Raw genomic sequence first — 143877 nt, 5'->3', positions numbered from 1 at the left:
AGAATTTTTTTTAATAAAGTTGCATATTTCAATTAATGAGTTGTTCAATTAAAACCTTGGCTGATTAATAAACAGTTAGGTTTTAATTGATGAAATCTTGCATAAAATTTTAATGTGCTTTTCACTGTATATTAAAATAGCAAAAATGATATTTTCTTATGTTTTTCTAATACACGATAAGTGATTAAGCAATTTGTTGAATCAAGGTAAATAAGGTTAATTTATTATTGTTTCTTCTTCTTCATCATCATCATCATCATCTCAAATAAATCCACTGCAGAATAAAGGCCTTGTTGTGTATACTTAAAGATTATTACTACATTCAGTAGTTGAATTAATGCTTAATGATCTATTTACTGTATATGTTATTCATTAGTAATGTTAGCTTTTTGAATAGTATTATGAATCTTTTGCATGAAGCATTTTCTTTCAGCTAGCATTTTTTTTCTAGTTGTTGTCTTACCTTGTGTGTTGTCTTCCTGAGCATAACCTTGATTTTCTACTCCATAGGTTTTTTTCATGCCCTTTGGCTGGCAAGTATTATTCTCCTGAGGGTAGTCTCCAGGCTTCAGTGGAGCAGTGAGGACACAGAGTTCAGGTATTGCATACAGAATCAGGAAAGCCCAGCCATTTACTATCAGAGCAACCCCAATGAGAGGATCATTCCATTCTGGTGAGTCACCTAAAGCACTGATGCCATGCATCAAAATAGCAATCCATGCCACCCAAATGCCTATGGAGACCAAGGCTGTGAGGAATAAGTAGACACCATGCCTCTTCCACCTCTTGTATGAACCACAAAACACAAACATGGAAACTATGCAGAGGAGAAACATCAGGAATAATACGTAGATGAGAATTAAAACAAATTCTCTTTGACTATGCAGATCCATCACATTGTGTAGTTTCTTCAGGGCTGTGATATTGACTACTACATACTGTATGGCTATAATTGCTTGTACGATAGTCAAACCAAGGACCATAACCAGCAACCCTAATGCTGAAAATGGACGTCTTCCTCTCACCAACTTGACGAGGTCCAAGGCATGAGCCAGAAGGCAGGAAAAGCAGAGGGCAAAGAGGACCCCAAAAAGGAAGAAACGAGTGGGAGCAGTTTGCTCATTGAGCCTGATGATAAAAGCAAATGTGAGGCCAAAAATTCCTAGAGTGCCTAAGAGGAAGAGGAACTGGATTGGGATCAGGCTGCGTTTTGTATTGTCTTGGGTCTTACTGATAAAACATAAAAGCACCAGAATGAGGATGATTGTGGCAATCACACCAGCTGTTGCCAGAGCTTCCAGAATAATCCCCCAATAAACACTGGTATTGCAGAGGAAATAGTAGTCACTGTGTATGTTGCCACAGCCTTTGGGGGCTTCAGTAGTAGACATGGCACTTCAGGTGGCTTATCTTAAAAGAAAACCTGTGGAAAATAAGGCAAATCTGGAGTTATAAATATATGTTAAAAAAGAACAAATTAGATAGTCAGACAGATTTTACTGTAAAATAAATCAAGTGATTTATAATGGGATGGAGATGGGTCAGTTAAGCTAAGAATGGTCCCATATGAAAGGCCCTTACTGCAATAAAAAGCCACATCTTTTTATGAAGTCCATATTTTTCTACACAGGAGAAGAAATAGCAGGAAAATGCTACAAGGATCTCTATAATTTAAGAATAACCCGATCCGTCAAAGACCATGGCTTTGTTGGAAATGATAACCTCGTCTTTTCTGAAGGAACAGGAGCAGCCCCTATAAACAAAGAGGGCAGCAACAGGGCAGAGACATCCAGGGCAGATGAATAACAAAAATGGCAGGCGTGTCTAAGTAATCAAAGCCCCACCCTTTTTTACATGCATGAGATGCATGCAAAACACATATATAAAATGGAACAGGGCTTTGAACACTGGGTTACACCTGCCACTAATTGACTCCATAAAACACAGAAGCCCCTGTGGGGGAGGGCAAAAATATCAAAATGGCAGGTACATTAGCATGTGACCTTTGGATAAAATGAGTGGACTTCGATCACACAATCATAACTGACATCTTGATTTTTTCAAACCCCACCTGAATTTCAAGAGCACTCTACTGACAAATGGAAATGTGATATCCATTGATTTCTGTAGCACAAGCCTAACAGATCTAAGAAAGCTAAAACTGATAACAATAACATAACTCAATCCTCTTTCACACACAAATCCTCTCCAAAATCACAGGCCAACTTTCTTATATTAATATATGTCAGTCTACAAATTATGATTCTTTTTTATCTCCATCTTATTAAAAAGGACAGTGGTTTGATCCCTGCCTTACGTTGGTAGAATGCAAACAGGTTAACAGAAACAAATCAGTGTCTATACTTTAAATTTGCTACCTCTCGCACCCTCAAGATTTGAGCTATAAAATCCTGATGGCCATTAGATGGCAACAGAGAATATTTATTTATTTATTTATTTATTTATTTATTTATTTATTTATTTATTTATTTATTTATTTATTTATTGTGATTGTATATCACCTCTTTCAATGGCTGAAGGTGGTCTACGATGATACATTTAAAAAAAACAATAAAAATGTAAAATGCTTGAAATGTTAAATCTTTAAATCTTGAATGGAGTCAGGATGGGCAATCTGAAATCTTCCATAAAATTCACTCTTTATAAGTCCTAAAAGATGAAAGAAAGGGAGGAAGCCACCCAACCTCCAAGGGGAAGCTGTTGAGAGAGAGTAGGCTGCCACTAAGAATGCCATTTTCTGGGTTCCCACCCCTAAACTTTCTAGGGGCCGAGACCTGCTGCATCTTCTCCTTGCCAGATTGTCTAACACTGTATCTGGAGACGATGATCCTAAAGATATCGAGCACTCAACTCATATAGAGTTTTGCTTGAAAAGCTTTTGAGAAGTATAGATGTCCCCAAATCAGTGTTACTCTGGATGCCTCCTTACTTGAGACTGGTGCTATATCATACCTCACTGTGCTCCCAGACATGACTTTTTTTTCTTGTAGATCATTTTGTGAAATAAACATAAAATTACTGTGAAAGATCCAGGCTTCAATGAATGCTACAAAATCATATGACTGTAAAGAGTTTTCTATTAAAAATGATCTTCTCCCCTTCCCTGTCTTCTCTTTATCCAAGCTACTCAGCAAAAAGTTTCAGAAAAATAGGAAATTTACCTTCCCAATAACTGTATAAAATGAAGATAAAATACAAAAGATTATAACTGGTTAGATATCATCAATGAAAACCTCAACCTGAGCCTGAATGACTCCCTGCCTCTCCCTAGCACAATACTCTCTTCTATCCATTAATCCTTAAAATAGTCTTAGATGGTTTTCAGAAGTTGGAATATGGAAAGTTCTTAAAAACTTTGTTGAACCTGATATTACATCCTCTATTAAACTAAGCGTATCAGGTAAAGGAGGCAATATAACATGATGTCTTTGGTAAGCTTGAGAGAGATCCACCCTTATTGTTCCAGTTACTAGAATTAGTGTGCTCTAGTACTCCCATAATAAAACTTTGGCATGGACTTACCTTGCCTGTGATCCAGTTCAGAGGAGAAGAAGAGTTGTAGTCAACAGCAAAGGAATATGCCTGCACTGTCCACTTGAAAAATAATCTCTGCTCTTGCTTCTTTTCTGTCCTTGCATGGACAAGCAGAGAATTGCTCTCACACTCTCCTGGGAAGCTTTCAAAGCAAATAGAGAAAACAGGGGGGATAAAGGAGTTGGGCACGCCTATTCCAGTTCCACTACTCCTGGTGCTGTTATAAATATAACATTCTAGTGCCAGGAGATGAAGTCAAATTTCTGACGTCAGCTGGATAGTCAGTCCGATGGGTGGGGAAGGAATCTTTGACTGGCTCACCTCTCAACAGATTCTACTGCCATTGATCCAGTCAGCCAATAATTTCTAGGGCTTGAGAAACCTAGAGGGTGTGGGACAAGGAGATCCCGCAGCTTTAGATAATACTTTTGTGTTTTACTTTTGTGCACAGAATGATTGTGTGTAGAGGGTTCCTACTTTCTCCATTGTTCTGTGTGGTCTTGGAGCAGACATTGGTCGTACCTGAAATCTTTTAGAAATTTCCTGGTCTTGTTTCATAAACAAGTATGGGGGAAAAATTGGGTTCTTTCTTTTCTTCTTTGGATAAATTGCTTGTTTAGCCCTCCAGATCATCTAAAAGGAAATATACTGAGGATGTGCTGTAGGTCCACAGATATTACTATGCTCTGCATTGGAATATTTTATTTATGATGAAAATCAAGAGAACTATGTACAGTATGCTGTTGTACGTTCTGTGACAATGTGGAAAGGGGATGTGAGCCTCCAAGATAGCTGTGAAATTCATGTTTATTTATTGTGACAAAAGCAGTCTCCTTATGTGAAATTTGACCTTAGAATGCAGATCTTTACATTTGTAATTCTAGGTTTTTGACACAAGCTCTATCTGATTTGCAAAAGGCATCTTGATATTGCTAGAGCATGTGCCTTTTCCCAGTTCTTACTCAGAGTACAAAATAGGGGAGAACCAACAGTTTTGGCATGGAATGGTTATTGAACTTATGGGTTATTGGAAGGGGAATTTTAGCTAAATTTTGATCAGATAGAGTTTAGTTATAGATTTATAATAATTTTACTAATCTGAGCACCTACTCAGGTATTCCAAAGAAAGATGCATGATCTAACTAAGCTGCTAAAAGAGTTGTTCTGAAAAGATTGAGAGGATCAACACAGTAATAATTGCTTTTCTTTGTGGGTTAATGGACAGGAAAGTTTATTGTTGTTATTGGTGCTAGAATATCACTATATTTTTCTTATCATTATTTTATTTTATTTTTGTCTTATTTGTAAGTATGAAAGCTTTTTAACAGATGCACAACGCTTGTACTGGATCCTCACCAAAATATATTACTTCCAAATCAGCAGCAATAGAACAGGATAAATGTAGAATTCCTTTCCTGGCCTCCGTGGTCTCAAAGCGACTAAGGTTGTTTTCAATTTTTTTAAAAAAGGAAATCACTTGCTACACATTTTAAGTGTATGTCAGTGCACTGCATATGCTAATCAGTGGGATGCAGGCAGCAATAGGTTGGGTTACAACAGGGATCTTCAAACCTGGCCCTTTTATGACTTGTGGACTTCAACGCCCAGAATTCCTCAGCCAGCATGCCTGGCTGAGAAATTCTGGGAGTTGAAGTCCACAAGTCCTAAAAGGGCCAGGTTTGAAGACCCCTAGGTTACAAAGTAGTCGCTAGATTGGAGATTCTAAGCATGTTTGAGGTAACACTGGGTTTGGGTTGTAGTTGCAGTTCTGGCATAGTGGCCTAAAAAATCCCAAACAACCTGACCATTATAGACTTTATTGGTACCAAGGAATGCTACACATGGCACAGATACGATCAAGGCAGAATAACAGAATAACAGAGTTGGAAGGGACCTTAGAGGTCTTCTAGTCCAACCCTCTGCACAAGCAGAAGACCCTATAGTAGTCTAATAAGGCTAGTAATTTAAATAACTTAAGTAACTTAAGGCTAGGAATTTAATTTTATTTTCTCTACATTATTAAAAATGTTATGTGAAAGAGTGAATTGAACAAAACCATGATGGGTAGCAGAGTCAATATCTATGGCCCATATCTATCATAGCATATGGAAGGGCACAACTTGGAATGTAAGAAGAATAAATCCTAAAGAGCAGTAATTAATGAAATTGATGAAAGAAAAATAGATAGGTTGGGTTTCTGTGAAATTAAAGAAAGGAGAAGCTTGTAACAGAACTGAATGAAAGTGGTCCAATTTTGCTGAGTACAGTTAATTAGTGCTCTTTCATATATTTAAATGTAACATAGGTTTAGTTATGAAAGAGATAAAATGCATGTCATAAAATATGAATTGGTGTCATCTAATTTGTTACATACATATCTGGAAAAGGGATTGATAGGTTGGTGATGGTTAAGAACCAGAGATGAGTTTGGGAAAAAATGACTGCACAGTGTTCCAAAAGAACATGATCCATGGCACAAAGTTAGATGACATGAATGAATGAGTGGGGAAAAGATGAGATGGAACTGACTAATTGAATAAAACAATAAATAAAAAAGGTGACTGCTAAGTATCTGTTTAGAAAAAGGTCTGCTTCTTTCAAATATATAGCTTAAGTATGTCAGTGTGGCCATGGTAAAAGAATGAATATAAATCTTAAAGCATGGTTGTTGTGATATTTTATGATGAAAGATTGAGAGAATTAATGAGGGATAGTAAGTTGATGAGATGTTCTGAATGCGGAGCAGGGCATTTTTGGTAATTTTAAGAATGTACCTTGGGGAGGAAGTTGATGTGGAAGGAAAGAAATAAAAGAAAATAGAATGAAAGTGGAATGCCCTGAGGAAAAGAAACTATGAGGCTGAATGAACAAGTATTAAAGGATAAATTGATTTTTCAGTAAAATGAATGGAAAGTGGATGCCAATGAGAAGGCTGAAAAAGGATGTATTGGGATAAAAGAGAAAATAATGCATATCAAAGAAAGATTGCTGCAAAAAAATGAACATAAGAGAAACATGTTATATAAATATAGAAAGAAAAATATAGCTTCAAGAAATGGAATCAAAGAGAGAAATTAACAGTTAGGTTTAAGAAAGGCAGAGAAAGTCCAGAGTGAGTTTGATGAAAATTTAAAAACATTCTGGAAATGGGTAAAGACAGCTAAATAAGGAATTTCCAGCACAACGAATGGAATTAAAAACAAAAGTGATTAAATTATTTGGATGAAACAAAGGTAAGAGAATATGGGAAGGAGTATTTTAGAGATCTGTATAGAAATGATAGTGATATTTGAAGCAATAGAACTGAAATGAATGTCATAAATGATGGCATTCGAGAGGAAATGATAAAAAGGACATCATAAATGTGTGAATTTTGAAAATTGGTAAAGTTGGGAGAGTAGATGCTATAAGAAATGTGACAATGCAATTGGCTTATCGAGTATCGAGTATCTTAACGTGTGTGCAAAAACTGCCATCTGTGCAGACAATTGGAAGAATACTGGAAGAATACTGTATACAGGAAGAATGTTATTCCTGTATACCAGACATGTCAAACACAAGGCCCGGGGGCCAGATTCGGCCCGCGAAGTGGTTTCATGTGGCCCGCGAAGCCATCCTGGAAACAGTGAGGGAACGGCCCCCCACTGCCTTGGCCCTGGCCCAGAGACCCTCCTTCTGCCAGAGACCCTCAGATCTGTCCCACTCCTGCCCAGGCCCCCGTAGGCACCCTTGATAAGAACGATGTAGAGCTGGCCACGCCCACCCAGTAGGCCATACGCACTTTAGCCATGCCCACCTGGCCCCCTGAGGGCAACCGCAATGCTGATGCGGCCCTCAATGAAATTGAGTTTGACACCCCTGCTGTATACAAAGGGAAAGTAACAAAAGTGAAAGCAAAATGAAAAGGGTCTTAGCACTGGTGATGTTACCTAGTTTGGGTATATGAAACATCTGCAAGAACACAATATAGTCCAGAGAGCATCAAGGTCCCACAAAGGGATCTTAGCTTGTTAAATATTCCTAGGCAAGTATTTGCCAGAATTTGACTAAATAAAAGTGACCATGAGAAAAGTTTGGGGAGTAAATTGGAGCTTTTTGCTTGGCATGCAAACCTAATTTTAGTTCCTATGTGTAATAGGAAATGTGTAAATATGAAGGTGTTTGTGAATTTGTATGTGTGTATGTAATAAAATGAATAGCTTTGAATCATGGAATATTTTAGGTGACTATTAAGGCTGATTGAAAGTAAAGTCAGCATATTATCAAATGGAATGCTTAGTAAATGATGCAAAGAGAGCTGGAATACAGCAGCCAGTCACCACTGCAAAAGAAGGGGAGATGCTCTGCATTACTTTGTTTACCAAAAGTTAATAGCATGATGAATATGTGCATACTTATGAGGTGTCTCAAATTATTGGACTGAATTCATTCACTTACTTACCAAGAGTAGCAACTAATATAGTCCAGAATAATGACATGTCTTGAATAATTAAGAAACAAATTTGCACATTTTATTTTATTTTATACCTGCAATGCTGTAAATTGAGAGGTGAGAATAAGAGAGAAAAGAGACTTTATTTGATGAATTTCCAAAGAAAATACAACTCAGCAATCACAAAAGAGGCCCCCAGGAGGGCTCAAGACTTCTGTTCCTGAACAGAGGGAAGGGAACAGGTGGCAACTGCCTGTTGCAAACAGCTTGCTGGAGTATAAGTTGTGCAAAGCTAGTTTCAACCTATGTGGGGTGTGACTCTGTTCATCCCTCTGGAATGCATTCAACTAAAGTAAGGGTTTAGGGCCAATTGGCTGGAGACCAAATATGCCTCTTTCATTTCTGCTGCTAAGTTATTTATAAAGCATGCCTTAATGACATTAAGGAAACACCCTTTATATTTCTTTTAGTAGGAATGTAGGGGAAGAAGAAAACCAAATTTAGATTTCAGCAAATCTTACAACGACTTGTGTTCTCTAGGCAGTTAGACATATCATTTTTTCAAAGTGCCCTTCTTTCACCCTTCCTCTAGTTGACAGGAACTTACGAATCTTTTGATATTCCCGTCACTGCTTCTTTAACACATGTTTACACTGAGGAACCACTCCCTTCAGCAAATAAACACCAAATGGATCATTAAATCTCAAGCTGAAGGATGGAGATATAAACTGAAGGCAAGATCTTCATGCCCCCCCTCTGTTTTTAGAACATAGAATCAAAGGGCTGGAAGGGACCCCAGAGGTCCTCTATTCCACCCCCCCTGCTCAAGGCAGGAGACCTTATCAAATGGATGTTCAGTCTATTTTCTGAAAACCTCCAGTAATGGAGCACCCACAACTCTGGGAAGTAGGTTATTCCATTGATTAATTGTTCTCTTTGTCAGAAAAATTCTCCTTACTTCTAGGTTGGATCTCTTTTTAACAAGCTTCCACCCGTTGCTTCTTGACCTGCCCTGTGGTACTTTGGAGAATAAGTCAGTTTCCTCTTCTCTGTGACAACCCTTCAAGTACTGGAAGATAGTTATGTCTCCCCAAGTCTTTGATAATCATTCTAGACCAGGGGTAGGCAACCTTGGCTCTTTTATGACTCATGGACTTCAACTCCCAGAATTCCTGAGCCAGCATGGCTCAGCTTGGAAAATTCTCCCTTTCTCCTCAGCATGGCTGGCTCAGGAATTCTGGGAGTTGAAGTCCACGAGTCATAAAAGAGCCAAGGTTGCCTATTCTAGACATACCTCCCTCCCTCAACCATTCATCATACAATTTAGCCTCCAGACTTTTTATCATCTTTGTTGCTCTTCTCTGCACACTTTAAGGTTCTTTTTTTCCCTAGAGCAGGGGTGTCAAACTGCCGGCCCGCGGGCAGGAGCGTCACAGAGAAACCGCACCCATCCCATTGCTGGCAATGGGAAAAAGTTCCGATACGTCGCACGAGGTCATGTGATGTCGCGAGTTTGACATGTCTGCCCTAGAGTTTCCTCCAGTTAGTATAAAAGAATTTTTTAAAAAAAACACCAAAAGCTGAAAAGTTAAAAGAAACTTCTTTTTCTACTGCTTATGGATTATTCTAGGATTCTTATTTTACCCTTTTCCTCAGTTCTTGAAGCCTATTACTCCCAATCCCGCCATAATATAACTCCAGAATTTCCTGTAACTCATTATCTATTTTTCCACTTTCCGTTTCCTTCTATTTCTATCCTCCTCTTCCCTCTCAGTTTCTTCTGACTCCTTTGCTCATATATTTGCATGACGTGTAATTAAGGTCCAAAGTACATTGAACCAGTTCATTTTACTTATGGGATGCTTTGAAAGATGAACAGCTATTCTAAGGAACACAACATGGCCACCAACATTTTAAAAGCCATCAGCAAATCAGTCCAGAGAGGATTTCACTCATCTTCCTCACTACTACAGTATAATCAAGATGTCTTAATTATCATCATAATCTAATGTGTATATCTTGCGTGGTGTCACGGTGGTCCACTTAAGATAGTCCTCAAAGCATATATAGGAAGTTAAAAATAACTTTGGGGACAGAGAAGGTAATAAGTGAGCCATTAAAGGAAGTACCTTGGGGAAAAAATTACTCAGTCCTAAGAAAAAGGAAAGTGTAAATAACCCTGCCTTGATTTTGATTGGTAAAGATAGAAGCTTTTAAGACCCTGTTATCTATCTTGTTACAATAAAGAACATACCTAGAATCCCAGCCGTGCACGTTTCTTGATCTGAAGGGCTAACAGACCTCGATCTTGAAATCTTTGATTACCGTACTTTACTTGCAATTTCTTGAGATCATATAGCAAATCTTAATTTTCTTTTCATGTCCCAAAGAAGTGAAAATTTTCTTTAAGTACACATTTGGAGTGAGCAACAGACTAATCACACCAATTAACATTTACTGTATATTACAGGGGTTGCCTGCAGAAGGCCCCGGATTCAGGCAGGGCTAGGTTTTCTTTGTACTTAACTTTTTTTTAATGAAGGAGGAATGAGCCAGAAAAATAATCTGGTTCTGCTATTGTAGGGCTTGGCCAAGCAATCTGCTGACCAACAGGATAACACATGGGTGGGTACCCATCAACCACCTAGAAATAGCAAAGTTATACCTAGTCTCTATATCTACACAAACAATTCTAAGAGAGCACAGGACAAAATATTTCTGTGGTGGACACATGTACAGTTCTTTAATGATTTTGTTGGGGGTTTGTTCCAACAGAATGTCCAAGCTTCTGAAGTATTACATAGATGTTTCTTCTGCTCTGAGAAACACACAAAAAATAAACTTAACCGCTGCCCATCTCCAACTGAAAATACAACCAACTGCCTCATAATATCAGGTTAAAGGTTAGAATTAAGGTTAGGTATTAAAACTTTTTATAAGAATAGGGGGAGGATGGTTAACATAAAATATATTTATGTAGATATACTTAATCCTTATACCAGTTAATTATGACAAGAAAGAACCCATAATTAATAGGAAAACAGTAAAATCTAAAGTTCTTTCTCTTTACTAACTTAAGATATACTTTAGATTTTTTTTTCTTTCTTTTGAGTTTGGTTGAATTTTTTTAAAAAATTAAATATTTAGAAAATAAGTATTCTACTAAAATAAACATTTAATTAAAAGATTCAATTATGTTTTTCTTTATACGTGTCTACTCCCTATATGGAAAGCACGCATCATCTCCACTTGCCATTTTGCCCTTTCAAGACGTTTCTCCTCTTTATTTACTACTTACAGATCACATCCAATGCTAGAGTCTGAAAGAGGAAGAGCAACCAAATACAACAGGTAAGCTACAGGAACAGGAACTTTTCTATTATTTGACATCACTACAGATAGAAACAGATATAGATACATGAGAAGTTGCCTTAAATCAAGTCAATTATTGGTCCATTAACTGAAAAATGTTATCAAGAAGTCACATACTGCCAAGAAGAATGTTTTCTGTTTCTACTTGGAGATGCCAGGTATGAATGACTTGCATGGTAGGTATGTATTTAAAACATTTTTTTTAAAAAAAATAGTGACCTCTAGTTCTCTCCTGTGCCCAGTTTGGCACTGCAGTTATCCAAGTACAATTTTATTGGTATCTCCTTTACAGTAAGGTGGATGGTACAGTATTCACTTCTTCTATTATAAAATAATCTAAGAAGACGAATTCTGGAATAGATTACAGTCATATGAACATCTTGACAAATCCTCATCAAGATCAATGATCTGTTTACTACCCCTTGGGAAGCCAGAAAGAGATGAGTTTATTTGCTCTGCACTTATCTGTTGTAACCTCTTTCGGGAAGACCAATAGTTCCAACAGTTCTGAAACAAAAGCTTAATCGAAAGTAAAAATATGAGCTATATTCTCTCGGTGTTTCAATATTAATTAATCTACATGTTTTTATTTTTTAAGAAAATCAGGATTTTCCTTAGCAGTTATATAATTTTGTCCATTCTAACTTTGTAAATATGGGAATATTTGTTGTCAGAAACTACAAGAATGTTATGATATACTAGGGACTTATCCTTCAGGAAATCCTTCTCCATCTCAGTGCTTTTATGAACCTAGTGATTACAAGCCTACATGGGTACTTAAATGGTTTATATTTACTCATACAAAATTAAAACACTAACAAAATTGGTCAGTAGAAGACCATGCAGGTTGTGGCATAACCTTAGAAGAGGGCAAAATTAAGAAAAACTTTCCCGTGGTAGGAACAGAAACGCAGGGGAACCCATCACTGAGATAAGTGGTGGCCCCCCTTTCACTGAGTATGTTTAAGAAGAGGCTGAACAGAGATCTGTTGGGTTTTTGCATTGAGAAGTGACTCTTCCAAACTTCACAAATCTGCTATTTTATGATTCTATGATAAAATAAGGTACATTATTCAATATGCCTTTTGAGGAGACTAAATCAGTTACACATTATCGGAAGTCCAGCCAAGGCCCTAGCACAGGGGTGTCAAACTCAATTTCATTGAGGGCCACATCAGCATTGTGGTTGCCCTCGGGGGGCCGGGTGGGTATGGCCAGGGTGGGCACGGCCTACTGGGTGGGCGCAGATGGAGTGCGTATGGCCTACTGGGTGGACATGGCCAGCTCTACATCATTGCCATCAAGGGTGCCTATGGGGGCCTGAGCAGGAGTGGGACAGATCTGGGGGTCTCTGGCAGAAGGAGGGTCTCTGGGCCAGGGCCAAGGCAGCGGGGACCGTTCCCTCACTGTTTCCAGGATGGCTTCGGGGGCCACATGAAACCACTTCGCGGACCGGATCTGGCCCCCGGGCCTTGTGTTTGACATGTCTGCCCTAGCAGATTCTGAGAACTACTGTAAGCTACCACATAAACCCTAAGATAATGGATTTCATTGGGCATAGGATACTCTATGTTGCTTTATCCTTCCTTTTACGTTAACATGCTTTAAAATTAAGTTAAAGGAAAAAGGAAGCCAAGCAGGTTTGTGAAAAAGGCAAAAGTTAGGATCTTCCCTTCTTCTTTCTTTGTATATAAAGGCCTTCAAGCACAAAGGTTGAACCATATAAAAGGATGGCCTTTGTATCAGGGTTTGCATCATATCCACTGGCTCCTTCGCTCACTGTCCACAGAGACAAGACAATATACAGGTGCATTCTTCCCCTTGATAAAAAAACAGAAACAAAAGTATACAGGATCAAGCAATGGCTGCAGGGGAGAAATTAATAAATGTGTAACTGACAACTTACTGCAATGTGTCAAAAACAGCATATTCACTGTCTCTGGCCAACTCAATACAAGTAACATGTTGGAAGGAGGTCAGAAATGAAGACAGGGCTGACTTCCTATATAGCAACACCTCATGCCTTCTAGGTTATCAAAACTGCATGTGAATGTGTCTGTGTGTGGTGTGGGGGGCAGGGGAGGGGGAAGCAGAGCAAAGTGTGTATCTACTCAGCATGGCTACTGTTAAGTCGTGAGCTCTTTGGTGCAGGAAGGAAGTCACGAGGCTGAGTACCAGATAACTCATTCTTCATTCTTGCTAGAACTGTACTGAAGCTTGGGCTGCAACCAGCCACAATATATAGTCTAGCCCCTAGGCGGCAGCCAATAGGTTTGAACCCACTCTTGCCGCCTGGGGCTAGCCAATTACAGGACCGGAGACAGCTTGTCTAGGTTACTGGGGAGCCGTTAGCCGCTCCAGCAACACACATGGTGTAACACCACAAGCCCAGTACTTAACAGCTACAGTGCTGGTTGAATTCTATATCAAAGTGAAACATTTAATCAGGTTTCATTGGAACCACTCACAATACTGTACAAATTATATCTTAAAATAAAACAAATTCTCCATTTCCACCAGAACTTTCAGTAGGAGGATCTTAATTTTTTTGTTTTCTATAGAAAACCCCATTTTCTATCAGGATAATATTTTTCTATCACTATCCAGAAATCTTCTCCTATGGAATGTTAAAGTGCCTACCAAGATCCAAATGTCCCTATTCTAATTCTAATTCAGGATAGGCAACACATTGACCAGAAACTTATGCAGGCCCCCCCACCGCCACCAAATCACTTTCTTTGTCTGTGAGAGCCCTTGGAAATCACCTAAAAGATATTTGATGGCAAACCACCGAAGCTCAATATCATATCAATTTTGTAAGAAAAGCAGATTACAAGACATATAAAACTGTTAAGCGGACTTAACAAATCTAAAAAATAAAATTAAAAACACCTGTGGAAACAGCAATTGTCTATAATGGTCCTTGGGAGTTAGAAGAAAAAAATTAAGTTCATCTGTTCCAATTCTACAAATTCCTAGCATATAAATGATTTGATTCGAAATTTCAGCATGATTTAACAAGTCAACCAGATTTTCCATGGTCATTTGTTCAGCATATCAAGGCATGTAATTTCAAGTGTGTGTGTGTGTGTGTGTGTGTGTGAGAGAGAGAGAGAGAGAGAGAGAGAGAGAGAGAGAGAGAGAGAGAGAGACTGTGTGTACTCAGAACCAAGTTTCAGTTGTAAGAAATCATTCTATTTTCTATATTGCTTCTATCCAATATTCTGACCATGAACTTATTCTCCAGTTGTGAAACCTAACACAACCAATCTGTTCTAACATTTATAGGAAGTATCAGCAGACTCAAGGGAAACCCAGTGTAGGATACCGGGTGGCGTAAGCACAAATTGCCGGTTGGGAAGAAGAAAGAAGAACAAGGAAGAAGAGAAAATAAATGGATACTTTGACAAAGGGCACAGGAACATCTCAAGTTGTAATATTTGGATTGAATGTTTTATTCCCTTCCTGGTATAGCTATTTTTACTGATATTTGATTTACCGATGCTGATATATTTGCCTTTCTGTGATTGAAGTGTTGAAACTGAATTCTTCAGTGGCTCCAACTCTCTTTTTCTCTTCAAGGGATAAAAGTTAATTCAGCACCTAAAGGTTAGGGAAAGGAAATAATTTCTCATCTGTGTGCCAACAATGGGAATTCCTGACAATTAGATCAGCCTCAAGTTGCAGTGATTAACATCAGTTGGAGGGCTGTTGCACATTCATTAAAATTGATGAGAAATGACTGGCAGACAGTGATTTATGATCACTGTCAGAGATCTCTAATCTCTAATTGCTATGCTTCTTTTGACAAGTGGCTGAGCTAGAAATGAAGACTTCCTGAAGATGCATGACAGTGAACAGTTCAAAATGGAAGGCATGTGAAGAGCTTAGGGAGGTAAAAAAGTGTCCTTTTTGGAGTTGCTAATCTAGTTTAAATTATTCATCAACCAAATCACCTCCCAGAAAATATTGTAAAACCGGTATTTTTCTTGATGTGCCAAATAATCCTAGCCAACTTCTAATAGGAGAGTGGGAACCCAATTCAAAACATAAGTAATATCAGTCAAGAGCCAAACTGGAATAGCAAAGACGGAACTTCATCTGCAATTTTCAGAAGACACACCTGAGCCTATTTTTGACATCATTCTTCCATGGCTGATTGTCAAATTGCATGCCTGATCAGAATTTTCCTAAGGCATTTTGTTGCCTGCAGGCAAAGAACAATTTGTCTTTGGGCCAACCAAGCAACACTGTCACTTAGGTTCTTAGTGTCTGGAGGCCGCAAGAATCTGGCTACAGAGGATCAGGATCAGGTTGAACCTAAGCAAGGTAAAGTGGCTGTGAATCCAAGGAGCCTTCAGATCTGAGCACGTACCACCTTCAATTCTGAATGAGGTAATACTCTCCAGACAGAGCTATCAGAGGCCTTCAAGACTGTGGTGGAGCAGTGGTTAGAATGCAGTACTGCAGGCAAACTCTGCCCACAGCCTGGAGTTCATCCTGATGAGTCTCAAGGTTGACTCAGCTTTCCATTTTTCCGAGTTCAATAAAATGAGGACACAGATTGTTGAAGGCAATATGCTGACACTCTAAACTACTCAGACAGTGTTGTAAGGCAGGAGTTCCCAATCCCCAGACTGCAGCCCACTACCCAGCCATGGCCTGTTTGGAACCAGGACACACGAGTGGCTGGCTGGCACATGGGCCCAGCTCAACTTGCATGAGTAGTGGGCTGGCGTGCCCGTGCCTAGCTCGACTTGCACAGATTGGTTTCCCTCCCTCCCCCCGGCCAGGCCACCAAGCCCTAAAGGTTGGAGACCACAGCTGTAAGGTACTATGGAGTGGTATATAAGTCTAAGTGCTGTTGCTAGTGCTATAACTTTTGCTTTGCCCAGAGGCTTTACTCATGGTCATTACTGGTCATGTCCCATCTGGATTATTGCAATGTGCTTAACATAGGACTGCCCTTGAAGATCAATCAGAAACTACAGTTTGTCCAGAATGCAACAGCACACATAGTTATAGGAGAGCTTTGGCACACCCATTTAACTTTAACTAAAAGTTGACCTGCAATCAACTTTGTAAACTGCAGTGGTTCCTAGTGGGTTTCTGGCTCACTTCAAGGTACTGATACTGTCACCCTTAAAGCCCTTCGTGATAGCATTATTTACAGGACCACCTGCTTTCAATTATTTCGATTCATTCCAAAGTGAGAGTGGGCACTATGCTATCACACAGTGTTATCTAATAGGTACAGTTAGCATTATATCTCGGTAACAGCAGCTACCCTACAGAGCACCATACACACTCAGATTCGGATGGCCCAATCCCTGCTCAGCTTTCACAAGGCACTGAATGTCTGCTTTTTCTCTGAAGTGTTGGGCCAAGCTGTTGGCTGAGCCTCTCTTGATGCCATTATTGTTTCTGAGTCACTCCGTGCATATTGTCTGTTTTAAAAGTGCTTTTGCTTATTTATGGTTACTTTTTAAAACTGATTGTTAGACACACAGAGTTTTGTGTTGAGTAGAAGGCATTTAATTTCAAGAAGTCAATCAGTCAAAGATTTGACCTATAAAAGCTAAGTGAATTGGCAGTTAAATCTTTCTCAAAAATTGTTTTCAAGCAATGTCTTCTATGTCTGTCCAGAACATTAGTACAGGGGCAGAGGGCAAGTTTCTTGGCAAATGGAGATTTCTTTCCAGCTTCTAACTAGTATTTCTCAAATTCCAGCATATGTTGTCAGAGGGAGTCATTATGTTCAGCTTTGTGATGAGGGGAACCTTGCTAGTCTGTTCAGTGGATTGCATTAAGTGTATTAGATTGTAGGAAAAATATTCAGGAAAAAAAGAAACATTTATCGTAGGTGGATGCTTAATAACTAATTAAAATATGCATATCCCATTTTTCCAGAATAGACAGTGATCAAGAGAAAGGCAGCAAAGTTCTTCCTTCAATCTGAACTAGATTGCATAATAAACTCATAACATGTAGGTCAAAGCAGCCTTTTTACATAGAAACTGTTCACATAGCAGTAGTATCACATACACCACAATGTATCTAATGACTAAGTACCTCAGTGTCGATTTATGCCACCACAATGTCAACAACCTACTACAGAAAATTTATCCAAGCTGCAGAATTAATCCAATCTAAGAAGATGCATAGAGACTTTTTAAACTTTCCAATTGCAGAGCATTTTCCAAAGAGCAAAATCAACATTGCAATTTGTTTCCCATCTTTCATCTGAATAAAAAACTAAATGTTTTTAACTGGGTTCAAATAATATGCAAAATAAAGATGATCTTATTTGTGGCTTAGCAAGCTGAAGGAACATGGCTCTTTGTTGTTTTTTAAACCATAGTTTGTGATTTTCTTTTATATGAATTCAGTCAGTTAGGGATTCTGCAATAAATTAGGCAGAAACAAATAATCATTTAGCTCAGCAGTGAGCAAACTATGGTCTGAGGGCCAGATCTGGCCTGATACCTGTTTTTGTATAGCCCAAGAATGGATGGGCAGGCAGTCCTAAAATCACCAAGTTCAGTCAGGACCTCTTGTGGCTGGGGTTTACTCATTTCGGAAAATGGTTAAAACTGGTTTTAGGAATAGCTGGAAGCAGCAGGGTAGAGAAAGGTTTGACTGCCATGCAGATTTATCTTAATAAGAGACACTTTCTCCTTTTATGAAATGGAGCCTGTAGAAAAAAAGCACCCACAGCAATCAGGGTCTTGTCAGATGTGAACATCTTAACAAGAATATTGATGTAGTTGTATAAAGTTGTATAAAGATGACATGAACATCAAATATGGAAGCTAACAAATCATGTGCTAAGATCACCATAGGCAGGATTATTTTAAGGTTTGTTTTATTAACAAATATTTGGAAACAATATAGCCCAGTGGGGGGGGGGGGGAAACATAAAAACAAACCAAGTTCAGGCTCCTTTAAATACATTTGGACATGCCGTGTGGATTACATAGCCTTGTGCTATACAAAGAACAGTTTGCAGGAGTGTCATAACAGTAACTTGCAGCAAAGGCCCTGCAGATTTTTGCAGCATCTTCCAGTCAAGAATGTCTGTGTATCAATCATACACAGATCAATCATCTCTTATATATGCACATAAACACATAGATATAGAGACAGAGATTAGAAATAGTCAGTCTCTCTCTCTCCGTCTCTCTCTCTCTCTCTCTCTCAGCTGTCACTAGTTAGAAGGAAATGCTTCAGACCATCTCCTCAAAAGAGCATATGACACCCTAGAACAGAAAATAGAAGCTACTTTTCTTGGTAATTTTCTAAGTTCTCTTCATAGTCCAGTTTCGTTGCTTTCTTACCTTTGAGGAACAGAGATGGGGACTTGTTTTAACCTCAAAACCAACTCTAAAATAATAACTGGTTGTCTGGATAAATAATAAGGACACCAACACAACAGCAAATTCTATTATGTAGCAGCTCACAAGCTAATAAATATGGCACAGGCTTGATTCGGTCTCTGTGGCCTTCTCAAGGCACCACCTCCTGGCAGGGCTTCAGGGATATTCTGCCAACACTCAAAACAGCATCGAGTGGAATGCAAGAACAGTTTCAGAGAAACCAAGGAATCTTTATCAGAGCTCACATAGCTCTGTAGATAAAAAATATCCTAAAAATCTTGGCAAAGTGAAGTATTTTCTTCCCACTAAAGTTCTGCTATTAGGTCAAATGGCTAATGGGCAGTTTGCAATGAAATGGAATCTTAAGAGGGCCGTATTTGGCATCTTCTGAAAGTGATCTTGAGAAAAACAGCCCTTTGTTCATACTTTTCTCCCTATCCCATTAATTTCTCTTTCCTAAGACAAGGGACTATCCACTCAGATAATCTTAGAAAGTAGGATCATAATGATTTTTCAGGACTTTGAGCCAAAATTAAGTATGCCTATTGTGCCTCCAAACAGAATATTTTTGTTAATTGCCTTCTATTCACATACCAAATCATAAATCAGATAAGTTGGTCCGGTTATTTTTAAAATTTATCAAGCTCTGTTGAAATCATCAAAGCAAAACCATCTGGTTTGTTCAAGTGGATTGCCTGCTACTACAATCAAATTGACAGGCTGGAGTTAGGAACAAAGGCAGAAAAGAGCTGAAAATTAATTTGATTCCTTTTTTAAAAAAAATCATATCAGCAGGCCATGTACATTTGGCATTTAGCAAAAACAATAAATGAACATGTTTTAAAAGCCAGGCATAATTGACATACAGAAGAATTGAGGGAGGTGGTGTGGGCTGTGTCTTGCAAGGTGACTTGGGAAACGTTTGAGCCCATAGCACCTGAAAAAGTGGACAGGGCTCTTTCAGCTGCTAGTTTGGCCACAAGAGCCTCTTGTTGCGGGTGAAGAAGGAGAGTGAAAAACTTGGGTTGAAACTTAACATTAAGAAAACCAAGATCATGGCATCCGGCCCTCTCAATTCCTGGCAAATAGACGGGGAAGAAATGGAGGTAGTGACAGATTTTATTTTCCTGGGCTCCAAGATCACTGCAGATGGGGACTGCAGCCAAGAAATTAAAAGACGCTTGCTCCTCAGGAGGAAGGCCATGGCAAATCTAGACAGCACACTAAAAAGCAGAGACATCACCCTGTCAACAAAACTGCGTATAGTCAAGGCTATGGTCTTCCCAGTTGCAATGTATGGCAGTGAAAGTTGGACCATAAAAAAGGCTGAGCTCCAAAGAATTGAGGTCTTTGAACTGTGGTGCTGGAGGAGCCTTGGTGGAGCAGTGGGCTAATGCCTCCTTAAGTAACACCAGCTGCCTGCAATTAGTGCAGGTTCGCATCCCACCAGGCTCAAGGTTGACTCAGCCTTCCATCCTTCCGAGGTAGGTAAAATGAGGACCCAGATTGTTGGGGGCAATTAAGCTGACTTTGTAATAATGCCGCTTGGGGGGGGGTGAAAGCTCTAATAAGCAGGCATATACATAGAATGAAGGCTACTGCTAAGCTTGTAAACCGCCCTGAGTCTTCGGAGAAGGGCGGGATATAAATGGAATTAAAATAAATAAAATAAATAAATAAAGACTCCTGTGAGTCCCTTGGACTGCAAGGCGATCAAACCGGTCAGTCCTAGAAGAGATCAACCCAGACTGCCTTTTAGAAGGCCAGATCCTGAAGCTAAAACTCAAATACTTTGGCCACCTAATGAGAAGGAAGGACTCACTGGAGAAGAGCCTAATGCTGGGAAAGGTTGAGGGCAAGAGAAGAAAGGGACGACAGAGAATGAGGTGGCTGGATGGAGTCACTGAAGCAGTAGGTGTGAGCTTAAATGGACTCCAGAAGATGGTAGAGGACAGGAAGGTCTGGAGGAACGTTGTCCATAGGGTCGCGATGGGTCGGACACAACTTCGCAGCTAACAACAATGTTAAACTTGTGCCGCTCCTGGTTTATTACGACTTTATTATTATTATGTGTGGGAGGGGATGTATGATTTCATCTGGATGTTAGTTAACTCTTCTTTGAAAGAGGGAGTGATTCTGTTGACTCTTACAGACTGCCATTATTGTTGGTCTGCAGAGCTGGAAAGGTTAGGGACTGCTGATCTAGACCTCTGTCAGTTTGGGTTCAGGCCAGGGTTTGGGACTGAAACAGCCTTGAGTGCAGTCATGGATGACTTCTGGCAGGAACAGGATGAAGATGGTACATCCATCCTGGCTATTCTTGACCTCTATCATTAATCATGTTATTCTTCAAGACTGGGTCTGGAAGTACATAACGGCAGCAACTTTATGTGGTTTTACTCCTTGATTTTGGGGGGGGGGAGAGAGAGAGAGATACAGCCTGCAATGCCTACTTTGTGGGGTGCTTCAGAGCTTGGTCCTCTCTCCTTTTCTATTTAACATGTACATGAGGCTACTGGGTGAAGTGATCTGTTGCCTTGAGCTGAGATATTACCAATATCTCTGTGGTGGCGCAGTGATTAGAATACAGTATTGTAGGCTAATTTTGCTGACTACCAGCAGTTTGGCAGTTCAATTCTCACTGGCTCAAGGTTGACTCAGCCTTCCATCCTTACGAGGTCGGTAAAATGAGAATCCAGATTGTGGGGGCAATATGCTGACTCTGTAAACTTATATACCACTGTGAAGTGGTATATAAGTCTAAATGCTATTGCAATATGTGGGTGATACTTAGCTTTATATCTCTACTTCAGGTCCCTTGAGTGATGCCGTAAATGTCCTGTCCCAGTGTCTGGAGGTGGTTTAAGTCTGGATGGGGAAAAATGGGCTGCAACTCAGCCCAAGCAAGACTGATTTCTGTGGGTATTTGGATCCTCCAAAGACAAGGTTCTACCTTTTCTAGTTTTGGAAGAGGTGGCACTATCTCAGACAGACCTGATGTGCAATCTGGGGGTCCTCTTAGACTGCTGTTCAAAATGCAGGTGGCTGTTGTGGCTAAGAGGGCCTTTGCACATGAGGCCCTGCTCATCATCATCCAGACCCTTGTAACCTCTGACTTAGATTACTGCAACACACTATACATGGGTCTGGCTTTGAAGAGTATTTGGAAACTTCAGCTGATGCAGAATGTGGCTGTGCAGGTAGTAAATACACATCATATGTAACACGCTACTACATGAGCTGCATTGGGTACTGCTATGCTCACTGTACAATTCAAGATGCTGGTTATCATTTTTAAAGCTCTACATGGCTTGGGTTATCTGAGGGACCATCTTTTTCCAAGTCTCTACCTGTCCAAATTGTCTACCTGTCCACATACCCAAATTGGGTATGTGTAGTTTAACGAAGAGAAGGGTGAGGGGTGACATGATAGCAGTGTTCCAATATCTCAGGGGCTGCCACAAAGAAGAGGGAGTCAAGCTATTCTCCAAAGCACCTGAAAGCAGGACAAGAAGCAATGGACGGAAACTAGTCAAGGAGAGAAGCAACCTAGAACTAAGGAGAAACTTCCTGACAGAACAATTAACCAGCAGAACAACCTGCCTCCAGAAGTGGTGAATGCTCCAACACTGGAAGTTTTTAAGAAGAGACTGGACAGCCATTTGCCTGAAATGGTATAGGGTTTCCTGCCTGAGCAGGGGGTTGGACTAGATGACCTCCAAGGTCTCTTCCAACATTATTATTATTATAATATTATATTATTATTATTATTATTATTATTATTATTATTATTATTATTATTATTATTATTATTATTATTATTATTATTATTATTATTATTATTATTATTCAGCAGATTATTATCAGCAGATTGGGCATGCTGCAAATCCCATCAGCCAAAGCATGTTAACTGGTGGGAACTAGAAGATGGGCCTTCTCTGCTGTAGTCCCTTGCGGAATATTCTCTCTTGGAAATTAGAATAGTCTCCTTTCATAAAGCTTCAAAAACTTTGCTATGTATTTGGGCCTGGGGCTCTGAACATGTTAAGGGTCCTATGACTTGTCTTTACTATTAGTTGGTAATTATCTTAGCTGCTCTGTGATTTGTCTTTAGGATATTTTTATTGTTTCTAATCGTTTTTATAGTTTTAGAATTGTAAGCCACCCATAGTCTCTTAGCTGAGGTTGGCAGCTATCGAAGCTGAATAAATAAATAAATCTGAAAAAGAAAGGGGGTTGGTTGCGAGCACAGTTGTTCAGCTAAATAGATGGAATGCTGGCAATGTTTTCATGATACTGTAATAAACAAAAGTAGCAATATTCTGAATCACTCTTACTGCTTAAAAATAATTAAAGTAGCTGCTTTTGCCAACTTGCTTAAAATATTGGTGCTTGACATTTTTGCTCTTCTCTAAAAGCTCTTCGTTCTTTTTGTCATTCACCAATGGCAAGAGAAATGGCCTTTGCATCTTCTTCTATGACAGAAGGACATCTGAGTTGCTAGGGCCACTGAAGGTCATAAGATATCTTGTGTGTAGCCTGCAGAGACTTCCAAAACTCCCAAGTATAATTGTTTAATGGCAGGACAATAATCACAATCAATACATTGAATTTTGAATCCCATCAAATCAATTTTAAGTTTTGTCCTGCCTCTCCTCATATATTTTTTTAAGTGCAATCCTGGCACATCGCTCACATGCCAAACACAGCTTTCAGTCCAGATAAACATTCACACCCCTCATTTATTACATGATTGAGCCATGGAACTGAAAGATGTATCATCCAAATCTGAGTCAATTCAGGCATGAATTAAATCCTACACTGAGGAGAAAAAGGTCAAACCAAATAAGTTTTATTTATTCATTTATTTCTATATCTAACTTTTTAACTGCTCATCTCCCTCAGAATTAATAAACTATTCCAGATTCAAGTTTCAGATGGTTTTTTAGAGAAACTTGGTTTGAAAGCAAATCTGGTGATTGGTGGGAGATCAACAACATTCTCTCTCTCTCTCTCTCCTCCCTTTATTAGTTTTACAAATAACTCAAGGTGGCAAACTTAGCTAACACACTTTCCTTCTCTTATTTCCCCCACAACAATCCTATGAGATGGGTTGGCTCAAGGTCATGGTTTTCATGGCTAAGACAGGACTTGACCTCACAGTCTTCCATTTTCTAACCTTGTACCTTAACCACTAGACCAAACTGGGATATGTATCTTCCATGTTACATTATAATTGTACAGGCATATATTTATTTAACACATTTTTGTCCCATTCTTCCCACATCAGAAGGAAGAATACAAATATCAGAAGGAAAAAAGAAATAACCCTGAGAATCACATGTTAAAACTCCAGAAAAGAGGAATTGGAGGAACTTTTTAAAAAAGAGACAGGGTTTTAATCATATAGCTATGCCATCATCTTGACTTTGTTTGACATACACAAATCCCACAGATACACCTGTTTAAAACAGATAAAGAAGGGGGATGGAGAGGAAGGATGACCAAAGCAAAATGACTTTTGAAAAAGTAGCGTACAGAAATGTTGCTAGAAGAAAAATCCCTTAAGAGTGAGCAGAGCCAATTATTTAGAAAGATTGTGGGCTTCATTGAGAGGACCTCCTCTTATCCAGGCTAGGCTGTTTGGACTCATTGGCCACAACACCTTTCCGCTACTATTATTCTGTATTTTGATGTAAAGGGAAATGTAATGTACTGTCTTGTGAAGGACCTGATTGCCCAGTTTTGCCCCTGAAGAGCAAGTAAGTCAAAGGATGTTTTTGATGTCAAAAAAAAAATTGTTTAGAGGTAACTCCCTAACTCACAAGAAGTTGTCCCGTTCTGATATATTTCATTAAATTGTTCCTTCAAGCTTACAAAGCATACCTACCAGGTCATTCAGGAAGCTGTTGCAGTGATACTCCAAGGAAATTAAAAACCACAGTAAATACGGGAAAAATGCTCAATCCTATCACACTCAATGAGATTTTAGCACAGAATTATTTATCTGCTTTCCGGAAGGGACTTCTTTCAGGTAATTGTTGCTAGGATGTCAATCATAAATTGGGTAATTCAGTTCCACTTTGATATTCAGTGATTGCTAACTTGTCATTACTTTCATCTTCTCTTTCTCCTTCTCGATGAAGAACATAAAGCACTCTGCAACTTTTCTTTTGCATGTTCTAATCATATGTTAAAATGCCTTCAACACATTCAGTGTTGTTCAAAAGTGCTTCAACTGAAAAAAAAAGTTTAAAGTTAAATTTCAATACGCTCTCTAAAACTTTCCAAGTCATTTAGAAAACAGCTGGTAGTTTTTTCGTTTTTTCCTTCACCAAAGGCCATAGTTCCTGAGCAGGAATAAAAGTATTCCTCAGAATACAGTATATTTGTATCAATTTATAAATATGCCATCTATAATGTGAGGGGCACAATGGCTCAGCGATTAAGATGCTAGGCTTGCCGGCTGGAAAGTTGACATCCCAGGTTCAAGACCTGAGCACCGCGTGAGGGTGAGCTTCTGTTACTTGCCCCGGCTCCTACCCACCTAGCAGTTCAAAAGCACGCAAATGCAAATAGATAAATAGGTATGACTTCTGTGAGAAAATAGCAGCATTCTGTGTGTCTTGGCGTATAGTCATGCTGGCCACGTGACCGTGGAAATGTCTTTGGACAACAATGACTCCCTCAGCTAAGAAGCGGGCACAAACACCCCCTCCCATAGAGTCATACATGATTGGACAGGGGAAACCTTTACTTTTATCTATTGTGTAGTGACATGTAGCTATTTCAGTATCAACTCCTAAATTATTTTCTCTATAGAATCCTTTTTTCCTTCACCATGTTTGCTGGAATTCTCACAACAAAAACCTCCCATATGCAGATACCTTTTTGTACCCATATTAATTAGTCTGTCTAGAAGTCTTTCAAGACCCTTTAAACTTGTTGGCTGTCCTATGACTCGTTCATAGAGAAGCAATTTCTTAAGACAGAAACTGGAAGGAGAAAAGAAATATTTTTAGCCAAAAAAATGCACATACTTTTAGCAGGTGGGGTTACTATTAAGAATGTGGGTGTAACATGTGGTTTAATATGTAGTTAGTTGCATGTCAAAATAGCCTAGGACGACACATTTAAATATAAGACAAGAGGAAGGGAGGAAGGGGAGAAATAAATTCATTCAGCTGGTCAAAGTACACCAGTTGTACAAAAAGAAATAGTTTTCTTCCTTATGTATTGTTCTTGTCAAAATGCAGTTAAAACCATAATATTTTCAAAGCTCAAGAGACTCTTAAAATGCTCAGTCCTTTGGGTAGTTTTGCTATGGGAAACTTCATAGAAGCTCTATGGCAGTGTCTTGTCCATGGAATGCTTTTTAGCCCAGGTTAAAGTATTTTATTTGCCCAAGCATTTTTAAGGTAGTTTGCATAATTTATTATGCAAATTTATTTGCCCAAGCATTTTTAAGGTAGTTTGCATAATTTATTATGCAATTTATTAATTTTGAAGTATTGTTCCAGTCTATAGCATTTAATAAACATATATCTCAGCAAATATTTGCAAAAGAAAGAGAAAATATATACATATTTTGACTACGGTCTGGTCATAATATGCTAGAAATCCTGCTAAACATATCAGACTAAGACAATGTCCTCTTGCTGGTGTGTTGGGAGTTAAGATGGTCTATAACTTCTGCCTTAAAGGACATACAGGGAAACTAAATGTATTTATTTTTCTTTCGATAAGAATCAATATACAATAAAATGTATACTCAGACTTTTAAAATATATAGAAGCCATTTTGGTGCATTGAGTTGGTTTATTTATTGTTTTTATTTTTTATTACTGTGAACTGCCTAGGATTATTTTGTATAAGCTAGGTGGCCATATCAATTTCTAAACAATTAAATTTTCTTGAAAGATGGGTAAACATCTAATGTTTCTGATTATGGGAAGCATAAGCTACAGGTAGATCCCTGGCTGATTTTCAACAGATGGGCAAAGAATTCTTATTTGAGGAATGTAAATAGCTGCCCCAAATTATATGCTGAAATAAAAACTGCTTGAGATTCTAAGATCCAATTTTTCTACAGAAAAAAGGACTTTTAAGTGGTGGCATTCAAAACATATTCTTGCCCTCAAGAATTTTTATTTCAATTTCCCAAAGCTGGCCATCCTCCATCAATGCAGGTACGGCACCAATTCTCCACATAATAATTGAAATAAAATTTATTGCTTAGCAGCATATAAAATAAGAAACCACTTCTATTGCAAGTGGACAAATTTTGCTTTGTTATGATCATTTTTTCCTATGGCATATGTACTTATAAATACTTGCTATATATAGGCGTCTCTCCTTCTTGTAAGCTTTGAGATAGCAACAAAAATGTAAAAATTTAAGTTTCAAAATCTTAGTATAAAATGTCGTGGATCAAACATTATCTATCTGATATGCTTGGGTGACGTTTCTTTTTTAATAGTCACCTACAAGAAATGAGTCACAGTGGAAACTGTAAGACAGAAAATGACGGCAAACTTGCAACGGTGCTCTCTCATTCTAATCCCTGGGCATGGCTTTGGATTTTTGCTTTATGAGCAATCAATTTTAGCAGACAATTCACTCTGGCATAGACCTTATGTAAAAGAAGAGCGCCTCTTAGTGTTGGCTGTCAAGCAGAATTGCCTCAGGAATGATCTGCAGGGAAAAAAATGATCAGTTTGTAGAACTTCTTTACTACAAAGTTACTGGTGAGGTTACTAAACTGCAGAGTCCACAGATGCATTCACAACAGACTGAAACAAATAAATATGGCTGAATGTCAGATTAACTGAGAAAGGAAACTGAGAAGTTGCAGCCGTAGCACAATTATGTGAATAAGCAAACACAAATTTTAGCAGTTTTTTTTAATTCTCCTCTCCATCAAGTCCTTCCCTTTAATATTCAAGAATCTTATTAGTCTGCTATTTGCTGACACATCTTGAATATTAGAATACATTACTTTCTTCTCCCCCACTGCACCCCATGTTTTTGCAAATTATCTTATTAAATAAATGTGGGCTGCAAAAATAATTGACTGTAACTTGGGTGGCAGCAGACTGAAAAGCTTCTGTCATATTCCCAACTCCACTGTCCATAAAGAATATATGGAATCTGTTCTCTTCTGTTTTCTTCAGAAGAATACCAACTGCTGCTAGAGACTAATAAGACTCCTCCAATGTTAAAAGATTTCCCAGGTTTGCAAGGACAGTCATTCCTAGTTATATCCATGAATATGCACTGCTAAATTTGCTGAGATATTCTTCATTAGCCCTTGAAAGTCATTCTGATAATGATGTTGGACTGATGATTCCAGGCTTCCAAACTGCATAAAAATATGGAGAAATAAAGTCTGATGCTATTTATTTCTGAACTTTCCATTTCTTTTTTTTTCCCCCAGCAACTTTGTTCCTGACTCCTAACGCTCCTTCTGCATCATCATCATCATCCTCATTTGTCTCATCTCGAGAGCGTTTCTTCTTTTCCCCTTGTTGTCGCAATTCCTGCAAAGGAAACAGGAGAATGTTATCACAAGACCTTGAAGGAAACCCATCTCTGAGACAATGAAGAAGCTAAACATATTATTTAATAGAAGTTAATTAGGAAAGGGTTTGATAGTGGTAGCAAAAGCAAAAGACTCCTTCAAGTTGCCCCTGAGTTAATGGGATGTTTTTAATTTTGGGGGGGAAAAAGAAAATAAAAACAACTAGAACAGTGAGGGCATGCAATACAGCTCTTCATGCAAGAAAAAAAAGAATCTCTCAGCTCTTGAAGTCTTGTTTGGAATTTGACTACCCAAGCAATGGACACCTGAAGCTGTATAAATCCAAATATTATTCTCACAATCATGGGTGCAACGGCTACATTTCTACATAAAGCAAACCCAGACTGAGCATTAAAGCAGCCTACCATGCGAGCAAATCTCTGGGCTTCAGCCACACGCTCGGTCAACATCATGACCTCTTCTTCTTGGGTGGGAAAGGCTGGCAGCTTTTTGCCAATCAAGTGCTCAATGCGCTGGAAGAGTTCCACGTCATACCTGGAAGAGGAGAAAGGATTTCCCTAAACAATCTCCCCCTAATTAATTCCCTGTCAGTTGGTTGAGGGTTAAAAGCAACAAATTCACCAATATTTTTATGCTGTGATTCATTTTACTAATTTTTCCTTTCAATCTTTTAACGAAACAGAACTTTCTCCACTATATAGCGAAAATACAACACATCCCCGAAGAAGCCCTCCGAGCCAAAACCATTCTAGACATCAGTGTTATATAAGAACAGAGCAAATAATACCATACACCATAGTCTGTCTGGAGGATTCTGCTGCAAATACTGGGCAAGCTATGTGCTCATCCAGGTTTACTCCTCAGTAAAAGCACGCAGGAGCTTCACTCATCAATTTATGGGCAGTCTACACAGATTAAGGCAAGGAGTAATGCAGAAGCTTAATAATGTTAGGAAAAGCTATGCTTGCGTTATATATGCTGGGAGGGAGGGAAAAAGGAGGAAGGAAGAGGGAATTAGCCCAATTCAAGTGCTCAAATCTTCCAACTATGCAGGGAGAGGGATGCTTCTTTCCCCGTTTACTGCAAATTGTGGGTCCCTTGAAATAACTCTGTATTTCCCAAGGGCCCTGTAGCTGGAAATCACTGCATTGGAATATATAAATTCTGATAGTGGTACAGCTGGAGTAGCACAAAACAGTATCTTACTGTGTCACGAAGGTGATTGATTTACCAGATCGTCCAGCTCGAGCTGTTCTCCCTACTCGATGAATGTAATCCTGAAAGGAATCCAGAATAAATAACAGAACAAGATGGTGGTCATAGGACAGCCACTAAAATAGTTAGGCATATGATTAAGCCTACCTGGTTGGGTTGGAAATATATAAGCCATGATGTATGATATCACTTTAAATGTGATGATTGGCCAAGGGTGTGTTTGCCTCCCAATGGCCATAAGAGGGAGGTAGGGACGTAGTTTTTCTCTCTCTGCTCTCTCTGTTTTTTCACTGTTAGTTACTCTGTTACTGCTATTGTTGGTTTGCTACTGTGTTAAACCTGAACAATTGTGTTTTGACCTTTGGACCGGTAAGAAGACTTTGTATTTGGAATACTCCTTGGACTGTTACTATTGTTTATCTGTTCTTTACACGTGTATGACCTGGACTGTTTATTTTTGACTGTGCTTTGTATTATACCACAAAGTAAAGTATTTTGTTTTTCACACCTCAGTGTATCTGTGTGGTTACTGTGTGAACTTTGCTGCTCTCAGTACCTTTTTTGTCTGTGCAACTTCTTGTTAGCTCAAGGAGATCTCTGCACAATTCCTGACATAAATGTCCCCAAAATAAAACGTTTTCATCATAAATGTCAAATTTTAAAACAGTTTTTCAGATAAAGGAACCCAGCTCAGCTTCCTAAAAGTTGGTAATGAGGAAACCACGCAAATTCCCTAAAAAGCAATACAGTATGTACAATTCATAGTGCAAAATGTAAAAGCATATGTGGCCCTGCTGTCATTTGAGATTCCAACAGGAAAGATTCATTCATTTTATCTGTAATTCTCACTCTTTCATTCAACCTCTTGCTGACATACCTTTAGCCTTCTGAGCTTTAATATCACTCAGTGCTTCACAACTTTATATGTAATCATGGAAGAATATGGCCAAAGGTTGCCCATTTCTTCTGGTTTATTTTATAGATCTTTTGTAATTTGCCCCAATTCACAAACTATGAGCAGTGTATAAAGAATAAAAACATGAAAAACAACAATATTAAATCCACCTCCAAGACAAATGTTGCTAAACAATCAATTAGGATTAAAGGCACAGTAGAAGAGATTTATTCCAAAGAACCTACAAAATGTTAATAGAAAAAGAGCTATAGGAATAGTTACAGCGCAATATTACCATAAGATGGGGGTCACAGCAGAAAAGGCTTGCTGTATGGTCCAGGTCTCCTAAACTTCACATAGCAAGCCTTCACAAAAAGTTCTTAATAGAAAGGCAAATTCAGTTTCAAAATCTATGATGATGTCTTTGAAATTCTAGGCAGCAGTCAGTCATATCTCAGCTAACAGCTTTTTCAACTCACCTTGGAATGGGTAGGAATGTCAAAGTTTATCACTACATCAACATGAGGGATGTCAAGGCCTCTACTTGCAACATCAGTTGCCAACAAGATGGACCGTGCTTTAGCCTTGAACTTGTTCAGTGATCCTAATCGTTTATTCTAGAGGGACAAAAGAGCACATTAGTATGCACTTATATTTTTTCACCTCATTTAGTACAGCAAAGTGGAAGGTATGAAAGCATTATTTATTAATCACAATGTTCAAAAGTGTCACACACAATCACATTGGGCAAAAAATTATTGAAAGGAGTACAAGTTTGAGAATGCATACATACTTATTTTGCTATTATCACACATTTGTTACTTCATAATCTAGAAATTTTCTTATAAGCACATTAGCCTCTACCTGGCTCATCTGTCCATGGAGGGGAATAGCAGTAAAGCCCAAATTTCGAAGCAAGAGTGCCGTTCTCTGAGTATTGTTGCATGTACTGCAGAATATCATGAATGAGTTGCCAGCAAGTTCATTCAGAATGTACACAAGGTAACTATCCTAAGAGCATCAGAAAAAGAACTTAAATCAGGAAATATGAAAAGCAAAGGGGTGCAAATTTAAAAAGATGCCAAGTACTAAAGAAAATCCAAAACAAAAAGGAAAAATAAATTACCTTGAACTTGGAAGGAATAAAAATATAGTATTGCTGAAGTTTTTCAACTGTCTGGTATTTTGATGACACTGCACATTTCACAGGGTCTTTAAGGGCTGCACGCTGGAGTTTTTGCACCTGAGAATTAAGATTAAATTTCCAGACAATAATTCCACTGTACCTCTACCTCTCAATTCCGTCTCCCTCTCCTAAACAAATGCAAAGTGTCAAACTGTCTCACACCTTTTTAGTCATCGTAGCAGAAAAGAGAAATGTCTTCCTGTCTCTGGGAATTACTTTCAGGATTTTATCTACCTGTAAAGAGAAAGAACAAATGAAATGCAAAAGAAAAGAACACTGATCAATGTGCATGCATGCATGCAAACCTATACCAGGTATGGCTGATGGAAGCCATAGAGCAAGAACTTTCAGTTTAAGCCAAGACATTGCACTACTCTTCAGCAAGGAATGATGAGTTTAGCAACTAAAAGATTCCTTTGGGAACAGTTCAGATTTAAGCAGATTCACTTTAGCAAGGATGCGCTGGGAAGGGTCATATTCATATTAAAGGAACTTAATAAACTTAATAAATCTACTTCCCAAGCAGCTACTTCTAAATGACCAAGAGAATACATGGTATACCAGGGGTGTCAAACTCAATTTCATTGAGGGCCGCATCAGCATTACGGTTGCCCTCAAGGGGCGGGGTGGGTATGGCCAGGGTGGGTGTGGCCTATTGGGTGGACGTGGCTAGAGTGCGTATGGCCTATTTGGTGGGCATGGCCAGCTCTACATCGTTTGCATCAAGGGTGCCTATGGGGGCCTGGGCAGGAGTGGAACAGATCTGAGGGTCTCTGGCAGAAGGAGGGTCTCTGGGCCAGGGCCAAGGCAGTGGGGGCCGTTCCCTCACTGTTTCCAGGATGGCTTCGCGGGCCACAAGAAACCACTTCGCGGGCCGCATCCGGGCCCCGGGCCTTGTGTTTGACATGTCTGTGGTATAATGTATATTCAATATCAGGAAGAAAAGTCTGACAGGTCCCATGAATGTATGGGTTTTTTTATTGAAAAGTTTTACAAAGTTTAGGAAACATATAAATTGAACCCCCCTCCCCATCACCCCTCCCCCCTTCCCTCCCCCCCCCCGACTTCCCAAAGCAGAACACAGGGTATTATGTATAACAATCTTATACAAACATATGCTAAATATCTGTTAAAACATTAACAAACCTTCCACTCTTTAACTCCCTTATAACAAAACTATAACTATAATAACACATCTTTTTAATTTCTAGAGATTATTCATAAGCTATTTGAAACTTTTTAGTTCCATATTTATTTTGAATATAATCAATCCATCTTCTCCATTCCAAAATATATTTTTCTTGCGAAATGTATGGGTTATTTTGAAACCATATTTCTGAAAAATACCAGCTTAACAATACAATGAATTATTCTAAAGTGGCAGGGATGGGCACATCTCACCTCTGTTTCAAAATCCATGTTGAGTATCCGGTCAGCTTCATCCATAACTAGGTATTTCAGAGCTCTAAGATTGAAACCCTTTGTATTTTCAAGATGATCAATAAGACGACCAGGTGTAGCTACCAGGAGAAAGAGTGTTATAAGGGTTCTTTATTCATTTATTTATTTATATCTCACCTTTTATTTTTTACAAATAACTCAAGGTGGCAAACATATAGAACACACCTTCCTTCTCCTATTTCCCCACAACAACTTTGTAAGGTTGGGTTGGGCTCTGGGAGCGGGACTGGTGCAAGTTTTTTGTTGTTGTTGTAAAGTTAGCTTATATTTTCAAAGTTATTTTGGATTTCTTTGTGGTTTAAACTCATTGTTGTTTGAATTAGTTGCAGTATACTATATATCTCCTCATGTGCAGTATTTATATTTTCTTGATACGTTCTTTCTACATGTCTCTTATCCATGATGGCCAAGAATTTGAGTTTTTCTCTTCCTTTCTTTTCTCTGCAGATAGCTTTAGAGTCCCAATTAAATAGATATTTGTAATCCAAATAGTTCAAAAAAGATTTTTTCCCCTGAAATTTATAATTCTCTCTTTGTCGACAGCCCAGATTATTATCTTTTTTGTCATAGCTGTTATTTGTTGTTAAAACTTTGAAGGTCACAAACACAGAGTAGCTTTTGCCAGGTTTTGCCAAGTCTTATATTAAAGTCATAGCTGTCACAATCTTCATCCACCACTAGGTGTCAGCAACTATTTGTTTTTCAAATTCCAAAATGAACAATTATTTTTAAAATGAGTCTTAACCATTGAAATAATTTTAGATTTATCCAGATTTAAGTTTTAAATTTCAGGTTTTATATTTATTTCACTTCCATATATTTTGATCCATAAAAATATTAATTTGCCGCTTCTGTTAGTATAAGGGTGGGGTGGAAATCCCCCTCCTTCCCTTTCGGAGGTATTTTACTTCTTGGGGATCTTTTCCAGGAAATTAAATGTAGAATAGAAAAGAGAAGATCGAATTCCTCACCCAGTTTCAAGCACACTGTTCACAGTTGTGCTGGTTAGTGCTTTTGGACTTCAGTTGTTAGTAGCTTGGCTGGTCGATGTCATACAGCCAGCCTTTCTCCTGTCGGGTTAGAAGGCTTTCCCCAAGTCGAACAGAATGGCTGCTATCATTCCACAATCTCTGGAGCACCCTTCTTTCTTTGTTGCCTCTCCGGGGTGACTTAGAGCCATTTAGGGTCCCCAGGCAGGGTGAAATTAGCCATGGGGATGCGGAGAATCTGCAAGCCTGAGACCAGTTGCTACTGCGCAAAACCAGAAGTCCTGCTGTGGCTCTTTTGGTTAATAGCTAAAATAGGACCATTACTTCCCTCTGCCAAAAAGTTTGCAAAGCATATTCTGAGGAATGTAATCAAGCTAGAGTCCTAAACAGACCTGAAGTTACATGGGCTTGTTGAATCTCAGCAACCCAGGGACTTGCTCTAAATAATTTTAAATGAATTCCTCTGTAGGAAAGAGTAAATGCAAGACGGCTAATCTATTCATTCTAAAGCTACATTTGAAGAAGAAATGCTATCCAAACAAGTTACTATTGTCCACAGGAAATTTGTCAAAGCGGAATATAATGAATTTAAAAAATTAAAACTTAAGAGATTCAAAACAAACACGGCACCCCCAAAAAGACATTATAAATCATTGCATCGGATATATTTTCCCAACTGTTATTGTTTTAAAATACAAGACCAGTAGTTAGTTAGTTGGAGTCAGGGATCATTAAACTGGCAAGGCAAGAGATGGAGAGTGCATCAGATAGTCAATTATATCACCTAACCCTTGTTTAGTATCTCACCATTTTCATGAGATCAAATTGTAGGCTAGATCCTTACCAATAATTACATGGGGCTTCTTGGCTAGCGCCAGAGATTGCGACATCATGTCAATTCCTCCAACAATGACAGCTTAGGAAAGAAAAGAAAAATTAAATAATGGCCACCTCAGCAGGTCAATCACAATATTATTCAACCTCTACTGCAGCAGTTTGGGGTGTGAATAAGTAATGTATTTGCTATATTGTCAGCTGAGAAACCAAACAACTTGCACTGAACATTAGAGAGACATAATGATGCAAGATTTATGTAAACAGGAAAAATAGTTGCAAATTATATGTATGTGATAAAGAACATTGAGAACTAGATGAATCTGTGTATCTTGGTAGAATGTTTAGTAAAGATGCTTTTGCACCTATTCTCTTAAATTTCACAATGTTTTATATTCATATGAAGTCTTGTAGCCATACTACTTACTACTCTGGACACCAATGGAAGATCCAAGAGCCTCAAATTGTTCGGAAATCTGAAAGGCTAACTCCCGGGTGGGTGTAAGTACCAGAGCAAAGAAGCGCTGGGGAGTTTCTAATAATGCCTGAAGGATGGGCAAAGCAAAAGCCCCTGTTTTTCCAGATCCTGTCTCTGCTAAGCCAATGATGTCCCGACCTATGAGGAAAAAAAAAATTGTCACATTCAATGTCAATGGAAAAAAGTAACATAGTAATACAGATGGACAGAACCAAAAGTAATTATGAAAAGCATTTTCAGAAAATTCAGAAAGTTTTAGTTGAGTAAATGTACAAACAGAGCACCAGAGTAAGACGGGGCTTTTTTTCACTTACTGAAGCATCTTTTCTCAAACACCAAACAATCTTTAAAAACTATATTTATCCTTACATTAATGTAGGGTTAGACTAAACAATGGAGGTGTGTGGAAAGATCCCATAAATAAAAAGTTGCCTTGCTCTTTAGCCTAGTTCACAGAGTTGTAAATGCAGACCCGTTAATTACACTGTTCTGAATAACACATTAAATCCATCAGTACGGCATACTCACTCCTTTCCCTTAAATTCAGGTCCCAGAATCATACCCACCTTGGAGTGCAACTGGAATAGCTTCTATTTGGATCTTTGTTGGTGTCTTCCATCCTAACTGGCTGCATGCTTCACACAGTACATCTGTCACTCCCTGTTATTTCAAAGAAAAAAGGGGGAAGGAGAGCAAAAGCTATAATCAGCAAGAAGCCACAGATCTGAATATAGATTGTAGCATTTTTTTAAGTTCCAGAAAACTGAAAATTTTAAAGCAAGGGCAGTTATAATTTTTCATTAATGTATATTTATAGTGCTTCTGATACAAAAGCATCTGAAACTCAATTTATAGAATACAAAATATAATATAAAATAAAGCAAAACATATAGTGATAAAGGAAAGGAAAAGACTTATCTAACCTTTACACAGAGAAGGCTTGAGTAAAGATATAGATCACGGATATCGAACTCGCTGAGTCACGTGACGCATCACGACGTATTGCAACTTTTTTTGGCACTGCCGAAGCTGGGATGGGTGCGGCATCCATATGATGCCTGTGGGCCAGCAGTTTGACACCCCTGATATAGATCTTCAACAGATTTCTAATGTAAGTAATGGCAGGTGTCTCATGAATTTCAGGAGAGAAAACATTCCAGAGTAGATAGAGCCCTCATCACAGAGAAAGCTCATCAACTGGCAAGCATAATGGCATCTTGCAGTTCTAGGCAGATGCAGGAGGACCTCCTCCAACAAAGCAAGAAATTGATCAAGTCTGAAATTACAAAGGCAATCCATCCAATATTTGTTCAGAGCCGTATAGATCCTAAGCAAAACCTTGGTTTTAGAAGCTTACTGGAAGTTAATATAATTATTTTGTTAAAGAATTATATTTAATAAGAAAATATTATTTAAATATTACATAATTATCTATTATATCCCCCTTGAGAAAAATATGTAATTGGTATACCAACCAAAGCTGCCATAACCACTTAATCCTCCAAAGTCAGCAATGCTCTAACAATACCCTCAACTATATGTCTAGTCTTTCTGATGAAGTGCAATCTGATAGAAAATAACTTCCCATGTCTGGCAACCACTCACCACAAGCTCTCCTCCCATCTTGAGGGAGCTTAGTAGCACTATTGAAGAAACGTCAAAGACAGAGAGGAACAAATGGGATTCTTGGACGGGAAGAAGCAACAATTCCAAAAAGTTTTAGCACTATGTAATGTAAAATGAGAAAATATTAATGAAATGGGATCTTAAACCCCTCAAATTCAAAAAGAACATTGTATCATAGTTCGTACCTTTTAGTGTCTATAAATGAATGCTTAAGGTATATGAAATAACAAAAATAAAGTTTTAGTACAGAAAGGCAAGTATAATCTGGGGTGTGGCCTTCCATGACTGGAAATAGCAACCGAATTTGTTCAAAATATACAGTAGAAACAGAGTTGCGCCATTTGTAAAAAAAATAAAATAAAATAAAAATCTATTCCTGCCAAACTCCAAATGAATTGCTTCCCTGCCTTCAGTCTATTTACAGAACTGATAAAGATGAGTGACAATTCTTAAAGAAGGAAACACTAAAAACACAACTGCAAACAGTTGTGAGGAAGAAAAAATGGAGAACAGCAGAAACCAATGTCATTACACAAACAAAAAACGTATCTAGAAAATTAGAAAAGGATCAAGTCCATGTCACAAAAGAAGAATACAGACAAGTAACTTGGAATTATATAGCTCATGCCAGGAAAAAAAAATCTCAGAGGGAGCTGTGTTTAGCTAAGAATAACAGAAAGGGCTTATATAGATACTTTCCAAATAAAAGGAAAAGGAAAGAATCAGTATAATAGCTGCTCAATGAAAACATAAAAATACTAACAAATAACAAAGTAAAGTCGGAGCTTTTCAAAAACTTTTTTTTTTGGTTGTCTCGAAAGTATCGTGTTTCACCAGGAAATTATGACAGGACAGCACTGAAGGTTGAGACAAAAACACGATAAAGAAATATTTGACTAAATTTAAAGGTAAAAAATTCATTACTGGTTGACTGGAAAATGCTAGTTGACTCTCGACCTCCCTATATTCAAAAATGGGTATAAACTAGAACCAATGTAACATTATTTTCTAAGAATCTAAAGCAGATCATAAAAGGGCCAATTTCTAATCATCTTTAAGACAATGAAGTAATTTATTAGCATTGATTTGGAAAGAAGAAATCTTATGAGCCTGTCTTTATATCAACCTTAATAAATTGTAGGAATATTGCAGACATAATGAATCTTGACTACAGCAAAGCATTTGACAAAGTATGCCATGACATGCTGATTAACAAGCTTAGAAAGCTAGTTAAGTATTAGATGGCACGTCAATTAAAACAGTACATATCTGTCTTTGAAAATTATACACAGAAACTTCCCACTAATGATTCCTCATCAAGTTGGACACAAGGTTGTCAAGACTACCCATAAGGTTCATTCCCCAAATCTCTGCCTGTCCATATTTGTATTAATGACTTGGATGAAGAAGAGACAATGATCCAGTCACACAAAACTGAATGGGATAGTTAATACCCTGGAAGACAGAAATAGAAGTCATACAATTTTAATAAATTACAGAAATTGGCAGAGAGTAAGAGAACGAAATTTTACAAAAGAAACACAATGTTCTCTTAGGAAACAAAGATCACAGGCACAAGTATAAGATGAGAAACATCTACCTTGGTGATAGTTGTGATACATGACTCTTGGTGATGATACTTGGTCTTGGAACATTAGTTTGCAAACTGAACATCAACCAGAAGAATTATGTGATTACAAAAAAGGCAGATACAACAAAGTCATAACTTCTAATTTGTGGGGAACAACCATTCCACAAAGTATTCTGCTTTGGTCAGATCCCACCTTGAGTAGTAATATTGTAAATCCAATTCTGGGCATCAATTTTATAAAGTATTCATAAAAACAGAATAGGTTTAGAGAAAGTCAAATAGGACAATCAGGAGATTAAAACTCGGGATTATAAGGAAGAATTGAAAGAGCTAAACATGCTTAGTCTTGAGGACAGAACACAGGGGAATTATGGTAGCAATTTTTAAATATTTGAAAAAGGATGTGATATAAAGACTCTTGTATGCCATGATGGACCATATGAAACAATGGACTCAGGTTAGAGTCCATCTGAATCTCAGAAAAAACCACCAAGAACATTTTGACATTGGGGCCAATTACTTGGAGAGGCCGTAGCTTATCTCTACTGTATCTATTAAAACAGAATTTAAAAACCATCTTAGATGCTTTGATTTGGATTCCCGCAGTACTCAGGAGATGAACTCAGTGGCTAAATGGTTCTAAAGAGTTTTAAAACTCATAATTATGGCAGTAGTAGAAAATAGATTTAAGATCATAATAGAAAAGAAGTACGGTAGATTTTAATAGCACCAGAATACTGGTGACAGCCCATATCTAGAGGTTTGAAAGTACTGGTAAAGCACTCTCTGCCACTCTACAGTATAGCTGTCAGGGTCTAGGGCAGACATGTCAAACTCGTGACATCACGTGACATCGCGAGACGTATCAGGACTATTTTGCCATTGCTAGCAATGGGGTGGGCATGGCTTACAGATGACACGTCTGCCCCACGGACCAGCAGTTTGACACTCCTGGTCTAGGGGTACAGCTACCTACTTATTTGTCTAAGGCTATTCCTACAACTAACAATGGAACTACTATAACAGTCGCCAATCCTTAACTCAAGAAGAGATTCCAGTAAGATACCATGATTAATTGTATCAAAAGCGGTCGAAAGATCAAGCAAATCAAAACTCATGTTTCTTCTTTCTCTGCCTGGAGGTCTACTATGACTGAATTTATCTCCAAACCAGGCCATAAACCAGATTAAAAAGAGATGTGACCAAGTCTCTCAAGACATCTGCAATTGCTTAACCATTGTTATCTTAATTATCTTGCCCTCATAAAGTTATTTCTGGAGCAAATGATAACAAACTCTTGATCACCCTAAAGAGTTCACATCTGGGCAGATACATGTATGCATGCATACAGTAAAGCTTATCAACCCATCATTTAAATCAGGGCTTTTCAACCTTTTCACCCATTGTACTACTTTTAGGACATGGCAACGTCCAAGTACCACCAGTCGCCTAGCAAGGTGTCAAAAACTTGATGACCAAAAAAAAAAAAAGGAAAAAAGTGATGAAGTACAGGTAGTCCTCGACTTACAACAGTTCGCTTAGTGACTGTTCAAAGTTACAATGGCACTGAAAAAAGTGCCCCCCAAGCCACAGCAGAGCAAGACACCTGCCTGCCTGCCTGCCTGCCCGGCAGCGCTCTTCCTCCTGTCTGAGGTTTTCATTGTTGTGAGCATTTCTGTTGAGGATTGGCAGTTGGGGTGGGATGGGGGGGGTTGGTTTTTATCCCCCCCCCCCCCGTCTGCTGGGTGGTTCCAGCAGGTTTTGGTCACTTCACATGAACCTGGGACACTGTGACCATCATAAATATGGATCAGTTGCCAAGCATCTGAATGTAAATCACAAGACCCTGGATATGCTGCAACATTCCAGCTGATTGGTGTTTCTTCTCGGCTTAGAAGTGCAAGGATCAGCGCTGAGCTCCAGCTGGAGCCTGGTGCTGATCCTGGCGCTTCCACTGAGCCCTGACAGCCCCGAAGCGCTGATCCTGGCGCTTCCGCTGAGCCGACAGCCCTGCAGCTCCACCCATCTCTCATTCAGGCTTGTGCGGTGCTGCCACCGGTTCAGCTCATTCCCCTCCCACACCACCACTTTTCTAGAATGGTCGTGTACCACCTGCCAGGTGCCAATGTACCACAGGTGGTACCCATCCCACTGGTTGAAAAGCCCTGATTTAAATGAATCATATCGCTGCATAGTAATGTCTTATAGCTTACTTTACAACTAGAGCGCTTAAGATAAAAAGGAAGACACCTGAATTCTGGAGCATCAGAGGACAACTGAGGATCAGATGCCACATGGATGGCTAGTTTTGTTTTGTTTCTCTATTCCATAAGTCAATATGGGCATCTATACAATCACCAAATCTAGCTTTTGTAAAATCTTAGAGAATATAAGTCTCCAAGATCATCTTTGCAGATCCCTCCCGTGGAGGGACCAAACTTTAACCTACCAGCAGAGTAACACTAACTCCTTTGTAATATTCAAACCACCCACTTTTAACTTGAGACAAAAATTAAATAAGGCTATGCCCCACCCTATGATTTATCTTTTTATTTGTTGTATGTGGCCCAGACTTGGAAGATAAGAGTGGTATGTGTCTAGGAGTCTGTGTATATAAAAGCAAAAATCCCTTCTCGCCCCTAAGGGTGGTATGTGTCTTCCTCAATCTCAGGTCCTGTACCAGAGGCCTGGGAATTTAAGAGTTCTGTGCAGAATCTTAGCTGTTCCTAACACTGCACTCTTTTCTACAGAAAGCTCTGATGTTGTTCCTGGAATCAGTTATAGCCACTCTCCTAGCTTAGGAGTCACAGTCTTGACTGCTCCTACCACCATCAGCATCACTTTGGCCTTTACTTTCCATGTCCTCTCTAGTTCCATCTTCAGGCCCTGGTACTTCTCCAGCTTCTCATATTCCTTCTTCCTGATGTTGCTGTCACATGGTACCACTATATCTATCACCACAGCTGACCTCTGGTCCTTGTCTACTACCACGGTGTCTTGTTGATTGGCTAGTACCTGCCTGTCCATCAGAATCTGCAAGTCTCACAGGATTTAGCCTCTTTTTCTCCACGACCTTCTTGTGTCAACTCACATCTGAACTTGGGAGGTTCTAGCCCAGGGGTAGGCAACCTTGGCTCTTTTATAACTGGTGGACTTCAAACTCCCAGAATTCTGAACCAGCATGGCTGGCTCAGGAATTCTAGAAGTTGAAGTCCACCAGTCATAAAAGAGCCAAGGTTGCCTACCCCTGTTCTAGCCCACACATTGTGCAAATGATCCTGTACACAATGGCAGCTACCTTGGTTATGCTGTTCAGTATATGCTACCCCTGCTTGCATCTCATACCCAGTTACTATGCACTGGAGTATCTCTGAGGCTTCTCTGCATAGTCTGCACCTTGGATCCCGCTTAGTGTTATAGATCCCTGCTTTTATGGATCTTGTGCTGTGCTGTGCTGTGAGGTAGGTGTGTGTGTGTGTGTGTGTTGCCATAATAAAGTTTGTTTCTTTGCAGGCTAAAAGGAAAAAATAGGAAAAAAACAGCAAAAAAGACCGCTAGAAAACTAGTCATTCAAGCTGAATAGGTAGTCAAAATGAAGGAGGAGCAAATAGAAGAAACATCAGACACTAGAATAGAATAGAAGGGACCTTGGAGGTCTTCTAGTCCAGCCCCCTGCTCAAGCAGGAGAACCTATATTATTTCAGAGAAGTGATTGTCTACAGTAGTCTCTTCTTGAAAACCTCCAGTGATGGAGCACCCACGATTTCTGTAGGCAAGCTCTTTCCACTGGGAAAGAGACAAAGAGACAATAAATAATAAAGATAACAAGAGAAAACCCACTCACCAGTCGTTTGAAAGTTTCCTCAATCTCTCCCGCATCGTCCCCGTGCTCCGTGATCGCCGCCATATTCTGCGTTACCTTTAACCTCAGAGATATCGCGAAGCATCTTGGGACTGGGAGTCCAAATGCTTCCATTTGCCCCTCCTACTGTGTAAGAGAGAGAGGGAGAGGACGCATGGCCTCAAAGTCTCCAGGTCCGGAAAGACGGACGTGTTCGCTTTACAGTTAAAAACGATCAACCGTTTCAACGTAACCAGTGAAAGGCTCATTGGATTAGTGTTAATGCGGCTCCACCCAACGCGCCTCCAGCGCAGAAGTAAAACTTTCGATGGACGAGAGACTTAACAACCTTCTTCCCAAAGATGGGCGGGTGTCCTACTTTACGGCAAGCCTAAAATTCCTACGTTTAGCAAAACTTGAATTTCCCCAGGGGTTTACATCGGGTTCCCACTAGATTATGTCTTATCACCTATGGAGATGCAAAAATCTGGAAAACGGCAGCAAGCAGAAAAGAGAAACAAAACTCCACTACTGTTTTCTGCCGCTGTTGTTCGTCTGGGTTTTTGGAACTCAGAAATGGGTCCCTAGATTAGTTTCTTTAAATAGAAACCGGAGTTCTCGATATAGAAAGAGGTGCCTAATTCTTATAATCTCTTTTCCCGTTGTCCAAAGCTCCTGTGGGAGACTCTTGAGTGTTATAGAGCATTATTGATCCTAGACCACCGCCAAGAGATCGCGTGGAAGGCGTGGAGTGTAGAGCTAAGTACAATGGAAAGAAAAAAACGCTTCCTAAAGTTAAATCCAGAGAAACAAACTTTTAAATCAAACCCTATATTAGGTGTGGTCAACTAAAGTGAAACGAAACTACTAACTAATTTGACTGGAAAAGGCTGATGACGTTAAAAAATTACATACATGTATAGGAAGCTATTGCAGTGTTTAAATTGTCTTGAATTTTGCAGAACAGATATAGAAAATTATGAAATGGTATTGCAGAAAATTTTATTTTCCCAAAATGAATAACTCTGAGATTTCAGAAAGTTTTTCTAAGCCCAAATATGCTAGCGCAGCTGCATGCACAAATGGGGCTGCTAGTGCTGCGCCAGTGTCCGTGGCCTCATGCTCGTGCACCAATTTTGAAGCTGCTCGCCTTCCTTCCGGTCCACGAGCCTGGAAAGGTTGGAGACTTCTGCTCTTAACTCTCTGAAAAAAAAAATCTGAGATTTTAGCCTCTTATTTTTGTTCTTTATTACCTAAGCAGAAATTGTGCCTATCGCACAAAAGGAGACATTTAGCAGCATTACTTGTACGTTGTGTTTTATTAATTTAGAAGCCATACTTTCATGTATTACACAACAATTCTCTCTACTCCCAAATTCAGATCTCTCATGTCACCAGTAATCATGCTGTGCAGGGAGTTCACATAGGCTAAAACATATCAGGAATTGTATCCATAGCATGAATGAACTTTCCCAGTTAATGGTGGGGGGAGGGCAGAACCCATCCTAGCTACGTGCATGACCACTGGAGAATTATGACGTATCTGCATCATCTGTTGCTGGTATCTCACAGTGCCATATCCTCTTGTCTAAAAGCAGGAAATGTGCTAAGCAATCCAAACAAACTTACAGTGTGTAACTGCAAGAGAGTCCAAGCATCACAGTTGCTATATAGTTATAAATAATAGTCACAATTTTTAAGTTATAAATATGATTTATTTTTGTTGCATTTCTGCAATTATCATATACACTTGCCAGATAACAATATTTGCAAACAAAAAACAGAAATTGAAGTGGTAACATATACAGTGACTAAACATCCACCAACCATTCATGGATTATCATTATTTAAAAAGGAGACCCACACAGTCACCTGGCAGCCTTATCTGTAGGGGTTTTTTCCCCCTATTTCCCATTTTTCTTAATCTTTCTACTTAAATAATGTTTCTGGTTTCTCTACTGACACGTAATGGTGAGAGAGAAGTTCCCTGAGGATGGGCTCCAGTATGAGTTCCAAAGGTTGGAAAATTAAATCTGATCCCAGTGACCGAAGCAGATTGGATCCTGCAACATTATCATGGGACACATATACTTGCCTTCATTTCTGGTTTTTCTGTTCCACAACATCCACCTTTCTTTTGAGTTTTTCTTCCTTCTCTTCCTTCCCTAAAAAATTTGCAGGCCTGCAGAAATTAGGTCTGCTTTAGACATTTCTACATGCCAGTGTAAACTGCTTGTCATATGTTCTGCCCTTTTTATAACTTTGGAATCTTTTCTTAATAATATTTTATTTTCCAATTTTACATTTAAGTATTTAAAAAGCAACATGGTGGCAGGGTTAATCAATAGTTCGATAACAAAATCTTTAGTACAAAACTCAAGTTATAACATCAAATATTTCCTCTCTTTTTCCCTTAACATTTACTGTCTCATATTTAAGCTAACATAGTTGTTATTATATCAACTCAGTAAAAACATCATTATTACATTTATCAATAAAATTTTACCATATACATATCTTAATTATTTCTTACATTCAATCTTCATAAACAATCCATATCCTATTATTAATTTTTCCCAATTTTTAGTTTCCATCAATATTCAAATTTAACCTTTGATATTTATGATTTTCAGGCTTTAGGTAACCAAGATTTCCCTCTCAATTCATAACAAAATCTAATATCCAAAATACACATTTTATCTATTTAAATATAATCTTGTTCTATTTTCTAAAAGTTATCTATTTCCCACCGTATTAAATCATCTACTTAATAATACAATATCCCCTTTAATAAATCAAAACCATTGTATATATTGCCTGAGTTAATCAATAAATCAAACATATTCATATTTTTTTTTCTGTTAGGTCCCCATGATTTCCCTGATATGTTTATCTTCCATTCAATCTGTTCTTTCTCAAATTTCTCATGATTTATATAGAAATTCTTTTCCATTTTTAGTGTTGTCGCTCCCTTTTCTGGATTTTCCATTAACTGTATTTGTTGATCATTTGAGTCCTCTGTCTTAATATTTGATTGTTCTACTTCTTCTGTTACCTTCTGTATTGTTAGTTCTTTCATTGTAGTCAAAGTTTGGGTTTGTGTATCTAAGTCGGCATCTTGTTCTTTTATGTTAGGTCTTATTTTATCACAAGCTGAAAGAATGGTTTCATGTACTGTATTGCTTTCAACATGCAAAGATTCTTTTCCTGGTCTTCATCCATCTCTTTCATGTCTTTATAAATAGTCTTTATAATAGAAGTCGTTTGTCAAGCAAGATTTTATAGTCTAAGGTATTTCATCATCTCATATAGTAACCAATATTCCTCAAGTAAAGTGATAAGAAGGCAATTCCCCACATATAACTCTGAAAGTCAGTAAAGGTTTACATTCATAGTTCAAGTAGGCCAGTAATGCCGCCCAGCTGTTCTCTTAAAACCGAGTTTCTCACAGGTAGTGCCAGGGTCAGAAGACTCTTATCTATGGTCTGGGCTTCAAGTCAAGTCTCTTTTAGGAAATAACAAGTTGTAATATCAAACTTTGCCACAAGGTGTCACCAATGCCGTTTAAGGTTTTTTTAAGTCCAAAATTTTTATAATCCTTTTTTCCAATTTTATTTCTTTTTTGTAAATAAAAGCAAAAGTCTCCAATAAAAGTAGGAAAATACAGTGTGACATCAGAAATATATCTTTGTTAGGATTCTAGATCAGTGATACATGTTTCCCTTCTCAGGTTTTTGGTTCACATTTGCTTGTTCAGTAGCACTCTGTGTCTTCTTCAGTTGTTTGAAAATACAAAGCACAGAAGGGAGATAAATACATGATTCTGTTCTGCTCATTCTCATTTTTCATTAGTGGTGAAAGTTTATAGTGAAACTGTAACCCCTCTAGGGCCATCATTGACTGCATTAGATCACAACCATCTCCCTCCCTCAAAGTGTATGACATTAACATAATATGTGTAGCTGCTGCAAATTTAATCAGCTGACCAATGCAGCATTTTGTTTAACAAATGTGAATCAGGCTGCTTGGTTAGTAGTCATCTGGAAATCCTAGGGCAGGCGTAGGGAACCTTAGCTCTTTTATGACTCGTGGACTTCAACTCCCAGAATTCCTAAGGTAGCATAGCTGGCTCAGGAATTCTGGGAGTTGAAGTCCACGAGTCATAAAAGAGCCAAGGTTGCCAACCCTGTCCTAGGGCTACGAGATCTGGACTTCAAGAATCTAGACAGCGGCAAAGAGATGCAGAAAACATTAGCTCTCTGATTTTATCTAGTAGTCATGTTGAGTTTTGCAACTCAGGTCCATTAGCTCCAGGAGTTTACAGATCACAGTATTCTGGATCTATATTTTAGCCACAGTACTATATCGGTATCAGAAGCTTCTGCTTAGTATGTGGTAGTATAGCTTAGTATTACTTCCATATATTGCAGTTAGACCACCATTTGGGAATTCATTTTGTGTATTATTCGAATAAATCATAATATGATGCATTTGGACAAAAGGTCACACTTGGTAATAATAATAATAATAATAATAATAATAATAATAATAATAATAATAATAATAATAATAATAATAATAATAATAATAATAATAATGTTGTTGTTGTTGGAAGGGACCTTGGAGGTCATCTAGTCCAACCCCCTGCTAAGGCAGGAAACCCTATACCATTTCAGGCAAATGGCTGTCCAGTCTCTTCTTAAAAACCTCCAGTGTTGGAGCATTCACCACCTCTGGAGGCAGGTTGTTCCACTGGTTAATTGTTCTAACTGTCAGGAAGTTTCTCCTTAGTTCTAGGTTGCTTCTCTCCTTGACTAGTTTCCATCCGTTGCTTCTTGTCCTGCTTTCAGGTGCTTTGGAGAATAGCTTGACTCCCTCTTCTTTGTGGCAGCCCCTGAGATATTGGAACACTGCAACATGTCACCCCTAACCCTTCTCTTCATTAAACTACATATACCCAATTCCAGCAACCGTTCCCTATGTTTTAGCCTCCAGTCCCCCAATCCTCTTTGTTGCTCTTCTCTGTTCCCTTTCTAGAGTTTCAACATCTTTTTTACATTGTGGTGACCAAAACTGGATGCAGTATTCTAGGTGTGGCCTTACCAAGGCATTGTAAGTGGTATTAGTACTTCACGTGATCTTGACTCTATCCCTCTGTAATGCAGCCTAGCACTGTGTTGGCTTTTTTGGCAGCTGCAGCACACTGCTGGCTGATATTGAAGTGTTTGTCTACTAGGACTCCGAGATCTCTCTCACAGTTTTAAGTTTATAATAAGTGTGCTCAGAACAAGATGTGTAGAAGAGCAGAAGGGAGCTTAGACTAAAAGAACTAGGATCATAATATTATTACCACTGATAATTTCTGCTGAATTTGTATATTTAAAGATGAAGAAAATAATGCCAGTTATCATAATTATTTTTTCCAAACATCCTGAATCTATTGAGATGTTTAGAGAGTTGCTATTTCTGAAGTAAATTTTTCAAGAATTGTGGAGAAATAATATAAATAACAGATAACTAAATTATTTCGTACTTGTTCTAATTTTTATACTGCATTAGGATTCTGTAGAATGTGTTTCTTGATTTTATAAATGAATGAAATAACCCAGAGATCATAATGGGCACATCTTCCTTTCCCACAAAGACAGACAGGCAAAGAATATGTCAGATTTGCTATGCTATCTTCACACAACATACCTTATACCAGACCTGTCAAACACAAGGCCCAGGGGCCAGATCCGGCCCATGAAGTGGTTTCATGCGGCCCGCGAAGCCATCCTGGAAACAGTGAGGGAACGGCCCCCACTGCCTTGGCCCTGGCCCAGAGACCCTCCTTCTGCCAGAGACCCTCAGATCTGTCCCAGTCCTGCCCAGGCCCGCATAGGCACCCTTGATGCGAATGATGTAGAGCTGGCCACGCCCACCCAGTAGGCCATACGCACTCTAGCCACGCCCACCCAGTAGGCCACGCCCACCCAGGCCATACCCACCCGGCCCCCTGAGGGCAACCGCAATGCTGATGTGGCCCTCAGTGAAATTGAGTTTGACACCCCTGCCTTATACTCACATACTTTGGCTCTCATGCATTTACATTCCTTCATTGCCATCATTAAGGAACTTGAGAATTCCCAAGGTACTCCTTAGTAATACATAAAGAAATGGGAAACATCACATTATCTTTGGTTTTGACAGCCTGATGGCTTACTCCTCATTATTTATAAGCCCAGGCTGTGTCTTTGGACACATATGACTGAATGCTCCCCAATAGAAAATAAAATCCTTGCCTAAAAAGGCAGGCTTTCAGGAAAACTATGTCATGTTGTGAGCTCTTGTTTTTATTTGTAGAGACAGGAGAAATAATTCAATTGCATAAAACTTAGACCTGCTCTGTAAAATGGTATAGCTCAAAACACAATATCTGGGTGAGAATTAAGCTTATATGTATACCTGGAAACATTTTCTCATTCTTCTGACATACACGTATGGTCATTTTTGCCTTTTTTCTCCTTTCTTTTTTAGGGAGTCTGATCCCAAATTTATCACATCCCAGGGAATAATTTCCAGTACCACATGCAAAAGTTTACAGAGCTGACATCCACTTGTAGGGATAATGGGGGTGGGGTGGGTTGTATTACTACTAGATTTGGGCTGCAAATCTTCAGATGACCCCATCTGATGTCCAGATTTGGGAGCTCTATTACTATGAAATTATTTGCATGAATATTTACAGAAGTGTGAAGATGTTCTGTAACATGTGCACAAATCAGTCCCAAATTATTCTTAATTGTTCCATCAAGACATATGAATCTTACAGTTTCTTGTATGTTAAATGAATTTCAGACATAATAAGATCGTGGAAGGTGTTCATTATAGTATCCAATTATAAAGCAACTCAACCTTTCTGTTATCTTTTGATCCTAGCATGCCTTTTTCTTTGTTAAAGAAATGGAAAGAAGAAAAAGAAAGAAAAATACATGGCTAACTGGCTTTTCCATTGTGAAAAAGTTCAGAAATATTTAGGCTTTGCTTATCTGTCTCTTTCTCACAGTTCAACAGGTTTTGGACTTGCCAAACATTTTTGTCCATCCTAGCATGTTCCATCATGACCCCTTGAGCATTCAAATACAATTACTGTCAGAGCTTTGAAAATTATTCCCACCTATTTTTTTTCTACTATTGTGAAACATTAATTGAAATTTCATGTGTGAAGGAAACTTCAGCTTACTGTGCTATCATTCAATCAGATTTTTGGAAAACGTTTCCTGCCTAGAAAACCTAAGTATGGTGCTTTGTGACAAACATCTTCCCTTGAAATGTGCTGAAAGTATAGACTACAACTGATATAACCATGGCTTCTATATGTTATGTTAATTATCAAAAAATAAAACAAAATAGAAGGGTGCAGAGAATTGCAGATCCTAGGAAATGTGTAGTGAAAATTCCTGGGTACATAAAATACTAATTTTAAATCACAGTACTGGTATTTAGCACTTTTATGCCCAAGTTTATTTTTTTCCCAAGAAGACTTGGTGTTACTGCAGAGTCATTCTGACCCTTGATCCCATGTCAACATTCTAATCCTTTTGTCTTCCAAGAACACGCTTTCCTTCTTTCTAAAAGCTTGCAGATTTCATCCATGTGTCTTGCACAGGCTTCTAGGTTTTCTGCCAGTTTCTGGATTTTTGCCCTAAGTAGAGTATAGCTCACTTTTGTCACCTCTTCTTTGTGCTCAGGCACCAGAAAGCCATGAGGACCACAGAACACCAGGAAGCAGGCAGAATTATAAAGGGCAATAGAAGCATTTTTCTCAGTCTGCAATAAGAAAGGATCGGTGGGATTCCAACTGCGGTGCAGGAACTCCAAGCAATTCATTGTTTCCTTCATCTGATTGTGACAAGCCAGGGCAATCTTTTTTATTCTTTTCACCTCCTTGGAGTTACAGAGCACTAAAGAAAGGTCTGAAGTCATGGAAACAGCCCCTCCTGTAGCCGCCACTCCTAAACCCACCCCAGAAGCCAAGAGGGAGGCTCCTAAAGTTGCAGGGCTCAAGGACAGCCCCACTATGGCCATAATTGCTCCTGCAGCACTTAAAGAATTTCCCGTTAGATATGCAATAAGAGAACATCTGTTCAGTTTACTGAGTCTCTGTAATATCTCTTGGAGTTTCTTGATGTAGTTGCACAGCCGGCTTTGCTGATCAAGCAGTGTGTTGTAGAAGCAACATGTAGGATCAAAACTGAAGGGGAAAGCACCATACTCCATAATCTTCATGGAAGAGAAGGGAAAATAAAAGAAGGTCACTAAGAACGGCAATCTCATACATTAACCAAGAGACATACAGCTGTATCTGGAATCCTAAACAAAGTTTTCCCTGCCCAGGAATTCTGAGAATTGTCATCCTAATATATGTAGAGGGCAGCAACTTGGCAGTTTGCTTTTAACCCATTCTACAAAACCATATCTTTTCTTCTGTCTTAATTTGAGGTTCAAGCCCTTCCCCCATAGTTCCTGATTGCTCCAAGACTTTTTGTTGCTTTTGGTATAGCCCTCTAAAATAATTCCTAAAATCTTGGCAAGCTTTCCCATGAAAATTTTCATGGACTATCTTTTGTAGCATCCTTTAAGAGCTACGAGACGATTACACTCTCTTGTAAATCACCAGAAAGAGAAGCATACATCCCCAAATGAAAGTAAAGATAATCTATTTTAGTCTTCAGCTTTCACATGTACATACTGTATGATTTTCCCCCACTATTGAAAACACTTCATCTATCCTTGACTCGGCAGAAAACTATACAGGAATCAAATTTGCTACCTCCCAGTATCAATCTCTATGTTATCTTTATTTACTTATCTTTCTGTCTCTGCCACTCACCTCATATCTCAAACATAATGGATGAAGATTAACTGTTTATCATAACTTTGAGGTTACCCTTGGACAGTATTGGAATAAAAGAGTGGGGAATATATTTTAACACTAGTATAGCTAAGATTGACTTAAAATTGTCTCATTCATAGGCTAAGAACAAAATGAAAATGATATTATGGTGACCCAGCACAAGTGCAAAGGAAGAAATGTAATAGATAAGGATCTTAATGTGATGTTGAATTATATTCCTAAAATATAGAATTTTATCTTCTCATTAAAAGTTTTGGCCTTTTCAAGCTTGGAGCACAGCAAAATGATAATTTTAGGTAACTTTTAGGAAAGTCTACTTTCCTGATTTTAAGAAATGGATTCAGGATACAAGTTTGATTTCAAAAGGTTTCTATGTTTAAAAATGAGGAGGTGGTTCAGTATGTCTCCATGTCAGTTATATTTAATGATAAGCCTAAGGACTGAATTATTATTTTTATCATAATCTGTTGTTATATAATTTTTTCTCTTTTAGTTTTGGTCACATTCAGTGTATAATCACTATCTTTTAAAAATTAGGGCGGTAGTTTTATATATTTCACTATTAAAACATAACTTTTTTTAAAAAAAAATTCTCTTCAGCTTCCCTCCCAAGTCAAAGACAGTAAATTGCAGGCCAAGCCATCATTACATTGCAGCAGATTTTCTGGATACCTTTGAATGACAATTTAACATAAAGTGGAATAATAATGAGAACCAGTTTAGTAATGGTTAAGGCACAAGGCTAAAAACTGGGGAATTACGAATTCTAGTCCTGTCTTAGGCATCAAGCCAGCAGGTGATCTTGGGCCATTTGCTTTTCTCAACCCTAGGAAGGAAGAAAAGGCAAACCACTTCCAAAACTCTGGCCAAGAAAACTGCAGGGATTAGTTTCAGCAGTCGCCAGGAGTCAACACTAACTAGAAAAGGAGAAGAATCACTGACTTGGTCCCATTAAATTATGTGAAAAGGGTTAAAAGTTAGCATTCTTTTTAAGTAAAGGTAAATTATTTTATAGAGAAGGAAGGATAGAAGTGTCTACCATAAAATGTTCAAAAAGTTTTCAAAGTGAAAAAGTAATAATTCCACCTACCATCGTTTTCTCTCAGACCAGTGTTCTTATGAATGATTCTCACGCAGTTTTGGGACCAGCTTTATTTATACTTCCCACAACCCCCTTTGCTCCAGTGGGATTGCTTTGCGTCAGACCAGAAATCTGTCATTTCCTGGCACCCCTACCCATTATCCTTCCCCTGGAGACTTCAGAAGGATATGACACTGAACACTGGCTATGGAGACAAGTGCCTCTCCTGTTAAGATTCAGGAAACCATCTTTATACTGTTTGTTCTAAAATACATCTACACACACTCACAAACACACACACTACCGTTCCTGACTCTAATCAAATGTGGTCATTTCCCAAAGAGAGAACTCTACCCTTCCTCTTCTTGAAATAACTGGTAACATCATACTTTCATTTTATGGGACTCTGTGCCTTCCAGGCAGGTGACTGAGCCAGTAGAATCTTTTCATAAAATACAAGATGATCTCATCCAATCTTCCAGATTACTTGAATTCTGTGTCTTTTGTAAAGGAAAAAACATGTCACGGGAATGCTGCTTTGATTGCCTGGGATACACCAGATTCAGAGTTCTCCAGTTTTCAAAAATGCATATAGGCATCTATTGTATCCACCCTTGCAAAATTTCAAAAAACCTTTGATAACTTTCCTCAACAAAGGAGCAAACGTAGTGGTCATGAGATCAGAGGATTCATCCACTTATTGTTAACTATCTAAAACATTCTTGGAGACTGCTTGGACACGTCCCTGCAATTTTATTGGGCGAGATTTTTCAAAAGTGGTTTGCCATTGCCTCCTTCCTAGGGCTGAGAGAAAGTGGTCCAAATTTCCACCAGTTGGCTTTGTACCCAAGATGGGACGGTCTGCTGGTTTCTAACCTGATGCCTTAAGCACTACACCAAACTGGCTGTAGCTAAAACATAGAAAAAGAAACAGCAAGAATGAATGAGCAACTTTTAGTGCAGGGAAGTAAGAAATGGATCTCCGTTGGGACCAATGCTTGCTAATGTTCAGAATGGATTTTGGCTTAAGGATAAGCAGTGAGCTGCCTACGTCTGTGGATGATACCCAATTTTTCAGTGCTCTGAAAAGCAAGAAGTTAGTATAGTGGTATGTGGGAATAACCTTTAGAGACAGAAGGAAGAGCTGTAGATTGGATGATCATCATGTAGATAGTCCTTGACTTAGGGTCAGTCACTTAGCAATCTTTTGAAGCTGTGACAGATCCCTCCCCCCTAAAAATGGTTCCAATGGCCTATTCCCCCTCCCTGCCACGGTCCTGTGACTGCACTTCAGATACTCAGCAATTGGACTGCATTTAGGGCCATTTGCATCATTTCACAGTCATGTGACCACAATTTACCTCATTTTTGCTGAAAACTGTTTTTTCCTCCAGACACCAGGCATGTCTTTTTATATTTTGGTTGCCATATCAAATGAAAAAGAAAAACATGCTTTTGCAAACCTCTTATTCATAAGACAATTTTATTATATTTATTATATGGGTTAATTCAAGGAATTTCAGCATAATTACAAACTTAAGAACAAAATGCTCACTAGTTATGTTTAAACATCTTAGATTTCATACTAATAATCTTATTTGCTTGCTGACCAACATAATTAGACAGTATTGCCGTACATATTTATGTATCCACACAGAATTATTAGCCCTTAGGCAATACCATCACATTACCTATAATTTTATATGACAATATTTTCCAGTCAAAGATGTTTCCCCTGGGAAACTCATGGGCCTGCAAAACTTTCTCTATATCATGAGATTTCAGTACATAATCCCACATGTAGAGATCTGATATTTCTCCCACAAAACGTGGCTTTTGTTGATCAGACATATTTTGTGCCCCTTGATCCCGTCCAAGCATTGCTGTGCCACCTGCTTGGAGAATGTGTCCCATATTATACACTTTTCGGATACTACTTTTTCCATTCATCCAAAAGGCTGTAAGGCCAAATGCTGACTCCCAGGTGACACAGATGTGGCTCCCCAAAGTGCTGAGATCAGGAAGGGCAAACCTCACACTCCGACCCCCCATGTGTAAACCAAAGTGGCCCATTGCTTCACGCAAGATTCTCAATTCATCATTTTGAGAATGGTAGGAAAAGAGAATTATTCTATGTCCATCTAAATACTCTACCGCAACCCTCATACAGAGTGTGAATTCCATCAGACTCAAAGGCTGCATTGGGGATATGATCACAAAACTGCCTTTTGTTTCATTGGGGAAACTCAGAACTCTGCCTTGTAGACCTAGAAGAGAGAATATTATCATGACCTTTCAAGAAGCACACTAAATCAGTGTTTTTATTTGTGTGTTATCACAGAGCTACATCTTACATTCTACAGTAATTAGCATATGTAATGTAAACCGTTATATAGGTATGGTTATCAATAATACCTATCTATACATTATTACTCTGGGGTAGACAGAAGATGCTCTCAATATCATGACCCAAGTCTGTAGACTGTGGGGGTATGAATGGGATATAAAAGGCTGAAATCTTACTAAAGCAAGGTAGAGCTACTATCTGTTCAGTAAAGTTCTTCAATGTCTCACGTGTTCTTCATGGAATGGTACTATTTTGAAGGAAGAAGGATCTTCCTGGAATAACAGCTATTGCTAAATGGGCAGGTGAAAGTCATGGCCAGAGAGTATTGCCCAACTTCAGTTTGTATACCAATTGCAGCCATACCTGGAGTTACAGGATGTTGTGGCAGTGACTCATATCCTTATCATCTCTCATTTGGACTCTCTGTTGCATGCAGTACATGAGATTGCCTTTTAAACCTGCTTAGAAGTGTGGTCTCAGAATTGGTCCAGAATACATGCTGATGGACATTCACTAACATGAGCACACTACATTGGTGTCTATTAGCTCCAAGTGTAATTAAAGTGTTGGGTTGTTTTTTGTTTTTTTTATCTTGAAAGACCTATACGATGTCAAGAGTACTTACAGGGCCATCTTTTCTCTTCAATTTTGGCCCACTTGAACATATTCAAGTTGAACATCTCAGAACCACCTTGTGATTCCACACATTTTTAAAAGGTAGAGGTAGGGAAGAATTCATAGAGGCACCTTCATTAGGGATATGCTTACATTTTTGAATAGCCTCCCCTCAGGAATTCAATCCCTCCTTACAGGCTTTCTTTAAGTTGTTAAAAACAAAATTACTTTGGAGAGCCTTGGAGGGTTGAGCTGATGTCATCACATAGTATAAGTAACAGCGGGATATGATTTTATTGTTTTTAGCCTTTTACTGTGGATGTTGTATTGCATTTTTGCTAATAATATTTTCTGATTGGGGTAAAATATAAATCAAATAACTCTTTATTATATAACTGCTCTCTATTTTGTATCCTTATTTGCCTTTTGTATTCCCTAAAGAACTTTTATTATTAGGGTGTTCAAACATGCGTGTATAAAATGATTCATTGTTTACTTCTCTCTCTATCATTGTCCCCTTCCTCTATTATTTCACTTTCAATGAATTATTCTGAAAGACCTTGAGATGAGCAGTAGCAATATATATCTACCTTTTTGATCTGATACTTGTTTTGTGTCTTTCCAATCAAACATTAGTCAGGTCAAAGCAAATCAGAGATACTCAGTTATCACCCTCACCCTATGACTTCTGTATTCACCCCCATGCCCCAGTGACCTGTCTGAGATTCTCTCACAGGCTAATTGTACATGCAAATACATCTGGGCAAAGGTGGGCTACATGACAAGTAGATGATCAACATATATAGCTATTCTCCCCAAGCCCAAACTATATTAAGAAAAACACCATGAACTATTCAGTTCCTTTAAAGATGTAGGAAGAAGAATAAGGGAAATAAATGGATATTTTTTAGAATATTAAATAATTCCCTTGCAAAGACTATTAGAAACAAGCATAAACGAACCTACAATATGACAATGCACATACCTGAATCAGTGTCACTGTCTCGAACAGGACTCCATCCTCTATCATGAACTGCAAGAAATGAAATGTCTGAATTTCTAATATTCAAGAATGAAAGATTCATATTCATCATAAGACTTGACAGTATCACTAGTCTGGCCTCTGAGAAATGAAAGATGTTCCTTGAAAGAAAGAGGATATAGATACAGAAAAGGGTGCCTTACACACACACACACACACACACACACACACACACACACACACTAATTTATTAGATTGAATTTGCAAAATCAGTTGTTCTCTTGGAAAATGGGAATTCAAGAAGAGCTGATAAATTGTCACCTATTTATTACCTTTGCATTTTGTGAGTTTATAGTTCAGAAAATATTAATTTGTCTTGAACATTTTGGGTCTTTTTTCCCTAAACTATCCACTATTGTATGTAGTTGGGTAATATTGCTATCTGGATTAACCCTTCTTAATACAATCAAATTTAGAATTTCATACTCTGTATAACAAGAAAGAACTACAAGATGGCAGGAATAAATTACAACTAAATGAGAATATTTGTAAAAATTAGTTTTAAGACAAGAAATATGACCAACAAATCCATGTAGATCAAAGATAAAGGATCAGCAGTCTCAGGAATGGCATTTTCATCAATATTTCTATAATCATACAAATCCTAAACTTGGTTTTCCTTAATCAGTAGAACCTAGATTCTAGCATTCTTCCTGCTCCATTTAATATCAGTCTTCTATTTGGGAAGCAGAATTCACAACTGTCTGGCAGTAAAAGAAAAAATAGTGATTCAGCTGAACCTAATTCTGAAAAGATTAAGAGTTTTGGACCAGAGGTAGGCAATATGCTAACATGTAGATGATGTTGGGATTAGAAATACATGCTCTTCAGGAAAGTCATCAGATCAATTCGATAATCACAAATTAACCTCATTAAATGGATATCAAAGTCCTGTCCTTCTAAATAAAAATAACTAGTAAAACACTGCCTACAAAAGGCTAATTATATTGTTAAAAATTGCTTCTTGCCCCCAAATATAAATAGAACATATCATTTTCTTCTTATCTTCAGCTTCTTTCAGTTTGTCACAACGTATTATCTTTTACATAAAATGGCATGGTAGGAAAAGTTTGAAGAAAATTCAAGTCAAGTATTTTGGGCGGAAAAAGCAGTAGCTCTAGCTAGAAAGCTGAAGGCAAGTTGGAGTGTGGTCATCAGGTATTTTAAATCATGCAAATTCAAACTGAATTATGGACATACCATGAAGCTAGACAATATATTGCCAACAGAGTAGGAAAGAACAATATTTGAAGGTTTAGGATCACAATCTGGAGGATTACCACAATAATATTTACAAAAGGATCAGGGCAGAATTTGTCAGTCTGCTTTTTCATATTTTAGAATGAATCGATGATGGGAATGGTGATAGGGAAATTCTGGGATTCATTTTATCTATTTCTGCTCCTAAAGCTGAAAATACAAAATTGGTCCCAAATCGTGCTGCTGATTTTCATTTGCAAAATGACTGCATTTCAGATTATTTTTTTCTGGATTTGTAGATGTGGATTTAAAATACAAAATGCAGGCAGTTTGCCTCTGAAAATCCCCTATTCTGATCATATTTAAAAATAATAATAGAGTAGGTCCTTCTAAAAATTAGCCATTTTGCTGCTGAATTTCTATACTGTGACTTCAGGATACCTAAAGGTTACATCTTCAGACCAGTATATCCCCCTACTAGCTGAATTTTTATTAACTATAACTTTTATCTCCTTTTCCATTAAGTGAAAGATGTTGTGAGACTTTGTTTTGCTATTGTGCTGATCACCCCATAAGAATGCACCCCACAAGAATGCACTTTCCTTATCTCAACAAAACAGGCAACCATCAGTGCATCTTAGTCTATATTTTCCTTATATTAGATGTATGATGTAAAGCAAACATACTCATTACGATGAAATACAGTAGGTGAAAAAATCAGAACATTATATAAGCCATATATCCTCTATTCACTACTGTGCTCATAGTATTCACACAGTTTCTACTTACCTATATGAAGCCATGGATGTGCAAGCACCTGCACTTCACAGAGTGTTAGGAATTCATTTCTCCCGGGGATTGTGATGGTCACATACTGTCCTTGCATGCCTGCACAATTAAATGACATTGTTTCCCCACGTCCCATGCTGTTGATTGTAGTACACCTGCCAAGGGGTCAGATTGTTATTGAACTGCAGACTGGCACAACAGGAATCTTGAGTCCTTGGATTTATTATTATTATTATTATTATTATTATTATTATTATTATTATTATTATTATTATTATTATTATTATTATTATTATTATTAATTTAATTTCTATACCGCCCTTCTCCCGAAGGACTCAGGGCGGTGTACAGGGCAATAAAATACAATAAAAATACAATATACAAAAGTTAAAAATAAGATTAAATAGAACTAGCCCGTTACAATAAATCATTAAAAATTACTAATTAAAATACCCCAAACCCATTAGACCAGGCCGGCTTGTTCAAATAGGTAAGTTTTCAGATCACGGCAGAAAGAGCGAAGGTCAGGAGCCATCCGGAGCTCAACCGGTAATTGATTCCAAAGGGCTGGCGCGCCCACAGAGAATGCTCTTCCCCTGGGGGCCGCCAGCCGGCACTCTGACCAGCGGCACCCTGAGGAGGCCCTCTCTGTGGGAGCACACAGGATGAAGGGAAGTTGACGCCGGCAGCAGGTGCTCCCATAAGTAATCCGGACCCATGCCATTTAGGGCTTTATAGGTAATCATCAGCACCTTGAATCTCACCCGGAGGGCAACTGGAAGCCAATGCAGCTCGCGGAGTAGTGGTGTTACATGGGAGTATCAGGAGACCCCCATCACAACTCACGCGGCCGCATTCTGCACCAGTTGAAGCCTCCGAGTGGTCCTCAAGGGCAGCCCCATGTACAGAGCATTGCAGTAGTCTATACGAGAGGTCATGAGCACATGAGTGACTGTACGCAGGGCATCCCGGTCCAGATAGGGTCGCAACTGGCACACCAGGCGTGAGCTCTATCAATATTCATGCTAAGAGAAGCCATGATTTCCACAAGATTCTCACAACACAGAACAATATCTACCACAATTACATATCTGCTAGTAATCTCTATTCCCCCAACAGTGGTCCTTATAAAACTACATTTTGCGTTCTCCTTTGCTTCTGGTGTGAGTAAAATAAACTCTGATGAGGATATAGATTGTAACTCTTTGGCAATCTTTTCACTGTCTTATAAATTAGTTACATTTTACTATAGATGCACTAATTCATAAGTTGAAATGTAATTATTTAATTTATTGGCTGTCCATCTTACCACAAAGTAAGTTTTAGATGTATTAGTGCACTGACCAAACATTGATTAGTAGCTATTTATCATTTAACCCAGCTCCTAAATACTTGACCTCCCCGAATACCATTGCAGTTTATATTAATGTTCAGCTCAACCTAACTTTTAAGTAATCTTCTGAAAAGTAAAATTTTGGATCTTCATTCAATCAAAATGCATCATCTAATCAAAGGGTTAGTGAGTTTAGGAAAAACTTCCAAGTTTTCCAAAAGTAAAAACAAAGTAAGAAAAAGGGGTTGAGTCCAAAACAATGCAGTACAGGTAATCCCCAAGTTACAAGTTCACTTAATGCTCATTCAAAGTTATGCAATAAGCACCCCCTAGTGCTTATGAGCAAGTTTTGAAATTACAAATATTGCAGCACCATGGCAGTCATTTGCCCTTACGAGCGACCGCAGAGGTTCTGCAACATTCACCCTCCGTCCCCATCCCCGCCCTGGGTCTCACTAGGCCTCCGTTCCCAACCTCGCCCTGGGTCTCACTAGGCCTTCAATACTCACCATGCAAAGATCGAGATCCTTCGCTTTCTTGGCTGCTTCAGGCTTTCGGTGAGTTCACAGAGAATGGAGGCCTAAAGTAACGCAAGATCACATGAGATCAGTGGGGCGAGATCTCATGCTACTGATCTCACGGGATCTCATGGTACTTTAGGCCTCTGTTCTCTGCAACAGAGAATGGAACCGAAGCCAAGGGACGCTTCCATGTGCCTCCGGAGGCTGGATCGGGACGTCGGAAGCCTTTTCCAGGCCACTGCTACCCACATCTGAGGCCAGGGGATGCATCTCCATGCCTCTGGAGGCTGGATTGGGGTGCCAAAGGCCTTTTCCAGGCTGCTGCCACCCAGATCTGAGGCCAGGGGATACATCCTCATGCCTCCAGTGGGGCTACGTATCTGGGTGCTGGAGACCTTTTCCAGGCCACTGCTGCCCAGATCTGAGGCTGGGGGACGCTTTCGCAGCTCTCCAGCGGCCTGTTTCCGGGAGGCAGAGAAGCCTGGAGAAGGTCTCTGGCGCCTGGATCGGGTTGCTGGAGGGCCATGGAAGCATCCCCCAGCCTCAGATCCAGGTGGCAGTAGCCTGGAAAAGGCCTCCAACGCCCCTATCCGGCCTCTGGAGGCACTCGGAAGCGACCCCCGGGCTCAGATCCGGGTGGCAGCAGGACTGCAGCAGAGAGGGGACTGATCTTTTGAAGGTTAGTCCAGCGTGTTAGGAAGGGAGGGAGAAGCATGAGGTATCTTAGTGGGTCGGGGAGGCCTTGGGGGCATATTCCATCACTAGGTCCTCCATGGCCTTTCCCACCCTGAGATACCTCATGTTCACTTAACGAGCTGTGTGTGTCTTAACGAACAAGGGAGTAATCTGATTCAAGGTACGAGATTCACTCCCACATGTTTTCGAATTAGGGTTAGGGAATGGACAGGCTCCATTAGCCTTGTAACTCGAGTACTACCTGTAAAAACTGAGCCTCTTCAATTGCTATGGAATGCTGACAGAAAGAGATGAAAATAAGCAGTAATGAAATGGAGTACAGTATTTTGAAAAAGACCATACCTAGCTAAAACTATAGCTACCAGATTTGGCTGTAGAAATCTGGATGACTGCTAAACAGCTGAAAAGTGCTATGTTGGGGTTACACAGTGGTATCAAGAGCAAGCAGTGGATGTAGCTGCATGTCAAGCATCAGAAGGGCATAGTCTATCCATAGAAGCAGACATCATTACAAACATTGTTGATATTGTGGCTGCTTTCTGATTCCATTCTTCAATTTATGAAATTGCTTGTTTTGTCTTGTAAAAGCCTAAAGAGAATCTATTTCCAGCAAGCAGCTGTTTTTTATAATTATTCCAAAATCTTATTATAAAAATTACAATATTTCAATTTTATCTGGACCCTGTCCATTCATAACTTTCTAAAATGAAAATCATATTTAGCTTTTTGCTGTTTATTCTTTAAATTCTTAAGCTTATCATTACAATTTTCTTTCATTCAGCATTGAAGGCAGACTCACCCCCGCATTTTCAGATTTGTCAATCCAAGTATCTTTAATAGCTTAGATTCTCTTTAGGCTTTTACAAGAAGAAACAAGCAATTTCATAAACTGAACACTAGGTGGGGCTAAGGAATAATTTATACCCTGGGAAATGTTGAAAACATCCTAACAATGAATATATTGAAGACGACCTTTGAAGAATGGAATCAGAAAGCAGCCACAATATCAACAATGTTTGTAATGATGTCTGCTTCTATGGATAGACTATGCCCAAAAGATGTTATCATTGAAATGACAGATGTAGAAAAAAGTTTACATGACAAGATAGAGATAAAGTGGATTTACAATTGACAGGCCAAGAGAATTACTTAAAAGAATTATTTTGGCCGCTCAACACCAGGCCACATTTACAGCCATTTGCAGTGTCATGTGTCTACTTTTTATGACAGTTCTACCAGTTGGGTTTATTCACACAGAAATGCTCAGATTTAAGATTCATAAGACATATTTCTCATAAACTCACTTCAGAGGACAATGTAGTATTGTGCAATACCTGGGATTCATTGTGCCGCCCTTCTGCGGCAAATCTCCAATCAGAATCTCAGCTCCTTTTATCCATGACTCACAACAATCTCCTCTGTTTGTGATCACTACTGCAGATACCTGAAAGGCTGAAATCAAATCTACCATCCACCAGGGCTCAAAATCCTTCTTTGTCAGAGTACAGTCTCCATTTGTGTAGTTATTTGCCAGGGATCCATCAATGGCCTTTTTTGACTCCCCTTTTTCTTCAAATGTACTTGACTGGGATGATAGTTTTCCCACTGCTACATTACGATCTGGCATGGAAATGGAGACAATGGTACATTTATTTAACACAACAGCAAACAAGAGCATCTAATAATATGAGACACACATTTGATGTACCAGAAAATAAATCTTTTAGCATCATCTAGATGACTAGTAAGGGTGATAAAGTTGTAGGACTAGTTTTCAGTTACTACTTGTACCTCATCCTCAATGGAAATTATCTAATTGTTCCATTCCCAACCTGGGGTCCTGAAGTAAATTAAGGGGTCTTTTAATTTTGAGCAGTTAACTTGGGGTGGGGGGACTTCAAGTATTCCCCTATAACAGCCATTGTTTTCCCTAGTGACAGTAAAGGGGTAGGAGAAACTTTAGGAGAAAGGCAACCAGCAAACAAAAAATCTTTTAAGTGCTACAAGTTGATTTTTGTATTTCCTTCAATTATCAGTCCACCTCTTGTGTTTGTTTACAAATTACTGGCTGCTGCCAGCTTTGAAATGTAGATCTCAGCTTCAGGTAGTTTGTTGAAGGTCAACTTTTCTTTCCAACTTTTTCTCTCTCTCTTGTAGTCGAATATGCCAAGATTAAGTTTGTAATCCAGTTCCACGTTTTGCCATACCCACTTGGACTTGGTGTCTTTGTTTAAAAGAGGAAAACTGGAGCCTAAGGGGAAAAGCTGATTGCTGGCGAAGGAAGGTTTTCTCTTGTACGCTGTCCAGATTCTAGGCCAGGGGTAGGCAACTTCGGCTCTTTTATGACTCATGGACTTCAACTCCCAGAATTCCTGAGCCAGCATGGCTGGCTCAGGAATTCTGGGAGTTGAAGTCCATGAGTCACAAAAGAGCCGAGGTTGCTGTTCTAGGCGATGGAGAACATTTCCCCACTCAAGAATGTTTTAGCAACGTAACTCCCTGCCTAGCACAACCTTTTCACTTGGACAGACCTGGAACTCAGATAACAGAAGTGTGAGAGTAGTAAGGACTCTTTCCCATCCTCTCCTCCCCCTCTTTACTATGGATTTTTCAGAGAGGCCCTTCTGGGGAATTCCGACAGCCGCAGTTCCCAAACATCCAAAGGCCACCTAGCTTATTGCATCTTTTATGAAAGCCCTCCATTCTGAGGCTATTCACTTTGAACTGCTAGTCAGGGGTTACTTAATCAATTTCTTCTATAAGCCATAATTTGTTGAATTTACACATTGCCATAAGCTATCAGCGGTGATTTGCCATCCAAACTGGCACGTAATATATATTTTCAAAATTAAGCAAAGGGCAACTTGCAGCCCATTGGGGTGTTGTTGTGTTGGATACATTAACTGCCTTGAGTTATTTGTAAAAATAATAAAGGCAGGAAATAAGCAGACAAATCAATCTTCCCTTTTTTTTGATATTAATCAAGATCAGACAGGGTGGATTGGTTTCTCATCAAAAAAAAACCAGAGAGAGATTAATTTAAAATATATCCATAATTTTATCTGTATTGCTGTAATAACAATATAGTACCTCGGACAAATAGGATAAGGAAGCATTTAGTTATAAATAAATATATCATGCATGTCATGAGTTTACATTTACCTCCAATTGGGATTATTGAAGCTTCTACCATAGCCCCACTGCCTGCACCATCTTAAAAAAAAGGAAGAACTCTTAATAATCCAGAAAGCACTTGGTAGAAAGAGATAACATGGCAAGAAAGAATAGGCAGACATCTTTTTTTTTAAAGCCAATAGCAGAGTTGCAAAACCAGCAAAGCCAAATACGGCCAGCTATTACTCAAAAATATATACATTCAGATCCAGAACAGAGATACTTAACTGATTTCTGGCTTGATCTCACCCCAGTCTAATACCTTAACTACGATATGTGCCACATGAACCAATATATTTCTTTTTCCAGCCTCCTAGACCTCTACATAAATTTTACCAGGTTCAATGGATTTTAGTCCCAGTTATTGTGCCTCAGGTGGCAGCCTTAAATGTAACATTAAATCCAATAGGAGCCATATAAACGTGGCTGGATTTCATGTACCAAAAATAGGATTAAAACCTGAATTGTCAAGCAAAGTAAGTAATTGGTACTCTAATACTTACATTTATATGTGATAACCCAGTGGAGAGCTACAGTAATCAGGACTGCATGTAGCATGTTTTATTTTACCAGCTTTTTCAAATACTATGCAGACGTTTCAACATCTCTTTTGCAGCGTTCAGGAGATTTTCTCTTCTTTATCCATTAATTTCAGTGACAATCCTTTTTTCCTTGGGCTGTTCTGCAAACCTTGAAAGGCAAGACACCCACGCAACACCTGCTGGATGGGAAATTCTAAGCGGTGGGAAAGATCTTGATTACAGTAGTGTATTTTATCCAGTAAGATAAAGATTTAATGGGTCCACGGGGTAACTGATTGAACAGGAATAGCCAGAACACAGTGACAACTATAAATTCCAGACAGAAAGTATTAGTATTTAACATACATATATACTAGTGACCTGAAGAAATAAGGCTCTGCTCTATGTATACAGCAGAAACTCGGATAGTTTATTTTCTATTTTTCTTAGCATTTATCTTGTTTGGTTGCCAGGCCTCTTCTTTTAGACTGTGCCTGCAGAGTCACACAGCAAAGTTTCAGTACATGATGCTACAGGTTGATTTGTTTTCAGATGGCTTATTGCAAAGACTGGCTTTATTTTATTTATTTTATTTGTTTCGATTTATATACTGCCCTTCTCCCAAAGAACTCAGGGTGGTTTACAGGGCAAATTAGAACAGTGCAATGTACAAAATAAAATAAAATAAAATAAATAGCCCCAAAACAGTTTAAAATTTAAAATTTAAAACCTTAAAACCCCTCAGTCCAGGCCGGCTAAGTCAAATAGCCAAGTTTTTAGGTCCCGGCGAAACGAGCGAAGGTCGGGGGCGATCCGGAGTTCCACAGGCAGCTGATTCCATAGGGCAGGCGCGCCCACCGAGAACGCTTTGTGATTAGGGCTGAAAGGCAGTGCTAACTCCCCTCCATACCTAACACAGGACTAGAACCTGGATTTCCCCTCTCCAAGCCCAGCATTTTGTAATAATAATAATAATAATAATAATAATAATAATAATAATAATAATAATAATAATAATAATAAAAAAAACAACCCCCAGTGAGGCACTACCTTGACGTGGTTGTGGGGCTTGTGTACTCTAAGGAAGATGAGAGCTATGCCAGAGGTTCAATCATACTGGACAGGTCTCATCAGAGGAGTCAGACAAAGAGTGTCTCTCCCATAAAAAATATGGTGAGATGTAAATTTCAGAATGCCATACCTGCTCGGATGTCACCTGGGTTAACAAGGTCCACGCTAGATGTTGGAGTTCCTGGATATCTGGTGAAAAATGGGTTACAGGACTCAAGACTGTTGACTTAGATATTAATAGGATAGTGAATAGGAAGTGATGCTTTTAAACCTTGATGTGGGAGAAAACTTCTGAGATTATTTTAGACAGCCAAATAATAAAACAATGGACCATAAAACAAATCAACTCAGAGCTCTCATTCAAGACACAAATGATCAGGTTCGAATTATCCTACTTTCGTAATTTGGACACACTATGTGACGATCTAGCTCTCTGGAGAAGAGTCAAATGCTGGGAAAGGTGGGGGGGGGAAGAAGAGGACAACCATCAGCAAGGTGAATTTATTTATTTATTTTATTTATTTTATTACATTTATATATCGCCCTTTCCCTGAGGACTCAGGGTGGTTTACAGGGAATTAAAAACCAAAAATACAAAAGTTAAAACCAGTTTAAAAAAGATTAAATTTAACCCTGTGCAACTAAAACCCCAGTTAAAATAAATTAATCCTCAGCCTGGGCCAGAGAGCTCAAAGAAGCTCGAATAGACTCAGTTATAGTACTGATGAGTGCAACATTAGAAGATCTGAAGGACCAGGTTAGGAATGAATGGATCATCCTGGAGAAAATCTATGCAATCACTACAACTCAAGAATGACTTTATGGCATGTAATCATCATAATCAGTGAAAGCATTCGTGCTCTTAAAGATTGCAAAAAGCTAATGCTGCTACTCCATTAGTTATTCAGTGGTCTGAAGAATTTATCTTCTGTCTAAATTTGAATAAGTATTCCCACCACCTCAGAAAAAAATACCTTAGAAAATTCTAGAAATTTGGAATGGATATGTTGAATTTCTCATTTTGTTTACTCAGCTGATTTAAGTGTGAATAATTTAATACAACCTAATAAAGTAACAATATCAACATAATTTAACAATTAACTTGATCTTGATTGCTGCCCAGATGCAGAGCTCAAATGTTCCTTTTGTTCTATGATCAAAGGAAGCAGAACCTATTCAGGTAATGAATTGGGTACTAACTGTTTGAGATGAATTAAGTTACATTATATGAGCATTAAATGTTAATTCACAAAATCCTTATATTTTTAAGGATCATTAGAAGAGGTTAATTCTTTGGGCATAAACAGAATTTTCATAGGTGGTGGTAATTTCTAAATATCCTTCCATTTCTAAACTTGGATTATTCTATTAAATAATGGCCTTATCCTAAAATATAAGGTAAAGGTAAAGGTTCCCCCACACGTGTGCTAGTCGTTTCCGACTCTAGGGGCCGGTGCTTATCTCCGTTTCAAAGCCAAAGAGCCAGCGCTTGTCCAAGGACATCTCCATGGTCATGTGGCCGGCATGACTAGACGCCAAAGGTGCACGGAACACTGTTACCTTCCCACTGGAGTGGTCCCTATTTTTCTACTTGCATTTTTACATGCTTTCGAACTGCTAGGTTGGCAGAAGCTGGGACGAGTAACAGGCGCTCACTCTGTTACGCGGCACTCGGGATTCGACCCACCAAACTGCCGACCTTCTGATCGACAAGCTCAGCGTCCTAACCCACTGAGCCACCGCGTCCCATCCTAAAATATAAATACCTCAATACATACCCCCCTGGTGCATTTGTTACACCTGTAAGGCTTTAATGATGTGTGCAGCACTCTCATAGTATAACTAGAGAAGAGAAGCCTCTATGAAGCCTTTACACTAATTATATCCTAAACTTACTTCACAAAAGTGTTTTGTAAGGTTATTTGGAATGGTTTGAGGTTGTTGGACCTGAATAAGTAGACAGGGACCTTAGGAACTCAGCCACATGCTTTTTAGATCCACGCCCCTCCTGGAATGTGAAAGCAACCCAGAGTGTGTTGTGAGAGTGGGTTTTGGTGGCAATTTTTTTATGAGTGAAGGGATTTTTCCTGTACCGCATAAAGAGGCTTTGGTTTACTTCATTCTCAAGAAGCCTAGACCCCACTATCCTGCACAATTTTTATCTAGTATCTAACCTTCCTTTTGGAGGGAAGGTGATGATGGAGGGTCCAAGCTATGAGAGATTACCTCTTTCCAGGTACTATCTGCCAGGGACCTACAATTGACATTTTCTCCCCATCCCTTTTAATGTTTACATTTGCTTAAGTCCCTTAAGTTTCTTTATGGCATCAAGGACCTGGAGACTTGTTTAGATGGCTCTACAGTTAAGGTGGATGTATTCACTCAATCTCTGTTCAGTTTGCATATATTTTTAATTTTCTTTATTTTAATACTGATTTTTCTATTTTAAAATGTATTTTTACTATTGTGTGCCATCCAGAATCACTTTTTATGAGGTGAAATTAGATTTTAAGGAGACAATAACAAAAGTGGCAGATGATCCTGATCAGAGGGAAAAGAGGTCCTTGGTACTCTCGAGTTTGAGCACTGAGGACCCCTCATTTCAACCCCAAGCTAAAAATAAATTTTTTTCCTTTAGAGGGAAAAGGGCAGCTTGAAACAGCCAATAAGCCTGGCTCAGATTTCACTCAAGTACTCACCCATCTTCACCTCTGATACAATGGGTATTAAAGCATAACACAGTGGAAAAAGATGATGCTCATATTTATATAGGATTAGGATGCAAGTGGGGAAAAGGCTGGGATAGGTATGTACTGAAGAGAAAAAGTTTTCTTTCAAGCTGTCTAAACTTCCATCTTCCTGAAGTTTGACTCAATCATTGAATCAGCTGAAGTTTAGCAGAAATACATCTGGATCATTTTGGGTGTTCCAAGTTTAGGCAAAAATCTAATCCAAAGGGATATGAGCAATTTTAAAGAGTAAAACTACCCTGGTGCACTTACTTGTTCTGTCATATTTTTCCATATGGCTTTTCCTTCCTTCTTTCATCACCTACCACAGGTGCTCTGATAAAGCATGTACCCTCAAGCCCATCCCAAGTGCCTTCTCTTAACTACCAATACCAAAGTGCATATAAGTTGTCCCCAAGGCCATGCTCTTTTCCACTCTTATAACCACCTGCATCACTTCTGCCTAGGACGACGTTTCAATTCATATCCAGAACAAAACCTGTTGTTTACAGATCAAACACCCAAAATACAGACTATCTGAAATCAGTTGTCCCATACCCAAAACTCTTTGCAAATCCCTAATGATAATGTAGGGGAAATTATGCAAAAATGAACTAGGAAACACCTGGTTTACACAAAGAGACTACAAAGCATTGAAGGGAGAGAGTGGTAAGCAGACCTCAATTTGCATTAGATATCAACTTTTTAATGTCACGCAGAGTCCTGGAACATGAATAAAGATGAGGTGAACCAGTATGTATGTCAGAAGCAGCTTCATAATTAACTTCTGCACCAGACCTGTGGTGAATGGGTGACTTGTTACAGGAGTGAGGTGTATCCAAATGACTTCTGGTCAGGAAGCAAGATCATAGTAAATGCCCACAGACACCAGGTGCTCACATATCATAGGATAATCAGAACACTGACTTCATTAATTACAGAGCCCTGTGGGAAGCTTTGCATATTTCGAAGGCCCAGTTTCACTTTATAAAATACAGGATACAGTTACAAGGGATGTAACAAAAAGCATGCACAGCCGTACTTAGGTGTTTGTCTTTATGCAAGTTCACACCTAAAGACCTTTGCAGGCAGCAATGACCTGCCTTCTATAGAATTTGATCCCAGATTTGCATTGCATTGTCCGCTTATAAACCTACTCCAGAGCATTCCTGTGTCTGGAAGAAACACATTGAGAGATACGCACACACCTTTGGCAGACAATAAACTTAAAACTACAACTGTTTTAAACTATCCCAAATCAAAATCCATTAGGAATAATTAGCATCAAGAAAACAGAAAGGGTTTGTTCTCAGTTCATCTTATTAGTCAATGACCCTGTAATCCAGCAAGGTAGTTACCATTTGTTGCTGCAAAAAGATATCTTTTGCCTAAATCCAGAAGAAATTAAGTAAACATGAAATAAAACACTTGTCCGACATTACAAATTTCAAAAACTGTCGGGTATTGAGTTATATTTAACATATCCCTGTCAGGAATATTTTCAGAAGTTGAAAGAGGTCTATCTCGTTTTAAATTTAAGTATTTCTCTTCCTAATTATAGTCGTTAGACTCAGAATTAAACCTAAAATACCCTACCACAGCACTTTCTATAAACTCAACCCAACTAGCTAAACCGTTTCAGGAGTACCATACCCAGCACCGTAGTGCGCACGCGCGTCAATGTTGCCTCCTTGGAAGCCCCGTAATTTTAACCCTTTCATAAGCGGCTTGCCCCTTGGCTATTTGCTTAGGCGGATTGGCCCGCCTCCTCCCACCTACCTAACCGGGATTAGAATTCACAATCCCGATACTTTAATGATTCCATTAAACTATGCTTTAGTCAGTTTATAAACAGTAGACATATATGGCCGACTGCCGTATATGTGGTAGTTTTAAAAGCAGCTAAATTGAATTCAAAAGACTCTCCGCTCTTTCCGAGACTAAGGTGGCGGCTCTTAAAAGAGCCTTTGGGTTTCGTGTTATTTTCTGAGATGGTTTCGTGTTATTTTCCGAGATAGGCCGAAACTGGAGGAGTGCGGATCTAAGCTCTCTCCCCGCGGATGCGCCGCGCCAGCTGAATGTCCTTCGGCATGATGGTCACCCTCTTGGCGTGAATGGCGCACAGATTCGTGTCCTCGAACAGCCCCACCAAGTACGCTTCGCTCGCCTCCTGCAGCGCCATCACGGCCGAGCTCTGGAAGCGCAGGTCGGTCTTGAAGTCTTGGGCGATTTCACGCACCAGCCGCTGGAAGGGCAGCTTGCGGATCAGCAGCTCGGTCGACTTCTGGTAGCGGCGGATCTCTCGCAGGGCCACGGTGCCCGGGCGGTAGCGGTGAGGCTTCTTCACGCCGCCCGTAGCGGGGGCGCTCTTGCGGGCAGCCTTGGTCGCCAGCTGCTTGCGGGGCGCTTTGCCGCCCGTTGACTTCCGAGCCGTCTGCTTCGTCCGGGCCATCTCTTCTCAGAAGGGGGAAAAAAAGGGAACTGAAAAAGACAAATTCGCGGGACAGCATTTATACCTCACCTTGCACTTTTGATTGGCTACTGCTAAGAAAAAGCCTCTTTCCATTGGAAGAAAGCTAAACTTTGATTGGCTGTACCTAGGAAACGAAAGCTTCATTGGATAATTTAAAAGTGCGCGCAATAATTTAAGCCCGCCACTTTTAGCCTTTTTGCTACTGTACTTGTATTTAATTTAAATTTGGTATTCTATGCTTTCCCCAAGAATTACTGTATTTTTGAAAAGCCGGAAGGTAAAATCTATTTTTTTCGTTCGTTTGCAGCTTGACTGAAAAATATTGAGGAACGTAGCATATTATTAAAGCGGTTTCCCCCCCCCCCAAATATTCTGTGGGAAGAAAGTGCTTTATATTCAATTACTCAGTGGGCACCAATTTCATTTATGCACGTGTACTTGTTGAAAACATGGTTTCGCTTCAATTATAACATTCACAATTATTAAATCCTAAGTATTGTTTCCAGTTTAATATTAAGAAAATGGCTGTTTAATTTATTTAGCTCTTCTGAGAAAAATTATTCTATCGTGAACTGGAAAACTTTGAGATGACACGATTTTAGGACTATGAAATCATTTCACTGAGACTTCTTGAAAAGCTTTTTGTTTAGTAACTTATGTGCTCTCAGATATAAGGACATTTTGACTCTCCGGAAAGGACAATGGAACAGAATGGAATAAACTAAACGAGTGCTCTCCCGGGTCCAGTAGTTTTTGAAATTTTATACACGCTGAAAGAGCAACTCTAATCTTAAAGTATCATTAATCTTTTTCGTCTCCCTTGTAATGGGGAGGGAGGGAGGGGGAAAGAAACACACATGCGAACAGTTAGCTATATCCAAAACACGCCACAATAAATGTCCCTATAACAAACCAGTAAGTGCTGCTTTATTTTATACTAGCTTTCATGCAAATAAAAGGGTTCTGGTTCTAGTTTTCTATTGGATAATAGAGCAAAGCGTTACGACCGATTGGATTGCTTGACATCGAGCGGCTATTGGCTGTTCAGACGACGTCTTAGTCTGAGCCTATCACAAGCACATCACAAAACCCTTTGATAGGGAAGAAAAAGACCTGTAATTCAACCTGAGCGAACGAAACCTTCATTCATAAGCATTTTTAAAGTTATGCCGCATCCATTCAATTTCCTGGTCGGGGAAACGAGCATCTTTTCTTCTTTTTAATTAAAAGGCGCGATTTACATTTATTTAGTCTTATTAAATTTTTAGGAAATCGAAGCAAATCTAAGATTGCGATATCAGTAACAATATTTCATAGGACGCAAACTCGATATAAACGCCCTTACCCGCTAATATAGATTGCCTAAATGGGACTGCTGGAAGTGGAAATTGAAAGCCCGACCCCGTCCGTGCACGCTTAATGAGAAAGTGCCCACTTTGACTCAAGTGGCATTTGTTGCCCAGTTGCTTACTAACCAGATAGAGGCGAAAACCTGCTATTCCCCGCTCCCTCCCCACTTTTCGGAATGATTCAGCCGATTCGTTTGATTTAGTGTATATATAGAGCTCCGTTAAGTGTACTTGCTTTGAAGCTTAATAAATCGCTGCTCAACGACATCCCTAAACGCTAAAGAACGATGCCCTAGTGTACAGGATTCCGCGCGAGCCGCACTCCCACTATTTTGTTTCACGATATTAAAGCATTCAGATAGCGCTTTAAAACTGAGCGGACGACAGCTCTTTTTTGGATTCTGTGGGTGGCTCTTAAAAGAGCCTTTGGGTTTTAAGAAAAGCAACCACGGGCCAAGTCTGGATTTACTTCTTCTTGGGCGCCGCCTTCTTCGCTTTGGCCGCTTTAGGCTTGGTCTTGGTCTTGGCCGTCTTCGGCTTCACAGCCTTCGCTTTGGCCGGGCTTTTGGCGACTTTCTTGGGCTTGACCGGTTTGGCCTTTTTGGGGCTCTTGGTGGCCTTCTTAGCCGCCGCGGGCTTTTTGGGTTTCTTCGGACTCTTCTTGGCCGCCGCCGCTGCCTTTTTGGGCTTCTTGATGCCACTGGCGGGCTTCTTGGCAACCGGCTTCTTGGGTTTAGCCGCTTTCTTTTTGGGCGCTTTCTCTTTCCCTTCGCCCGATTTCTTGCCGAGCTTGAAAGAGCCGGAAGCGCCGATTCCCTTCGTGTGCACCAGGGTACCTTTGCTCACCAGGCTCTTCAGACCCAACTTGATGCGGCTGTTGTTCTTCTCCACATCGTAGCCCCCAGCGGCCAAGGCTTTCTTCAGAGCAGCCAGAGACACCCCTTTGCGCTCCTTGGAAGCGGCCACCGCCTTAGTGATCTGCTCGGTGACGCTGGGACCCGTCGCCTTGCGCGCTTTCGCCGCTCCCGCTTTCTTAGCCTTCTTAGCCGGAGCCTTCGATGCCACAGCAGGAGCCGCGGCCGTAACAGCAACAGCAGGCGCCGTTTCAGACATGATCGCTGAGAAAACCAACTAAATTTAAAAAAAAATTTCCAAACACAAAAAGTGAGCTCAAGTAGGTCAGCCGCTGTTTATTTATAGAGCTGAGCTGCTCTGTGATTGGTCCGCTTCAGAACCCGCCCTGTTGCAAGGCTGAAGGGACTCTTCCGACAGCTGAGTTTGTGTTTCTTTCGAGTTAATAAATTGCAAATTTTACAGAATTTGCGCCTCCAAATAACGAAATCTTAGAATGAGGGAAAGAGGAAGGTGTACTTTTTATTCCTTTAATTTTTGAAAAAGCAGAACGCAACATATACTTTTTAAAAGGGCACATAACCACCGAATGCAGGATCTGGGAAGACCTGGAAAGAGTGGAAGTTTTGTTTTTCTTTGTAAATTAAAACTATGCATTTTTTAAAATGTTCGGAAAAACTATGCAGATCACTTCTTTAGATAGTAATCTCTGAGGTGAGGCACAATATGTGGGTTTTAGCATAACAGCCTTATTATAAATCAAGTTCAAGTAAACTGAGGTAACACAGACTTCTACAAACTACACTCACCATTGCTAATCAAGCAAGCCCTAAGCAAGCCACTATCTCTAAAGAAAAACTCTCAGATAATGTAATAATATGGGCCAAAATTGGAATTTCATGTGCTAATATATACACTGTAATGCCCTTTTCTCATATTTGCAAACAATCCTATATTGAATGTAAAAAGGCATCATAGAGATTGCCCATTTTAGTTGGACCTTTTACAACTCATTTTAGAAAGACTAACACCAATATTTCTGGCTGGGGATTGAATAATATTAAACTTAAAAGGATTTTCCTGTTGAAATTTCATCCAAGAATATGAAATATGATCAGACACATGTCTATTCATAAGAGACCTACATTCTGCTGAATTCAATGGGATTTATTATCGGGGGAAAAATAGACAATTATAGTTTAGATACAATTTCACACTTTTCATCGGAGAAAAGCTTTATGGAACAAGTATTTTATTAAAAATTCTGTTCTATGCCTCAGTCTAAATAAATGCATTCAGCATGAAAAACACTGTGGTGTCAAGGGAATTTATTTTTTTAATTAGTTTGGCATTAAATCCTTAGTTTGAAATGTTCTGATTGTTGTAGATCACCATTTTTCCCCGTGTTACATTTGAATACAAAATAGCCTTTAAAGCTGCATCCTACATATTTGAGTGAAAGTCTCAAGTCATGAGATTCATTTACACTGTAAATTTACAGTGTACACAGGGTGAACAAATGTAAGTGCTTTAACATACCTTTAGAAACAATGGGTATGTGAAACTGCAAATGTTGGGCATGTCAGGAGTGAAATAAATTTAGGAGTCAATGGAATTTATACTTGTACATAGGACTATGAACTTTTATAGAGAATCCAAGGTAAGTCTATGGTACTAAAACATTCCACTGAGTTCAGCCCTTTCTCCCAAGTCAGAAAATAGGATTGTAACTCAAATAGATCTGATCCTTCACTTTCTTCCAGAACAAAGAACCACTTAGAATATTCCATTTCATTTACCACTATCTTTCTTGAAATGTATCTAGTGAAAACAATCAACAAATCAGTTCTGTGAAAACTCGAGAGAAATGGAAACTGTTGATATTTAGGTAGGTGGCTTTAAACTTTGAATTATACACCTATTTTATATATTTTCAAATGATATGAAGAATTCTGAAGTGAGTTCTAGTTCTCCTTTAGGCATGAAAGCTGGCTGGGTGACTCTTACCCCAATTACCTCACAGGGTTGTTGTGGGGAAAATAAGAGGGAATATTGCGTTCACTTCCTCTGTAATAGTAATATAGGCAAGATTTTTTTTTAAAAAAAGTGTCTTTCTCTAATGTACACACATGTGTACGCCCTCCGCTCCATTGAAAATTTAACTGCAGCAACAATCGCATTTTGTTAGAGCAGCAACCAAGAAATCCTGAAGGTCTCTCTCTCTCTCTCTCTCTCTCTGATTAGAGGCGAAGATGCTGCGGAAAGTCGAAAAAACAACACAAACAACAAAGTGGTAGGCGGGGCTTTCTGGCATCAACCAAAAGCGCGCGTTTTCAAATCCAGAAGCTTTCCAATCGCAATTGCCTTCCTAGAGCTAGCCAATCAAAAGAGAAATTGGAATCGCTATAAATCAGGCAGCGAGAGTCTCCAATCTTCTCTTAGACTTTTTCTCTTGCCCACGTTTGGTGCGAACAGGGAGATGGCCCGGACGAAGCAGACGGCTCGGAAGTCAACGGGCGGCAAAGCGCCCCGCAAGCAGCTGGCGACCAAGGCTGCCCGCAAGAGCGCCCCCGCTACGGGCGGCGTGAAGAAGCCTCACCGCTACCGCCCGGGCACCGTGGCCCTGCGAGAGATCCGCCGCTACCAGAAGTCGACCGAGCTGCTGATCCGCAAGCTGCCCTTCCAGCGGCTGGTGCGTGAAATCGCCCAAGACTTCAAGACCGACCTGCGCTTCCAGAGCTCGGCCGTGATGGCGCTGCAGGAGGCGAGCGAAGCGTACTTGGTGGGGCTGTTCGAGGACACGAATCTGTGCGCCATTCACGCCAAGAGGGTGACCATCATGCCGAAGGACATTCAGCTGGCGCGGCGCATCCGCGGGGAGAGAGCTTAGATCCGCGCCTATCTCGGAAAATAACACGAAACCCAAAGGCTCTTTTAAGAGCCGCCACCTTCGTCTCGGAAAGAGCCGAGTCCATTTATCAAGCGATTAAGGCGGGTTAATAAATGCCGTTTGCTCCCACCGAGTGTATCTAAATTGTACCACGGAGCAGGGAAAAGGTAAATTTTCCTTGGGTATTCTGTAGCCTAGTTCATTTGAAGCCCTGGTTGGACACACGAGTTTCCATTACATGAACCGCCATTTTGGGGACTGGAAAAAAGTGTATGCTATGGAGATTTATGACTACCTTTGTAAAGGAATTGATTTTTGTAGTTTCGGAGCGGGTGGTATTTCACCTCAATTGTCCAACGCTTGCCCAAGGGCGATGCCCGAGTACAGTTCCTTTTCCCATGAAAAAGGAGAACCTAAGTAACTTCCTTCCCAACGGCCCGGAGACCGTTAAAAACAAATGTCAATTCAACTTAACTCGCCAGAAACTGGTTATCAATTTGCATGTAAGGGACTGCGCCTCCTGAATTTTGGATAAACAGCGAGGTAGGCACATTGCTAGCAACCTTTACATCTTGAATCCATTCACGTTTCTGAATCCTTTCAGAACTGTGTCCTGATTGTTAAACCTTAAACCCCTCAAAACTATTTCCATCAATATTTTAATTTGAAATTTTAAGAAATATTGCAAATTATGTCCCAAAGGTGCTTTATCAAAAGAGAACTTGTTCTCTTTGGGTTATTTTTTTCCTTAAAGACATTTCGCTCTTCATCCAAGAAGCTTCAGTTCTGAATGAATGGTGGAGTTGGAAGGATTTATATTCCTTGCAGGAATATACTGTAAAATATATTTCCTAGACAACTTCAGAGAGCTGGCTACAAGAATTTTTTAAACCTGGCAATGTGTTTGTTTTTAATTATCCCTTTCCTCCTCATTCTTTGAAATACCTCACATCTTCACAAGCAAGGCAGTTGTTAAGTGAGTCATGCCCAACTTTACAATCTTTTTTGCCATGGCTAAGGGAATCACTCCAGTTAAATGAATCATGGTGTTGCTAGCAAATCTTGCTTCACTCATTGACTTAGTTTGTTGGAAGCTGGCTGGGAGGTTTGCAAATGGTGATCATGTGATCCCAGGATGTTGCACCTGTGCTAAATACATCCTACTTGCCAAGTACCCAAATTCTGATCACCTGATCATGGGGATGCTGTTAACAATCAGGACTGGTCATAAGTCACTTCTTTCAATGCTATTGTAACTTTGAACCATCACTAAACAAATTGTTGTAAATAAAGAACTACATTCATTTTAGAATCATGGTATTAATCTTCCACTGGCTAGTGATATTTTGCTTTGCTGACTGTAGCTTTATATCTTTCCATTAATGCTTTATTAACACAATACAATGAGTTAGTTTACCATGGTGAAGTCAAGCAAGCCGTGCACATAAGTCCCTGTTGAGAGTTTATTTATGTGGCATTAGTTTAGATCACAGGGTAGAGAAAATCATTAACCACAGGAAGAATGCCATGTAAATGCAGTCACAAAAATTGATTAGTGATACCAAAGGGAAACATTTTATGCTTTCTGTGTGGTTGTCATACCCTCCTCCTGTTATCTCTACCACTACTAAACTTTTCTGATTTAGAAATTCTTTAAAGTCTCTAAGATAACATTTAGATGGAACACAGGGAAGATAAAAGATATTTCAGACACTTGCTTACCATAGAAACAAAGGAGGAAAATGACTTTTATTAGATAATTAATAGTCTTAAATGCCTACTTAATAGTAGGCATTTAAAGACATAGTCTTTAAATGCCTACTTCTGCTATTTCCCCAAAATCTTAGGCAAATGCTAAAAAATATTCCTAACCCTGTCTCAAGGGTGGGAAATATTCTCAGGCTTTCCTTCTCAGCCTATTTCAGACCTATTCTGCTAATGCTTCCTACAGCATTCTTCATTATGGGAATATAACAGAAATGCCTTACATTGCCATCCTTTACTTGGAAGTTTCTTTTATTAAAAAGGAATTTTCCTTTCATAACTAAGGAACATTTATTTATTTATTTATTAAATTTTTATACCCCATTTTTCCTTTAAAAATGGAGGTTTTCTAAAAATTAAGCTTCTAAACTGAAAGTGATTTATGATATTCCAGATATGGTCATGCCCTGAAACAGGCTTGTTTCATCTGAAGCATGCATATAGTACAAATAGCTTCCAATTCAGTATATTAACTGTTTCTAGAATGACTGGTTCAGTGTGATCCAAAGAAGAAATGCAAGGTTCCAGAATTCTCCAACCATTAAATTCCCAGGAACGAGACGTAGTATATATCTAGTTTTCAGGACACTTTTGTCTTCATTCATGACCCTTCAAAGAAGCACCAAAAAGCACTAGCCAATATAATTTTACTTTCACATGTTGTTAAATCTTCTGACTGTACAAAATATTAAATGCTATAGCATATTCCACCCACTCCTGCTTCATACACCTATTAATACAGTTTAGATGCCTTGTAACCTCAAAATAACTCCCCAATTTTAAGAGTTCAAAAATTTAGTAGATAGAAAAACTAAAGACAATGTTAGATACACAAAGCAGAATCCACAAAGGGTTTCCTAGCTTGGAAGCAGATGAAATGTTATGTTGCCAAAATAATAAATTAGTGAGCACTAGATTACTCCTTCCCTTAATGTGTGCTGCTTTTTAAGCCTAGTCCCCTGAACGAAATCACTTTCTCCTCCCTTTTTGTCTTGCAAATGCCAAGATTTTAAGAGTTTGTATGTAAGCCTAAAGTACAAAAGAATGAAAGACAGAAGTGATAAATTCATGGACTATGTCTTCTCTCTCAAATGGAATCAATGACATGTCCTTTCTTAACCTTGTGAGCACTAAATGCATTGAATGTTACCTCTGTATCCCACCAGGTACCATAAAAAAAATTAGGAATATGAACTGAGAAGTTACCAAGTTGGGAAACACTGGAAAAATAAATATCTCTTTCCTGGATTAAGATTTATTAAATATCATTATCATTACCTAATTTCCAGATGAACCATTTATTCAGAAAGTCCTCATTCTCTTTCTAAATGTAAAGTGTTAATGCAGACACCTCATCACAAAGAGTTGTAATACATCAAATATTTATTCTCTCAAAACACAATGGTATTTGTCCTGCCAGCAAGAAGCCACTAATGTGACTGCAGAATAAGCAGGATACAAACCATTTGCAATGGCACATATGCAAACAATCTTGTCTGCCCACCTCTATGATAGTGTATAAACCAAGACATTTCACCGACTAAAAATAGCATTGCAAAATATTTACAGAAGCCACCCAAACACAAACGCCTGATGATCAGGTTTATATGTAAGAGATTAGAACCAGAATTTACCCTGGTAAACTATTTCTTCTGATCACTAAAAATACTCAAGACAATATACTTCCCATACCGCACAGACATAACCAAGTCTTTCTTAAGAATTGATATGACAGTGCTTTTTCTTACATTTTCTATTATGATTTCTCCCCCCCACCCCAGTATAACGATAGATTGAGACTGAGGATACTTTGTTGTCACAAAAGATGTTTTTCAACTGGATGCCACTATAACATGGAACCCCATTCCCATATCTCATCATAGAAGATAGAAATCTTAGCTGATTGTCACAGAAGCCCCTCCATCTCCTTCATGAAAGCTTCATAAACATCATCCTTGGTCTGCACAGAAACAGGGGCAGATGAGCCAGTTTTAGGAGTTGTTTTGGTTATCTGAACAGAAGGCTCATCGTCAGGTTTTCTCAAGACTGAAGCAGCTGTTCCCTTATTCTCTCGCCGAACCCGAAGAGCTGTAGGCACAAACCGGGTGATCTCAGCCTTGGGGTTTGTAATTTGTGGCTTGGCACTAATCGTTGCTGTGGCTTTCTTCTCAATGGTGGCTGCACTAGTATCATCCGCCTTGGGTCGCTGAATCAAGCTAGGGGGAGCGCTCAATACACCTGGATTTGGAATGGGAGCAGGTGGGAATAACCCAGGTGGAGGAACCAAAGGAGGGCGTAACATGCCTGGACGAGGAGGTGGAATACCTGCAGAAAGATAAATTGTTATTCTTCTGATCTTTGTGAAGAACAAAAACATGAATTTTAAATTATATACAATGTTTCAGTTAAGAGTCTCAAGAATTTTCCTAAGCATTAATTCATTGTATTATTTTCTTTATACGCACAATATCTGTATGAAAATTCAAGAGATTTATCAAGAAAGACTGACTAATCCTAAAGTCACATATCCTAATGAATTTCACTTCTACCTACACAACCCATGTTTGACAATGTTTATAACAGCAGATTTACAGGCCAGCAGTTGAATTACTAAGTATGAACATTCCTATCACTGCAACTGCTAACGCTGCAGTACACAAAGTTCAAAAATTAAAATATATTTTCTTCAATCACAATCTCTTGCAATATTTCCTAGAATCCCACCTGAGAATGTTCTATGAGATCTCTGTTCTACTACAAATTACTGGAGAAACCAAAACATCCCACTTTTCAATTATAACATTACCTGGGGGAGCTGGAGGTGGCAGACGAGGTGGGGGGCCCCTAGGAGGGGGGCCAGGAGGCAAACCAGGAGGGGGGCCAGGAGGAGGACCAGGTGGCCGACCAGGTGGAGGACCAGGAGGTAAGAGCCGTGGCAAAGGTCCACGCAGTCCAGGCAATCCAGGTGGTCTTAGGAAAGGAGGAGCACCTAAAGGTATCATACAAATACATTTTAGTTGACCATTTCTCTAAAAAGGGTAAGTCTTCAGTATCATCTTAATTGATATGGTTTAAATTGAAAAATGATGTTTCAATGTGTTGTTTACGAAGCACTCCAATTCATTCCATGAAAAGGGTGACTAAGCAATTAAAACAAATTATTTTCCTTCTTAATCAAGCTCCCATATGTACAGATAACTATATATAGTAGTGTGTGTGTGTGTGTGTATGTATATCCATCCCAGTTTTTCATATGTATGTATAGTAGTATATATCCATTCCAATTTGTCACAATAGAAAAATGGGATTTGTGACAAATTCTGCTGAGATAACTGAAATTCAGTCTTGTGTAAAATATAGCAATATTTTTATTAATCATATAAAACTACATCAGTGCCCCTACATATAGCTAGTTCAATAATAAAACTGCCTATTCAAATACCCACCTGGAGGGGGCCCAGGAGGAAGGCCAGTAGGAGGCCCTGGTGGTCTCAGAGGTGGTGCAGGAGGGGGCCCAAGAGGGGGTGGCCCAGGCATGGGAGGTGCTTGAATCTGAGATGGAGGAACAGGCTGAGGCGGAGGTTGCTGCTGGGGGGGATTGGTATGAGAAGGCGTTGAGGATCCTATCTCTGAGTGTGACTCTTCTGTAATTTGCTGCTGCTGCTGAGAATCCTCTGCATCAGAGTCATCTTCATCATCATCATCTTCGTCTTCAGAATATTCTTCTATCTCTTTGCCACCTTCAGGAATTTCCTGACCTATAAGCAATTATTTGTAGTAATTCTACAAAGGAATTATCGAGTCTCTCATTTACACCTCTGTAACTGTCTGGTTTGGAACTGCAACCAAACAAGACAGACACAGACTTCAACAGATGGTTAGAAGTGCAGGAAAAAAAAACAATTGCTACCAGCCTGCCTTCCATTGAGGACTTGTATACTGCACGAGCCAGAAAGAGGGCTGTGAAAATATCTACAGACCTCTCACACCCTGGACATAAACTGTTTAAACTTCTTTCCTCAAAACGATGCTGTAGGGATGGCACACCAGAACAACTAAACACAAGTACCGTTTCCCCCCCATGCCATTACTCTGCTAAACAACTAATTCCCACAACACTGTCAAACCTAGTAAGACTGTATTACTGTTATTCTTCTCATCTTTCCTATTACCTATCCTTATCTTCTTATGACTATAACTTTGTTGCTTGTATCTTATGATTTGTATTGTTTTATTTAATATCGTAGTATGATTTATGCTGTTTGCTTAGCTAGTATCTTATGACTATCACTAAGTGTTGCATCTTGTATGATTTATGATGGTGTTGTATTTTTTTACGTATTTTCTTAATATTGCAAAAAGATTTAAAAAAACAAACATATTTTCAATCATTATGATAAAAATATTGCACTCCAGACATAGAAATTATCTTTGTTCTGCAAATAGCAGACAAGGCAAATGTTAAGCAATTTCAAAGTTATTGGCCATGGAAGTGTAGGAATGCATTATTTTATTTCCCTTCCTACCATGATCTGGATAACTACCCTTTATTTGAAGCATCTATATTCATTTCAACGGAAGCTTCCAAAGGAATCAGAGAAGTCTTCATTAAACAGAAATGTGTTTTCTAATTTAGTTTTAATCTAACAAAGATTGTGTAAATGCATATTTGTACAAGACTTTGGCTCAGTCTTGCATATTCATGGTGGACTATGTGACGCATTAAAACAGGGGTGTCAAACTGCCGGCCCACAGGCCGGATGCATCACCAGGAAACCGTGCCCACCCCATTGCTGGCAATGGAGAAAAAGCTCCAATACATCGCACAGTGTCACGTGACATCGCGAGTTTGACATGTCTGCACTAAAATCAAGTAATTTATAAACATGTTTGGAACAAATCACCATGGTCCAGAATAAAACAGCACTTATAGAAATGATTAGCATAATATTTTTCAAACTAGGTAACTTTAAGATGTGTGGACCTCAACTCCCAGAATTCCCATCTGTTCAACATTTAGTAAAAAAAAAAATCTCACAGATCCTCAAGAGGCTGGTAAAAACTAAAAGTTTATTCTAATGTGATTCCAGTAAGAGCATGTGCTACCATAAATCAACTAATCTTCCAATCACAAGACTGGAAGTCAGTTACAATTAGAACAAATTTCCATTACAAATTGAATTACGTTTATCCACAGTATTTATTTGTAGGCCCTCACTGGGATGATACTGTATGCTCTTTCACAGTTTCCAGGTTATAAAATTTAATTCTTTTGGATTTACACTTGGCTCCATTCTCAATGTCTTTAAAAGTTCACTCAAGATACAGTTTTTCATGTGCCTTTTGTTAATTAATTTGTGCTTTTGTTTTAATTTGTTTTAGTTGGTATTTTAATTATTGCCTTGACTAAAATCACAGCAATTAAATCAAACAAATAAAATTGTAAATGAGCTATAAGCTACAAATTTGAGATGAATACAAACCCACTACTTTTGATCTCTGTGCTATGCTTCTAGAACATGTGAATTTAATAATCTGAAGGACAACAACTGCAAGCAAGTTAGCATTTGAAATTACTTTTTTCATCTCAATTGGTTTGTGTTAATGCCCCACATCCTTCCTCTAGTATTCTGGGTTCTTAATATACATCCTTGCTTAAAAGTTATCTTGGGTGTTACTTCTTTAAACAAGTTTCTCTAGCTTGTAACTAAAAAAATTAAAAGAGCATGGGACAGAGGGAAGATTTTTTTAAAATTATTTACCAGCCATCCGCAACATCATTGCTTGAAGTGGTGTGAGTTCCTTCATGTTCTTCTTCTTTTTTCTTGATTTTCCAGGAATGTCAGCAAAACGTACACTATGACCTGCGAAGGTATGGGATGAAATATGAAGATTTTTTTCATCAGCAATCACTGCTTCTAACAGGTTTACCAATATTTAATTTCTCCAAAGTTATCTATTCAGTTTTCAGTTCAAGAATAGAGTAATTGCTTCCTAAGCCTATAAACATGCGTGCAATATTTACTAATTTTTCTATTAAATTCTGATCCAAACAATTTTAAGCTTACCAGACTTCTTATCTTCACCACCTTCCCTTTCAGCATTGTCATCGTGATGCATGAATTCTTCTCCTTCACTGTCAGCATCACTTCTTTCACTATCACTGTCATCGGTAGTATCATCATGCTTGTCCTGATCCATATCCTCAGGGTATCCCTCATCTTCACTTGTACTGGAAGCATCTTCATCATGGCCTCTTCGACCTGTAATAAGATATGTTTTATCAGAGGCAGGTCAAGGGGAGAGAAAGAGATTCTTTTCTATCACGTTTGCTTTTAAAATTAAAACATTTTTTCTAGTTCCAGCTCTTAAGCATATAAGGTAGAGACAAAATAGATGACTTCAAATAGACTAAATAGTGACCTATGACCTGTCCTCAACATCACAACATTGCACCATCCTCGCAGTCACAGGATCATGATTTGGGCACTTTGCAACCGACACTTACTTATGACTGGTTGCAGCATCTTGCAGTCACAATTGCAATTTGTGACCTTCCTACCCAGCTTCCAACATACAGCCAACGGAGAAAGCTGGATTCACTTAACAACCACATTCAAAATTTTTGTAGATCTGGGTGTGGACACCTCATGACTTGCTTAACGACTATACCACTTAGCAAGCAAAATTCTAATCCAAATTGTGGTCATAAGTCAAGGACAACCTGTACCAATACTCTGAAGAGGGGAAGCCATTTACCTGTCTCTGGACTATAAGACATGTCTTCATCTCTTCTCCGAGGAGGCATTTCAACAGTGAATCCTACTTTACGCCCATACATCTGCAAAACCTGAGGTGGTGGTGGTCCTGGTGGTGGTCCAGGGGGCTTCCTACCAGGAGGTAGACGGGGTACACCATGCCCAGGAGGTGGAAGTACAGTAACAGGCCGGACAGGAGGTCTAGAAATATGAATCAGGTAAGTACAACATTAGGAACTTTTGAAATCTGAAACTTTTCCTACTTTTTTCTGATAAGGCAATCTGAGACCTTATAAAAAGTATGAGTATGCTTCGCCTCAAACAGATATAAGATCAGAAAGATCAGTTTGCAAGGTATCTAAAGATATCAAGATCTTATTGCCTAATCTAAATGAAAAATGACAAAACAATTAGTGTTTAATTACCAAAAAGGCCATTATTAATTAAAGCAGAAAATTAAAACTAATCAGATTTATCCAAGTCTGGGGAAAAATCAAGGGACAATTAGCTATTTCTGATAGCTCTATCAAAAGAAGAGAGGAAAAGGGAATTGCAAAAGCTTATTCTTTGGAACATAATGCCAAATAATGATTTAATATAATGTTCAAACAGAGCCTGTGAGTTGTGATGGGTTTGCCATAATTATGCCTTTAGTTCCTGGCCTTATAATCTGTTAATGTGTTTCACAATATGCATTTTCATATTTTAAACAACAGACTATGTTCAAAAGTTTTGTTTCTTGGTTTGAATTCACCAGAACAGATTGAAGCAGCAGTAACAGCAAGTTATTTATAAAACCTCATTATTAATAATACCAAAAATGTGGAACATTTTTGCAAATATTATCAAAAAATCATGAAAAGTGAAGGCTAGGCCAAGTGATGCTGATGATCCAAAATCATCAATTGGGCTTCCTAGCTGAGTGAGGATTAAAACCTGCATCTCTCTGTCCCTAATCTAACTCTTTCTTGAAAAGAAAGTTAACTTCTGCCTTACTGTGTATTTTGAATTTCTTAATCTACACTTTGAACATCATGATTACATATGATGATAAAGCAAAGAAAATTGCAAAGGTCGCAATTATGTTTAGAATGAAACTAATGGCAATTACAAAATAACAACATAGGATTCTAATCATTTTACCAACTCCATTCACAAGTTCAGTTCTCTGTAATGTAATTTCTTTCTTACCCATAGGCTGAGGTCTTTTTGAGAATAGAAGGAGGCTGGGCTCCAGGCAAAGGGATATCTTGAATGAGGATGTTGGAAGGAGCATGAGGCATGTCAGGCAGGGGGATGCTCTCCACCTCGACATGCTGAGCATTCTGGGGGAAAAATAAGTTTCCTTAAATTAAGTTGCATATTTCTATTAGTTTTGAAGGAACTATATCCTGAAAATGATTTACAATAAATACTTTTTTTAAAAAAAATAGCTGTTAAAATATAAAACCAGGAGGATTTTAAAAAAACTTTCTAGTTATAACATGCAATCTTGTTTTTTTAGAAAAAGAAAAACTAATGGAAACGTAGTATTATTTGGAAACGCTGAATCAGAATTTCAAATTAATGGAACAGAACCAGGTGATCTAGCAATTTGTCAGTAACATTGAAGACAAAAATTATTACACATAAATTTTTTTACAAATCCAACTCTGTTCAATAGCTGATTTATAAAATAGTATCACCAAAGCTGAAATAGAAGAAAACATATTTATATGCTGCTTTTCAGCAAAAAAATGGCACATAAAGTGGTAAAGAATAATAAAGAAATACAGAAATAATAGTGCCAAACTGAAGTTATATATAGTATTTTAGTCTGGTAGTTAAGATAAATAATAAATTGTATTGGATTAACTGGCATCCTCTCCTTGTAGAACTAACTACCTCTTAAAAATTTGATAATCTACCTGTATTGATTGACACTGCCTAATTGACTTTTTTCTATAATAGTTTATTAAAATTAACATACAACAATAAAAATAATATAAATTAAGGAAAATATAAAAAAGAAAATGTAAAATGTGTACCGAGAAAAAGAAAAAATGAGGGTGGAATGGAAAAAGGGAAATTATAATTTTTAATTCTTTCTGGTTGCCTTTAATAGCCAGCATTCAAGGTCTCCTCTTATAGCAATAGCCTCCGAGGCCCAGAACACAGGCCATAGGCAGTGCCCACGTACTTCCGGTGGTCTGTTCTGGGCCTTGGAGGCTTCCCTCTACTCTTGCTGGGAGCAGAGAAAGAAACAGAGGCTGGAGAGGAGACAGATTTTCAAAGATAAGTGACCCGGCGTGGCAGGACTGGGTGAGGGAACAATTGTGGGGACCTCAGGGTAAAGAGCATGAGGTATCTCTCCAGGGGGTGTGTGGCTTGGGTGGTCTGAAGCAGGTGGCCTGTTCCATCACTAGATTCCCCATGGCCTTCCCTACCCTGAGATACCTCGTGTTCACCTAACGAGCTGCGCATTCGCCCATGCATTCAATTAGCAAATGTATGGGCGAAAGCTGGGAGTGAATTGCGTTCAAGGTATGAGATTCACTCCTACGAATCCTTGAGTTACGAATGGAACTCATTACATTCATAACTCAAGAACTAAGTGTACACTGCTTCATAGTGCTTTACACCCTCTGTAAGTGATTTACAGAGTCAGCATACTGCCCCCAACAACCTGGCTCCTCATTTTACTGACCTCACAAGGATGGAAGGCTGAGTCAACCTTGAGCCAGTGAGAATCAAACTGCTGGCAGTCAGCAGAATCAGCCTGCAATACTGCATTCTAACCACAGTGTCACCAGGGCTCTTTTTTCTGATCCAGAATTTTTTCCCCAGGAAGTAGAAGAGGTTTCTTATATTCAAAAACTTCTTATATTTTAATAGGAATTTAAATTAAATATAAGAAATATTCTTATAATTATTTCAACATCTTATTTCCAGTCAACTTGGCCCCTTAGCCTGTTATGAGCTTTCCAAAATCAACATTCTAATCATCCTTTTGCTGCTTATTTCCAAATAAAAAAATGTTTTAAGTTTTAAACTTACATAAAAAATTTTTTACTTCAGGTGGAAGGACAATCATCCAATGTAATAAAACTTGTCCTTCTGAAGGTTCTTAATATTCAAAAAGCAATTTGCAAGCCATTTTCCATAAATTGATTAAGGAGGGAAGTGAGCCAACCCAGCATCCTTTGGAAAGTTCCAAACTGCGTCTTGGGCAAAGCTGACTCTCCCAACTCTCAGAGCGCTAAAATCCACTAGAGATGGGGGAGTATTTGTGCGGAGCATTCTGGGTGGTCCCAAGTCCTCTCCTTAATTTGGAAAAGAGTTTGGTGAGCCAATTCATTCACCAGCTACACTTTCCACTGAAGTCATCAGGTACGCTAACAGCAAAGTCCACCATTGCTTCCTTGGAAGTGCTTCCCACCACTGCATCCCAGAAGTGCTTGACACTGCTGGATTGACCTTAACTTCCATGTCATATTCTTTGTCATTCTGACATAAGACAGTTTAATATTTTAAAAATGTTCAGGTGCTTGGACAGAAAGATATAAAATAACAATTGTAATAAATATACATTATTATTTTCAACTTCAAGAATTTATATTCATTGTGGTATCCCACTTGAGTTTCTACATTCCTTTAATTGTCTCCATTAATGGTCATTTGAAGAACAAGCTAACTTCAAGAATTGCTGTGTTCATTTTTTTCTCCCTTGCCTTATGTTTATTAGATCAATACAAACAAAACAATCTTAACTGTTTAAAATAGCAAATCTTCCTTATGCAACTACATCATCATAAAAATATTTTCAGAATCACTATATAAATCAGGACTGACAACAATGTCTGCAAATACCATGTCTCACATGATCCTTTTCTGCAAGGAACCCTAAAACAATTCTTCTTTAAAAAATGGCCAAATTCTTACAAGACTACCTTATCACAAAAGATTTGGAGGGAGAATGCCAAAATCTTTGACTCTCTCTGGAGTTTTTCGCCAATATTTCTTATATATTGCTATCCACACCAGACAGTACTTGAAATATATCAGGGACCACCAGTCCTTTGTGCACCATTACTGATCTCTGAACCACAGGCTTGGAACCAGTGATTTAAAACATAAGTATTTAATGAATAATGACAAGCAACCAATTGCACAATGTTTAGTTTCCCTGAAGACCAATTTATACAAAGAAGTAACAGTGTGGAATTCTGTAACAGAAGTTTACAGAAGGAATATATGGTAAAATATTGAGCTGAGTTATTTCAGCTCTGCAAATGAAATCAGAAGAAAGATTTTTAAAATACTGTTTCTGCTGTGACCCCTAATTATTAACCGCTGAGATGTTCTAGTGAACAACAACTGTTTATAAGACTAAATTTCAATGATAACCTCATGATCACTTGTCCATACTGCTATATGAAAGACACAGATTATGTAGATGAGCAATTCCAAATAATTAAGATTGAAAGGCAATCTGAAGAATCAACCAACCTCTTTCATGAATACCTAGGAAATAAAATGCAAAATCCAACCAATAGTTTAAAGTTGATGTGAGCAGGTACCTTTACAGCATCAAAGTACTGACTGAGCTGAGATCTTTTCTGTTCATATTCCACTTCTAGCTTGCGTAACTCCTTATAAATGTCTGGATTCTCTTTCTCGTATAGTCGCAGGATACGCTCAAAGGTTTCACGTAGTTTCTTACGCTTGTCCTTAAGCACCTTTTCATTTAATTGAGGCTGTTGTACTGGATTAAATTCTATAAACATGAGAAAATTGCAAGAAAAAAATTGTGCGGACTCTCACCTTCACCTTCCCATTACCCGATGTTCATAGCAGCCAAGAACAATCGTAAAGGGCACCGAAAATAAACCAAGACAATAGCAACTATTCTTTCTGGTAATCATAAAAAAAAGGTAAAGATTTCTCCTGTCTTTGTTGTATCCAACTGTAGGGGGCGGTGCTCATTTCCATTTCTTAACTGAGGGAGTCAGCGTTGTCTGAAAACATTTCTGCGGGTCGTGTGGCCAGCAAGACTATTGTTAATTCTGAGTTTACTTTCTCTCTCGTACAGTAATGTTAAACTAATTTTTCTATCACATTACTTTTTCTATTCAAGTTGAAAAAAATTCAAACCTACCCATTTCATCAAGTTTTTCCATGTCTCGAATGATTTGTTTGGGATCCTTCATCTTTAGCACTGCTGCTCTCACCATCATGCGCTGCTTTTTGTTCTGAACAGAAAATAAAAGCCAGAATTAAGGACCTGGACTTCACAAGCAATATATTTAATTTACTTAATAAAATGAAAGTGCAATTTTAAGTCTAATGTGTCTGGCAAACTCAAGGGTTTCATTTATTCATATTTATTCATATTTTATATTTTATACGCAATGTGACACTCACCAACACATCCAAATATATATTCATTCTCCTTCTCTTTAACAGTTAGAGTGGATATAGAAAGTTTACAAATCCCTATTAAGATGCCAGGTTTTGGAGATGTAAAAAAATAGACCAAGATAAACCACTTCAGTTTTTTTCCACCTTTAATATAACAAATATGCTGTACTATTCAATTGAAAAACTAACTGAAATCTTTTAGGGTGAAGAACAATAAAAATCATACAATGTGATTACCTAAGCGTACATACCCTTAAACTACTTTGTGAAAGCACCTATTTTAGGACAGCTTCAGTCTTTTGGAGTAGGAGCCTATCAGCAAGGTACATCTCGTCTTGGGAATTTTTGCCCACTCTTCCTCACAAAGGCACTGCAAATCTATCAGACAGCTAGGGCATCTCCTATACACAGTCCTCTTCAGGTCACCCCACAGTTCCAATTGGATTCAGGTCATTCAACTTAGATCTTATTCTGGTGAAGCCATTCTTTTGTTGATTTGGATGTATGCATTGGGAAGTTGTTGGGTTGAAAGATAAAATTCATCTTCAGCATTTTAGCAGAGCCCTGAAGGTTTTCCCACAGCGAGGTAGGCAATTTAACAAATAAAATATTTTGAACTGTTCATAATTCCCTCCATCTTGTCTAAAGCCCCAGTTCCAGCTGAAAAAAAGCAGCCCCAAAGCATAAAGCTGCCACCATCATGGTGCACATTTGGTGATGTGCAGTGTCTTTTTTGTGCCCAACATACTTTTTGGAATTATGCCCAAAAAGTTCAGTCTTGTTCTCATCAGACCATAACACATTTTCCCAGTCTTGATGTAGGTTTTTGCAAAATTCAGTCGGGCTTGGAGGTTCTTTTTTGTAAGAAAAGGCTTCCATCTTGTGTCACGCTACCCCATAGCTCAGACATACGAAAACTACAGAAAATTGTTGTCACATATAGTACGCAACCAATACTTGCAAGAAATTCCTGCAGCATCTTTAATGTTGCTGTAGGCCTCTTGGGAGCTTCTCAAATCACTTCTTATTTTTTCATCAATTTTGAAGCCATATTTTCTCCACTTGTTTCTGTCTGTCTTCACTCTGTTCCATGGTATATCCAATGCCTTGGAAAAAAAATTGTACCCTTCTCTTGACTGATACCTTCCAACGAGATCCTTTTGATGCTTTGTAACCTCTTTGCAGATCATGCCTTTTGCTGTAAAAGTCAACTGCATAAATAAATGTCAGACAAATCTAGTAGAATAACTGATCTTTATACGGGCTTGATCAAAATAACTTTTAATAGATGGCAGATATATACTGTTTACCATCAGGCTGAATGTGATTAGTTAATTCTAAACCCAAACACATCTCTATTTATAAGATGGTGTGCACATTTATACAACTACATTGTATATTTTTATTGTTGCTTTCCCCCCTAAAAGTTTCCAATCTGTTTTTCAATTGAATTATATAGTTTATGTTAAAGGTGGAAAAAAATCTGAAATGATTTGTCTTGGTCTGATTTTCTTAAATCTCAAAAATCTGGCATTTTAGCAAGGGTATGTAGACTTTTATATCCACTGTATATACATAATCCTTTCATATACTATCTTCTTTCTTAATGTTTTATGAGGCAGTTTTTATATCCTTTTAAAACTTACTGTAAGGTTTATGAAACATAGCTTTATTAATAGCAACATAATCCTAACCTAGTGCCCTATGTCAAATCTTGCTCAGACAAGATAGATTAGGAAAGTTCATTAGCTAATATAATATGTACATTCTATATTAATACACATGCGCTTAACATCAGATTCAAAGCTAACAGAGAAACATATAGCATTGCCAGCCTGTTTATAATTTGGCAAAGATCTATTACCTTTTTCAGTTCCCTCTTCCGGGCCTCCTTTCCTACAAAAAGAAACTTAAATTATCACAGATATATATTTTGTAAAAAGTACAGTGCAAATATAGAGATAATATATTAATAAGTGTATTTCATATATGAAGATAAAAACGGTGAAATAGGCTATTTTTGGAATAGTTTTAGAATTATATAATTGGATTTCAAATTTGGAAATTAAGAATGTATAAAATTATGAATTAGACTGGAATCAGAAATCTGTTATCTTGTATTTTTAAACAATTTGAAATTTAGTCTTCTATGATTTTAGTAGTTATTACTTATTAACAGCAATTTGACGCCACATCCTAAATGTACAACTGTACAATTTTGTACAACTGTTGGGGATTTAGTCAAAAGATTTCAAGATACTTACTGGCTTGGTCCGTGGGGTTCATGAACTTCCCACTCTTAGTGGAAGATGTAGATCTCCTTCCCATTTTGACTATTTATTTCTTTTATTATTCCACTTGATGAAACTAGAGAAGAGGAAAAACGTAACATCAGCAATATCCTAACAGAAAATAACCCATCTTCATCAGTTTTGCATGGCCTTCCTCGAATTTCTTGTGACCACTGCTTCTGCCAAGGACTCTCTTAAAACACATCTTTTGATCAACAAAAGAGGAAAGGCAAAGTAGACGAATTATGACCATTCACCCATTATTTGCTGAATCCAAATTAATATTCTTTTTCTTCTGTATTGTGATTATTTGGCTCTGACAACGGGTGGCTCATGATGTGAATAAGATTAAAATAAAGATCCAATACAGCACCACCACAATCTCCAGTCTATTAACAGCCGCTTATTAATAGTTAATCAAGTCTAGCGTGAAATATTTGTAAACCTAGCGAGGAGAACGAAAGGTGTAACATAAGCAATATTAGAAGGGCAAATGCTAACTTCTAAAAAGTGCAAGGGTTTAGGACAGAGAAGATCCCAAAGAGAGAAATAGCCTTTTCTACCTTATTTTCCTTCTGCTGCCAAGGCCGAGAGCGCTAAACCAAGATAGCGACAGAAGCAAAACTACGGGCTACCTCTTCCACAGAGCCCATTCATACGGAGTCTTCCAACCAGCTAGCCCAGGCCGGTGTCCTGCCTCCTGCGAAAAAAAAAAATCGAATCCGCTTCCAGAGAGTTTCCTACTCAGGCGCCATCTTAAAAATCCACGCGATTTCACGGCAGTACCAACAAAACCGAAGGCAGGCTAGAGATACTCACACGGAGCCGACTTCCGGCCAAATGAGTGACGTTTGGTCGTATAGACTTTATAAACTTGCCTCCAGTGCATAACTTCCGGGTTAATTTGAAACCACTTTTCCTCGTTGTAAATGTAAAGTCTTCAGCGCATAACAGTTAAAGCCTAAAAGGGAAAAGATAGCAACGGGGATAGGCGTCACTGTTTTTAAGACACGGTGCACGGATGTCAAACACGTCGGGACACGTATCGCGACTTTTTTTTTTTTTTTTGCATTGCCGGAGCTGGGGTGGGCGCGGCCTCGGTATGATGCAAGCGGCCCGCCGGCCGGCAGTTTGACACCAAATACGCATCTATATACAGTTGGAAAAGTGACAATATCTGAGATTAACATCACTGCAAAATAAAGAGGGCTCAATTAAAGAAGTTGTGACTCAAAATCCAAGCCAAACTCGTCAAATACGGCTTTTAAAAGCCACCTGCAGCCATACTTTCTACGTCCAATACCAATTTCTATCCTGCAACGGGCATGATACTAGCCAAGTGGTGCTACCCTTATTTACAATATAAGTGGTATTTAAAGATAGGGATAGATGGATTTGTAAGATTTATCTCCCTCCCCTCTTAGCAAATATCAACCAGTGGGGGGACAGAGCTGGGGTAGGAGATTAGCTTTTTAGATTCTTGCATTTGATCTCAGCTGAAACCCAATGAGTTGATGTGCAAATGTTTTGCATGAGCCCATTAAAGAGAGGCTGACTATCGGCATAATCTATTGAAGTATTATTTCAATACTTCCAACGTGATCCTCGAGTCCCACGCGGAGTATTTTATTAAATCAGAGAAGCGGCGCTCCTTAAACCGAACAGCTAAGGCGCTTTTCTTATCTCTATGACAACGACGCAGCTTGACTGCTCCCCCTAGCGTTGATTGTCCATTATCTTTTTTTTCCAGTTCTCAGTTCAGTGGCTCAGAGCAAATGGGCTCCGCATGCTAACGGGAGAGGGCGCAGTTGGGGCAGGGATGCAGTTAGATCCCAGAGGGACTGTAGAAGGCGCTCGCTGATTATTTTTGTGTTGGTTTTTATTATCCTTTTAAAATATATAAGTAAGTTACTGCTGTTCTGTTCACAGCATTTTGTATTATTGATTAAGAAGAAAAACAAGCATTTCTTTCAGCCTGACATATATACGAAACTGCAAACATTCTGCAAGATTTGCTTCTGTGGGGAACGCCCCCACTTTACCCTACTTGCTGATAGAAAAATTCATCAAGTGTAGCAAGTATCGATTTTATGTTGCAAAGTTTAATCTTTTTTTCCAGAGATATCAAACATAAATGAAACCAATTATACATAGTCCAAAGCAGCAAATGATTGTAGTTTGAAACTTAGATTTATTTTTTAAAAAAGAAAGAAAGCCAGTTTGATCCATTAAAAAGTGCAAGATCCAATGTGCAGAAATAAGCATCTATCTGAGATCCAGCTAAAGTGATATTAAAATGATGTTATAAAAAGCAAGAAGCAAGACATCACCAAATGAAGACTAATACTTCAACGTTTGCAGTTCATCTTGGGCTTCAAGACCAATTGCAGAATGTATAGGTCAGAGCTGATGGCTCAAAAAGATGGCACCCTTCTTTCTGAATCCACTTTCAAAATTCCAAAGTTTGGCAGGGCTCCTTGTTGATTCTTCAGATATTTGCTCAGCTGCAAAACAACTCTTACTGTGGAGGTAGATTTTATAGCTAGCAATGAAGGAAAAAAACTCCGTCTCCCTTCAGCTCTGTTAGCACAATCTTCTTTCTGCCCTTCATAAAGTACAGTCTATCTGCAAAAGAGGAGAATTAAATGATACACTCCTTCCATCCACAAAGCTGGAGAACAAATTTGGAAGATATACTGGATAAAAAAAATGAACCAAGTTGTACAGTGTTAGCTTGCACTGAGGGACTGCATTCTTAAAATATTCATCCTTAAATTGTAGAAAGTAATAATCTGGAGCTAGAAACCTCTAAAGCTGATATTTCAAAAGTCAATCCCGAAGAAAAAATTCTTTGAAATATAATTCAGCCATCCAAGCTACTGCTTAAAGATCTGACGTTTTAAGACAACATCTTAGGATACCTACCTTGGATTAAGCACTTCTTACAGCTCATTAAAGCACCATTCACCAGTTCAATGGCATAAAATTACTGCATACAAGCAGAAAATTTCATTCACCCTGCCTCACCTATCAGTATCCTGCTACTGAATTGGGGTGTCCTTATTTACTGTGAGCAGGGCAAGTTAAGGAAAGTAATTGGTAGATTCTCCTATCTTTCCCCCTCCCCCCCAAATCTTCTTCCACTAGAAATCACTGCCAGCAGAAAAATATACAGCAATCACTCCTTACCTGGCATAGGGCAGGATTAGGAAGCAATCCTAGTTTGGATAGATCGTTCACCAAATTGGTTTGTTGTTGTTGTTGTTGTTGTTAGTTGCGAAGTCGTGTCTGACCCATCGCGACCCTATGGACAATGTTCCTCCAGGCCTTCCTGTCCTCTACCATCTTCTGGAGTCCATCTAGGCTCACGCCTACTGCTTCAGTGACTCCATCCAGCCACCTCATTCTCTGTCGTCCCCTTCTTCTATTGCCCTCAATCTTTCCCAGCATTAGGCTCTTCTCCAGTGTGTCCTTCCTTCTCATTAGGTGGCCAAAGTATTTGAGTTTTAGCTTCAGGATCTGGCCTTCTAAAGAGCAGTCAGGGTTGATCTCCTCTAGGACTGACCGGTTTGATCGCCTTGCAGTCCAAGGAACTCGCAGGAGTCTTCTCCAGTACCATAGTTCAAAGGCTTCAATTCTTTGGCGCTCAGCCTTTCTTATGGTCCAGCTTTCACTGCCATACATTGCAACTGGGAAGACCATAGCCAAATTGGTTTAGCCATCTTCAAATGTTATTCCAGGCTTTGCACAAATTCCTAGCAACTCACTGTATAGAGACTAGGAGAGATGGCAAGATAAAGGGCTCAACTTCTCTTCCTCCTTCTATCTCTCTAAACTGCTTTGTCCACTAGCTACTATCAGTGCAACTGCCCCTAGGTATCCATCAACTCATAAGTTAAGCTATTTTCAACAGATTTAGTATCATTTTGAAAAGGCAATAAACCCAAATTCCATGAGAGACAGGGTGGAGTGATTGCACCATGAAGCATTAGAGGGATAGCTGTCTGTCTTTTGCTTCATCTCATGGTCTCATGTCCATCACTTAATCAGCTATTATTTGAGCTGATCTAGATTTCTGGGTTATAGATCAACTTGATAAACTGCCAAATACTGAGGCGATTCCAGTTTTAAAAAGTTGAATTCTTCGCCAGCTCAGAGATAAATAGTTCTGAGGAAATTTCACAAGAACTAGGTGGGAATGGTGTGCCCATCCCAGAGTTAAGGATACAAACTGGATAATAAACCTGAAACAGTTATAGAAATTTTAAGCTATCTCAGGTAAAAATTGAAGTCATGAGAACATAGCAAAAAACTATATAAGAGGTTGCAGGTCCATGTTGGTGCTATGGTTAGGTGTAAGTGTAAGACCCCTTGACTCAGATTACAGATCTCTTAGACTTAAGATTTTTTTATCAAAATTTCCACAAAAAATGGGACCTGCTGTTTTCATCTTGATCATTCATTTTGTAGTTATAGTGATATTTCAACTGCTGACAGGAAACAGTTACAGAAAACAGAACCAATGAAAGCTTCAATGAAGAAAACATCCAGTTTAAAATACCAATATCATTGCCAATACTCATGTCAAAGTACAGAGCTACAACCACGGGAGAGCAGAAGTTCTAAACTGAGGAAAGTTAAATATTATTGAAATGTCATTTTTTAAAATGAAGTTTGCCAAAGTAGCGTACATTATTTAAAAAGTTTTAAAATGTTCATGACAGCAGCACATTAATACTAGAAACTTTAAAACATGCATTATAAGTCAACCAACTAAAGTCAACTCGTCCAAAAGACTAATTTAAAGAGACGCTTAAGATCTCATCTACAAAGCCAAACATTCATTTTAAGACAGGAAATTCAATAAGTAATTGGCCATCTTTGAAAAGGTATAATTGTGCTCATCACTTTAATTGCTGCAAGTCAGACCCACATCAGACGTTTGAGCTTTGGTAAGAAATGTAGATTGAAAGAAGGATGGGCAAATACAAGACATGTTAGATGTTGGAGAAAGCTTTATAGAGAAGTACAGGAGAATGCTAGCGTTGTTAGCAAAGACTGAAGGGAAAGCTAAATGTGTATAAATAAAAAGCTGATGCTATAGAAGCTAAGAAATATGTATTTCAAAATTTAGTCAGCATAATTATTTATTTTATTTAGATCACATAAACAACTCAAGACGGCAAACCTATCTAATGCTCTTCCTCTTATTTTCCCCACAGTGGCCTCCCTGTGAAGTAGGTTAGGCTGAGAGAGAATAATTGATGAAAGTCACTCAGCCAGCTTTCATACCAAAGAGGGGGACTAAAATTCAAGGTCTCCATCTTTCTAGCCCAGTGCCTTAACCACTAGACCAAAGAGGCTGGAAATAATTTGACAAACTTTAGGATTAAACTCTGTAATTTGCAGCAAATTGTAATGAATATGATGTTAATTTGACTATCATCAGAACTATGTTACTGAATTGATTAGCAGTGACAAATGTGATATATTTGTTTCGTTAGAACTGTTATCTTGATGAAACCATTTCTTCTTTAGAAAATTTTCCCTTAAAAAAATAGTAAGCCCTAGAAAAGAAAGATTGCCACCGTCTTCAAAAAGTCTTCATGTGTTGAAAATTTAGCATCCTGAGAGGAACAAGGAAAATAAAGATAGTTATATGTGCAGCCTAGACAAGAGATACAGTAAGAGGTTGATCTGTTTTATTTAAACTGAAGCAGTTAGCGTGCTGTGTTGTTTGTTTGTTTGTTTGTTTGTTTATTTATTTATTTATTTATTTATTTATTTATTTATTTATTTATTTAAATTTTTAAATTTTTATACCGCCCTATTCCCAAAGGACTCAGGGCGGTTTACAGGGCAGAATAAAATACAATATAAAAATAGTATAAAATTAAAATAGATTAAATTAATTAAGCCCAACAATGAAAACAATATTAAAAGCTAAAACCCCTTCAGTCCTATGACATTATATCCTATGATGTCACTGTTATATTATTGGTATCTTGCAGGATTATCCACCTCACAGGCCTCTGTGAGGTCATTGTCTCTGTAACCACTGATAATATTTCAACAAGATGAGTTATTCTAGTTCTTCTCCACTGAACTGTGTTTTCTCTTTCATCCCTTTCCAAGCAATCATACCAAGCCAAATGGCAGGTTGAGCCAAGTTTTCTATTTATTTTAACTATACTATTACTAGGAAGTTAGGTTTCAATATGGTTTAAACTGATACTCATATATAAACTCATACACTTAGGTTTCATTACAGTTTAAATGCAAAACTTGTGTGCTTTTTGCTTCTGAACCCATGCAATCGTAAATATATTAGTATGAAGTATTGCCAATGTGATTTATTTAATAATATATACTTAATGATTGTAACAAAAAAAACTATAAAGAAAAAATGAGGGACTTCAAAAGAAAGTAGGAGCAAGACCAAGAGAAAACAGAGGAAAAATAAGAGAACAGCTGGTATAATCTTCATAGTATAAAATTTAAAGTGCATATAAAATGTACCTCTGATCAGGAAATTCTTTTTTCTCTACAGTGCTAGGTATATATGTGAAATGTGTGTCCTACTGAACAGAGTCTCCAGCTTAAAGACAGCTATTGATAACTGCTGCCACTGGAACCTTTAGGAATATCAAAGTAGGCCACTGAGGGTAGAAGATTTGTGATGGCACATATCCAGATGGAATAAATAAGAAAACACAGGTAAAATAAATTCATTCATGTTCTTAAATTATTCCAGATTGAAATTTCCCTGTGAACAGTATAATAGAAGATACATATCCTCTTATGAAAGGCCGCTACATTTTACTTTTGTGATAATATTGGCAATTTTTATTTCTTAACCATAATTTTAAAAATATGTTCAGTGCTTTTATTTTACTATCTCTTATTCACAGCATACTTGTGTCTTACTTTCTGATACTTTCTTGTAGTACAATATTTGTGTATTTCTTTCTTCAGGTCTGAGATCAGTTGTATATTTATCATATAAACTAGATATTTCAGCACCTTTCAATACTGCTGACCACAGTATTCTTCTAGAACAGTTGGGAAGGTTGGGAAGCATGGTATCCAAGGTTTCTACTCATTCTACTCATTTAGGGGTATTTTAATGTTATTGTATTAATTGTATTGAATTGGGCTGTAATATTTAATATTTTTTAATTTTTGTATGTTGTATTTTATTGTATTGCCCTGTACACCGCCCTGAGTCCTTCGGGAGAAGGGCGGTATAGAAATTAAATTATTATTATTATTATTATTATTATTATTATTATTATTATTATTATTATTATTATTATTATTATTATTATTATTATTATTCCTCAGAGGACAGGTTCAGAAGGTGGTGGTTGTAGGTGGAGGTGGATCAGGCCCCTGACCCATGATGAAATACAGCAGGGTTCAGACCACTTTCCTATCCTGTTTAATATCTATATAAAATTTCTAGGAGAAGTCATCTGCTAGTTTGGGGTGAAATCTGATTGTAGTGGTGCAGTAGTTAGAATGTAGTATTGCAGGCTAACTCTTCTTACTGCCAGGGGTTTGATCCTCATCAGCTCTCAAGGTTGATTCAGCCTTCCATCCTTCCAAAGTCGGTAAAATGAGGACCCAGATGGTTGGGGCAACATGTTGACTTTGTAAATTGCTTAGGAGGGCTGTAAAACATTATAAAAAGTTATATAAGTCTAACTATTATTGCTATTGTTATAATACATTGATGTTATCTAGTTATATACCTTCACCAAAGATCCACTGAGAAATGTGGTAGATGTTATGACCTGAAATGAAAAAAAACCAGTCTCAGACTCAATCCAAAGAGGAAGAGTGGCTGTTTATTCAGAAGTTGAATAATTCCAAGGCTATACCATCTTTGACTCTTGATGGGGTGATGCTCCCCCAGAAAGTGCAGGCTTGCAATGAGCAGGACTTCCTGGATTAACTGCTCCTGTTCAAAGAGCAGGTGAATACTGGTTTTTGGAGGGCATTTGCACAGCTTTAGCTGTTCCACCAATTGTAGCATCACCTAGACAGGATGATCTGAAGATGGCCACTCATGCCTTGTCATTTCTTGACCAGATAATTATAATCCATAGCACCTGGGGCTGCTCTTAAAGATCAGTCCTGGAAACCTCAGCTGGTATTATGTGTGGCAGAGAGGAAACTTTTCTCCCTGTCTCAGAACAATGGGCCTAAATGAAGCTGTCTGGAAGAAGTTTTAGAATAAGTAAACGTAAGCATTTCCTTACATCGAATATGTTTAACCTGTGAAATTCATTACCAGAAAATGTGACGACTACAATTAATTTATATTGCTTAAAATGGAATTGGATAAATTCATGGAAGACAATAGCAATAGCAATAGCACTTAGACTTATATACCGTCCCACAATGCTCTACAGTAATATCTGGGCAGTTACAGTGTCAGCATATTTCACCCAACAATCTGGGTCCTCATTTTACTGACCTTGGAAGAATGGAAGGCTGACTCAACTTTGAGGCTTGCCAGGATCAAACTCCAGGCTGTGGGCAGAGTTTGCCCGCAGTACTGCATTCTAACCACTGTGTCACCAAGGCTCTTTGACATGTCTGTCAAAAACATTAATATTGTCGGCAATCTCATCCTTGCAAATACCAAACGCAAAGGAACAAAGACAAGGGAGAGGGAATATTTCTCAAGGTCCTCAAGGCATCCAATTGGCCACTCTGGAGAAAAAAGATGGGTTTGGCCTGATCAAAGGGGGCTATTCATATTTTTATAGCCATTCAAATAAAATATATTATACTAGCTCCAAGTTTGAAAATACATCAGAAATATTTTGAGTATGGCCTAGTCATTATAGAATATATATTAAGCAATTGATTTTCTTCCATTAAATATTGTTTTAATTTGAATTTCAGCATGATATATCCTTTTATGGAAATGCAGTCCATTTTGTGTGGAGCAAAGTCTGAGGAGAAGCTAGTTAAGTCCAGCCGCGATATGTATGACTGCGTCTACGTTTTCGTTTCTTCTACCAACACTGCATTCCGAATGCTCAATCAATTTCTTGGAAGTAAATTAGCCATAATTACAGTACAGGAAAACCTTGACATCAAGGAAAATTTGCAGCTTCTACAGAGTGCCCTGAAAGAGATGCAGATGCTAGTAGAGGTGAAAGACAAAGATTTCCAGGAAAAAATTGAAGTTCCTTTGTATTCTAAACTTATTCTGCCAACCCTTTCCACTAATGAAAAAATCAGGCTTGTAAAAGATATATACGGTCAACATAATGGAGTTTTTGAAAATATCTGTGGTCCCATTTGTGCTGTTATAATTAAACATGGTAATCTCCCTGAAATGCTTGAGACTGCTATTCAGAATTTAATGAGTACACCCGTGCTGTCTCTTCAAGTGAGTGAACTTCTCATGACCAAAGAAGAAATTGCTAAAGCACTCCCAGACTCCAATCCCTGTTCATCCCAAACTGCAACAACAGTCAAACAGAAAACCCGTAGTTTTTCTGTTGTGCCCAGTTCTTTTTCACTTACTAAATTCATGCGGATAATTCATTGTAAACAAACATCTAAGGATTCGGTTCAGTTGGCTGCAGAACTAATGGCAGAAGCTGTTCAGATTTTAAAACCAACTTGTGAACATTTCCAAAGATCTATTAAGATGGCTGAAGAGTATGTCACATTGATCATTGACAAAAGGCAATGAACTAGAAGACAATTGCTCAGCTTCCAGAAATTTACTTCTGTTTACCCAGCAAGAAAGTTGCAAATAAAAAATAGGGAAAACTTCTGATTGCAGCTTCCTCATTTCCATCTACAGTTCATACATATTAATATCTCATATAATATATGATTTGGCTCCTAATGAAAATTCCCCTTGATAACTTTGGAGATTTTGTTATCAGTTCCCTTGAAATGGCCATTATCCTCCTTTGCTGATTCTTCCCTGTGCTATTTCTTCTCTTCCATTATTTAATTATTTCTACTGTATATTTGTAGTCTTCATTTCTTCATCACGATTCCATTTTTCTCCTTTTACCAATTATCCTCATTTTTCAATTCCAGTTAATTCAGCTTTACTCATTCAGAAATACCGGTAATAATTAATAATAATTTCTGGACAGAGGAAGTCCACTTAGCCTCTTCTTCCTCCTCACTCCATGGGTTTTTTTCCCCCAAAGTAAACTAACTCAGCATCTTGATAGCATAGCATTTGCTTTTGCCTGGGAATTCCCATCGTTCCCATATATTTGAATTGTCTGACAAATGTTTCCCTCTCCAATGCTAGCCCGAATGGAAGTAAATATTACAGCATCGAGACATAAGATGAATCTGATTTTGCTCTTCAAAGCAAGTTAAATTGAATGATTCAGGAAGATAAACTGAATTCTTTTTGTTCATCTCTTCTTGGTAAGGCCCCTCTTTGGTATCTACCATATTTATATATTTGTACCTTTCTTGTTTTGTGTTTGTGCCATAGACCATCAAATATTTAAGCATAGAGTAGGAACATAGTTGTAGAAGTTTTTAGACGGAAGAGATTGTCTGATAGAGTTATTTGTGCCTCAAAAATAATTTGGAAAAATTTGGGGCCTTCTATTAGGAAAGAAAAACAAAAGGCTGTTTTAATTCCAGAACTTGAAAACAAACACAGAAAAAGCCTCAGATGCTAGTTTGATGTGAAATACAAGAAAGCTACTCCAGAGGATTTTGTTTCATGGACAATTTTTTTTTCCAGAAAGCAAGTAGCCTTCGGTCTTTTGGCCTTAAAGAATACATCAGAATTTAGAGCTTAGGAAAAAAAAAGTTGTGGTTGGGAGTTAACTAGCATATACATTTCTAATGCAACTCAGTGAAGAGAGGATTTATTGGCAGTTAGCTGCAACATTCCCTACCAGTAATTGAAGTTGCTGAATTTGTTTTCATAGGAACCTCTACCTACAGCACTAAGGAAAGTCTCATTATAGCAAAATCTTCCTCCCCTCCTTTCCTTATCAATATATAACTTGTCATCTCATTTAAATCCTTCTTCCTCCTTTATTCCAGTTGTATCTCCATAGGATTTTTTTATTCTCTACTTATTGGCCATTGCTCAAGGTTGTTTTTCACCAACTTCCAACTGTGTTTCATTAAGGGAAATTGAGATGAAGGCAAACCATTAGAAATGTAATCAAGTTAAGTGGTTCTTCCTCATTAATCAGTTGTCCTTATTTCAGTGTACTTTAAAGCAGAAGTTTGTTGCAATCCTATGCAATGTTTCCTAGTAGATATTCTGCTGGACATAATATTTCTTAATAAACCTCTCTGTATTGGGCCCAAAGACACCACATGAATAAGAACATTCCAGATGCTTTTTTCCATATACTCAGACAAGTGCAATAGCCATGATCACATATCTTCTAAATTAGAAATGTAAGAAGAATATTTTAAAATAAATTCATATTTCAGCACCCTTCCTTAGTCATTAAATGAAATAATCATATGTCGTCAGCAAAACAGTAATAAGAGAACAAGAAAGCAAAAAGAAGCCTTTATATTTGCATCATTATATTCTTACTCCTAGTTCCTAATCAGGAACATCTCATTATCATGCTTAATCCCATTACATAGCTGAGGAATATGTTTCCCTGAAATGCTTGCATTGTACATGAGAATTTTGTTTCTATTTATTTCAAATGCTTCTCTGACCAGGGCAAAAACGTAAGTGTGCATTTGTCTAGTATGAACTGATATAAGAAAAAAAATCCTTGTCAACAGTACCCCACCCTTATAGAAATTCCTTCTATCACATGAAAGTTTGAAATGTGGGAACATTTAGTGTAGCATCTCTTTATAGAATTACAAATTTTACCATTAGATTGCTCCAGAAGTAACCCTCATCTTCCAATTTATTAAGGTAATTTATTAATTTTTGCCTACCCTTTCCAAGAAATGTCACTCATGTTTCAAGAAATATTGGAATTTATAGAATTACTAGCAGAAAGGAGAAAGTATTTATTTCTTGCCTTAAAAGTGAACATCTTGCTGTTAAACACTTGTTAGTGAAATAGAAACAAGATGCTATTTCTGTTTTTCTTAAGCTGCCCCACACTTTGTCCTTGCAGATGTCCCAGTTGGATGAGAAATGACTATATTCAGATGTTCCCAAAGTAATGGCGATATGCTGTAGGAAATCCCACTATTTCAGAGTAGTAGTCACAGGGTGCATAATGTTCACACTGTTCTTGCTTCATCTCCATTGGGGACTTGAACATTTCATAGTACCTGAAGAACAGAGAGAAGATCATAGGAAGAAGTGGCAATATTGTAAACTATGCTGGAGGCTTGATTTCATGGCCTTGCACTGTATCCCTTCCTTAAATATTAATGTGAATGATGCCATTTCCTTTAAAATGAGGTAAGCCAGTCTTTCTATATTTGTGACAGCTCATTCTGCTGAGCAGCTGGAAGAAAATGTCAAACCGGAACCTACTACGCCCCTCATTTGTGTAGCATCATGAACCCAGTGCCTGAATTATCCTAATTCCAGGCTTCCCAGTTCATACTTTATATTCAGAATACTTTATATTCAGAGATAAATAATTGATAGGGTAATAAATGGGTTTTATTAATGAACACATTACTGCATTTGTTATGCTCATATTCACCAATAATTTATAAAGAAATTATGTTATTATAATATATGCTATTTTATCTCAGTAACTTAAAAACAATAACTCTCAGTGTGAGAGTAAGTTACAGTTTGTTTGTTTGTTTGTTTGTTTGTTTAAAAAAGTTGATGGATGAGAGCCTTATGAGTCTCTCTCATACCTGGAGTAGAGTTAAAATAAGTTTAATTCATGTTTTAATAAATTTTAAAACAATACTTTAAAATTAGCTACCAAATTTTTGGTCAAGGACATTGGATGATTTTTTTTAAAGAAAATTCTTCAAGAACTCCGCCAGACAGTTGACATAATACCTCTGCTGAAAAAGCCCAATGTAGCAAAAATGTTCTGAAGTCTTTCTTAGGGGAAATGTAAGAAATTGAGGGTATTGGAATTACTGGAGAGATATTTGCACAGTGAAAAATAAAGTACTCACACATGGCCTTCAAATATTTCAGAATTAAATAAGTGCAAGAACACAGAATTCTTATCTTCAAATTACTTCAAATTTATTTTTTCCTTTGAACTACAGCCATTTCAGAGGTGAGACCATAGCATATAATAATCATAACATTTAAACATATTCCTACCCTTTATTTATTTCATACATTCAGCAACTTCATGAGATTGTAACAGATGTGGGCCATCTGTTAAAATGTATGCAATGAGTCCACATGCATTTGTACTGATACATGCCAAATAAGCACTTCTGAAATACTACATCAGTTACACTGGATATCACCTTAAAAAGCATTTTCTCCTCCCTGCAATGATATTTAAATTAGCCTTGATAAAGCAAAAAAGAATTCATTTATTTCCAGCAGCTATGGAATCACATATGCTGGCATTTCATAATCTTTTCGTAATCTTTGCATTCATTTTTAGTTACATTGAGAATTAATAATTACACATATCTGCAATACCTTTCAGAATATGGGTAAGCCCTCTTCTGTCTTCTAACAAAAGTATTTGCTTTTTCCTGACCAATTTTAATCCCTGTTGCAAATAAAATATGTTAAAATATGAGGAAACAGACTTAAATTCCAAGTACAAAACAGTTTCTGAAGTTAAAATTCCTTTCATGCTCTAGATTGGGGTGGCCAATCTGTAGCCCAAGAAATTCCAGTTGCTTTTTGTGCATGGACAGACAGCAGTATCCTGAGGTCATGTGATCACCATTTACAACCTTCTGACAAGCAATAGGGAAATCCATATTTGCTTAAAAACCATATGATTCACTTAACAACTACAGTGATTCTCTTAACAACTGTTGCAAAAAAGGTTATAAAATTGGGCACAACTCACTTAACAATAGTTTTGCTTAACCATGGAAATTCTGGACTCAATTGTGGTTGCAATATATCTTCTGTCATACATGAAATATCTGGAATCATTGAGTATCACAGATACACTTTTAATATTCTGAATAGTCAGTGAGTTGCTGAGACCTTTCAATAGAAAAAAAATGCCAGGGGTATTTTGGAGGAGAAAAATCATTTAAATTCTGTTGAATAGCCAAAGAAAATATATGCCAGGCACCTTTGTTTTCCTTTTAAAGATCGAGACGTCTTGTGAGATCTTATATGGTAGCCTTAGATCTGCTTTCATCAAATAGCACTGAGGAAGCAACTCTAATCCACAAAGTTTATGCTACAATAAATCAGGTAGGTGCCACGAGAGTTATTTTGCTGCAACAGACCACGTATTGGCCATCACCTCCTGAGAACTTTTCTTAGTTTTTGCCAGACCGTCTGGTAAGAATATTCCTATGTGTCTAGCCAATACGGCATTTATTCATTGGGGGACTAATAGGCAAACTGAGTTTGTGCCAGGTCTCTTTTAACACCTAAAAGAGATGTGTGTTAAGTTAGCTACTAGGGACCAGAGGTTTCCCTGTCAACTTTCTTCATGTTATTTGGCTGTCTGAAAAATTAAAAAAATCACAGTAGTAATATTTGTCGCCATAATTGGTCTACACATGGAGAATCAAGGAATCCTTAACTTTCCTCCATCTAGTTCAATATGATTGCTAACATATTGAAAGAACATCTTCTCCAACTGAGTCCCTGCATTGTCACCCCTTTCCCAATAGGTTTTCAATGTCTTTTCTAAAGAGGTGGATAAAAAACAGACATCAAATGAACAATTCCTAAATAAACAAATACACACACACACACACACACACACACACACACAGTATCTATCTATCTATCTATCTATCTATCTATCTATCTATCTATCTATCATCTATACCGATCTATTAGGGTTTGTAATGGGGAATTACTTACCTTCATCCACAGCTTTGGATGAACCTTTAAAAAAAAGATAAGATTTTAATTTAATTTTAATTTAATAACATTTATATACCGCCCTTCTCCCTGAGGACTCAGGGCGGTTCACAGGGCAGAATAAAATAGCAAATACAAACATTAAAAAAGATTAAACAATTGCCCTAGTTAAAAACAATATAAATACAACGCTAAAAACCCCCAGAAAAATTAAAAAGCAAAAGATAAAACAACCCCAACACCCCCCCCTCAGGCTAGATAGTATGAGATATCTAGTATAACTTGGAGACGTTGTATCCCCACTCATTTAGGCACAAAATACAAAACACATGCACACAAGTACTTGTTTTTACACTAAAAAGTATTTATTGGCCAATTGCTGTTAGTTCATTCTTTTTAGTTTAAATATACTCAGAAAAAGTTTTAGTAGTTTACATTTTCAGGGCTATTTCTATAAGTTACATGAGATGCTTGTTTTCTTCTGTCTTTTAAATTTTAAAGCTGAAGAATTATGAAAAAGGACATGAAAAAGAAATTATTTTCTTTTATACATTGCCACAAAAATTCTATTCAATCTATCAAACACATTTTTTTAATTTTCTCTACTTTAAAAGGTCAGAAGGGATTTGGGTTTAAATTCATTGTGAATGTTATTTTGACACTAAATAACCTGAACATATCAGGTTCTTTTTCCTCATACATAAGAGTAAGAGACTGCACAAATGTTGATGGGATGTATGTTCATTCATCATTTGTGCTGAGGTGTGTGTATCACTTTTCTTAAGTGAGAAAGTTAAGCCTTCTTTCAGATTTATTAGAGCAGATCTCATATTAAGGATCCAACTGCTAATACCTAGGTATTAGCTGTAGGACTGTGGCTGAGTGATGTTGCCGAATTGGAGAAAATCATAGCCTCTATGTCATGTTCCCTTACCTCCTTCACAACAGCAGGGGGCTGTCAGCAACAAAGTAATCAGCAGAAGCATCAGAAGATTCATCATATTTGCCTATTCCTAATAATTTTTCTCTGTTGCTTGAGCTTTTCCTGAAAGATCCAGTAGCTTCTTACAAGCTTTTGCCTTTCAGCCACCGCTTTTATTCTGTGACTACATACATCAGGCCCACAGCCAAGACATCTATGGCCCTCTCTTTTTTAAGTCCTGGTTCTAATTCAAAAATTTTCATTTGGACTAAAAAGCCCACATCTGGTTCTGGCAGTTATTTGCACGTTTGCCTTAAGCCAAAAGCTCATGGCATTTTCAAAGAATTTCAAGGACTCCCACAAATGTATTTCAAACAAAAAGCAAATGACAAACTTGTTGCTGAAAAATACCAATTCATTCCAAATGGGTGGAAGATAAATAGTTGAAGATCCAAAGCTTCCTGAAGTTTGTGGGATGTAAGAAAGTTTGTAGTAACAAAATGTTCAATCCTTCGCCATTTTGAGGGCCTGTGATTTAGGATATAGCAGAATGGATGGGCAAAGCTTTCTAAGACAGCTCGTGTTATGCAATCTAAATAGTGAACAAGGAGATATTGCATCAAAAAATTATTGCCAGGGTTTATTTTAAAAATTAAGGGATGCGGTGGCTCAGTGAGTTAGGACGCTGAGCTTGTCGATCAGAAGGTCGGCAGTTTGGCGGGTCGAATCCCGAGTGCCGCATAGCAGAGTGAGCACCTGTTACTCGTCCCAACTTTGCAACCAATATTTCTCATCCATAACTATGGCACCCTAAAGATACCTGCATACATGCAAATGCTTCTCTGGAATCAGTAACGCAGCAGGGATTGCTTCCAGTAACAGATTGCTGGGAAATACCAAACATGGCCTTAAGAATTCCAATGTATGTTACAAATTTTTCTGGATGTGGTTGGAAAGAGGCCTAGAAATGCCAGCACAAATACATCACACTTGCTGAACGTGCACACAAACCTAATTACAATCTTCAATTATATGTGATATATCCAGGGCTTTTTTTCCCATAGAATGCTCAGAATGGCGTTCCGGCACCTTTTTTTGCACACACACACACACAAAAAAGCTGAAGGAAACTGTTCCGGAGAGCCAAATTCTCCTCAGGCAGCCAGGTTGCAGAGCAGCAGAATGCATCACAGCGACAGGCCTTCAGATGGCTCAAATTGAAGGAAATGCGATCCGTACAGGCTAATTTAAAAGTGGGAGGGTAAGAAGGGCTGAGTGTGAACAGTCTCTGTAACTTTCAGCTCCTGGTGCCTTGCCTTTTTTAAGCTGGTAAGTTGAAAAAAAGGCTAAAAAGAAGGCAATAGAGTGCTATCAAGGAAAATGTATAGATATAGCCAGCAGACGTTTAGGGAACCTTTATTTTTCATACACTGTTCGAATTTTGTTTTAATGCCATGGTGATACACAATCAAATGTAGTCAGTCTTTTTTTTTAATCCCAAAGCATCTGTTCATTAAATACAGTATAACAAAGTTTTGGATGATAGAATTATTTTTTATCTAAGGATAACTAATGATAACAGCTCTTAAATCTGTTATTTTGTTTTATTTTTGCACAAAAAAATTTGCATTTGTATTCATTTACAAATAGAATATGTTGTTAAAATGTATTGGTGTTGAAATAATTAGAGCACACATATACCTAAAACCAGTTTATTGCATTTGGGAATTGTACTAAAAAAAATCTCAATGTCAACCAATATAATTCATTTAATTTGAAATCAAGTGAAAAATTGATTTAAATTATTTTATTAAAACAAATTAATGGCAATTCTTTTCTAAGAAGTTGCCTCAAACAAAATGAGTTTGACATGCCTGCTCTAGATAGTTGAATGCTCCAAAATAAAGTCTAGACCAGGCCTGTACATGTAGCCTACCAAGTACCCTTGGACAGAGCACAGACTTTTTTTTTAAAAAAAGTAATAAAATCATCACCACTGCCTTGAAAGTCATGTTGCCTAGTGCCTCCATGGCTTACCATGACCACAAACTCCAACACTGTAGATGCTCCTCTACATCATTGATTAGCCCACCAGCATTCCTTTGCAGACCACAAAGATTTTTAATTTATCAGTGTGGGCCTTTCCCTTCTACAAGTTGCACAGACCTCTTCTAGATTTTCCTCTTGTCTTTCCGAGTTAACTCCTTGGTCTGTCATTGAGCAAGAATTGACTTTGTAGGGAAGCACATTATCATTTGATGTATATTTAACATATGTTCTACCTTTATTTACTGATTATATAATATTTGTATGCAATCCACATGGTGAGGTTTGGGGCAACTTACAATATTTTTAAAATCATAAGATTAAAACATAAAATCAGGGCTTTTTTTCCTCATAGAATGCTCAGAATGGCATTCCGGCACCCTTTTTTGCACACACAAAAAAAGCTTTTGCACAAGCTATGCTACTCCCTCTATTGGCTTTCAAAAGCCTATTGGCTTTCAAAAGCCAATAGGAATTGCTGCTGAGCGTGCCAAAAGACCTGGCTGGCAAATGTTGCACTGGCAAGTTGTCTGCAGCAAAGGCGAGTTGGCAGGAACTTTGCATACCTCCCTGCTGCCCAACTACACCATCTCAACTAGGTAAGTAAGAGAGGACAAGGAGTGGGAGGTGGGTTCTGCGGAGTCCATGTGCACTCCTTCCTTGTGCTCACCCATGTCAGCCAGGCTGGTGGCCTACCTGGTGCTGGACCTGTGCCACCATCGCCTTGCCCTGCATGCCTAAGTGGCCGCCCTGCATCGCCTGGCCCACACCACCTCCGCCATCTGCCTTGCGCAGCCCTGCCATATAAAGTGGGTCCCGCTGCTCCCACAGCACCAGCCACACCGGCTCTGGCCCCGGGGGGCAGCCCGCCACCAATACCCCTCGCATCCGTGACCACAGCAGCGCTGCCCCCCGCCCCCCCACCTCCTGCACCCACCAAGATGAGAGTTCTGGCACCATTTTTTTTAGAAAAAAAGCACTGAACTCAACTACTAAACATTACAGTGCACCTGTATTAGCTACACTGTTCAAGAAGGTACATTAATGAAACTGAAGAGACTGCTTTATCTTTTTTAAAAAAAACATGTAGGTATACTATTAAGTCCACTGAAACTGATTCACAAGCAGGGATGTAAAGAGTTGGCAAGTTTAACATTTTAATCTCCTTTTTAAAAGTAAAATAATATTTATTACTCTAGAGATAAAAATAAAAAAACTTTAGTACTGTTCTCCAGAGTTAGTTTTGTATGCAATAACAAATGCATTCCAGCCTTGAATGGAAAAAAAATGTTGTAGTTAACATTTGCCTGGAAATGACTACATATAATGCAACCAATTCCAATGATGTTTTTAAAAAAAACTGATTTAGGATGTCTAACATTTGTTCTTTCAGTGACTCCGTATTTTTGGACAGTAAACACTGTAAGGATATATTCTGAGACAAAAAGCAGATCTACCCTGTCTCCTTGGCTCATCACCAGTACACTTATTCACCACTTCCTGAATGTCGAAATAGATCATGCATCCTCATCCCACTCCCAATCTATTGCAAATACATCCAGTACCTGTATTTTCCAGCTTCAGTTCAACACTAATGTTTTCTACTGTTGCCTTTCAGAGTGAAAGGTCTCCAGCAGTTTGTTTTATTCCTCTAGCTGCTCTGGCTCCAACTGGCTGCAGGATCTTGCATACCCCTCTTCTTCCAAGGGCTGGTTTTTATTTATTTATTATTTATTTAATTAAATTTTTATACCGCCCTTCTCCCGAAGGACTCAGGGCGGTGAACATAGCAATGAAAGAATACCTGTTCCCTATTGTTTTGATTATAGTAGCACCTGAATTACAATGATACTGTACAGAACCATCAAAGAAAAAACTAAATAAATAGGATATATGTTAGAGAAAGGAGATAAGGGTATAGGGGAAAGGGAAGACATTTATTTATGTGAACATTTGAGAAATCAAGGGTTTATTTGATTATGCAATCAAATTGGTGTTGACTGTTAGGAACCACATAGATGAATTTTTCTCCAGGACCAAAAAAAAAAAAAGCACGCACCAGTATATCAGTCCATGCATGGCTGAGAAGGCCAAGAAGCAAGATGACAATCTATCAAGTCTTGCATAATCTGCGGAGTACCAGGTCTATTGCTAGCCCATCACAACCCAGTCAGAAATTTCTGAAATTGGTTTAAGAAACAGATTGGAACAGATAGGAGCAACACAACTTAAACTACAATGTGGATTGCTCATTGATTAACTGGTTGACTGTTGGGTAAAATCTTAACCCTAAGAAATGTTATATGGCTCAGATAGCCTTTCCAAAAATTTTAAAACTACGCTTTTAAAAAATTGCTCATAGTTTTAACATTTCAGAAAGAGGAAAAAATAATGTGAATGAGAATAATTTTACTGAAATATATTGTATCATTTAGTATTATCTGGGGAGAGGGGGGAGTCAGCATAGTGTAATTGGTAAGGATTAGGAAACCAAGATCATTCATTGGTGGGTCCTGAGAGCTGGAGATCTTTTTCAAACAGTTCCTATCAGAAAGCTTCTATGAAGCATGTGCTTCTGCATAGCTTCTGTTTCGGAAGAAACAGAGAGCATATTGAGAATTTTCTGAAAGGGCTAAAGAGGAGGGCAAGTTTCCTTTTAGAAATCTGAGATGAGAAGAGATCATATTGATATGTAAAAAGGTAAAGGTTCCCCCGCACATGTGTGCTAGTCGTTTCCGACTCTAGGGGCCGGTGCTCATCTCCGTTTCAAAGCCGAAGAGCCAGCGCTTGTCCGAGGACGTCTCTGTGGTCATGTGGCCGGCATGACTAGACGCCAAAGGCGCACGGAACGCTGTTACCTTCCCACCGTAGTGGTCCCTATTTTTCTACTTGCATTTTTACGTGCTTTCGAACTGCTAGGTTGGCAGAAGCTGGGACGAGTAACAGGCGCTCACTCTGTTACGCGGCACTCGGGATTCGACCCGCCAAACTGCTGACCTTCTGATCGACAAGCTCAGCGTCCTAACCCACTGAGCCACCGCGTCCCTCTCATTGATATGTACTGTAGCTTTATTTAGAAAAATAAAAACACAATTGAAAAGACAGTATTTTATAGCTGTTGTATAAAGGAAACCAACCCTAAAACTAAGAACTTAACTGTATGACAGGATGCTGCTATTTGCATAATACATTTAACTATAGAATAGATTCCATATGATAAAAAGCGTCTACAAAACAGACCTAAAACAAGATAGAGCAATAACCTCACCAAATTTTGCAGGCCCAACTGGCAAAAGAAAGCTCAACCGTATTAGTTGGAAACATGCGGAAGAGGCCTTCAACCTGCAGTGGATAGACAATGGCTAGAATGATGATGATGATGACATTTTACTAAATTATCCATCTTTTTTCTGGGTGTGGCAGCACACAATCACACTAATTGGTTCCAAACCAAATGTTTTGAGGAATACAGTTTTCACCTATTTCCTTCATGGTATCTTTGATATCCCAAGAATACTTGCACCAGAATTATTAACAAGGCTTCCTTACGCTACTAACATTTCTTCGTTTTATCTGGCACACAGCATTGGACTTGGCTTAGATCAGTGTTTTGATTGTATTTGATTGGATTTGATCAGTGCCACCCATCTCACCTCATGCTGGATGGGGAGCTCTGGAAGTTGAACTCCAGTTGTAAGTTTGTAAAACACTGACTTAGATGTTGCACCCACTCAGAATTTGGGGCTACCAGGATTCTCCCTGTAACGAGCTAATTTCTCCCTTCCAACCCATAACTGATTAGAAAGGGCTTAGAAGAACTAGCAAAGATAGTTTAACTCAAAGTATACTGTATACTGCTCCATTTCTGCCCCACTATTGACTAGCAAATTGTGCAAATCCAACCAACGACTCTCAAGAATAATAATTTAAAAAACCGCAGCCCCGCTGGAATTGGGTTCCAAATCATAATGTATTTCCTTTTGTGTCAGCCAATTTTGTGAACCCAGACACAATTGAATCTTACTTGAGTCTTAAGAATTGAAAATAATTAAGTAAAACAAATCATTTATTCATAAATTGTGCTAAGTCATAGTTTAGAATGAGTCACATTTATCTGAATGTAGTTTAGCCTGCTGTATGAAGGCACCTATTTTTGTTGGCCAACAATGGTTTATAGATTAGCACAATTTATGTTAGGCAAACCAAAGCCAAAGTAAATCATGAAATCATATGACCAGCCAATGAGGCCTGGAACAGTTCTTAATTTCCTGTTGATAAACTGAAGAAAGGCTTGTGTTGTATGGTTTCATGCTACTAAAATTTAATTATTTTGAAACAAATTGCAGATCATACAATTATAAACATTTTAGTTCCTTTGGTACTTTGGATTTTGAGCAGTTTTTCTAAGAAGACATGAGGATTTCAACATTTTTTTTTCATGTTGAGAAATGTTCTATTAAGTGTTGGATTTCAGTACATTCAACAATAACAGCATTAATGACAGTCCAGCATTTGCTGGCTCAGGGAATCTTTGGCCACTTTAGAAAAGCTAATCACTTAATCTTACCCAACTATTAAGGCTGATGGATTGCATAGCACCCTGCATGAAACAGAGCAAAGAGACAAGAAAATGCTGGGCATTTGGGGTTTTCAGTCATCTTGAGATAAAAGTTGAAGAGTTTCCTGATGCTTTCCAGATGTGTTAGACTGCAATTCCCATCTTTCCCAGATTGAAGAAGGCCACTCTGATATATTATAATCCACAAAGATGTATACAAAATATGCATATAAGAATCTTTCACATTTTGCAACATATTCAATTCCTTAAATGATATTATCTTTTAAAGAAAAGGGAACTGATTTAGAAACATGAAAAATGAATTCCAAATATTCTAATAATTTTTCTAACCTTGTTCTATTTCAGCTTGTTTATCCTCATTTAGCCCATTACCAACATTTGGCAGAAAGAGGGTATTGATGAGATAATTAGCTAGCATTACAGCTAGCTATCATTAGCATACTGATAGGTCCATACACCAAAACTCTGAACAACCTACCTCAACAGTTGTATGCATAAGTATGTATATGAAACAGTAGAGAAGATAAGGTAAGATGCTGTGAGACATGCATAGGTCAAACAGTCCACCAGCATCACTTTCCAGGCATGTCAAAGAGGAGAGAAATAGCCCTTAGGTCCCCCATACTGCCAAAAAGCCTAGCTATATACCATGGTATGACACATTTCTAAGAGGCCCCAAAAATTGATCAGGATTGTATTTCCTCAAATTTTCAGCACAGATCATTTCAATATTATACCTTAGAAGATATCCTGAACTTTGTCTAAAATGGTGGTCCCACACCTTTTTTTGGCATGAGGGACCGGTTTCATGGAAAACAATTTTTCCATGGATGGCAGTGGGTGGCTTCGGTTTCACTTGTTCAACCACCATTCACCTCCAGCTGTGCAGCCTGGCTCCTAACCGGCCATAGACCAGTACCAGTCCATGGTCTGGGAGTTGAGGACCTCTGGTCTAAATACACCTAATACACCTCTCTTCTCTTTGTCAAATCCTCACAATACATATCAAATCAGTACTTCCCTCTAGCATTAAATCCTGGGAAATAACTAGCAACTGACCTTCCATTAAAAAGCAAGATTCTTGGACTGACGTCTCCACCTTCACTTCCACCCCCTTAGACTACAATCTGAAAGGAAGTGAGGTCCATCAAAAGCCTACCTCTTTCCCCAGCAATACTCAGACAATAGTCTCTCACTGTACTTATAGTTCCAAGTTTTAAATGACCAAAATTTTCTTTATCTCGGCTCATAACAAAATCTAGTATTCAAAGTACACATCTTGTAATCCTCACTAATAAGTCAAAACCCCAATTTTCTTCAGCCTTATTCTAGCTTTCTTTCTTTGCCAACTCGCCTTCCATGTCCGTGCTTTTAAGTCATGAAATAGATCTCCCAGTATTATTATATATATTGTTTGAAGTAGAAAAGGCCATCCGGTTGCCATTTTTTTGGAAGGACTAACAAATTGTCTCTATTTTTCCAGTCTCTTTTCTGGGTTTTCCATTAACTGGGTTTATTGGTCAATTGAATCTTCTATCATAGTATTTAATTGTTCCACTTTTTCTATTACATTCTGTGTAGTTAATTTTTTAGTTGTAATCAAAGTTTTGGTTCGTATATCTAGGTTGACATGTTGTTCTTTTCTATAGCTTCTTATTTTATCAGTAGCTATAAGAATAGTTTCATAAATTGCTTTCAACATAAACAGAATCTGTTCCTGATCTTCATCCATGTTCTCTTAGTAGAGTGTTAAGTTAAAAGCTTTACAATTAGAAAATGAAAATAATTTTGTCACTGAGTATAGAACACAGCTGTCAAGGTTCCAGTCTTATCTATATATAGTCTGGGCTTCAAGCCAAGTCTCTTTTAGGCAATAACAAATTGTAATATCAGGTTTAGCCACAAGATGTCGACCATACCATTTAGGGTTTTTTTAAGTCCGAAATTTTTATAATCCTTTGTCCAATTTTACTTCTTTTTGTACTAAAAACCCAAATCTTCAATAAGAATAAGAAATCTTTCAGTCCACAAATTTTAGAAAGATAAGGTTATTCTTGCAACATTTTAAACTCCCCTGGATAGTCAGTCACTGCTGTTTTTAGAGGGTGGGATATAATCTCAATTCCCTCTCCACAGGGGGAAAATACTTTGGGCAGCTTATACAGGTGGAAAAAATAGGATTGAAGAGAGGTAGATCTCACCCAGTCTCATCTGCGCTGCTTTGTAGGTGCCTGGTGGTAAGTTTGACTTCAGCTGTCTGCAGCCTAGTGATATGCCATATTGCTATGGCCGGTCTTTTGTCCACCAGTTTGGAAGGCTGCCCCACATCGAGCATTAGGGCTACCACCCTCTCGCAATCAAGCGGGGATCCCCTCTTTGCTGGTTGCCCCTACAGGGTGACTTTCAACCCTTTCCAGGGTCCCCCAATAGTGCGAAATTGGACGTGGAAGACAGAGCTCATCTTTTGTTAAATTTGAATATTGATATGCTTATAAAGGTTGAATGTAAAAGTAATTAAGATATATATAAGCTAAAAATCTATTGATAAATGTAATAAATATGTTTTTACTTAGCTGCTATAATAAAAATTACTAGCTTAAATATGAGATAGTAGACACCAAGATAAAAAGAGAGGAAGTATTTAATGTTGAAATAAGAGAAATGTTGGTTACTAAATTTAAGACATTTGGAAATTAATAGAAAATAAGAATGTTGTACTATATTATTAATTAGTTGATGTAAGATGGTGAGAAATAGAATATATTTAAATAGATAAGACGTGTATCCTGAACATTAGATTTTATGATGAATTGGGATAAAGAGAACTGTGGTTATTTAAAATTTGGAAATTATAAATATTAAATGTTAAATTTAAATATTAATGGGAAACAAAAAATGGGGAAAAACTAATTAGGACATCGATAGTCTATAAAGATTGAATGTTACAATAACTAGGGTATATATAAACTAAAAATTATTGATAAATGTAAGAAAGTTATTTTTATTTAATTGATATAATAAGAATTGTATTAGTTTAAACATGAGACAGAAAACACTAAGGGGAAAAGAGAGGAAATATTTAATGTAATAGTTTGAGACTTGTATTAAAGATATTTGTATGTTACTGAATTATCGATTAACTCAGCCGCCACGTTGCTTTTTAAATATTTAAATGTAAAACTAGAAAATCAATAACACTTAAAAAAAAGAATATAAAGAAACCTGAAAGCTGGCTTATGTTAACTTAAAATTAACTTACTTAAAATTAACTGATCAGGTTTATCAGCAATTTTGCATTTGTTTAGGAGCTTTGTTTCTCTTAGGATGCCTTCTCACTTTTAAAAATTATAGAGACCCCAAAAGAGGTTTTGTTTGATTAGTTATATTTATTGATATTTATTGTATTAAAAACTAAAATGGATGCCTTTTCTGCCATTACCACTTATTATTATATTATTTTAATATTGTATTATTTTTCAACATAGGCTGGCAAATAATTTTGATTTTACAGACCTCTCAGTGGGTCTTGGGGACCCCCACGGGTCTTAGGGTCACATTTTAAGAAATACTGGTTTAAGGGAATGTCTGGCTGGAAAAACAATGGAAACTTTTGAAGATGTTAATATGGATTAATAAGAATTGTTGTAAAATACATGATATTTCTTTCTCTCCCCCACTCAAATTAATGCAATTAAAATCTGTGAAAAAGAGAAGCTCATTGTTGCTGAGTTAACACAACAGACTAGAGCAACATGTGATTACTTGTATGTGGCTTGCTAAGTGAACACAAGCAATGGCTCTTGAAGCTACTGGATGTTTCTGGAAATGGAACATGACGTAATAAATCTACCTGGTTGTCTGTTTTTTTTAAAAAAAAGTCTCTCAGTGTAACTGCCCCATCAGCTAATATAGTATTTACTCTCAGACTATCCCCCATTTCATACACTCCCTATTTCTCTATAACACTAAGCCACAATTAATAATACCAGCAAAATAAAGCAAATCTCCCACTATAATCATATAAAGAGACAATAAGTGAGCTCACCCAAAGAGATATGCATTTATACACCCAGTACAACTCCCCACCTTTAGAATTACCCCTTTAACTAGCACCCAAGGAGTGTAAGACTGCTTCAGCAGGGAAGAACTTCAGTAGATCTGGTCCTGCAAATAGAGCTACAAGGACAGTAGTTACTTCCCCAGATTATTTTCCCCCCAAAGGATTCCCAATGATGTTAGGTGGCATTAAGAGAAGAGGCTATGTAGTATGTTATAAGAATATCAAAAGAGGTTACATTTAATTTAAAACAGGTTCACGTACAGGGTTAAACTAGTTGTACTAGTTGTACTTATGGTAGTAATGCATGTTATGGGACTCCCCCTAACCCCAACTAACTTCCCACTTTATACATTTAGTCTTTGAGGGAAAGTGCTAGAGAGAAAGAGGGGCTGAAATCGACCCTTTTGATTACAGAACTTGCAGTGAAGGTGAGCTGTGGGTAATCTGAAAATGATTTGCATGTATAGTGTCTGTAACAGTAAAAAAAAAAGCAATTGTGCATTGTAACATTATGATGCAAGTCGTACCCTTAATGCTTGCATGTGATATCACACATTAAAAGGACTGCAGTTTGCATTGTACATTTCATCATTTGCCAATCCCTGTCTCCTTGCATATAGCCATGATCATAAGTAGAACTGCACACTGTTCAGGAACAGAGCTGATGTGATATTCATTAAAAAGTATATTTGAAGGTACATAAAATGCATACAGTATTTTAAAGATCTCAAAAACAGTACTAACTCAAGGCTATGCCTTGACTGTGTCAGGTAGATTTTTCCAAGGACAGGAAACCAAAAACAAAAGAGAGTTGTTACATTTGTACTGTACCTGGACAAAAATCATAATGCTTCACAATATTTTCCTACTGTGTCAGATAGTTCAAATTTAGGGTGCTGTATCACCCAGATTCAATTAAATTTATCCAGAAGGTATTGATCATAATTAAGTTGATCTTCAGGTCACAGAATATTCTTGCCTGTTCTTTAGACCAAAATGAAACCTAACGTGAAGTTAGATTAAAGAGGACCAAAATACATGTGGACAGAGAAGAAAGAAGTTGGAATTCTCTTGTAATATAATCTTCCTGTGGAAACATTTTAGCAGGTGGAGATGGCTCATGTAGACTAGGGATGAGGAACCTGTCGCTGTATAGATGTTGCTGAATTACAAATGGTAGCATTCCTCAATGTTGGCCATGCATACTATAGGTTCCCTGCTCCTGATGTAGTTCACAATTTTTGACCAGTTTTGGATATATGCTTCTTTGCTGACGCGGTGTATTCAGCAGTGTAATCCTCTTATGGAATTGGCATCATGCCCTTTTTACAGCTGCTTTTCTTCTGATAAATCCATGAAGGTTGCTGAAAGGTTCATGTCGCATACATACCATACATTCTTCAAAAGTCACACTAGTGCTATATCAATGTTAAGTCGTGGGCTCTTGGGTGCAGGAATGACGACACGAGGCTGAGTACAGGATAACTCATACTTTATTCTTGCTGGAACTGTACTGAAACTTGGGCTGCAACCAGCCACAATATATAGTCTAGCCCACAGGTCGGCAACCTGCGGCTCCCAGCCGCCCGGTGCGCGCGCACCTCTTCGAACGGGCAGTGGTGCGCGCGCACCTCTCCCAAGCCGCCGCCGTCCGGAGACCTGCCGAAGTTTGGGGAGGTTTGGGGAGGTGCGCGCGCACCTCCCCAAACCTCCCCAAACATCGGCAGGTCTCCGTACCTCGGCGCCCTGCCTGCCTGCTTCTTTCCGCTGCCTGGCTGCCCTACGACGTAACCCGCTTCATGATCGAGTGCGACGCCTGCAAGGACTGGTTTCATGGCAGGTAACACAAAGCGATCGGGCCTTTCCTCCCCCCCCCCCGCTCTAGGGCAGAGATCCCCTTCCTATCGCTCGGGGCCTTTCGTCTCTTTGGCTCACCAGGGCTGCTCCAGGGCTGCTCCAGGGCTGCTCCAGGGCTGCTCCGCTCCGGCGAGAGCGAGCGGGAGAGGAGAGATGGTGGGCTCCTGGCTGCCGCTTCTGCTCTGTGCAGTTTTCCAACAGGCCTTTTTGGAGAAGAGGAGGAGGAGGAAAGCGGTTCCACAATGTCTGGCTAAGAGGGAAAAGCCAGTCCCGGGAAAGATCCCTACCGAGCAAGCGGGAACCGCAAGGACTGGGGCAGCAGAGGCGGCTCCCGGAGAGCCCGCGCTCCGGGCGGTCACTTGCTTCGCGTCTCCTGAGGGAAGGGGGGGGCGACTGGAGCGGGCGTGTTTCCTCGCCTGCTGGGCGCCGCGATTTGCCCGGGGAACGCGTGGGCCCCGAATGGCAGCATGGAGCGAGGAAGCGGACAGCCAGGGCTTCCCCGAGAGCCGCGGCCACACAGGGTATTCCTTGCCGCGCAGGCTGCTGAAGCCTGGCTCTGACGCCACTTCGCCTCGGAGCGAGCGAGTCCGCTCCACCAAACAGGGGAAGCAGAGTTCCCGGCCGCCAGACTCAGCCCGAAAGGTGGGCGGAGGAGAGCACAGAAGAATAGGCGAGACCCCTTTCTGGTCTTCCTGAGGTAGCGCTGTCTTCGCGTCTCCTGAGGGAAGGGGGGGCGACTGGAGCGGGCGTGTTTCCTCGCCTGCTGGGCGCCGCGATTTGCCCGGGGAACGCGTGGGCCCCGAATGGCAGCATGGAGCGAGGAAGCGGACAGCCAGGGCTTCCCCGAGAGCCGCGGCCACACAGGGTATTCCTTGCCGCGCAGGCTGCTGAAGCCTGGCTCTGACGCCACTTCGCCTCGGAGCGAGCGAGTCCGCTCCACCAAACAGGGGAAGCAGAGTTCCCGGCCGCCAGACTCAGCCCGAAAGGTGGGCGGAGGAGAGCACAGAAGAATAGGCGAGACCCCTTTCTGGTCTTCCTGAGGTAGCGCTGTCTTGTGGAAGACAGCCCCCCCACCCCCGGTTGCCACGTCCGCCTCTTGACACTTTCACAGTACCCCACCCCCCTTTTTTGTTTGTTTCTTTTCACCAAATGAGATACAAGGGGGGTGGTGTGGTCAAAGCTTTGGCTGCCGTCTCCTGGGCGGCAGGCTGCTTTTAATTCGCCTTGTCCACCACCGTCAGCAGTGGAATCTGAGACAATGTAGGCGCAGGGGCTGGAAACTCCCTCGGCCACCCGCTCGTCTCCTTGGCTTTTGATTAGTATTTGATTTGTGCAGGAGGGCTCCCCGCCCCGCCGCCTTTGTCAGGCTTTCTTGGCGCTTTAATTATCACTTCACCTCGCCCGCGTCTGCCTTGTTTGCAGGGACTCTCTGGATACCATCTGAATATCAACCTGATCTTTGTGCCTCGCGGTGGCGGGGTTGTGTTGCATGCGGAAGGCAGACGCGTCGCTCATTTAAAATAAAAAAAATAAAAAATAAAAAAAGCTGCCGCCGTCCCGTCCGGAGACCTGCCGCATTCACGGCAGCTGTGCAAGCGGGATGGCAGCGGTTTGGAGAGTGCGCGCGCACCTCTCCCAAGCCGCCGCTGCCATCCGGAGACCTGCCGACGTTTGGGGAGGTTTGGGGAGGTGCGCGCGCACCTCCCCAAACCTCCCCAAACGTCGGCAGGTCTCCGTACCTCCGCGCGAACGGGCAGCGGCCCCGCTTGTTGCAAAAGCTGCCGTAGCCCGTCTGCAAAGCTGCCGAAAGCGGCAGCTTTGCAGACGGGCCGCGGCAGCTTTCGCAACAAGCGGGGCCGCTACCCATTCCGAGAGTGCACGCGCACCTCCCCAAACCTTTAGAGAGGTGCGCGCGTACCTCCGCGCGAACGGGCAGCGGCGCCGCTCTTTGAGAAAGCTGCGTCTGCAAAGCTGCCGCCTCCGCTCCCTTCCTTCGCCCGGCCTGCTTTTCCAACCTCACTTCCCTCCCTGCCAAAGCTCCTCCTTTTCTACTCAAACCGATTTTTGGGGTTGCTCGGCTTACACCCAAACGTCCCTTTCTCGCCGCTCCTCCCTCCCTGCCCGCAGATGCTCTTGCCCTCCCCTGGCTCGTTCAACGGGGGGGAATAGGTCGGGTACCCCTTTCCCCCCCCGAGAACGACACGTGTAAATCTCAAAACAACCCCGGCAAGCTTCGCGCAAAGCCGCCAGGCAGACCCGCAAGCTGGGGCTCAGAGCCAGCAGCTGGAGGGGAAGAAAAAGACGGCGCCGTCTGAGGAGTCTCTGGCTATCTTGCTCTGCCCGTCTCCTGCTTGCAAAAACCTCCTCAGCTGATCGGTCCGGTGAAGAGGCCGGGCTTCCTTCGGGGGGCCTTTCATTCCTGTACAAGGGGGAAGGGGAACTCTGTGCTTTTGTGTGTGCGTGCGTGTGTGTGTGTGTGTATGTAAAGCACGAGAGAGGGAGGAAGAGGGGGGGAAAGCGAGATCTCAGCGCCGCTTGGAAGAGAAAAGGAGCAGGACAGGCACGCTCGCTCCTGCCCCACTCCTGCGCTCTTCCTCGGCCCACTGCGTCGGCGCTGGGTCATGTCAGCCGGCTGCGCGTTTCCACGGCTGTTCCCCGGCCTGCCGGAAGGCCCCGGTGGCTGCTGGGGCATCGAGAGAGGCGCCGGTGGCTGCTGGGTCGTCCCGGCGGCCGTGCTCTTCCCCGGCTCGGTGGAAGGCCGCAGTAATGTGGGGGCTGCATACAGATGCCGGCAGCTGGTCACGAGGCCCGGTGAGTCCCTCCGCGGCCTCGCCGGGTGTCGGGCGTGTCGAGCCCGACACCGGGCAGTCTCCCTGGCGGCGTCGGTCGATCGGAGGATGCAGCCGGCGTGCGGAGGGCAGGCCCCCAAGACGAGGTGGGCCTGCGCTAGTGGTGTGCGAGGATGGCGGGGGTGGCTCCCGTGGCGAGGAGGGCGTGTCCGTGGGGGGTGAGGGCCTTGCGCCGTGCTGCGAAGAGGGGCCCTGCCGAATGTCGCGCCCATAGGCCGCAACAGCTGCCGCGGCCCGCCTACAGAGCTGCCGCCTTCGGCAGCCTGCAAACGTGCCGCGGCAGCTCCCCCAAAGAGGAGGAAAGCCGCCGCAGCCCGTTTGCAGGCCGCCGCCCTCCTCTCTTTGGGAGAGCTGCCGCGGCACGTTTACAGGCTGCCGAAGGCGGAGGCGCCGCTGCCACTGGGAACCAGTTCCATCACACACACAGGAAGGTGGCAACCGTGGGCGTCCGCGCATGCGCAAGAAAAACCGTTTTGCGCATGCGCAAGACGTTTTTTGCGCATGCGCGTGCATGGACGCACGCATGCGGCTCCCACTTTTATGTGTGTGTGATGGAACCGGTTCCCAGTGGCTCTCTTCCTTTTTCGGGTTGCCGACCCCTGGTCTAGCCCCTAGGCGGCAGCCAATGTGTTTGAACCCACTCTTGCTGCCTGGGGCTAGCCAATTTCAGGACCGGAGACAGCCAGTCTGGATTGCTGGAGAGCCGTTGGCTGCTCCAGCAACGCACGTGGTGTATCACCACAAGCCCAGTGCATAACAATCAGCATACAAGGATTTAATGATTTCTCTGAGGACAAAGCATAAAAATGTTTTGCTCCAAATGTATTCAACAACTGTATTGCTGGAATGTTGGCCACAACACAACCCACACTCTATTCATAATATTTACATCAATTGCAAATCTTCTAATCTCTTCTATTGGTGCCAAATACATGGTATGTTATGAAAGTATGTGGACAGATTGCAGTTGCTTTTCATGTCAGCTATTAACTGGTCTGCATCAGCTATCTCATGATAATAATATGCTTTTCCATATTATATATTTACAGAACAGTCTGCACAAAACATTTTGAATAAGTACTTTTTATTAAATGCTGCAAAAACCCTACCTGTTTATGAACAGTCTCTGCCAGTCCTACCAATGGTGAATGAGGTGGGGGGGAGGGAGAGGGAGAGAAAGAGAAAAAGAGAGAGAGAGAAAGATCGTAAGGGCAATACTAATGCAGGTAGTCTAATATGCTTCATAATAAATTAACTATTTCATAGCACTCATTTTTGCTGATTTGTCTATGTTACCTTGCTTCTACTGTATATGTTTTTGTTATTTGCTAAAGAACCCACCATAGATTAAGACTAAATATTGGAATAGTGCATATATTTAACAAGTGTAAAAACTCCTGTGTGTTTTGAGATAGCCCTCTTTAATGAAAAAATCCTAGCCCAACTCCTTTATGGGACGGTAGTTGTCCTCCCTCCAGCTTCATGTTTCACCCCCCTGGAGAGGATATAAACAAATTTATCAGAGTGGCTCTGTAGATACCTTGCAGTGTCTCAAACTCACATATCAACTAGAGACAAGTCTGATAAAAGTGGAGTCAAAATATGGCTAACTTCTATGAACCTTTGATTAAAGCTTAACTTCTTGAAATGGACACTTAATATTAGAACCATCATTAAAAAGATATGACAAAGAATATTCTTCCTGTGTCAGCTCAGGAAGTTTAGACAGCCCCAACAGCTATTGACACAGTTTTACTGAGGAATTATTGAGTCTGTCATTTTTACTTCTGTAACTGTCTGGTAAGAAACAGAACAGGTACAGACCCCAACAGATAGTTAAGACTGCAGAAAGAGCAATTACAGCCAGCCTGTTTTCCATAGCAGACCTGTATATTGCAAAGGTCAAAGGAGTGCTGAGAAGATATCTAAGGACTCCTCACAACCTGGTCATAAACTGTTTCAACTCCTCGCCTTGAGACAGCACCATAGGGCATTGCAGGACAAAACAACTAGACACAGGGACAGTTTTTTTCCCCTTGTGCCATCACTCTGCTGAACACCTAATTTCTCAGTGCTGTCATACTACCCATATAGTATGGCTGTAGCTTTATTATTTATCCTTCTATTATCTTCTTTACTCCCCCCTTTTATTGGTATTAATAGAAGTGTTATTCTTCATTGCTGCTTTCATGGACACATCTGAACCAGATTCATACTACCTCTGTTTAGTAAATATCGTAGCTGCCCAGATTTTACCTATGCCCAGACGCTGCTTGTAAATGAAGTACTATTTGTTACAGCGCATGTAGCTACATTTTGTGCAGCAGCATGGAAGATCCATCGCACCCTGATGAACCAATCTTCCACAATGCATTCTTTGTAACTATAATTCATTTAAATTTTATATATTATAACTTTGTTGATACTAATAGTTTTAGATATTAATTTTACAAGTTATAGTATTTAATATATTAGTTTTTACATTATGATTTAATATAGGCTGCATCCTGGACTTCACTTATAGATGTTAATTGGGTTGTTTTACAAATGTATTTTAACTCCTATCTTAAACTTTGTTTTGTTGATCACCTATACTGGTCTATGACAATAAACTGAGTTGAACTGAAGGAAAGAATTCAAATTGCAGTGGATAGTAGTAGTCTCAAGCCTCGTCCGGAGAGCAGGAAAATCAAGCAACCGAGACGAATGCCGAGTTCTCAGGAACGGTTTATTGACCAGAATCAAGCAAACTCCCAAAGGAATAAAGCCAGCGTTGGCTGCTACCAGCACCCAATGCTGTTAAATACATGTTGCACGTACACGCCCACGGCCCACCCGACCGCACCCACATCCGCCCATCCCTTACTTAAAGCCTGTCCCTCCCAAACACCTCCCTTTGTGACACGTCCCGGCACCCGGCACCCTCCACCCCCCAGGTGAGTCCCCTCGCGTACTTCCGCCCCGTCGCCACCAGATGCCACCCCCACACCCGTCCCCAAAACCGGCACCTCCCACCCCAGTGCTTCCAGTGCCACTCCGTCCTGCCGCTTGCCCCCCCTTCGTGGAACCGGTGGGTTCTTGGCTGTGCTGCCTCGGACTCGGGCTTCGCTCCCCTGTTCCAGCAACTTCCGGGGCCCAGTCCGGTGTGACACGCCCGCCGGCGCGCCGAGAGTCGATTCCACGGCCGTTTTGGGCCCAGGGCTCCGCGAGGCCACCGTAGCCGGCAAGACGAGGCCGGGCTGCTAAGCACATGCGCGCACCACCGAGGCTCCAGCCGACCCGGCGCGCACGTGTGCAGGCGCGCAGCTCCCAGCAGGCTTCCGTTGCTGCTGCGGCCATTGAGTTGCAGATGCGGCTCGGGCCCCGCCGAGGACGTCGGGGCACGGTGCAGGACAGGCGGGGGCGCGACAAGGTGCCGGTGAGAGTCGAGGCCGCGGTGCCGGTGAGTGTCGAGCCCGCGGGGCGCGACAAGTGGGCTGCAAATATATTAACCTAATCACTAATGACTGGTGCCAGCTTTGGTACTGTAACCATTTCTTTTACACTAATAAACATACTACATCAGCATGGTATATTATGTAAATGAATGTGTCCCTGGGTGGCTTATGCAATCTTAAAGATGGGGATGACTAATCTCATTGTTTGATTTGGAATGTGAAACAAACAACATTATATCTCTTTGGTCATACCCATCTGGATACTTTCAAGAATTAATGCATTTAATTTCAGGGGGCTGCCTTTTAATACCATATTGATGTAAACACTGTAAACATTGGATGTTCCCGCTCTGACAACTGATGAAAATCATAGCCATTTTCGCTTTGCTTTTAACATGCTTTTTCTTCTATTTAGAGATCATGTGCGGAAGGGGGGTTCGGATGAATGCTGGAGCTCAGCTAGCCATAATAATAATAACGCTGCTTTGTGGAAACTCAAGGATGAACTGATAATGTTTTGGGGGGCTGAGGAGCTGAAGAGAAAACAGGCGTTTCAGGCTAATTGGAGAATGTGATTTATGACAGCTTATTGGGGGTGGGAACTGTAATTTGTTATCTAGTTTGGGTAGATACTTTGTTTCCTGAATAAAATGTTCTTTGAGGAAGAATTCTTGCCTTGAAGTTCTTTTGATAGGTTTCATCTATCGGAACCATGACAATTGAAAGCTAAGGGCAATTAATAATGGAAACATTTAAGGTTGTGGCAATAATCACTAACCTACTGTAATGCCTGGAAAAAGTTGTAAAAATCAATATCTATTAGTATTGGTATATAATAAGATCAGAAAGTTTTCAGAACAGTCAAAACAATAATAAAAATCTAGGATGCCTAAAACTTCAGGGATCCGACAAAACAGTTGCTAGGAGTCAATACTGATTCAAAGGCGCAGCAACAAAACCAAACAATTTGATCTGAGATCATCAATCCTGTGAGATTTTGACTTTCTTTCCCAACTCCAAATCCTTGCACAATCTCATGTAAGAACCCTGAAGGAACACTGAGTACTTGTGTGGAAATTTGCTTATCTTCTGAGATTTCACCTAATATTACACTTTAAAAAATACACTTAAAATTTAGAGACTGTCCTAGATATTTTAGAGCATCGTGAAGATATTGTGCTGTTGACTCCTTTATTTCATTAATAAATATTCTAAAATACAGCACAAAGTATTTTATTAGATGTATTAAATTCTAAATAAGTGTGTACAAATATGCACCTTCATACAAATAGCACATAAAAAAACTCATGAACAAACCATATTGTTTATTTCATAAGAAAACCTGCGTCCCTTCTCTGCCCAACCACCATTACATCAGCATTGTGCTAATTAACAGATACTAGAAATCACTGGCTACAAAAGAATGAAGCGAGAGGTGGAATAATATACAGTTAAGAAGCAACAATACATTTCAACGAGCTACAAAATCCAGGCTCCAGGCTCCAGGCACTGGGAATGTAATGTTTTCACTCTCCTCTCCTCTGCCCAAAGAACCGTTTGTAGGCAGCAACATAGCCATGGCGCATAGCATAACGTTCACAGGGACTATAATCTTCACATTCCTCCCGTTGGAGTTCCTGGGTAGTCTTCCTACGTTCCCGGATCCTGTCCACAGAAGCAGGAGAAGATGATGAAAGAGCAGATTGGGGACAGAGTGGAGGGAAATTGCCTGTGAATCTTTAGCAAGCAATTAAGTACTGACTTACCCTACTTTTCTTCCTGTGCCATGCATATTTTAAATGATCTCCAGTTTTATTGACATATTTTACCATAGAAAACATTTTAATAATCTTTTCAGGATTCTAAAACAGGGCAGATGTTTCCCAAAGTAACAGCTAAAATCTCTGTGAGTAGAATCTACCCATTAAAAACAAACTTGTGAATTGGCTTCAGAGCAACTAAATGTTGAAGCCATGAGCCACACCAAGGTAGCCAACAGCCAGAGAAGCTGGATATTCAACAATATCTGGAAGGTATCAAATTTCCCATGTCTAAATTAGAATAGGGTGGGCAGTAACAGCCAATAAGTTATATCAAAGACAGTCTGTGTATTTTCTGGAACTCTCAGAAACTAAGTTGTCAACATTTGACAGAAAACCAGAGAAGAAGGTATCTGTGGGAACTATCTTTCCCAATTGTGTATCATGACCACAGTGTTGATGTCCATCAAACCAAAATAAAATAAATAAAATAAAATAGTGTTGATCTCCATTCAAACTAAAATAAAATAAAAACGCATAGCCTCTAACCAGCAATTGGCTGCCTAGCATGGTCCTACAGGTTTTATATCACTCTAATACTGGCTGGATGATACTGTTAAGAAGAGGCAAGTCACTAATGAAGAAATGGCACTAGAAAAAGAATAAAGGATAAGAGAGCTAAATGCAATGATGAGAATAGGATTATTGGAAAATTGCAGAACTGATTGACTATGCCAACCTGTGACTCTCGAACATTGTACAGTGTGGCTGTTGTACTTTGGCTCCTAGTAGTTCTCAGCTATGCACAGGATACATGTGTATCAACAGTAAACATTTCTGGATATTTTCTTCCCATGACTTGTTCCAAATGAAAGTCAGCATTCTTTGAGGAAAAGAGGTTTTTCCCCTCAAAGCAAGTCTTATTAAGCAAGACTCACATAATTTGAGTTCAGTTCCCATCATTGATTTGGATGATAAAAGCTGGGAGCCAGCATCAAGACACCAGGATGATGAATTTTCCCATTTGTTCTGAATGATCCTGAATTTTAGTGAAGCATACCTTTCGTGCCAATAAAAGTTTCTCCTGTTGTCTGGTGGGGGTCTCATAAAGATGTTGGCATACCTTCTATTAAGGAAAGGACCTGGTGGGAAAGAAATAAGTAGTTAATATTTGCTGATATATATCATAATCAGAATATATGAATCAAAAGATAACAGCTCTGTGTACCACCACCCCATCCACGCTGTGCTCATTTTCTTTTGACATTGCCTTTCACGTATGAGATAGCCACACCTATCATTGTCTTCTATTTAGTGCAGGCCTTCTGTTATTAATAAAAACAAATGGCTTCTCTGTTGCATGATTTTCCATGGGTGCTTCCAACTCATTCACCCCGCCTACACAAAATATTTGAGGGTGGATTGTTTATTTTAGTGCAAATCCTGTTACATAAGAATGCAAGAGTCCAGATGAATGAAAGCAAAGATCTATCTAGTCCAACTTTCTGATGCTTTGGGAAGCCAACAAGCGGAACACAAGAACAAGAAACCTTTTAGGTTTTTGACCCTGCATTTGAGCAAAGTATACAGTTGAGATAAACTTTTTACTTAATATTTCCCATGTCCTAAATTTTATTCTTCAAGTTTCATCCTTTCCTTTTGTTGTCAGTATGTGTGTAAGGTTTATGTAAAGTTCTTATGTTCTGATTTTCTAGTAACTTGCTATCTCCAGAACATGAAGCACAATTATTTATTTATTTTTCTTATTTCTTAACTTCCCATCTCCCCTGGGTTATTTTTCACATTTTCTTCTCCAATGTTTTGAAACAGTTCCAGTATTTAAGGCATTTCAGTAACAATCAGATCTCTCTCCAGTTGAGAGAGATCAGCAGTCATCAATCTTTCATGACAATATTCTATGATCACTCAAGGTGAAGGACTTATGATTAGACTAATGATGGTAAGATTCTGAATGAGAATATTGACAAATAAGTTACTTTGGGATCTAAACTGACTTTGCTACCATTTATTGTATTACATGGCAAGCTTCTTTATTTAAAAGAAATAGAAAAGCAGGAAGAAGCCAGATGCAAAAGAGGCCAGATATTTTAATAGACTTGTGTTGTGTGTAGATGACTCTTTAGGACTGAGAAGAAAAACATGTCTTCATTTTCCTTTCATCTTCAGTAGCCCTTCCTCATTGCCTAAAGGAGAAATTGGGAATAATGGAACTTATTCTCTATTTTCACCTCTCATTCTTAACTGTGCCCTATTATTTGTGCAGAAAAAGGTAGAGAATGATTGCTTTGTACTTCCCTTGGCACAGAAAAATCCATTTTTCTGCTTAAAGAAGGTGTTGTGATTAAGGGTCAGCCTGTGGGTTCGGCAGTTGGGTCGGACGACTCAGAGGAGGAGGAGGGGGGTGTTGAAGAGCTTGCTGAGGGGGTTGAAGATCTTGCTAATGAGAGCCCTCAGCCAGGCCTCTCCCACCTGGTCACGACGGAGACCCAGCTGTGCGAGCCTGACAGCGTGGATGAAGATGACCCACAGCTGGCCCTGTTCAAGGATGCCCGACGCAGGAGGCAGTCAAGCAGGAGTAAACAGAGGAAGGCAATGGGGCACCTCGGAAGGAGGCAGAGAGAAGCCACGCCCTGAACTGTATAAAAGGGGAATGCGTGGGAGGGCTGGTTTGCTGAAGGCAACCGCTTGAAAAGCTCCTGTTTCTTGGTTCGTGTCTTGTTTGTATCAATAAATTTGGCAGGCTTAATTCCAGCCTCTTGCCTTCTTGTAAAAGGGGTTGTCCCTGCCTTTTCTGCAGGGCCAGTAGCAGGCTGGTACAGAACAGAAGGGGACAGTGGAGAACAAAAAAGTATTTGGGGGAAGAAGACCACCCCTTGACATAATCCATAATATTAACTTGTTCCAAGGAGGTGCCTGGGAGACAAACAGAATATTAAACTGGCAAGATCCCCAAGGACATCCTAAAGATTGGTATGTAATTTTAAAAACTGAAAATAAGTTTTATGTTGCTGTAAAAGTAGCTTCCTTTGGACTGATTATGGATAAAAATGAATTTTGGATCTAAACGGGTTTACAAGAGTTTTTTTCAACAAAGATCTCTTTTCAGTATCTTTTGACAAAGTTGCTTGTAAAAATACATTACACGTTGAATATCTGTGTTATATGATTAAAATGTCTCCATTTTTAAAATATTCTCCCTGTTTCTAATTCTTCCAATGAGCCTACCATTCCCCCCCCATCTCCTGATGGTTAAGAATTGAAAAATCCAATCTTTAAAATGCTTCATTGAAATTAAGTTCACTGGATACCGTCCTGGGAGGACTGTGGATATTCTTTTCTGCCCTGAGAGGACAGTGTCCAAATAGGCCTTTCTGTAGGCATAGATAAGCAGGGCTTCCTGCAGTGTTTTCCCACTGTGGATGACGTGTCAGACTTGGCTTTCACTCTGGAAAAATTATTTATTTTATTTCTTGCCACTCTTTCTATGACAGATGCTATTCTTAGCTTGTTCTCTAATAAACGGTTAATGATGTTAACTTGCAATCACTTGGTTCCCTGAGAGTATCACAAGCTTGGATGATAAGAGAACAAATGGGAAAAGAAAGCATGGGGCAATCTGAGTGGGCTGTTTGGATAGACTGAAGCCATGGGGAAAGGATATGGTTGTGTTCCTTCAACTGGCTGAAAAAAAAACCCTGGTTTTCTTTTTAAGTGACAATAAGAGATCACTTCAGATTGGCTGCCAAAACCAAAAATTTCAGGAACCACTAAGTCAGGTAACATATACCACCAAGGCTTTTTTTTCTCATAGAAGGCTCAGAACGGAGTTCCGGCACCTTTATTGGATGGAACCTTGTAGGGTAGGCAAGGCGGGTTGTATGACACATGTGAGTTCTGGCACCTTTTTCTTTTACAAAAAAAGCACTGTATACCACAATTTCTTACTTGTAAATTCATGCGATTCGATGCTCTCATGAGACTCTATAAGAAAATAAAGTGAAAGTGGCTTATTCAATTACAATACTATAAGAATGCAAACATTTAAACCAGGTCAAAAATTTATTTAGTTCCAAAATCTGTTTCTAAAGATGTCTAATTAAGATATCCTCTTGGATTAGTTGATACATAAATTTCATTCTCAGCTTTGGGCACTTAATAGATTCAGCCACTTGTAGAATCAACTGTTATTTTTTAAATCTATTTGTATTAGTGGATGTTGTAATAACAAATATAGGTATAATTAATTTATCAATCAAATGGATTGATGAATAGTACTATATAGTGTAATTGTGACATGATATTGGAGCTATAAGAATATGTGAATTTGGGTGATAATTAAGGTGTATTAGCATAATATATAGTCCACCAAAAAACAAACTCATGCTTTAGTTTATCTACTGAAGCGAACAATGCCTAAAAGCATAGTTCTTATTTTGTGATTTCTAAATATATACAAGTACATTAAAATATTACAGTACCTTTATTCAGACAGTTCAAAATGGAAAAACCATTCATCTATTACATTATTTTTATAAAATGCACCATAACTCTAAAAATAAATATACTATGATAACACAAACCAAATACTATTATTTTCACAATTAGGCGATTTTATAAAATCTTGTCCAACTTTAATAAAGCATCAAGACATTGTAGACATGAAAGACACCAAAAAAGGTAATGTAGCCCAAACTGAAATCAATCATATCTAATTATTACAGCTTGACCATTTTTACAGAATTTTATGTATCATGTTTCATATCAGGCTAGATTGTGTCATTCTTGTGCCACAAGAAGAATGGGTGAAGGGAGACCCTGCTACATTAACAACAAAAGGTCAACAGAGCAAAAATTATTTTAGCAAGACAAATATAAACCATTTGAAAAAACATGTGTTTCTTTAGACGCTGCAGGTAAATGGAGCTAACAACCAAAATATTACATTGTCTAATGAAAATCTATGCATTTATCCATCTAAATATCAAAAATTATCAATCTACCTATTTAATTGATATCTGTTGAATATTCTGGCCATCTCTAAAACTTCAGAAGGAAACATTTGGAATATCTCTGCAGGATAGGTTTTTCTTCGAACACTGGATTATCAGAATATGCTTATCAAGTTCTCCAAATTGAACCTAAGACTCTTTTCATCACAGCTAAAATTCAGCTAAACAACAAAAAAAAACTTACACATTTTCTGCAAATTGCATTTTACAATTTTCCAAGCATACAGTTTATTTATAAATTAACTTAGCTGAAAACACAGATGGGATTACTAGGGATTAAGGACAGAAAGGGATGATTGTATTAAATGGACAAACAGCTCCAACTGAGAACGGAACAGGAAGTATCTAGCCTGAAGTACTGGGAAAAAGGCACTAAGGAAGAAAAATATAATACAGGGATAAGTAGCAGTGAAGGGAGAATAAAATTAGATGAGACTGTGTGCAGAACATCAACTTTCTATGATAGACTATTGCCACCCCAACCCCCAATAATAACTATTAGGAGACAACACTTACCATAGCAGAAAGCTGTCACCATGAGAACAGCCAGAAGTGCAAGGATGATGAGGGTCCGCATTTTTACGTCTATCTCTTGCTTTTTGCTCCTGCCTTACCCTCTGTTTGTGTGGAATCTGGCCCCAAACTCCAAGCAAGCTGAAAAATTTAGCAATTAAATATATATATATTTAAAAGCAGCAGTAGGAAAACAAGAGTCAGCTGAATGGTGTGCCTGACACTGGGTGTCTCAAAGGCTGTTATAAAATATCCTCCTAGAGGGTTTAATCAGCCTCTGGTGGGAGTGGGCTTTTTTCTTTCCCTCCCTTTCTGTAGAGGGAGGGCTTCACATTTCAAATGAAGGTGAGATACTAACTCTGCATGTTCAAAAATGCTGGATATGGGGTAGAATTCCAGAGTTTAACTCAGGCCAATGGGGGGCAGGATTAGGCTTCTCCAAAAGAGAATGCTTAATTTTCTGAGTCAGAAGGGCACAGTTGAAGGCTCCAAGGCCTTGTCTCTCCCCTGAAAACCTAGAAAGCAGTCCACAGAGGAAATCCCTCCCCACAAGATTGCTACAGAAGCTGAATATTATTAAATACATGACTGAAGAACAACCATATAACTTAATACATTAGATGAAATCAAATCAAGTTTATATTTTTGTCCAAGTTTATATGTTTGCCCTGCTTCCACTTAGCACTTTTGGAGTCCTTCACTCAACAAGTCACTAAAATGCCAGACAAAGCCCAACATCAAGAAACTATTGTGGACTATTGATTTTCCTGTCCTTACCATATTCCATCAATAACAATAGTTGACCCCCTCCAGAAGTGTTGGATTGCAGTTCCCCAAATCCCAAGGAACATATTTCCATAACATTCATTCTCTCAAAATTAACAAGGCTTATGATATCATCTTGGAAAATTCAGTGTTACTTTCAACTGTTACTTTTCTTCGTACTTTTCTAGAACTCATTTACCTAGTAACACAATCACGTTGGGTTTGGGATATGCCCAAGAAGGCAAATGAAGCCCTTTTTAATATTATAGGGCTTATGTAACATGGGCTCTGGATTTGGCACAACAAAAACATTGATGAACCCCAACAACTGATTAAGAGTAGGTTCAATTGACTTATTGAGGCAGATTGGAAGACACATCCAGTATTGCCCCACCCCTTTTATTTTTATATAATTACAATTTAATTTCTGGTTGTCCACAAAGTGAATCTTAAAATTCCAATGTCTTCCACTTTACAATATTATCTAAACACCAAGTTGATAAGCTTATATCTTCTCCACAGAACTACTGGCAATGTGGAGGCCAAGAGAAAATTCCCCTCCCTCAAGGAAAATTAGTTCCTAAGAAAATGTTTTACTATAATGTTCTGTCTAATAGATTTGTTTTATGTTCTGATGGGATTTGTCTGTCTGTCTGTCTGTCTGTCTGTCTGTCTGTCTGTCTGTCTGTCTCTCTCTCTCTCTCTCTCTCTCTCTCTCTCTCTCTCTCTCTCTCTCTCTCTCTCTCTGTGTTTCTCTGTGTGTGTGTCTGTGTGTATGTAGAGTCAGTCAAGGATGTGACTTTCCATTTTAGTCAGCCCAAACACAGTTTTACTATATTTTGGAGAGCCAATCTAAATACCACAAAAGCAACAATAACTATTGCTCATATAATATATTCAAAATACAAGTGTAAGGAGGCGATCTTCTTTTGGTAACAAGGAAGGTTCACTTAAGGGCACAAAATCCTTTCTGCTTTTTGTTTGCTGGCTAAAACGCAAACATTTATCTTAGCTTCTTTCCCATCCTAAAAAATATTCCACAGGAGCAAAGCCATCCCAGGTCCAGGGCTCCATACCTTAGAGGCAGGTTCAGTGTACTATTCCGAAGTCCTACTCTGTACACTCTCTGTAGCAATAAAGCTTTTCTCTACTATGCAATGAAACTAATAATTAAAGAAACAAAAGAAAAGTAATGGAAGATTTAAAAAAAGTGGCAAGAGAAACAGAATTGGAAATATGGGGAAGAAAGGCATTGGGAAGTGTGCAGTGCTGAAAGTATGTCTATATAGAAGTAAACAAACTGCTAGGGAAGATGTGGATTATGCTTCAGAGAGAAGGATTTAGCATCAGAGATCTTGGTTAGGCAGAATTACTATGTAACCCATAGAATCTCTTTCTTTGGTTATCATGTCATCTTGATTTGTGAACTAGGATCTCTGACTGGTTCCCTTTTTAAAAACCAGAGAAAAACATCAAGGTTTGTTCTTGCAATCAGAGACCTGGTATATTTCAAAGAAAGAAATCAGAATCCAGTCTGCACTATATAGTAAATAAATTATGCAAGGAACACTATGATTTCTTTAACTGCTATCTTTGGCAGAAGTCAGTGGCTTGCCATACTGTACTATAAAAATGTGACCAATTATGAGTCATATAGATTTCTACAATAAGCACAATCAAACAGTGTTTAATTATTTGCTAAATCTTGATTCTTGACATCAATTCACAATTTTTCCAAAAATCATAGTTTCTCAATCCCTTGCCTAACCAAAATCTTAATGGTTTTGTAGACAGTGACATGGTATAGCAGAACTATCACAAGGGCAATTTCCATATAAAGTGAATATGGCATCATCATGTCTCCATCATATTAATAGTGAATTTCCAACCAGGTTTCAGTCATTTATTGTACTTCTACCCATTTCTATTTCTGGTTTCCTATTTGTGAGAAGTTTCACATCATCTTGGTTCTTGCAACCCTCTTCCAACAAGGATCATCTGCTGTAGCATTTTGCCAAGCCACTATTATTTCACAGCTCTTTAAAATGCAATAAAAGGAACTTAACAGCTACTTCCCCATAATCATTATTGTGGGTAGTGAGGTATATAACATAAAATAAACTCATGAATGGAGCTGGACTCGGCATTCCCTGCCCAGAGTTTGTTAGGAGTAGCGCAGCCTAGAAGAGCTGTAAAATAAAAGAACAAGGAAATAAAACAACAGACCAATTTTGCCTTGACTATCTAGAAAGTATTCTCAGAATTTTCAAAGTTAGTGGCAATGAAGGCTTTCAAACTGTGTGTGAATAAAAATGTATGTGTTCATATATCCAGAATATAACCTATCCATATGCAATGTTTTTCCCCAAATTACCTTCTTTTAAGGCCATATTCCCCCTTGAAATGAATAGCGATGTGTATGAAGAAAGGTGTACAGAATTCCAGTGTTAGGGATTCTGGGTACATAACTTTCAAAATTCCTGGTAAATAAGAATGGAAGAATATTTCTTACCTTTCCCCATAATCCCCAAACTACTAAATATTTCAAATTGCTTGTAAAATCACACTGAGACCAGCAAACTCTTGCTTGCTTGTTGAGCAACTCAGACGGCCAACCAGAACAATCATGGTAGCCATTAGCCCATGACACCCTACAGTCCTCCAAGATTCTGCAGCCGGTTTCCCTTCCACTCCTTCTGCATCTCCAAGATTAAAACAGCAAAAATGTCCTTTAAAATATTAACTTGCCTTGGTAAGGACTTCTTTATATTCCACATTACCTATACGGATTTTTATGAGTTGACTGTGTATCACAACTAACCTGGCTCTCTCCTGACCTCCTGCTGAGAAGAAGGACTGTAATGGGTGGGGGGCAGCAGTCCAGAGGCAAACAATGCTATTGGAAGAGTTTTGAATGGGAGAGAACAAGGAGGCTCAGAGAAGTTTCAGAAGCCACAGAGTGGTGGAGAGTTCTTTGCAAACAGGAGAGTTATTCAGATCTTTGCTTTCAGAGGAAGTTATCAAGACATGCTTGGAGAGAAACTAGGCTCACCACACCACCATCTGTGATGTATCTGAACTTTTCTTCCTCTCAGATTGTCCGTCCATCCATCCATCCATCCATCATCGTGCTTATTGTGAAATGTATAGAAATATGCATGGGCTTTTAAACACCATATTTTCATTTTAAGCATGTTTCTCACAGCATGCCTAATACTTCCCAAAGCAAATAATGTAAAGTTTAGTAAAGCAGGATAAATTTTCAGAGAAAAATCTGTTTTGATCCACATGAGCTTGTATCGTCATTTTCATTAACTTCGATAAGCAATGCTTTGGAGTTGTTATTGGTTCTGGTTTACAATTATTATTTACAAAATTCTTTGCCAAAATGATGCTATATTCAAGTTTCATTTATAATTAATGGAAATATATCTTAATAGTGTTCATTAAAATTACCTGACTAATTATAGGCAGCTTACTATGTTGTTAAAATGAGAGGTTAAAGATGATTTGGGAAATATGGAATATCCAACAATATTTTAATGAAAATTAAACTATGTTCTTTTTTTATTTTATTTTAATCCCATTTATATCCCGCCCTTCTCCGAAGACTCAGGGCGGCTTACAATCTAAGCACAAATCAAATGTGCTTAGCAATAGCCTTCATTCTATGTATATGCCTGCTTATTAAGGCTTTCGCCCCCCCAAGCGGCATTATTACAAAGTCAGCTTATTGCCCCCAACAATCTGGGTCCTCATTTTACCTACCTTGGAAGGATGGAAGGCTGAGTCAACCTTGAGCCTGGTGGGATGCGAACCTGCAATAATTGCAGGCAGCTGGTGTTACTTAAGGAGGCATTAGCCCACTGCTCCACCAAGGCTCTTAAAAAATGAAGAAGCCTTAATTTTTATGTGCTAATATTAAACCATTTTTCATTTTAAGCAACTTATATCACTTACCTTCCTTGCTGCTGAATTACACTTCTCATCCAACCTACTCAACATGCTTCAAATATTAAAGTATCCTGGGAGTTGTAGTTCAGCTACAGTATTAGAGTCACATCTTCCTTATTCTAAGCAATATATCATTCAATTCTGAGGCTCAAATAAAACCTAGGAAATTTTATTTGAAAATGAAAAGTTGTGCTATCATAGATATCATTTGCACATTTAAAACAATCAGATCCACTCTCATTTCATCATTTTCTCTCCTGTTACAATTATAAACCAATATTTCTAGTATTAATTCTAGCAAACCTACTTGTACTAACAACCCTGCATTTTATTACAGCAAAATGGAGTCCTTTGGAATTCATCCTGTTGAAATTATTCAAAATCACAATATTGTAATATAGAGACCTTCTTCTTTCTTTTTTGCTATTTCATTTGCAATTAACTGGTGCACAGATGTTAATTAGGCTCTGCATACTCACTGTAATATAACGGTCTGTGCTGCTTCTGTTATATAGGTCTTTTTCTGATGTGGCAAGTTCTCTTCTCCCAATGTTCCTACACTCTACACTGCTAAAGTGGAGACCTTTTTATTTATGATAAGTGACCCCTCCCTCCCTTTCTCCATGCAGACTGCCACCCTCTTTTCTGAATATTTCCATCCCTCACTCAGGAAATCAGAAACCTCAGGAAATGAAACCAGGAGAGTGAGGGGGTGGGACAACAAATGCTAATTGCTCATGGAAATCAAAGCCACACCTTGGGGGCAGTGTGGCTGCATCTAAACTACACAGGGACCTTGACTAGAGATCTTGAAAGCAAACCACACTTTTATACAGGGATTCACTGATGACTGTCTACTCCTTTTAACCTTCAGTAATCATGCTCTGAAGCATAGTAGCCCTCCAAATACAGTTAACTTGAGTTCTTGAGACGGAGAAAAAAATAGGAGTGGAAAAACGTCTGAGTTTCTGTTTTTCCCAATCCGATTTCTCATCTAAAAAGAGATGTTCAGGATGGAATTAGAAAATATGGAACCATGTATTTGAACTGAGTGGGAGTTTGGCATCCGTAGGAAGCAACTTTTAAATTAATTGCAGATGAATGAATGTTTAAAGAAATCCAATACGCATGTAATGACAAAATTAACAATCTATGCCATTTGGACAAGCATAACAAATGGAACAATTGAACTCCTCATCCAAATATCATTTTAAAAAAATCCTCTCTCCATGCTCAGAGTTACCGGTAAATGTCTGAGCTTGTGGAAAGAAACCACCTGGCTAGATATTTATAAGTACAACTGGAGGGTATTTTCAATGTGATAGCATTTTTATATTAGTAATAAACACCCTATGGATGTATTTGTTCAATATAACAAATGTTTAACCAATCAAATCTTTGGCTTCTCTACTTTCCTTTCATAAGAAGAACAGTGGTTTGCCTTATTTTCTGAGTGGGTACCAATTTGGACACATATGAGAAGTTTCCCAAAGACTGGTATCCATTACAGCCATGGCAACATATACTGCTTGCATCCTAATTTCTTACAATTATGGCAAACAGTGAGAGGTAAATAGTTGAACAACATGTAGAGGGATTAATATAGTGCTCATAGTTTTGTTTTGTTTTATAGAAAAGCCCAATTGATCTAAACAAGGTCATTCCCAGACACAAAAATTAACCCAAGGAAAGTACATCTTAAGACCCTTCCATTGGTTTGGCTTGGTAAGAGACTTCTGAGCTTAGGTTTTGCATAAGCTACCTGGTGCCCATCAGATTAAAATATAAAGGAAATTTGCATCCTGATTTCTTCACAATAAATGTTTAAACATTACTGATTTCTTTTTAAAAATAATTATTAAGTTTCAGAAAATAATATGAAAAAGAATGCTTAAGGAAAGGGGAGGTTAAAGAAAAGGCAAAGTCTGGAGTGCAAGGTGAAATAAAAAGAAAGGAAAGGGAAAAAACAACTTCCAACTTTATTTGGTGCAGATACAAATGTAAAATACATTAATACGAAGTATTTCTATAATCATAAACAGTTCTAAACATAAAATCCCAGAATTAAATTTTCATTTTATTTCTGTTTCTATCAAGAAATCCAGAAGTAATTTCTAAGTAGAAACAAAGTTAACCAAAATCTTTTCTTTAGAGCAGACAATCTCTGATTAATCCCAGCCATCCCAGCCAATTCTATTAGCTTCATCATCCATTCTTCCATTGTAGGAATTTGTAAGTTCTTTTATCTCTGTGCATACAAGAGTCTCGCTGCCATCCTCATGTATAGAAACAAACTCCCATATTACCTTCAATTTGTTTATCCATCAAACCTGGAGGAAAAATCTCTGGCTTCAATTGAATATTTATTTTAAGAATTCTCTGGATTAAAATGCATACCTAATCCCAGCATTTCTTAGTTTTGTACATGTCCAGAGTATAGACAACTGAAAGAATAGTGCAAGATAGGAAGGTGTGAAGCGACCTGGCCCACAGAATCGCCAAGAATCAGACTTGACTGAATGGATAACATCATCATCACATGTCAACCAAAATAATAAAAATTACCTTCCCATTGATGGCACTTCCAAAATCTATTTGGCACCCCCTTTACACATCTGTGGTAGTGCATCAGACATTAAATACCAAAAGTACATAATTTTTTAAAAAATATCTCTTTCAAATTATAATTCAGTGTAAATTGCAATCTTTTGTTGTGCATATTATCCCACTGATCAAGCATTATACATCCAAACATTTTGCCCATTTCATAAAGTTACATTTTAATATATTCATATTCTATATTCATTTTCAATAAAAGCTTATATATCTTAGCAACAACATGTTCATCATCGGTACACAAAGTCAATTCAAATATAGTTTTCTTATTTGCAAAATCATAATTCTTCTTATCCACTTTAAACCTTTTTATCAACTAAACATAAGAAATCACTGGCAAAGATTATTGACTTCTTCAAAGACTGTGCCAAAATGGAAATATTAGCTGAAATAAAATTCATAGAGACAAATACAAAGTTCTACTTTTAGACAATAATGTAGTATATTCATTGTACATGCAAATCTCAGAATCAACAACAAACAGAATACTCCTAATCTCTTGTTTTGGACACCATCGTTTAGGGAGGATGAAGGTAGGGTCCTTTTATGAATAGTACTGGAAATGTTTAGCTCAGAATAAAGAAGACTAAGAGGTGGCACGGTGGCCCTTTTTAGGGCTTGCCTTACATTCACCTGAAATGTTAGTTGAACCAGATAGCAAATGGCAGCAGTGTAACAGTGGAAAACAGAGCTGGATTCATCATACAACTTGCTTTTAACTCTAAGCTATCTGCTGTTCTATAGTTTAATGGAAGCAGATAATATCAAAGTAAGATTCAATTGATTTCTGCACATGCTACTGCAGGGACCATACCATCTTGTCATTTGCATTATGCAACAATTCTTGGGCAAACCTCTTCTTCAAATATTTGAAGGATTGTTAACAAAGATAGTTCCACATAGCAAGCAGGCTTCCCCTTTGTGCTCCGCCATAGTTTTACTGCATCATACAAATATCTTTATTACTGAACTGTGAGCTAGAGAGGATGAAAAGGCCACTGGCTGACCAGAGAGTGGAAAAATTAGGGCTAAAACAGCACTTTTACTCTCTCTGTCCTCTCTTGATTGCACAATAGTGCGAGGAGGACCACAAATGACTGCATAGGAATTGTGGAAAAGCTACTCCTCTAATAGTCTAATTGCATTCAAAAGTGGAGGTAATGGGAAGATAATATGATGTTCTGGTTTCAAGAGAATATTAGAGCATAGATTCCTTCAACAGACAACTGTCCACTACAATGCTTTAGATCAGGCATGTCAAACTCGTGACATCATGTGAGATTGTGCAATGTATCGCAACTTTTTCCCCATTGCCAGCAATGGGGTGGGTGTAGTTTTAATATGGTGCATCTGGCCCGTGGACCAGCAGTTTGATATTTTATTTATTTATTTATTTTAATTCCATTTATATCCCGCCCTTCTCCGAAGACTCAGGGCGGCTTACAAGCTTAGAGTATGCCTGCTCTAGATGAAGTATTGTAAAATTGTTTTTGTGGTGGCTCCTCTGTAGCAAGAATTAAGTTTCCCATGCCCAACCTGTTAGATACTGGGTTTGTTGCTTCAATGACGAGGCGAGGCGAGTAAGTTCAGCAAAGATCATTGTTTATTTGGTTGCAGGAACTGAACTGAGAAACAGGGCTGTGAATGCAGCAATTTATACCCTGGCCTCTAGGTGGCGGCCAATAGGTTTAAAGCAACCTATTGCCGCCCTAGAGGCAGCCAATGGCGGCACTGGAGACGGGTTGTCTGAGGAGCTGGGAGCCGTTAGCCAGCTTCCCTGCTTGAGCAACCTTCCAGCAATTAACCCACATGATATTCCCTTAGCAAGACAAAGCCCAATACATTGCACCCCTTCCCCCTAGAATGTACATACATTATAACAACAAAAGGAGAATGATTACAGCAATACAAGTTTTACAGCCGTACAACAGTAATATGCAATGTCCATATTTTTCCATACTGGCTAATACAGAGAGTCTCCTGGCTAGCAGCACATTAATGATACAAACAACATTATAGCTCAGTTATTTCAGAACAAAATCTTGTGGATATGCAGGAGGCTTGCGAACCCTCGTGGAATGCCTGGGAGAGCCAGGCACTCCCTGGCCTACCAGCTTGCCCACTGGGCTGGGTAAACCAGGATCCATAAGTTCAAGTGAGTTTGGCTGACTCAGAATACTCTGGTTGGCCCTTTCAAGTCAGCCCACCCCAGAGTCCAATTGCTCCACAGAGTTAGCACAGCGGCTGTAGTGTTCTGGTTGGCTTTCACCATCAGGGCCCCCACGTTGCACTCCTGGGCTTTGCTCCCCTATGGACACCTCCCCGTTGCTCTGACTGCTTGGGACCTCAGAGCCT

General features: G+C 39.0%; 11 protein-coding genes across 13 annotated transcripts in view; 2 read left to right on the top strand and 9 right to left on the bottom strand.

Annotated features, from left to right (window-relative positions):
• Window positions 1-3633, bottom strand: part of GPRC5A (G protein-coupled receptor class C group 5 member A) — a 6957-nt gene extending 3324 nt beyond the window's left edge. Inside the window, exons 1-2 of one of the 2 annotated variants that reach the window (XM_081330432.1) lie at window positions 3544-3633; window positions 464-1423 (exon numbers count right to left, since the gene is read on the bottom strand). In XM_081330432.1, the coding sequence (XP_081186558.1) occupies window positions 464-1391 (928 nt within the window). In that variant the 5' untranslated portion in view covers window positions 1392-1423; window positions 3544-3633. Of the gene's footprint in view, window positions 1-463; window positions 1424-2522; window positions 2857-3543 lie in introns of those variants that run through there. The other variant, XM_081330431.1, reaches the window with a different exon arrangement.
• Window positions 3634-26512: 22879 nt separating this feature from the next.
• DDX47 (DEAD-box helicase 47) lies at window positions 26513-42460 on the bottom strand. Its single transcript, XM_081330430.1, has 12 exons — window positions 42396-42460; window positions 35901-35994; window positions 35284-35472; window positions 34867-34938; window positions 32974-33092; window positions 31735-31806; window positions 31513-31629; window positions 31251-31397; window positions 30866-31003; window positions 29483-29553; window positions 28681-28810; window positions 26513-28274 (listed from the first exon to the last, which is right to left on the bottom strand). The coding sequence occupies exons 1-12, from the start codon at window positions 42456-42458 to the stop codon at window positions 28134-28136; spliced, it is 1353 nt and encodes a 450-aa protein (XP_081186556.1). The 5' UTR covers window positions 42459-42460; the 3' UTR covers window positions 26513-28133.
• A 7498-nt stretch (window positions 42461-49958) lies between these two features.
• Window positions 49959-53762, bottom strand: APOLD1 (apolipoprotein L domain containing 1; the record flags this gene model as incomplete). The annotated part of the gene is made up of 2 exons (XM_081330434.1): window positions 53734-53762; window positions 49959-50657 (listed from the first exon to the last, which is right to left on the bottom strand). Exon 2 carries the CDS (start codon window positions 50652-50654, stop codon window positions 49959-49961), a length of 696 nt encoding a protein of 231 aa, XP_081186560.1. The 5' UTR covers window positions 50655-50657; window positions 53734-53762.
• Window positions 53763-53889: 127 nt separating this feature from the next.
• LOC308669625 (C-reactive protein-like) lies at window positions 53890-62386 on the bottom strand (the record flags this gene model as incomplete). The annotated part of the gene is made up of 4 exons (XM_081330433.1): window positions 53890-54639; window positions 56320-56367; window positions 58366-58520; window positions 62250-62386. The coding sequence occupies 4 exons, from the start codon at window positions 62384-62386 to the stop codon at window positions 54035-54037; spliced, it is 945 nt and encodes a 314-aa protein (XP_081186559.1). The 3' UTR covers window positions 53890-54034.
• Window positions 62387-70302: 7916 nt separating this feature from the next.
• On the bottom strand, window positions 70303-71040 carry LOC308669635 (histone H3.2). The gene has a single exon (XM_081330448.1). The coding sequence runs from the start codon at window positions 70860-70862 to the stop codon at window positions 70452-70454; it is 411 nt and encodes a 136-aa protein (XP_081186574.1). The 5' UTR covers window positions 70863-71040; the 3' UTR covers window positions 70303-70451.
• Window positions 71041-72009: 969 nt separating this feature from the next.
• On the bottom strand, window positions 72010-73483 carry LOC308669627 (histone H1.11R-like). The gene has a single exon (XM_081330435.1). The coding sequence runs from the start codon at window positions 73343-73345 to the stop codon at window positions 72698-72700; it is 648 nt and encodes a 215-aa protein (XP_081186561.1). The 5' UTR covers window positions 73346-73483; the 3' UTR covers window positions 72010-72697.
• A 2053-nt stretch (window positions 73484-75536) lies between these two features.
• On the top strand, window positions 75537-77261 carry LOC308669634 (histone H3.2). Its single transcript, XM_081330447.1, has one exon. The coding sequence runs from the start codon at window positions 75564-75566 to the stop codon at window positions 75972-75974; it is 411 nt and encodes a 136-aa protein (XP_081186573.1). The 5' UTR covers window positions 75537-75563; the 3' UTR covers window positions 75975-77261.
• Window positions 77262-78368: 1107 nt separating this feature from the next.
• Window positions 78369-93002, bottom strand: WBP11 (WW domain binding protein 11). 2 transcript variants are annotated; one of them, XM_081330428.1, is made up of 12 exons: window positions 92751-93002; window positions 92161-92263; window positions 91761-91792; window positions 89634-89727; window positions 89056-89252; window positions 85688-85821; window positions 84498-84697; window positions 83807-84001; window positions 83501-83602; window positions 81185-81496; window positions 80545-80727; window positions 78369-80063 (listed from the first exon to the last, which is right to left on the bottom strand). In XM_081330428.1, the coding sequence occupies exons 2-12, from the start codon at window positions 92222-92224 to the stop codon at window positions 79645-79647; spliced, it is 1932 nt and encodes a 643-aa protein (XP_081186554.1). In that variant the 5' UTR covers window positions 92225-92263; window positions 92751-93002; the 3' UTR covers window positions 78369-79644. The 2 variants fall into 2 exon arrangements, with proteins under 2 accessions (XP_081186554.1, XP_081186553.1); XM_081330427.1 differs by having other exon boundaries at window positions 92161-92265; window positions 92765-93002.
• An 8183-nt stretch (window positions 93003-101185) lies between these two features.
• On the top strand, window positions 101186-101905 carry LOC308669759 (uncharacterized protein C12orf60; the record flags this gene model as incomplete). The annotated part of the gene is made up of 1 exon (XM_081330635.1): window positions 101186-101905. The coding sequence occupies one exon, from the start codon at window positions 101186-101188 to the stop codon at window positions 101903-101905; it is 720 nt and encodes a 239-aa protein (XP_081186761.1).
• A 2358-nt stretch (window positions 101906-104263) lies between these two features.
• LOC308669638 (osteocalcin-like) lies at window positions 104264-108232 on the bottom strand. Its single transcript, XM_081330452.1, has 4 exons — window positions 108069-108232; window positions 107135-107158; window positions 105770-105842; window positions 104264-104463 (listed from the first exon to the last, which is right to left on the bottom strand). Exons 1-4 carry the CDS (start codon window positions 108133-108135, stop codon window positions 104334-104336), a joined length of 294 nt encoding a protein of 97 aa, XP_081186578.1. The 5' UTR covers window positions 108136-108232; the 3' UTR covers window positions 104264-104333.
• A 19837-nt stretch (window positions 108233-128069) lies between these two features.
• On the bottom strand, window positions 128070-139480 carry MGP (matrix Gla protein). The gene is made up of 5 exons (XM_081330451.1): window positions 139386-139480; window positions 134191-134328; window positions 132611-132646; window positions 129705-129786; window positions 128070-128549 (listed from the first exon to the last, which is right to left on the bottom strand). Exons 2-5 carry the CDS (start codon window positions 134249-134251, stop codon window positions 128411-128413), a joined length of 318 nt encoding a protein of 105 aa, XP_081186577.1. The 5' UTR covers window positions 134252-134328; window positions 139386-139480; the 3' UTR covers window positions 128070-128410.
• Window positions 139481-143877: the final 4397 nt, after the last annotated feature.

This window comes from Vipera berus (assembly GCF_964194415.1).
Source record: "Vipera berus genome assembly, chromosome: 6".
NCBI lineage: Eukaryota > Metazoa > Chordata > Lepidosauria > Squamata > Viperidae > Vipera > Vipera berus.
This window is presented reverse-complemented; position numbering and strand designations above follow the sequence as displayed.

Bases quoted from the DNA above. Each gene is read 5' to 3' on its own strand.
- DDX47 (XM_081330430.1), bottom strand. From the start codon at position 42,458: ATGGCGGCGATCACGGAGCACGGGGACGATGCGGGAGAGATTGAGGAA. The intron at 33,093-34,866 runs GTAAGGATCTAG...TTCTCCTGGTAG, and splicing joins GAAGCCCCATGTAATTATTG to CTACACCTGGTCGTCTTATT. The intron at 31,398-31,512 runs GTAATTTATTTT...TGATGCTCTTAG, and splicing joins TTATTCCTTCCAAGTTCAAG to GATAGTTACCTTGTGTACAT.
- LOC308669635 (XM_081330448.1), bottom strand. From the start codon at position 70,862: ATGGCCCGGACGAAGCAGACGGCTCGGAAGTCAACGGGCGGCAAAGCG.
- LOC308669627 (XM_081330435.1), bottom strand. From the start codon at position 73,345: ATGTCTGAAACGGCGCCTGCTGTTGCTGTTACGGCCGCGGCTCCTGCT.
- LOC308669634 (XM_081330447.1), top strand. From the start codon at position 75,564: ATGGCCCGGACGAAGCAGACGGCTCGGAAGTCAACGGGCGGCAAAGCG.
- WBP11 (XM_081330428.1), bottom strand. From the start codon at position 92,224: ATGGGAAGGAGATCTACATCTTCCACTAAGAGTGGGAAGTTCATGAAC. The intron at 91,793-92,160 runs GTAAGTATCTTG...TTCTTTTTGTAG, and splicing joins GAACCCCACGGACCAAGCCA to GAAAGGAGGCCCGGAAGAGG. The intron at 80,064-80,544 runs GTAATGTTATAA...ATCTTTCTGCAG, and splicing joins GCCACCTCCAGCTCCCCCAG to GTATTCCACCTCCTCGTCCA.
- LOC308669638 (XM_081330452.1), bottom strand. From the start codon at position 108,135: ATGATGAATCTTCTGATGCTTCTGCTGATTACTTTGTTGCTGACAGCC. The intron at 105,843-107,134 runs GTAAGTAATTCC...TATTTGCAACAG, and splicing joins ATCCAAAGCTGTGGATGAAG to GGATTAAAATTGGTCAGGAA. The intron at 104,464-105,769 runs GTATTGCAGATA...TCTGTTCTTCAG, and splicing joins GCTTACCCATATTCTGAAAG to GTACTATGAAATGTTCAAGT.
- MGP (XM_081330451.1), bottom strand. From the start codon at position 134,251: ATGCGGACCCTCATCATCCTTGCACTTCTGGCTGTTCTCATGGTGACA. The intron at 132,647-134,190 runs GTAAGTGTTGTC...ATTTTCTTATAG, and splicing joins GGTGACAGCTTTCTGCTATG to AGTCTCATGAGAGCATCGAA. The intron at 128,550-129,704 runs GTATGCTTCACT...TTCTGTGGACAG, and splicing joins AACTTTTATTGGCACGAAAG to GATCCGGGAACGTAGGAAGA.